The sequence below is a fragment of the Esox lucius genome, chromosome 4, assembly GCF_011004845.1.
Source record: "Esox lucius isolate fEsoLuc1 chromosome 4, fEsoLuc1.pri, whole genome shotgun sequence".
NCBI classification, from domain to species: domain Eukaryota; kingdom Metazoa; phylum Chordata; class Actinopteri; order Esociformes; family Esocidae; genus Esox; species Esox lucius.
Genome location: NC_047572.1, coordinates 12059717 through 12203895, shown reverse-complemented (window position 1 = coordinate 12203895; position 144179 = coordinate 12059717). Strand labels below are relative to the sequence as shown.

General features: G+C 41.3%; 3 protein-coding genes and 1 long non-coding RNA gene across 8 annotated transcripts in view; 2 read left to right on the top strand and 2 right to left on the bottom strand.

The window, feature by feature from the left end:
• The window catches only part of g3bp1 (GTPase activating protein (SH3 domain) binding protein 1), an 8055-nt gene extending 3070 nt beyond the window's left edge, over positions 1–4985 (top strand). The window contains exons 6-12 of one of the 2 annotated variants that reach the window (XM_020045650.2): positions 65–161; positions 347–581; positions 1344–1445; positions 1986–2100; positions 3194–3322; positions 3787–3896; positions 4178–4985. In XM_020045650.2, coding sequence (XP_019901209.1) covers positions 65–161; positions 347–581; positions 1344–1445; positions 1986–2100; positions 3194–3322; positions 3787–3896; positions 4178–4420 — 1031 coding nt within the window. In that variant the 3' untranslated portion in view covers positions 4421–4985. The remainder of the gene's footprint in view (positions 1–64; positions 162–346; positions 582–1343; positions 1446–1985; positions 2101–3193; positions 3323–3786; positions 3897–4177) is intronic. The other variant, XM_010903660.4, reaches the window with a different exon arrangement.
• A 7533-nt stretch (positions 4986–12518) lies between these two features.
• Positions 12519–66598, bottom strand: glra1 (glycine receptor, alpha 1). 4 transcript variants are annotated; one of them, XM_010903657.5, is made up of 11 exons: positions 65620–66598; positions 58372–58496; positions 51815–51841; positions 51210–51248; positions 44907–44974; positions 41403–41626; positions 40003–40085; positions 39355–39492; positions 34608–34822; positions 31269–31415; positions 12519–18205 (listed from the first exon to the last, which is right to left on the bottom strand). In XM_010903657.5, exons 1-11 carry the CDS (start codon positions 65688–65690, stop codon positions 17912–17914), a joined length of 1431 nt encoding a protein of 476 aa, XP_010901959.1. In that variant the 5' UTR covers positions 65691–66598; the 3' UTR covers positions 12519–17911. The 4 variants fall into 4 exon arrangements, with proteins under 4 accessions (XP_010901959.1, XP_010901960.1, XP_010901961.1 ...); XM_010903658.5 differs by lacking the exon at positions 51815–51841; XM_010903659.5 differs by lacking the exons at positions 51210–51248; positions 51815–51841.
• A 20369-nt stretch (positions 66599–86967) lies between these two features.
• LOC117594427 (vegetative cell wall protein gp1-like) lies at positions 86968–122134 on the bottom strand. The gene is made up of 4 exons (XM_034291972.1): positions 121605–122134; positions 89508–89577; positions 87306–87365; positions 86968–87219 (listed from the first exon to the last, which is right to left on the bottom strand). The coding sequence occupies exons 1-4, from the start codon at positions 122132–122134 to the stop codon at positions 86968–86970; spliced, it is 912 nt and encodes a 303-aa protein (XP_034147863.1).
• A 12635-nt stretch (positions 122135–134769) lies between these two features.
• LOC105030662 lies at positions 134770–143796 on the top strand. Its single transcript, XR_829617.3, has 3 exons — positions 134770–135258; positions 136262–136311; positions 143716–143796. It is a non-coding gene; the product is annotated as an uncharacterized LOC105030662 (long non-coding RNA).
• Positions 143797–144179: the final 383 nt, after the last annotated feature.

Sequence of the window (144179 nt, the reverse complement as noted above, 5' to 3'; positions counted from 1 at the left end):
TGCTGAATTAAATGTGACTGATGTTAGATTCCGCCCCATGAACTTAATGATTCTTGTGGTCCAGCAGAATCTGATGAGGATGTGGAGGAGATGGAGGAGAGAGTACCTTCACCTGAGGTGGCCCAGGAAGAGGCTGCGTCCTTCTACGAACAGACACCATGGTGGGAAAACGTCTTGCTGTGTTTGTTTTAGCCTCATGGTTCTTTATTGCCTTGATCAATAGCGCCTGTCCTGCTTAGACGCCATTTCCTCCTAATCTCAAATTAGATGGTTATTTTGTTATTTTTTTCAATGGCAAGTCTGTGTCTTTTTAATATTTGGTGTTTGTGTGTTTGGGCTATTTCAGCACAGAGCCGGAGGCGCCGGGGGAGGAGGAGGCATCCGTCACCCCGGAGCCCGAGGCAGAGCCAGAGGCAGAGCCGGAGCCGGATGAGGCTGACGGGAAACAGGAGCCCTACCTGGAGCCGGCCAGCCAGCAGCAGCAACACATCACAGAGGAGCAGGGAGAAAAGTGCCTTGTCTCCTCGGCCCTGCCCTCTGCCGTGGAGCCCACGCCTGCCCCCGCCGCTGAAGATAACCGGGTAGGTCTCGGCTCTCATTTCGGCCGCTGCCGCGTGCATGGGAAGTGTCATGGCGGTGGTCTGAATACCACACCTGACCTGTCCACGCGAGTCACTGGATTCTCCCTATTACCAGTTTAAAGCCGGTCATTTGGTTTTTCATATTAGCGTTAGCTTTTTATGACTTTATTTTTTTGAACCTGTGTTTTGTTGTGCTGTTCTTGATTGCACCCCCCCCCCCAACCTGTTTGCTGCCATTTTGTTTTTCTGAAACCATGTCTCATTGACTGAGATGGTGGGGTGTGACGTTCTCCACTCTGGGATGGACAGTCGCCTGTCTCCATCAACTAGAGAAGTTTGGGAAGACAAACGTTCTTGAATGGCTTCATGGACAGACATTTACTAGATACAAATGAGCCAGTAGAACTCCAGTAGTGTCACCAATGCAGGTTTACTGGGGGGGAAAAACATCTTTTTTAAGGCTCATTCTCAACTATTAATGGAAAGTCTGATTTCCAATCCTAAACTGTAGCTAGATGGTCCTATATGTGACATGGCTACGCCTCTCTAGTTTCTCCTCCTTCTCGCCGTGCACTCTGAAGTACAGCTTCTGGCAGTCCTTGCCTGCTGATGTCCTTCATTAGGGTTGAACCACTTTCCAGAAGTTTCCCTGTCCAGCTGCCAGACCTCATTCCGCCTGGTTTAATAACGTCTGTGAGCCTGGTCCCTTCCCTCCAGCTGCCCCCACCCCCACCGACCATTTGTCTCCTCTCTCTCCCACAGCCTTTCTCCTGGGCGTCTGTCACCAGCAAAAACCTTCCCCCCAGCGGAGCTGTTCCCGTCTCAGGCATCCCCCCTCATGTTGTCAAAGTCCCATCAACCGCGGTACGTACAAACAGCACAGCCGTGTCCTGTAGCTGGCATTCATTAGCCTACCCAATACCAGTAAAGAAACAGCAGTCCAACATTGATTATTTGGGGGGGGTGTATAATTGACTTAATCATGTAATGTCCGTGCGTTCAACCTTTATTTACCAGATGTAGCGCCACACATGTGGTATGCATCATTAGGGACATTTTGTGACCTTTTTAGTCAACGTTCCTCTGAAAGGGCAATGATCGTGTTCAGTCGAGCATTGATCAGCTTGTCCTTCGTGTTCTGGTTGGTGTGGACAACTGTTTGGTGCTGCTTTGATGTTTAGCTAGTTTGTTGAAATCCTGACTATTCATTGGCTGAAAGCAGTATGTAAGCAATAAGGCACAATGGGGTGTAGTATATGATCGAATGCTATGACCACAAAATGGTCATAGCATTCTACTCTCCCCGCTTGGCGGTGCCCATAAACTACTTGTCTCAGTGTAGCCTGGTCTGTGGTGGTGTTTGCGCTGCAAGCCTGGTTTCTGAGTGTGGTCTTTCTTCTGTAGCCCCGGCCAGAGGTGAAAACAGAAGCCACAGCACAGAGAACACATCAGAGAGACCAGAGACCGCGGGAAGCCAGGCCAGGTCCACCACCAGTCAACCGGGCCCCCAGGCCAGGAGGTACGTTCCACCGGGAGTTTCACCCAACTGTTCTGTTGCACGTTATCAACAGGAGTCAATTAAAACCAAGGGCACTGAGGGAAAGCCAATGAGGAGTTTAGTAGGAAATAGCCCATGGGGTCTGCATCATGACACGTACAAAGATACAGAAAAACAAATGTCACCTCAGAGTATATGAAATGTCTAACCATTCTACACCTGTCGGTACAGAGAAGGCCAGGCAGTCTGACTAGTACAGACCAGAAGCACCCTGATACTAACCTGGCACCCTCATCATTGGTCTATGGCCCTTGTTCTAATCAGTGAGACAAAACCATACCACAGTGAACCAATAATAACATATCTGTGACTACTCATACAACTTTAGAGGTTCAAATGGAACAGTTGGAACGAAATGTTCTGTGAAAGCGGGAGGTACCACCCAACCTTGTAACTTAGGTGTCCACGCCGTCAGTCCTGGATGTACCCGTAACATGGTGGTAGAAAGACTGGCCAGCCCATCTGCCCCTTCTAACCAGTGCCCTGCATTCAGCCATTCATTATTTCCAAACATAACTATGTTTTTGAGTTCTTATACTCTTTAGAATGTTTGGATTATTGCTTTTGACGTAATGACACACTGTTAAGTAAGAAAATTATAAGCCTAAATAAAAATGTTTTAAAATGAAGAGCTCTCGTAAGCAACATGTTAATGGATTAAAGGAAATCTTGCTGATGGTCTGAACTTCCTATGTTCGGCCACCAACAAGGCCACATTGTCCTCATGCACCAATATTTGCAAACACAAAGAGCTCGGTTTTTAGTTTCCTGTGTCAGTGAAAGTGTCAATCAAATGTCTTTTCTAAAGCCTTTTCCCCCCCTATCAGCAGTGGTCACAGTTATGCCCTTTTGAGCATAACCCTGTCTGATGTCCATGTAGATATCTGCACTAGTCTGAAAGTCCTCTATGTAGTCTGTAATACCTGTACTTTAAAGGGTCGTTTAAAGACAGGGGTGCATGTGCCTGTGCGTTTCTAAAGGAATCGCCTCATACAGTGTTAGACTGTAGTCTGGCTGCGTGTCCTTGGCCTGACTGCCTACTCTTGGTCTGCAGTGCGGGAAGGAGAGCCGGGAGAATCGTCGGAGGTTCGTCGTGTGGTGAGGTACCCAGACGCCCACCAGCTGTTTGTGGGAAACGTCCCACACGATGTTGACAAGGCAGAGCTCAAGGAGTTCTTTGAACGTAAGATGGAGGTGTTTTTTCTAAATTATCTGCAACTGTTTTTTATTATTATTATTGAAATCATTGATTTGTCATGTCACTCAATTGAGAGAGAACAACAGTACTGAATCATAAGTGCCCGATTTGGTAAGTGGACGTTTTGATTGATCAGTCCCCCAATGTCCTGTAAATTGGATTGAAATAATTGATTTGAATCATTGATCTGTAATTGAATGATCTTCTTTGTTGCGATAGACTACAGTAGGTTTTGTAGCAACTGATTGAAATTATTGATTTGTAATCTAATACCTTCCGGGAAGAGAATACGCTGCATGCTTTTGCTGCAACCGATCAAAGTAGTTGATTGAAATAATAGATTTGTAATCTAATATCTCCCAGCAACAGATCATGGTTGCGTACTTCTGCAGCAACCGATGGAAGGACTTGATTGAATGCATTGATTTCTGATCTAATATGATCTCCAGAATACGGCACTGTGCTGGAGCTACGGATCAACAGTGGAGGGAAACTCCCTAACTTTGGATTTGTGGTTTTCGACGACTCGGAACCTGTACAGAAAATCCTCAGCAACAGGGTAAAGAATCACCTTGAATATAAAACCGCACTGCTTTGGTTTCAGACATTACAGAGGTCTTGTATTGATGAACAGACTCCATTTTGTGAAGCACTAGGCAGTTTTCAATCGATGGTTGCTGGAGCTTTCATTTCCCTCATAAATGACACTCTCTTTAAATGTAGTTCACACCTGTTTTTAACGCACCTGCTGTCACGTTCCTCCTGAGAGTAGAGTCAGCTACCCGTGGAGTCATTTTTCCTAATTGAATTCAAATGTTCTGACTGACTTTTTATTCGCAGCCTATTAAGTTCAGAGGAGACGTGCGACTGAATGTGGAGGAGAAGAAGACTCGCTCTGCACGGGAAGGCGACCGACGAGACATCCGCCCCAGAGGTCCAGGTGGCCCCGGGGGGCCCCGAGAGAGGATAGGAGGACCCAGGGGCCCTCCCCCCCGGGTCGGCATGGCACAGAAACCCAGCTTTGGCTCTGGACGTGGCACTGGACCCAGCGAGGGAGGTCGCTACATGGGACCTCGTCAGTGAACGTCAGTGCGGAGCCAGATGTCCCGCTCCCATGCCAGCTACTACTGCTGATCAGTCAGTCAGCCCAAGTCTGAGTATTGTATAACAAAGGTGGCTTCTCAGTCTCTCCCTTCCTCCCTCCTTTCGCTTTTTGTTTTTTAACCTGGGATTCTGGAATGTAATCCCTCCCTCTACTGTCCCGACATTGTTGACATGATCCGGACTTTTCTCTTCGTCTTTTACATTTTCATCCTGAACTTGAATTTGTTGTAAGAAAGATAGTAAAAAGGGTAAAAACTAACTACTTGAATTGGAAAAACCCAGTTTGGTTTCCGCGTTCTCTCCCTGTTTCTTAAAGGAACGTGTATGTACTGCTTGGGCAATTCTGTGTATTGCTACCACCGTCTTCAGGTCAAATGCAAGTATGGTTTTATTTTAAATTTGCAAAGTTGAATCATGGTTGTGAATGAATGGTTATCGAGCATGTAACAAATCCTGTCTGCCTTTTACTGATGCACTTCATCATCATGAGAATACCAATCAGCTGTTGAGAACTGAATAAACATGATTTACTGTTTAAAATTGACTTGTGGTGTTTTGAGTTGAACTTAATGGGACTGTTTTTTAGATTCTAACTTTCTATAAACCTAGAGTTACAAAAAAACCTTGATCTAGATGCTCCACATATAATGCTTTTAAAACCATAATCTCATAAATTCTCTGTGGAGATGTGAATGAGAATTTAGCAGTCATTGCTTGGTTTGTCCTCACAAGGACTGAAATATACCAATTTTTTAAAGCTGATGGAGCCTACGGGAAAATCCTTTAAAGTGACTTTTTTTTTTTTGGACCACAGCATGTTGGATTCTAAGTTAAATAATGATTAGATGAGTACCTACTGTCAGCATTCATTGGAGGGTATCTACATCCATAAACCTCTAGGTATTACAGCCCTTTTACACATAATCCCCCATTTTGGATCAATAACCTTTCCACATAGTGCCTACTGGGGCAGCAGGTGGCTTTGAGTATCTGACCAGTAATGAGTCGGGTACTGGATAGAGTCTCTAAGCTGGAAAGCTGTAACAATGTATGACCTTTAGCAGGTTGCAAGTTTTAGTCTGAAATGAACAGCGCAGTGTCATCCTGCGCAATGAAATTCTGTGATAAGGAAGCTTGGTTTTAATTACTTATTCCCACTTAAGTGTTATCTGAATGTCCAGATATTCATTGTATTGTGCTTCGTTTATACGTCCCTCAATCCTGACCAGTCTCCCAGTCCCTATCACTGAGAAGCATTCCCATAACATGATGCTCCCACTACTATGTTTTACCTAAAAATGGTTGCAGCCAGCAGTACCTTGTGTTCACCAGATGTATAGCTTGGCATTCAGACCTAATAGTTTTGGTCTCATCAGACCACTGAGTCCTCCACGCAGCATGTTATATGCCTTTTACTCTGGAGTGGTTTATATCTAGCCACTCTAAAAGAAAGGCCTGTTGAGTGCTGCAGAAAGGGTCCTTCTGGCTGGTTCCCCCAGAGGTAAAATTTGGTCGTAGCCATTTAAACTCCTGGTCCAAATGAGAGCCAGCTGAGCCCTGGCATCTATGGGATATGAGAAACCTGAATACAATCATGTCTGATCAACTTAATCAGTTAGTCATCAAATATTATGTAGCATTCTTGGAAAATATCATCATTGGTGAAGTTGATTCCACAGAAATATGTATTCAGACTAGCTTTTTTGCTCTTGGACCTAGGCCCTAGAGCATGGGTATTCAACTGTTATCCAACAAGGTTTGGAGCCTGCTGGTTCTACCTCATCATTAATTGCACTAACTTGGTGTCACAAGTATAAATAACTCCCTGATTGGGGGGTTGAAATGAAAAAATGGAGTGGAACTGGCTTTGAGGGCCAGAGGTGAGGCTAGGCTGGTTGGTTGCATTCAAGAGAAATTTTTATTGATACATTTACACAGGTAATCTAAATGTTGCTTAATTTACATATAAATCCGTAATCTACAGTACATTCAAAATGATTTAGATAATATCTTTTTAACTTGGTGATTTATATAATGCATTATAAGTTGCATAACTTTTTGCAATGACAGATGCATCGCAATTTGCTAATAACCTTCCCAAGGTCTGTGCCTCAACACAATTCTCAGAGGTCAACAGAGTTCCTTGGACTTGGACTGTTTTTGTTTTGACATCTGACATTAACTGTCAAATTTGCTTTGTTTTTGCTCTGACATTAACTGTGAAATGTGGGACCTTATATAGACTGGTGTGTGCCTTTCCAAATCATGTCCAGTCAGCTGAATTTGCCAGAGGTGGACTCCAATGAAGTTTGCACACATTTCTAAAAACAACTTTGTTTTGTCATTATGGGGTATTGTGGTAAAATACATAAATCCATTATAAAGTGTAAAACAACAAAATGGAGAGAAAGTGAAGGCGTCTGAATACAGGGACAATGTATTGTCATTCAAAGTCTGAAATGTGTTGACTTTTATTTTTTATACCGTAGATACTTTTTGAACTGTAGATGTGTTAAATATCAATAGAAGCTCAACTACACTTCCCCATGATCTGCTCCAAAAACCGGTGGCTATTCTTCCTGGACCCCAAACAAAACATCAGACATGACAAAATACAGCATACAAGTACAGTACAGAGAACTGCATACATTAAAAACCACACTGTAACTAATTTCTCTTCCCATAAATGGTGTCCTGTGTCATGCATTCACCAAGATGTGCCCAATGTCATCAAAACAACTCGCTTTTCAACTGGGAGCATTACATTGTTTAGCACCTACCTGAAACTGTCCTTCATTCAGTTTGATGTCACTGTGCCTACTCAAATCTAAATTTGGATGGGACACGCAAGTCTTAATCTGTGTAGTTTTTCATCAATGAATACACTTCAGTCAACAATGTCATTTCGAGCTGGATGTAGATTCCATTGCTATTGAGGATAAGGGCTACCAGCAGGTGGCTACAGACTGCATTCATTAGTATTCTTGATGTAGAGGAGGATGTATGCTAACCCTTCAGTGTGTCCAGGCTGTATTATATTTGGTATTCCCACCTTATGACCCACATGGGCTGAGAATGTTCAGGTACAGCTGGCAACAACCCTGTGAGCATACGGCCCTCCAGCTGGACAACCCCCCCCCCCCCCTCACCGGGTGTGTCCTGAAAGCGCACGCTATGCCCCACATATGGCTCTGCTTTTGACCAGAGCCAGTTACATTAGGTGAAGTACAATGTTCTGTTTGGCACGCAAACACAATAACTCGGACAGACAGGCCCACAGCCTGAGGAAGCGTTCAACACACACACACACACACACACAAACACACGGAGGCACTCATGCACAGACATACTTTGGAGGCAATCAAGTCTCTCATTAAGGTTATTTGCATCTATTAGCATTCACATCTTGGCATGTGAAGAAATGTAAAAGGCTTCATTACTGTGGGGGTGAAATCAGATGTTTAGTCATCAACACTGACACAAAAAAAGGCCTGCTATTTTCAGGGAGCTTGTTCTCAATGTATGAAATAAGAGCATTTGGAGTTTACTTGAACAAAAGGAAATGCTCTTTGGAGAAAAACAGGTTTGCTTCCGAGAGTGGTCTTCATTGCCGTTCTCCCGCCATGAGGAGCTATCTTCTGGCTTAACAAGAGACGGGAGGCGAAATGCTCTTATTTTATACACTGAGAAACACATTTCTGTCAAAGCCTTCATGTTTCACTGGCTTCAGGCCTCGGGTGATGTTTGCTGTCAGCTATAATGCCGTTTCAGGGAGTACTGCTACTGCAGGGCCACTCAAATGAAAGGGTGGTCTGGGAGTGGGGCAGAAGGGGATGGGCAATTTGCCAGTGTCCCTAATGGCACCCTGCTTTCTTTATAGTGCTCTACCTTTGACCATTCCCCATTTAGTGCTCTAAATTGGGAACCATTTGGGACATAGGGCCTTGGTTGAACCCGTTATTGGGTCGTCATCATCACCCAGAAGCTAAAAATATCCCATTTAAAATGAAGATCATTCAGTCAGCGGGTTAAATCATAACTCAGGAGTGAATTTCTTTTGAGACTGGATGAGCGTGTGCTTCCCAAATGACACCCTAATCTCTAAATCAACATAGATCACTTTACTTTTGACTAGGGCCCTATGGGTCCTGTGGTGAATAACTCTTAGTGGATTGAGTCCCAGTTTGGAGGCAGACTTTTAGCTGTTCCAATGAACTCTCATGGAGCTCCCGATTCGTTTGCTAGACACATCTCCATCCGGCCCTTTGCATTACTGGATTATAAGAGGGAAATGGAGATAAATGTATGCAGAATACATACTTCGTAATATAGATAAGATGTTAGCTAGAAATCCATACAGAAAGTGCTACACTAATACACATCGTTTACATTTGTTCCCCCAATTATATTTTCCAGAAATGTTAACTTTAAGACATTCAGGAAAAAAGCAACAGATCAATGTGTGAGCTATACATTTTGCATGCTGTGTATGTTCATGTAGGCTAAGTACATCATTTTCAGTCGGTGAGCGCTATGGTCTCAGCATAAAAGTCAGAAAATACTATATATTCCTTGACTATGTAATGAATACATTGCTGCACTTGTTCTAGTGAACCACCCACATGGAAGAGCCAATCAGCCAAATGTCATCTAACACAATTAACTGAAGTGTACGTGAGTTTGGGTATGTGCATGTGTGTGCATGTCATTCTACTCAATTGATAGCAGTTTGTATGTTTGTGTGTGTCTGTCATTGAACACAACACAAAGCAGAGTCAACTGCCAGGTGTGTGTAACTATTCAGTCCCTGGTTGGAAACATCGCTATCCCAACAACAGCAGTTTCATAGATGTTCCTCTCTGAGTACTAAAATACAATATAACTACTTGTCATTCTAGAACAGAGAAGGAAAAGGTCTGCATCTGGGTGGGTAGAAATTAATTTCAATTTTGTTTAAATATTCAATTTTAATTTTTTTATGTCAACAAAAGCAAAAATAAATGTAGTGTATTTGAAGTATTTTTAATTGTGAAGTAATGGTTGTTAGTTTTAGTGGGGACTGTAGAGTCTTGCCCAGACTCAAAGGAGACATTTGTAAGATTTCCACCATACATAAGCAGACATTTTTAAAGATAATATCACTCGGTTTTGGGGAAATATGTTACTGTGAAATGGGGTACTTCCCAAATAGTTTGACAGAACCTGGCTGAAGAGAGAAGAGCAAAACTTCAAATATGCCTACTTTTCTACAGGCTCAAAGGGAGAGGGACTAAGAACTACTGTTTTTATTACACAGACAGGTCTCATACAATCTGTATAACAATATATATTACATTACATCACGTTAGGTGATGTTAGGATATATATCGGCCATGAGGAGCAGTGGTGATCGAGCGCAGTAAGAGTTGAATAGAAGGGATTTTTGGTAGGGAGTCATGGTCGAAATATATATTTATATATATTTCTTATTTTTTTGCGAAATCATCAGCATACAAAGTAAAAACAGAAAAACTTTAGTTAATGCAACATATGTTTAGCTGTGCATTTTGGTAACGTAGCCTACGTCAGGCTGGTAGGAAAGAGCTTGCATAAAGCGACTAAGGGATTTAAATAAACAGTGTTATGAATACAGTAATACCCTATGCTATGTTAAATGGTCTGGCATGTACGTTACAGCTTATTGTACGAATCTTCTTACTCGATGAGCCAGATGATGTGCTGTTTTACCACGGACAGCTCTACCACTGTCAGAAAAGGAAGTTCTAAGACAAAAAGAGATCACTACACAGCAGAATCAATTGACGAGGTGGCGAAAGTGCTTGCATGACTGCCCATTGCCCACAGTAATTCAAATGAATGACAAGAAAGATTCAGTTTGATAAACAACGAACGACCATGCTGATTTGGGTAGCAAAGAAATATTTCTGTCGGAATTATTTGTTTCTGGAAAAATGTAATAGTATAAATATATGAAAATAATTAATGTTTTTAATGAGCATATGTGAATTGTTTTAATATAATGTTGGTAACTCGTTATAGTCATTAGCCTAGTGGTAAAGTAGCTAACCTACATTTTGTGATAAAACTTGCTTAGGTCTACCACTTGTAACTACTTAGAATGTAATAATATAGTCCGCACAGATAAACAAATACACATTGTCACTAACTCCATTATTATTGCATTCAAAGATTAGTTTGACTTCCGCTACGGGATTTTTCTTCGGTCCGTCATGGCACCTAGAGCATGGTGCTCTCCCCCAAATCAGACTCTGGGTCTAATTACCAATGTTAGAAGATGTATCGTAAGCCCCAGTCGAGTCTCAGGTCAACACAGTCATGTCCAGTCATACAAAGTCAAGAGTCATGGACTTGAGTTCTACAACATTGATTCAGACTGATGGACCTGAAAACAAGTTGTTGACCACAGTTTTCCTCATGTAAGCTTTCATGTAGACTGGCAAAAAAATTAAACTAGATTTTCACTTTTGTAGATAACTTATACTATAGGTGCTACATAGACATCGATATGTGGCGGTAACCTTAGACATTTACAAAATTAAGAGACCACTGCACCTTTTTCTTTTCCAAAAAAGTTGAAAAGGAAAGTTTTGAGTGAACTGAAGCGTTCAATTTGTAGTGGTCTCTTAATGTAACCCTTCTGTTCCTCACAAAGAAAAAGGTGCAGTTGTCTCTTTCTTTTTTTCCGGAGCTGTAGGCCTACAAAAAAGTTTTTTCGCTTTGATACCACAGTCTGGATAGGCTATGATAATATGAATTCCAAATTACACGTTCTAGGGTAACTTGCTAGAAAACGCCCACCTTAAGGGAAGTGCGTATTTTCTGCCTAGAAAAAACTATTTGGTCCGATTTTTATTGTCTATTGTCAAACAAATATCTACATTTATATAAAACATATTGGGCAGAATGATTCTATTTTCTTGCAACTTAATCAAATGCCAATCTATGGGGCGTTTTACCCCACTATCGGGGTAAAATAACCCCCTGGGTTGTTTATTCTTTTTACACCAAATAAAGATTTATTCCATATTTGCGTGTCAAAATCATTCTATCATTGTAATTCATACCATTGGAAAGAATTCAATCTTTTTTTTTGTCAACTAATTTAAGGAGTATTTAAGTGAGGTAACAAAACACATTTTTACCATGATATTGCACATTCCAATATCCAAAGGCTAAAAGCTATGTATATAATTGATTACAATTTCTATTAACTTTTGATGACTATTTTTAAATATGTTTTGTTAACCGTCTGAAAGTATTAAGTTAAAAACATTAAATCAATAATATTGAGCAATTCATTCAATATCAGTGCCATTTGATAGGCATATCAAATGGGCATATATCAACTGATTGGCACATATCAACTGAGCATGTATTAAATGGTAATATATGCTCAGTAAACTAGCTATAAAACTAAAAACTACATATATTAGGCTATATCTTGAACTTTTGTTATATTTCAGCACATTTGTTGTTATAATTTTGTTAGATTTTACCAATACATTCTAAGGATTAAAATACCCCATGGGGCATTTTGCCCCAAAGGGAAAAAAACAGGATTGCTATAAAAAAGTATTATTATTTATTTATCGGAAAGAGTGGACTACTTTGCCTAAGGTCTTCCTCTTGACATATCAAAAATCAGTATAGAGGTCTAACTTTATCACATCACATGACAATGTTTTCTAAATGACAAAAAATAAGAAACTTAGGTCAAAATAGTTTTTTGTTCAGTTAAGATGATTGAACAACATTTTCTAGATTAACAAAAAACAACAATCCTTTGGTGGTTTGATCGAGAATTACGGGGAGGGGGGGGGGGGCTTTGCCCAGGGAGGCGTTTAAGCCCAAGCCACCCTATACCGTGTTCTAGATTGCTACACTGTTAGCTGCTAAGTATTTTTCTTCTATTCCTCTTGTGAATGCTAGGGGGGCTGAACTTACAAATGTGTCCTTTAAGGGATGTAGCCTACTGGGGATATTTGTGAAACAGCAGTCTTTTGTCTACACACAATGAAACAAGCTTTATTAGACACAACCCACAAGTATGAAAAAATTATTTAAAAAACATGTATGCACTGTGATTGACTGGTGGTGCTCCGGGTCAGTGGGTCCAGATACATGGTCAGACCAACAGGTGTCTAGCGACTGCGCACAGATAAAACAAATCAGGCTGCAGGAAGAAAATCTAGAACAATAAAACAATTATAACTGATGCATGAATAAATACATTGAATTGATTATTGAATGTTACGACAGATAGGGGTTTATAAAACCAAACATACACAACCAACTCAAACTAAACATTGCAGACGCGGGTTCAGTTATAATATTGATTGATATTGTGCTCATTATCACCTTTACAGAAGTCAAGCCTTGCACAAAGATCAATTCACAGTCTAGTCACATGGAGACATGATTTCTAAAGTATTAATAAATTACATTATTTGAGTGGCAAAACGATGATCTACAATTAACGACGATCTACATCATTTAAAGCACACTTAAACAAATCTCTTGGTAAAAATGACAGCAGGACTATGCCCCTATTATGAACAAGTTGCTTGTAAAGATTCAAATTGATGACATTTGGTGAAAGATCTGAATCAATAAATAGCACTGTGCTACTGCCCCTGTAAAAGAGTGTGGGTGAGGAAGAAAAACCATACCAAAATGTTTACTGCTCTCACAATGAGTAACTCCATCCACATTCAAACACTAGAGATGGGAAGTTGGAAAGTTTTACAGATTTATATTTTTACGTTTTTTTAGTGATGTCTATGCCTATGCCCTGGACCAGAATTGGCCTAGATCTACTTAAGTCATAAATTTTTTTTAAGACTATGACCTTGACCAGACCTCGCTAATGACTATGACCTGGGCCAGAGGTCAAATGTATTTTACCTGAAACAGAGATAACAAATATTTACAAAACAAGAGCTAGCTACTGTCTGGGCCCTGAAAAAGAGAAAGCTATTGTCTACAAACTGAATCAAAGCTAGCTATAATGTCCATGAATGTGGACCAGGGTTAAAATAGATCTTTGATGTCTATCGTAGCCTTTTTGTCAATTTAATAAGGTTATAGTTAAAAAATTACAAATAACATCAATAATCTTTTAGCAATCAAAGTTGAGTAAGTGTGTACATTTTTTATTGGTGTTTATAGCTTTAATGGTCGAAATGCAATGGTGAATCCCAATACTTTCAAGCCTATAGCTTTTTTGGCAGATCGCAGCAGAAGTGAAATATGTCTGAACATTTATTAAAATTGTACCTAGCAATAAGAAATCAGTTAATTATATTTAATAAATTTACTGTGTTAGTCTACTCAAGGGCTTTTTGCTAGTTAGCAGAATGAATACAACAACCTGCATCCGTGATTTGTTTGCAATTTTTAATACTTTTTATGATTATACACAGATCCTTGAGTTGGGTAACAGAAATAAATAGTCCAACACAGACCGACAACTTTGAAAATGTTTCAAAAACATGTAGAGCTTTTTGTTCAGAAAACCTTTAATTGTAATTAGAATTAGTTATAATGACATATTTCAATAAATATTTAGTTATATACATTTACAGCAGAAATTATACATTCCTTTTTTCTTCAAATTGCTCACATTTTTGTACAAGCCAAAAATATCTGCCATTGTATTTATACTCATGCAAAATATTCAGTGTTTTCAGATTTTAATGAAAAATAAAGGATTTGCTGAACTTTTTTCCTGCTCTGAAGTGCACTCTTGGATTATTATGATAACTGTAATTCGCAAATCAACATGTGCACTTTGTGCCAATACACAATATTTAAGCAAGTAAACCAAAATTAAGGCCATTCCAACTTGTGCAAAAAAGAAAAAAGAAAGAAAATTGTTTCCCTTTTTTTAACAGTTCAGTTCATGACTGGTTATTTATCCATGTCCATCTCTATCTCTGGGTGGTGAGTGCGTCACCATAACCAGGGCATTGTATGTATTAGAAATACAATAAACAGAATCAAACAGCTGTTGTTATCAGCAATTACTAACAAAAAAACAGAACATGCTAATTTAATTTCATACCTTTAAATGTTCAAACCAGTATCATATTACACTGTCCTATATGACAAATATTATATGAACTTCCTTCATTGTCAATAATATTTGACATTGTGATAGGTCAGGTTGATATGTAGGAATTGTAGGAAGTCCCAATTGTCCAATGGAGTTCAACCCATCATTATAGACATTCCAACCAGTTCCATACTTTGAACATTGATCTGCTGAGCAATTAAGTTAAACATACAATTCTTGTTCTAGAATGTGTCAGTGTTCTAGAATACGCTAGACCTTCTTGGAGTTCTCTATTCAGAGCAGCAAGTGTAATTTCCATCTTGCATAACATAATAAACAAAGTAAGCCTTGTCCGAGCCCCTGCCCCTTGTCCCGTAGGGCAGGAGCCTATCAGGGTTAGGGTAAATTCCATAAATTCAATTCCAATTCAATTCCTTCTGCCTGTAAATTTCCATGTATTCAATTCAAATTCCAGGGCTATCTTGAATTGAATTAAATTTCAATTTCAATTGGAATTGATCCCAACCCTGGAGCCTATCTCCTGTTTCTGTAGCATGAGGCAGCTTGATGTACAAGTACACCCCCTGGACAGGTCGCTAGTAATAATGCATCTTAAATAAGCAATTGGCTACAATAAATTCTGTAGCATTTTCCCAAGCAAAGTGATCCTTCACTTGGTCAGGGCAGAGTTCAATCCATGACTATAGAATGGATGAATGAATAGCATGGTGGTGAAGTGGAGGTAAATGATTGGTTCCTAGTTGGTTGCATATTCAACACTATAGCATTGTATTAAATTGACATTTTTGGCTGAGGAACTCAAAACTGAGAAAGGTTTCATGATATAAATCTGTGCTGAAATATTGTAGTCTATGTTGCAGAGATATCTTTGAACAAATCATCATGCATTTTCAAAAATAAGGAATACTGTGCTGATTTTGTAAATGGCCAATACGTTTTAAGTATGCTTTAAGGATAAAATAACACTAATACAAAACATAGCCCTTCGAATTAATTTAACCACAGACTCAGTGTCCATTGGAAACACACAAACATGTTTAGATAAATCTTTTCTCATTTGAAATACCAGAAGATATGAATTTAAGAAATTGATAACCAAAATCCTTTTTTAAAACTCTTGTGCAAGTCCATCAAGCCTCAAACATCAAACTACCTCAAACTGTCAATAACACATTCAAAAATCTATGACCTGTTAAAAAAGTAATGGAGTACACTTTTCAAGAAGAATAAAACAGGGATAAAGAAGCAGAAAAAGTTTCATATCAAAATATATTATATAGTAATTGAGTATCATATTACCAAAAAAGAAATGGAAGCACATTATCCTCACACTGGAAACTCAATGGAATGAACTGGATTGATTTGAGTTACAACAACAACTAACAATTTTCTGAACCACTGCATACTATCTGTTTCAAAAGGGTTCTGACATCTTTCCTCTTATGTCATCATACGCAACAACAAACCAGGAAGGCAATGATCATAGGTTAACAAAACACTTCTTTGGTTTTGAATAAAAACAAGTGAAGGAAAATTCTATTCTGTCAGACGTGGTAAAAACAAATTTCACAAATTTTCACTGTTTCTGAGTCACACAGCCATGACAGTATTTCAGGCCAACATTTTTGTGGTAGCGTAGACTTAATTTCTGGGGCTTGGTGACAACATTTTAAGATGGTTAAATGATACCAAAGCTGGGCTGACTGATTGAAAAAGTCTAAGATGTGTAATTTGAAAAGCTACTCACACAGCTTGGCCAGCATGTAGCTGGTAGCTGAACATAAATGTGTTAGTAATACCTAGGAGCGAACAGTTTACACCGTGCTTGGGATGTCGATATGAAGGCCTAGGCAAAAACTTGGATGCATGTATATCTACCATCAAATATGTGATTTTAGATTTTAAAAAGTTGACGCCAAGTTCGAACCAATTCCTGATAATGTTTTGATGAATGGTAAAGCTTATAAAAAAATAAATGCATGTGTTCATTTTTGCATAGAAAAGCCTGGTGAGAAGTGATGGAATTCAGGATCTTAAATTGATCAACCAGTTGCATGGTATACTGTTGTAGTGGAAGCTATAAAATGTACTGATTTGCTGTTGTTATTCATTTGCAGTTGAAGTATCAAACTAGTGAATTTTCGGCATATTTTATAAAGGATGAAAATGTGTTTTGGTGTTTTTTTGGGTTACGAATATGAATGTGTGTTATTGTATCAATGGGAGTAATTAAGGTACAGTAGGTTTTTGCTTGTTACATTTTCACTCACTACATTTACCTCCATTGTCTGCTGGGTATCTTATGGTAATTAGGCAATATGTAACCACCAATGAAAAGATGTAGACAAAAGTTAACATTATAGCTTCAATTAAATGCTTAGGAAGAATCATGATTTAAAAAATAAAATTCCAGTGTAGATTAACTTAGAATTAGTATGGATTGGATGTAAATGATGGCAAATGTTCCTTTCAGAATTCCCAAGAGCTCTACAAAAAGAGTTCCCAAGAAAAGTTTTGAGCTGATTACAGCAACATGATGTATACTTAGTTGGCACAAACATTTAAAATAATATTCAAGAGTTTAAAAAATAAAGTAATATCAGGACAGACAGACACGTTGACCACAGCATTTATAAACAACATAATATTATTTTCACTTTCCTACTCATCAGGTTTCCTTCATGTAGTTGATAGCAGCATCAACCAAATGAAAACTCAGTTTTTGTTGCGGTCGTAGGGAAAGCATTGATAAGTGCTTGCAATACACATTGAAGCAAATTTAGATATAAAGGACACATGATCCTTGCATCACTTTAGTCATGGAAGCACCGAATTGTCATAGAGTCCTTTAAAAATCCCTCCATGGGTGTTCCATCCAGACACATGGGCCTTTTGAAGAACTAACAGTTTTTAAATGTATGATAGATATATGCTATGTTACAGTGCAGTATCCTTACCCAACTACTTCTTTGTTATAATGCAGTATCTGCCTTCAAGTTGCGAAAAAAAAAGAGCATCTCTCTCGATCTTTTCAAGTTCCCAGTTATCATAAATTCTGAAGTTCTTGGATTTCTTTAAGTCTTAATTTTTACTTCTTGATCATTTTTTCTTCTTTTTTAAATATATTGCCACATTCATAAATCATGCATTTTACTGCATTGCTATTGCACTGGTCCGGATTATTCAGGAAAAAAACAGGGGGAGAAAGAAAGAAAATAATAATACTGATAAATTATGTTTGCCAAGGCTATAAAGCCACCGAAAGCAAGTGAGCAAGTGAAGAGCAAGGAATATTGGCTTTGAGAGCAGGATGGCGTGGTATTGAACTCGATTAATCTCTCTCTCTCTCTTTCTCTCTCTCTCTCTTCCCTTGCTTACGTCATCTGGTGGACATCCGTGCTTCGGATGATCTTGTATATGAGCCAGTAGAAAATATTAAAAATGAGGAAGACTAGCGGGAAAGCCACACGGGAGACCGTGTCGATCCTTTTCGCGCGGCCGATGAAGAGCTTGCGCATCTCTTCCACGGTCTTCTCCTGCGGGCCAGCTGTGGCGGTTGGGGCGTTGTTGTTGTTGCCTTTGATGGCCATGCCGTCTTTGGCCTGCAGGCAGGCCGGTCCCATGCCGTAGCCGGCAAAGCTGAACCGGCCCTCACCGCCCTCGTCCTCCTGTAAGAGAGGAATAGGAATTTTATTAGTGCGACCCAGTGAAAGTAAGGATTAGAACGGAAATTGTCCTTTAACTTAGTTGGACATCAACAAATCAAAAGTGCCTGTCACGGCTGGCTCTCCACCTGTCCTGCACAGGCGCTCCACCTCGCCGGCTTTCCAGCTGTCATCAACCAAACGCACCCATCCAGTCACCTGCACCTGTTCCTCAGTACAATCATGCACAGCCGGACTCCATCTGCTCATCATTTACCCTAAATATGTCACCCACATTGTATTGTCCCTTGTTAGATCTTATCGATGGTTGTGTAGCGCTGCCACATAATTCTTCAGCATTGAACCTTTAATATACAGGTGCATCTAAAAAGAAATTGAATATCGTGGAAGAGTAAATTATTTTCTGTAATTCAAATCCAAAAGTGACACCATATATTCTAGATTCATTACACATAAAGTGAAGCATTTCAAGCCTTTTTTTGTTTCAATCTTGATGACTACAGCTTACAGCTCATGGAAATCAAACATCCAGATTCTCAAAATATTAGAATACATTTAAAATACAGAAATGTCAACCTAAGAAGAGCTCTAATCAGCTATTTAACTCCCTGAGCCTTCAATCTCTCAGTCTGGTTCAGTACACACAACCACAATCTTGCGGAAGACTGCTGACTTGACAGTTGTGTAGAAGACACTCATTGACACCCTCCACGAGTAGGGTAAGCCACAGAAGGTAATTGCTGAAAGGACTGCTCATTTGCAGAGTGCTGTATCAAAGCATATTCATGGAAAGTTGACTGGAAGGGAAAAGTCTGCTAGGAAAAGGTGCACAAGCAACAGGGATGACCACAGCCCTTAGAGGATTGTCAAGCAAAGCCAATTCAAGAACTTGGGGGAGCTTCACAAGGAGTAGACTGAGGCTGTAGTCAGTGCAGCAAGAGCCACTATCCACAGACGTGTCCAGGAAATGGTGTCGCATTCCTAGTATCAAGCCACTCCTGCCTGGGCAAAGGAGAAAAAGAACTGGATCAAAGTCCTCTCTTCAGATTAAAGAAAATGCTGCACTTCATTTGGAAATCAAGGTCCCCGTGTCTGGAGGAAGAGTGGAGAGGCACAGAATCCACGTTGCTTGAAGTCCACCGTCCGTGATGATGTGGGGTGCCATGTCATCTGCTGGTGTTGGTCCACTGTGTTTTATCAAGTCCAGAGTCAATGTAGCTGTCTACCAGGAGATTTTAGAGAACTTCATGCTTCCATCTGCAGAAAAACTTAATGGAGATGCTGATTTCCTTTTCCAACAGGATTTGGCACCTGCCCACAGTGCCAAAACGAATAATAACTGTTTTGCTGCCCATGGTATTACATGGCATTACATGTGCCTAATTGGCCAGCCAACTCGCCTGACCTGAACCTTGTCAAGAGGAAATTTAGATACACCAGACCCAGCAACACAGATGAGCTGAAGGCAGCTATCAAAGCAACCTGGGCTTCCGTAACACCTCAGCAGTGCCACAGGTTGATTGCCTCCATACCACACCACACTGACTCAGTAATTCGTGCAAAAGGAGCCCCGACCAAGTATTGAGTGCATGAATTAAAATACTTAGTAAACCTTTGCAGGAGTTTTTGAATTAGACGATTAGAGCTCTTCTCAGCTAAAAAATTCTGGATTACACATTTTTTATTCTAATATTTTGAGATACCGGATTTTTGATTTCCATGAGCTGTAAGCCGTAATCATCAAGATTAAAACAAAAAAGGCTTATAATGTTTCACTTTATGTGTCACAAATCTAGAATATATGAAGGTGTCACTTTGACTTGGTCCATTTTGAGATGCATCAAGTTGCGTGCTGTCAAGTCTATTTGTCCGTCTTGCTGTTTTGTATCATTAAAACCCATCCGCCTGCATTTACATGGTCTCCCTCGCCTCTGTACATTACAGCACCAAATTAGTGAAGTTCAGCCTTTTATTAATAATGAAAGACAGTTGTCCCAAGGTGCCAATACTGGCTGCTAGGGTGAGAATGCAGTCAGAGGAACAGAAACGGAAAATAAACAAATAAAAACAAATTCACCCATCTGTAGCAAATTGTCATGTCAAACTTTATTTGTAAAATTTTGTAAAAGTTAACTTCAAACGTATATAGACTAAATGTATTGTAGGATTTCATAATCATCATCAATAAGACATTTATATAAACAAAACAACTGGGAGTCCATCTGGAACTATGTTTAATTTTTTTCCAGAGGGCAGAATATTCCCTCGTCCTTGGTGAGAGAATGAGTAAAATCTTCTATATTTAGCCAATCATTCTGAGTGAATTGATGCAAATATGTTCACAAATGTCAAACTGTCCTGACGAGACTAACCTGGTTATCAAAAAGCCGAACAGGGGTCAGCCTAGATAATACATATACCGTATTTGAAGTCAATGTAAAATCCCTTATGGGATAAGTCAATGGTGTAATGTGAAAAGAGCCGCTTTCAGGTCTTGATGCCAGGTTTTGTCGGGATTCTGACGCATTGACTTTTCCTCTACAGAGACCCCTGTCTTTTGAGAAGACAAGATTAAGAAGAGCCCTGTTTGTTTCCATTGAGCCATCCAGTTGACCCATTGAACGATTAACAGCAGAAAGAATGAATTCTGCTTTGGCCAGAACGGAGCTCAGACTGATCTACAGTGTGGTAGAACTGTGATTCACAAAGGAGGGCGATATACAAATTAATTTAAGGGTGCACTCAAACAAATTAGTGCTGACAGAACGCACTTGGCTTATACACTGTCACATTACACAAAAGGCCTTTTGTCATTCCTAAATGTTATTTACATTGCCAACTCTTAACCCATACAAACCTAGCATTTGGTAGACTTATCTACCGTACACATGGGTCACATTAAGATAACAGGTTACACTTTATTTTGAGAGTCCCAATTTCCATCTGTAGATGTTTTCTAGATTATTAGACCATTATTATCAACAAACTTTCAATGAACTACAGATGGGTAGCAAATTAAAGGAGAAAGCATTCAGGCCTGCACCGTTCTCTTGGTTTACACCACACACACCCACTTGACGAGAAATTGGTGAAGGATAACCACATCACTTTTTATCTCTGTAGAACCGTGCCTATGGTTTTTGCACCACTCAACTCTCAAATGTGCTTTTGTTTTGTTTTATGTACTGCAACCCTGCACTAATATCCCTCTCTGTGTAGTTCTCAACACACGGTTCTTGTTTACAGCTGATCACTTCCTGCATTGACATTCAAAGTCACCTGGGGAAGAGTTGCTGGGAATAGGTGGTCTTCTTTTTTACCTTAGTAATATTTTACTACTTCTTTAATCAGCTTTCAGCTGTTAGCACAGTTTTCAGCTTTTTAATGATCAATTAGCCTTTTAAAATGTAAAACTTGGATTAGCACAAACAACGTGCCATTTATATACAGGCATGTATGTATACTGCTCAAACAAATGAAGGGAACATGTAACCATCACAGTCAATTCAACTTCAGGGATATCAATTTGTCCAGTTAGGAAGCATAAGCGATTGTGAATCAACGTCACCTGTTGACACAGTGCACTGGAGAGGCAACAGCAAAACAACCCCCAAAAAGGGAATGGTTTTGCAGGTGGTGGCCACAGACAATTGCTCTCTCCTTATCCTTCCTGACTTACTCTTCGTAGAAGGGCATCAACCCAGCAGCAGGACCAGTATTTGCTCCTTTGTGCGAGGAGGAACAGGAGGAGCACTGCCAGAGGCCAACAAAATGACCTCCATCGTGTTACTGGTGTGCATGTTTCTGGCCAAACTGTCAGAAACAGGCTCCATGTGGGTGGCATGAGGGCCCAACATCCTCTAGTGGGACCTGTACTCACAGCCAGAGAACTTGACTGCTCGACTGGCATTCGCCAGAGAACACCAGAATTGGCAGGTTCACCATTGTTGCCCCGTTCGCTTCACAGACGAGAGCAGGTTCATACTAAGCACATGTGGCAGACATGAAAGAGTCTGGAGACGCCGTAATGAACATTATGCTGCCTGTAACGTCTTCCAGAATGACCGGTCGGGCGGTGGGTCAGTGATGGTCACACAGACCTCCACGTGCTAGCCAACAGTACCCTGATTGCTGTTAGGTACCGGGATGAAATCCTCAGGCCCATCATCAGACATTAACCTGGTGCAGTGGGCCCTGGGTTCCTCCTGGTGCAGGACAATGCCCGGCTTCATGTGGTCAGAGTGTAGGCAGTTCCTGGATGATGAAGGCATTGATGCCATTGACTGGCCCTCACATTCCCCAGACCAGAATCCAATTGAGAACCTCTGGGACGTTATGTATCAGTGCATCCGATGCCGCCAAGTAGCGCTACAGACTGTCTCACTGATGCCCTGATCCAGGTCTGGGAGGAGATCCCCCAGGACACCATCAGTCGTCTCATCAGAAGCATGGCCAGACATTGTCAGGAGTGTGGGGGCCATACACACTACTGAGTCACATGAAATTCACACAAGTTAGATTATCATGTCTTGTTTACTTTGATATTCAGTGTGAGGTTGAATCCGGCAAAAAAAATGTGTGAGGAACAGAAGCGTTCAATTTGCAGTGGTCTCTTAATTTTAACCCTTCTGTTCCTCACTCAAAAACCTTCCTTCCTCACTCAAAAAAAAAGGTGCAGTGGTCTTTTAATTTTGCTTTTTCCAGAGCTGTATATATATATATACACATACACACAGTACCAGTCAAAATTTGGAAACACCTACTCATTCAAGGGTATTTCTTTATTTTTACTATTTTCCACATTGTAGAACAATAGCGAAGACATTAAAACTATGAAATAAAACATATGGAATCATGTAGTGACCAAAAAAGTGTTAAATAAATTAAATAGATTTATATTTAGATTATTCAAAGTAGCTACCCATTGCCTCGCTCAAACAGATTCTTGAGGTAGTAACCTGGAATAGATTTAAATTAACAGGTGTGCCTTGTTAAAAGTACATTTGTGGAATTTCTTTCCTTCTTAATGTGCTTAAGCAAATCATTTGTATTGTGAAAAGGTAGGTCTGGTATACAGAAGACTATCATTATGTTTGTGGTTCTTATTATGGCAAGAACAACTTGAATTTGATTGGTTCTGTATATTTCAATTTCATTGTAATTTTTACTGCAATTTCAGGTAGCTAGCTATCACCATCGCTGCATGCACAATACCTAATCAGAAACCATTAAACAATGTCAGCCCATTATCTGCCTTTGCTTGCTTTGAAAAATGGAAACGCATTGGTTCAACACCATCACTGCAAGACTGCACATTCAAACGGCAAGGCGATGACGCAGTGCTTGTGATAAAACACAAGCACTTAAAATTTTAAGAGCCATTTTTAGACACCATGTCCTCATTCTGTCCTTGTCTTTATGCCACCCCATTTATAACTGTTAACGTGTTGAGGTGAATGGGCGAACACACACGCACACATACACAGACACACAAAAAGCCAAGAGAGGAGGTCCTCTCCCTTCTCCCCCATTTTAGATTGTCCTCGCCACTGTTTTCCTATCACGCAGCCGCGATTCAACCTTTCCTCGTCCTTCAGTGGCACTGTGCCGCCATTTCTAGGAATTACGGATGCTCTACCTCGTTCCTCCTGTGGTATGATTAATGTGCCAGCTGGGGAACGTGACGTGGAGCCGTAAAGAGGGACGGGGCTGCGGAGGGTGGCGTCCTCCCTGCCTCGTCGCCCGCATCCCCCAAGTGCTGTTTCCAACTCCCTATCGACGCGCGCTACTCCTCCGGTTGAGCTCTGCTTGAAATCAGTGCACATAGCGGGGGAGCAGGGATGGCATTTGGGACGCAGACCCCTTGGCCTTGCTCAGGCTGTCTGATTCATTACCCCAGCCCTCTAATTAAAAATCCCCCCCCCCCCCCATTAATGCAGTATGCTAAGCGCAGATTCGTATGCTTATTGTTCGTAGAGGAGACGGGAGTTGGGCCTGTTGAGTTTCATGGTGGCAGCGGGGGTGAGCCAATTTATGGCCCGGGAAGAAAGCAGCATCAGGATGCAGAGGATCACTCAAACTGCCTATTCCTCCCTCGTCCTCCTCCCTCATCCTCCTCCCTCGTCTTCCTCCCTCATCCTCCTCCCTCGTCCTCCTCCCTCATCCTCCTCCCTCGTCCTCCTCCCTCATCCTCCTCCCTCGTCCTCCTCCCTCGTCCTCCTCCCTCATCCTCCTCCCTCATCCTCCTCCCTCGTCCTCCTCCCTCATCCTCCTCCCTCGTCCTCCTCCCTCATCCTCCTCCCTCGTCCTCCTCCCTCGTCCTCCTCCCTCACTCTTCCTTCTTCTGCATTTGCAAGTCAGAGAGAGACAGAGAGATAGTAGAAGACAGTGTGATAGTAGAAGACAGAGAGATGGGAGCCCTGCTGGTTGGTGTCTCGTGTGACAGAGAGAGAAGGACCCCAAGACTCCTCCATCCGTCACGCTATTGGGTCCCGATTGATGCATTCATTTCTCTCACATTGCGCTGATGTGATTAATGGCCAAGGTTGAAGGGGAGTGTGTAGCCAACCAGTTGGGGACTCCATCTTGTGTTTTCTCTAAACATTTGCTTTTGCATAGGTAGCTGTGTCACGGAACAGCACTGGAAAACAGATGATTTGCATAAAGTTCTTTTGGGGGAGTGTCACGAGTATCATTAACATCAACTTGAGTTCGCTGATTGTTTGACGTTTTCCCCCCAAAATGCATTACCCTGTCTTAGTAGCTCCCCTTTTCATTTTTGTCCATTTTCAAGGTTGTGCAATCAAGGTTTTGTATTTAGGATTATTAATTTCATTATAAATAGATCAGTTCAGAATAGGATTTTCAATAAAAAAAAAAAATTGTGCAGAACTACGTTTATTTTCTAGGTCCGCAAAATCTGAAGGTTTAAAGTTTTTAGACTAACTATTGCATTGGTTTGTGGTTGCCATTAACAACAGGAAACATTTGATTTAGAATGTCTTCCCCAAAGTTCAATAACCATATTGTTCTTACTATAGATTGAGGGTCTGAGAAGGTTATTGATGTATATTTATTTTACTTTGAGAAGAAACAGTAAACATTATGTGTCACTGTCCTGCATTGCACACACTATATCAGAGTCTATTCCTCTCGGTTATCTATTGCCACCACTCCCTCGCGTAAAACAATCCGATCACTTCTCTTGGTTCTTAGATGTGGCAGTACAACTTCAGAACTAGAAAGTATCCCGGTTATAGGATGAGCAGAGGCTTGCAATCTTTTTCAGACAGGACGGGTTTGACATTGCTCATGTTTACAAGTCCCTGAAGGAGAAATCTATAGTTTTTGTAGTGTGGCTCGATGTCAGCCTTACCGTCCCTGATTGTCACATGAATCTAAGCATGTGATGCTTTCTGCTATTTCTGTCCACTGGTTGTAATGGTGTCACTGTCAAGCCGAAACGGGGCCCTAAAAATGTCACATATGGGCAGACGTGTCCCCATGTCATCAAAACCACTCGCTATATTAAACTTCAAATCGAATGGCTGACAGAGGTATTACAGTGACTCTACTTTCAGAAGAACATAACGCATCCAGCACATAATGGCAGGTTTAAAAATGTGTTTGCTGTCCGTGAAAAGAAAAGAACACATCTTTAGATGGATCAAGTCTAATCAATCCTGGACAGCACAGGTAAAATAGCCAGAGCGGGGCTTTAAGGCTCAGGAGAGAGAGAATGAGATAATCTTGTGTGAAACATCCCCCTTGATCAGTAGGTAACTAATCAGGTCTTAATGAGCTGATTATCCTGTATCAATCAGGAATGATCATCCTAATCAGTCCCTGTCATGGTGAGCTACCAGAATAGTGTATCTACATTCAGAGGGGTCACATTATTTCACCTAGTTATTCACATACTGCATCTCAGTTGGGACTTCCAGCGCAAAGCGGGAAGAGAAAAGAACAGCTGAAAGTAGCTACTGCGAACATAGAAATTTTCTGACCATTAACGTTTTAGGCTGCCCCCCCCCCCCACACACACACACACACACACACACTTCTAGTAGCTGCCTGAGGGCATATACTGACTAGCAACACAAATGAGCCGCAGACAAATGTCTTCTTTGGTAAAACCATGAGAGAAATGTAATTTAGGGTGCGTCACGAAATACATTTCGTGCCCTGATTAACACGCATGTTCATGGATTCATTTCTCTGTGGCCATTCATAAATGATTTACAGTTATGGATTCTGCCTTACTTTGTTTTCTACTGATGTTCTTAATACAACGCTAAAGGGACACAACATTGAAATTCTGCATTCTGCAGTTGAGCCAAGTTTATAGTGGAGTCAATATGATCATGTTTATTTCTTATTTCATGTAATTCTGGGGAGTCTGGGGAGGAGCACGTAAAATAATATGTTGATTGTAATTCCTTCATTCATTGCTGTTGGGAGTTATTGGTTGCCAAGCTCTTTCATTATTGTGTTTATTCCTATGGCCTTTCTGCCTTTCGTTCAGTCTCAAGCTTGTTGTGTGTGTGTGTGTGAGTGTGAGTGTGCATGTCTGAATGCTGCAGGACAGAGAGTCTACCCTTCAAGGATGAACGCTTTCCCTATTGCTATTGATCGGCCTGATGCAGTAACATCCACAGGCCAGAAGAGGGACACCTCAATCTGTCGTCACAATATGAAAGTCTATCGGACACACGGAAGCCAACACAAAACCACACGCACACTCACACACACACACAGAAACCTCCACACACCCCCGCAAACGTTTTGATTCACCCCTGTCTTTCTGATCAGCGGGTGTCTGTTGTCAGCCAGGTCAGGTAGTAGGCATTGAGCACTCTCTGGGCAATCAGTGTCAATCATCGATCAATGAAATGCCAACGAAGAAACAACAACGCGAAAGCACTGCCACAGCGGCCGAGAGTAGAGCCTCAAGCCATGTGTGTGCGTGTGTGTGTGTGTGTGTGGACACATCAAATGAACCAGAGCCCTTGTCTCTAGTCAAGTCATCCCTGAGTTCCTTTGAGGAAAACTAGGTTGTAGAGGGGGTCTAAATGTTTTGCAGTGGAACCATAGAGAAGCGGAGACGTTGTTTTATTGAGCCCCGCCTGGACGTGACAAGTTCCCCTCCCAACTGCAGTGAGAGCAGCAGTCCTCAGGGCTGAGCTTGGCTGAGTGATAGCCTTTAGGAGGTTGTAATGGAAGGCTCTGAGCTGGCTGAGTCGCCTGTGCCGTAAATCGCACCCTATTCCCTGTATGGTTTCCTACTTCATTTTATTTATTTTTTTACCAGAGTCAGAGGTTTTGCAGTATCCTGCTCTGATATAACACTCCATATGGCTATGGCAAAAGAAGTGCACTCAATAGGAATTTAGGGGCCATTTCGAACCAATGCTGAATGATAGCCTTTAGAGGCTTGTAATGGAGGGCTGTGCTCCATCCTGAATCACATCCCAGTCACATTAGAAAGAGTGGCCAGTGGAGGTTAATTAAAAATACAGGATAGTGATGCTTGCGGTGTCTCTCCACATAAAGGCCTACAGTAGTCATTCAATGGGCTTTTTATCCCCTCTTCCTGCTCAGTCCTGAAGAGAACGAGAGGATTGTAGAGTCTTGGAGATATTGTAGCTGTGCATGTTTTTGCATTGTAGTGTTGCATGGTTACATAATATTCAAATTATATTGTTATTATAAACCAGGTGCTTTGAACCCTGACTGCTGATTGGCTGAATACTGCGGCACTTGAGTCCATATACCATCGTAAAATCATGCCGAAAAAACTGCTCTTAGCTCTGATCTATTGGACATATACTAAAGCCCCTTTTGTCTTCTTAGTCATATTTAATCTGTTACAAATCCAAAATTGTAATAGGTAGCATAACATTTGGATTTCATGCAATTATGAACATAATATAATCGATTTGCAGTTACTTTTGGATAACCTTTTGATTAAGAGGAATTAAAAGAAGACAAAAAATATCAATCAAATGCACTTGGTGTGTCATTACTGGTCTCAGACTCATGGGGAAAACCGAAAAGGTCTTATAAAAATTATTCTCCCACAAACATCAGCTTTCTAAAAATATACTAAACATCATGGTTTTTGGTGAGGAGATTATATGGAAAAAGTCACTCCCCAAACCGCAATTTGATAAAACTTAAAAAGCGAACAATATTTTCTTATTTAGGTCATTTCTGCATTCTCTAAGGATATTTGGTTGAAAATGACCTGACAAATGTATGGGCATGTCGAATGATCAACCTTATCCTAGTATGCCACACTATAGAGGCCTAACATCCTGTAAACAAGGATTTGCCTGGGGTTCTATTTCACCTGCTAGGCTACATGAGGATATCACTCAACCCTGAATCTCCTAAAGTCATACCATTTAAATGTGGGTCTTCCCTGCCAAACACTGGGATTTAAAGACTCCTAGTTATCATGTCTTTTGGAGGTTAGAGTGGTAGGCACTGTCTGCTAGTCTGTTTGGAGTCACAAATAGCACCCTATTCCCTACATAGTGCACTACTTTTAACCAGGGCTTATTTCTGGAACAGGGTTCCATTTAGGAAGCAGGTGGCTTCTCTGATTTACCTGAGAGAGAGAGAGATTTCCTGAGGGATTAGAGATTATAACAATAGGATTGAGGATTTATTTGAAGCTTTTTCACTGTCTTTTGAAAAACGGACTGAATTCCCATTTCTTGCCAGCTGTCTGTCGCTGAAACGGCCCGGCAGGTCAAGGCACCGAGAATAACAGGGAGCTTATGGAATTTTTAGGACTAAAAGCTTATTTTTCCAAAAATTCAATCCCCCCCCCCCTTTTATTTTTTCCTTATTATTCTTCCGGTGGCCACTTCTAGCTATCTGACACAATCTATACCCCCCCCCCCCCCCCTCAAGGCTGGCAGGTTGACTCATTTTTCTCAGGATCATGTTCATCGGTTTGGATGGAAATGAATCTGGACAGTTACAATTGATTGACTAAATGCTAAAAGAATATCAAACGTCTGATTCCTCCGACTTGCTGGCCCTCTGAGAGATACGATGGTCGATGCAGAGAAGCGTCCCCAGGGTGGATCTCAGTTTCAGGACGAGCCGGCACAGCACACACTATGCGGTAGACACCACTAAATCAGTCATACTCTGAAAGCTTTATTTGATATTCAGTCATCAAGACATCAATATCACAAACACCATCAGATATATGACAGCTATATAATTTGTTTGGGTCTGAGATGTGTGATCTTATTAAATGTTAAAGGACCGAGTGTAGTGGTTGTGGTTTTTCATATTTCCAAATTGCATCTGTTGCTCTGCCTGGCCAACGCTGGGAGACTAATGCATGCTTTTATTACCAGCAGGCTTGATTATTGCAACACTTTCATGTCTGGTCTTCCCAAAGAGGTTGATTTCAAATTCAGCAGGGTGTGTGTTAATGAAGGCCAGGAGGAGAGAACACACATATATTTTAATCACTAAAATGCTATTTTACATAATCCACCATGTCACTTCGTTTATTTTCTTAAGCACGGGTCTTAAACCTGTTTAACCCCTAATATTGTGGTAAATTATTCTGGTACTGGAGTAATGACAAAAAATTGGACCCATGCTATTGGACCTTGATCTTGGACTGTTTTGATTGGTGCGTCCAACCAGCTGCGTGCTCATTACCGATCACTTGGATCGTTACATCGTTTGCCGTAATCCCTTGAGTCTGAATGATCTGAAGTAAATGTGTATGAAAGTGAATATAACCCTTTGACCTTGGTCTTTGTGCAAGAGACAACGTGTCCTTGTTGGAGTACAGACCTAACCATGCAGATTACATGGATATAAGAATACATTCCCTATGATTCCCAGAAACTGAGAAACACTGATCTGAAGTCAATTTCATAGTTTGAACTTGACTTGGATCAATATACATTTAGATTTGGCCATCCGAGATCTTCCATATGATCCTCAGACTCAGGGAGAAAAATGTATGAAATACAACATGCTAAATTACTGGAAATCAAATATTGGGAGGTGAAATACCTATATCATGATTTTGATGTACTTACTGTAGAGGTCTGAAGCTGACAGTGACTCAAATAATGTGGCTGCCGCACTTTTAGACATTTCTTTGCTGTGCTTTCACTTTTTCACAGGGTTATTTTTCTCATTTTATCTTTTTAAATTGTATTTATTTATATGTATTAGACTGCATTCATTTCTTTTATAGGGTTATTATTTTATCTATTTAATTCACTGTGTTTATGATTAGTTTTATATTTCTCTTATTATTTGATTCATTAAACACTTGGTATGTTTGGATTGTCTTGTCAGCTTTTTTTGGTAATTGCCAAGAAAAAACACCCCCATTGTATCTGACAAGAGGCTATCTTTTCTTCTGACTCCTAATAAATAAAACTGCAATCACTCGTTGGGAAAGATCTAAAGCAGTGGCCTTTAAGCACCCAAATCACAACTTGGAATCTTGGCCTTTCTGATAAATTATGAATAATGTCTGATGGGGCCGGTGGGAATAATTACACAATTTTCAACCTGATACACAGCCTGGCTTTTTCATCTGTTAGGGCTGAGTGAATGGACACATTGCAAATGGCACCCTAATTCTGATATAGTGCTCTACATTACCTGTTCCACTGATGTGCACTATTAAGCAAATAGGGTCTCATTTGGGACACCGACGCACAACTTAAATCATTATTAATACTTCCTTAGCATTAAATATGAATGTATTGCATACTTTTAATTATCAAAAAGCCAAATATTTCAGAGTGGGTTTCTTGCTGACCTGAACCAAACAGGAGGAGATGAGAACTATTATTTTCAGAAAAGATAAATGTCCCAATATTTTTGAATAGCTTCAGCTGTCCAAAAATGTTTTCAATTGTAGTGGGAGAGGTGTCTAACGTACAATTCAAGCTGGACAGATTCGCAAACACTTGTATGGTCCTTCAGTAGGAACCCATCTGATTTTGTCTGATTCAAACACATAACTGGGCAATTCCCAAGTATTTTAAATAATGACGTTTTATTTTACCTTCATGTGCCGTCTCCTCCTCCTGAAGCGCAGCAGTTCCTTGTGCTGGCGAGCAATGAAGTTGACTGCGGCGTACTCAAGCAGGGCCGAAAAGACAAACAGGAGGCAAACAGCCATCCAGATGTCAATGGCCTTTACATAAGATACCTGGGAGAATTGGGTTCAGATGAGCAGCGGGGGAAAAAACAACAGCAAACACATACTTAAAAGTCATATACTCAAAATATACTCAACAATTGTCTCAGCCGTCTCAGTTTTACACAAGCTACATTATCTATCTACTATCAAACACAATTGACTGTGTATATATATACACAGTATATATATATATATATATATAGTACACAGCTGAGTATAATAATCGTAAAATCCTTGATTAATCTATGATTTCATGTCTGCTACAAGGATTTATCTACAGCGCACAATAACACGGTCAGTTGGCTTGGCTACTCAGCTGGGTCCCTGAGTGACTATCCCGGGCTAAATGGAAACCAACCCTTTGGCCTGGAAATGGGGCTATAGCTAGACACGGCTGGCCTGTCAGTTCGTCTGAGGCTCACTGGATTTGACAAGTCAATGACCAAGTGGCCCTGGATTGCAGCTTAGGTGGTATTACAGAATGCACGGTTCATGAGAGAGTGAAATGATGGAAAGGCACCGGTCTGAGACACAGCCACGGCACAGTTTCACCGTTTTCTGGTGTGTCATTGGACTGATCAATATCCATTTCTCCACATCAGATCAGATATTTTTGTTTTGTTTTACATTACTGGAGCAGTTAAATATATTAACTATATGTATTGTACATACATTTAGGTCCGGAAATAATTGAAGTTTTGTTATTTTGGCTGTTTACCGAAATTTAAAGTTACAGTTAAATAATGAATATGGGCATAACATGCAGTCTCATCTTTAAATTGGAGGAAGGGTTTAGGAATTACAGCTCTTTAATATGTAGCCCCCTCTTTTTCAAGGGACCCACAGTAATTGGACAACTGACTCAAAAGCGGTTTCATGGACAGGTGTGGGCTATTCCTTCATTATTTCTTCATCAGTTATCAAGCAGGTAAAAGATCTGGAGTTGATTCCAGGTTTGGCATTCACATTTGGAAGCTGTTGCTGTGAAGCCACAACATGCGGTCAAAAGAGCTCTCAATGCAAGTGAAACAGGCCATCCTTAGGCTGCAAAAAAAATAAAAAATCCATCAGAGAGATAGCAGGGACATTAGGAGTGGCCAAATCAACAGTTTGGTACATTCTGAGAAAAAAGAACGCACTGGTGAGCTCTGCAACACAAAAAGGCCTGGACCTCCACGGAAGTCAACAGTGGTGGATGATCGTAGGATCCTTTCCATGGTCAAGAAAAACCCCTTCACAACATCCAGCCAAGTGAAGAACACTCTCCAGGGGGTAGGCATATCATTATCCAAGTCTACCATGAAGAGAAGACTTCAGGTGAGCAAATACAGAGGGTTCACCACAAGGTGCAAACCATTCATAAGCCTCAAGAAAAGAAAAGCCAGATTAGCCAAAAAACATCTAAGAAAATCCAGCCCAGTTCAGGAACAGCATTCTTCAGACTGATGAAACTAAGATCAACCTATGCCAGAATGATGGGAAGAAAGTATGGAGAAGGCTTGGAATGGCTCATACCACATCATCTGTAAAACACAGTGGAGACAGTGTGATGGCATGGGCATGCATGGCTTCCAGTGGCACTGGGTCACTAATGTTTACTGATGATGTAACCGAAGACAGAAGCAGCTGGATGAATTCTGAAGTGTATAGGGTTTTATTGTCTGCTCAGAATCAGCCAAATTCAGCAAAGTTGATTGAATGGCACATCAATTTACAGATGTACAATGACCCAAAATGTACTGCGAAAGCAACACAGTTTTTTAAGGCAAATAAGTGGAATATTCTGCAATGGCCATGTCAATCACCTATTCTCAACCTGATCGAGCATACATTTCCCTGGCTGAAGCCAAAACAATAAGGCAGAAAGACCCACAAACAAACAACTGAAGAGAGCTGCAGAAAAGGCCCTGCAAAGCATCACAAATCAGGAAACCCAGCGTTTGGTGATGTCCATGTGTTCCAGACTTCAAGCACTCATTGCCTACAAAGGATTCTTGACAAAGTATTAAACATGAACATTTTAGTCATGATTGTGTTAATTTGTCCAATTACATGAGCCCCTGAAACTAGGGGACTGCGTACGAAAATTATCCTAAACGTTTCATACAATATTTTTGTTCAACCCCTTGAATTAAAGCTGAATGTCTGCACTTCATTTGTATCTTATTTGTTTCATTACAAATCCATTGTGGTCGCGTACAGAGCCGAAATTATGAAAATTTGGTCAACGTCCAAATATTTTTGGACCTAACTGTACTTCACGCTGCCTTGACAGTTTTGTAAGGCACTGAAGACCTACAGCAATGACTGAGGTGACAGAAAGAAATTAAATGCTAAAGTGACATTCCTGCGATATCCAGATTTGACGAGTTATCGTCGAGTAATGAAGTTTGACTGAATGTTGTCTGGATTCAAAATGTCTGACTTTCCAATTCCTCCGTCCCAGGTTAGTGTGGCATGGTGGGGGGAGGGCGGTTTGTGCGGTGTGCACCTTAGCTCAGCTGTGGTTTGAGATCATTATTATGACAGCTGAACTGTATAGAAATCACGGTTCATTTGTTACATTTTCCAGAGCACATGAATCACCCAATGTCAACAAACAAAATGGGGATGATTCTTTCCCGGGACATAATTATACATTCCTACTCCCTCACGCAAAGCCCCTTTTTCCTATTCGATCTGAACATCCCTGAAGCTGATTTTTCTTATAAAACAAGCCTTTTCCTAATTTCGAGGCCATCAATTCCTAAAACCTGCCTGTAAATGTGTCATGCTGTATTTTGTATAATCTATTTATATTTGCACATTATCTTGTCCTCAAATGCATGCATTCGGCCAGGTTGTCACAGAAAAATTTGAATTTTTTCTCAACTTTATAGAATAAATACACTTTAAAACAGGGCCGCCCGACCCTGTTCCTGGAGATATACTTTTGTAGGTTTGCTCTCCATCTCTAATTTAGCACACCTGATTCAAATAATTAACTGGATGAAAAGCTAAATCAGGTTAGTCCCATATGGGGTTGGAGAGAACACCTACAGGACAGTTCATCTCTAGGAAAAGGTTTGGGCAGCCCTGGTTGAAAAAAAAAGAAAAAGAAAATATCCCTATCTGAACAGTACAGGACTGAACCACCCTACAGGATTAAAGCCTACATGTCGGCGTGACTGAGTGCGGATGCGTTCCTTCCGCCAGCCTCACCTTGGGGAGCGAGGCTCTAGACCCGGAGCTCTGGGTGGTCATAGTGAGCACGGTGGTGATGCCCAGTCCCACTCTGGCAGGTGCAGCGTCCATGTTGATCCAGAAAGACACCCAGGACAAAATGACAATCAGAAGGCTGGGGATGTACATCTGAATCAGGTAATAGCCCATCTGCCTCTCCAGATGGAAACGAGCCTCGATACAGGTGAACTTTCCTTTGGTACAGAGGGGATGGACACAGGGCAGAGATTGCTGTTAGTTCTGAATTGGGTCAAATTCGATTTAAGATGCATTATGAGGACCAAGGTGTTTAACAGGATACAGAGAAATGAAAGACAACCGTGCAAAGGTTTTACAGGTGAATTTTCCTTTTACAACAATTATCCAGACTTGGCAATTATGATGTTTTTGCTTCCTTATTGTTCCAGCAATTATTTCATTCAAACTTCACTGGGATTTCAGTATTTCAATACATTTCTCAAAACTGTGCTTTTTAGCTTGCTTTTAAGATATATTGCAGGAACATGTACAAAGAAAGTGTTTTAGGAGCGGGGGGCTTCACTAGATCTGACGTGATGGGCAACCCAACAACGTGAATTGGAACAGTCATAGGTCATAGTTCCACATGTATCTCCAAACAAAAAGACAAAAAATAAGTCATTTCCTCCCTTCCAATTACATAATGTCCAATTTGCAATCACAACCTCGCCTTTTTGAAACAACCCCACAGCAGGTCCAGGAGAGTTTAAGATGTGGGTCCATTGACGCATCTCTCCAAGTACAACAAGTCTGTTGGACCCCAGGCACGGTCAGGAAGCCATGACCAGGATTTGAACGCTGCAATGATACAGTTGTTCTGTGAGGCAGTGGGTTACTGCGCCACTCGAGGACACACAAAGTTGTTTTGAGGTATTACTGTTTCAAATCTACATTTATATAATAAATTAAGGTGAAAATATTGATATTGTCCTTTTTCTTACAACACATTATACAGGGTATTAAGTATTTTATGGATCACGGAGTGAATGGACTTAAAAAGGGCCTAAAATGTTCCCATTCATCATGAACTTATGAAACATTTGCGCAAAAAGGATGATCAGAATTCTTCCCCTTAATAAAGTTTCCATGTGAAAATTGCCAGAACAATCTGAGACACCAATATTAGTTTGCTTCCCTGCTCGAATAGAATCACCTAGACAAAGGACATAATGTCTTCAGTGTTAAGGTGTGACACAATTTTTAGTCACAGTTGAACAGATAATACAGTCTATTCTACGACAGAGCCAGAGGAAAACTATACACAGTTGAACAATTCCTGCCACACAAAGGCAATGGAAATGTTGTCAGTGTGATTTCAAGGATTTTGCATTGACAGAGGACATAGAATGAGTTTCAGCATTCAAGGGTGAAAACCAGATTAGAAACACTAAATTGGCACTGAAGTGTACTTTGGGTTTAAAAGAAGCCTTATAAAAATCCTTTGTATTATTTCTATGACCATTAAGAGTGTTCCCGTTGCTGTCGCTGTCATATGGATCGACCGTTATCATCACAGACACAGAAGCTTATCTAATCTGTCTGGTCTGCATGTCTCATGCACACGGAAAGGAAAAACTATTGGCGGGGAGGAAATGGCAATTCAACCTCGTGTTCCCACCCTGACTGTGGACAGCCTCTCAGCCTTTTAACAGAATATGTCCTACTTCCCCATAGTCCCAGACCAGGCAGAGGTGCAGGGAGAACATCAGTTTGACGGTCCAACTGTGGGCAAACTACCCCCTACGTTCAGATGTAACCCTCCGCTACAGATGACAGGTGTTATGTCCCTACTGTAAGTGGGACACTATGCCGCATAGGGCTCTGCTCAAAAGCAGTGCAGCAGTTTCCCAAAATAGTATACTACTTGAGACAGGGGCTCATAGGACACTAAATAGTGCCATTTTGGATGTAGCCCAGATGGGACACCAAAACAGTGCATTATAAAGACCATGGTAGAACAAAGGTTGATGCCTATCTTTCTTGCTTACTTTGTGATGTAAGCACCAGGGGTCATCTCCTGTCGGTCAGAGTGGCTGAAGGCGCCGGATCGCTGACGAGCCATTTAATCAGCCCAGATCAATTGAAGACAGCTGTCTTTGAAGACTTTCAATTCAATTGCTTTAACCCCACAGTATTGTTTAGGACGCGGAGAGAGACAGAGGCCACGTCGTAGTTGAAATTGATTTATAGCTGCGATACACTTCAGGGCTTTTAAGTGCACTCCATATTTTCCATTTGATACGATGGAAAATGATTCAAAGTCTGGGTGCGTGACACAAACTGATCGAGAAAAACACCCCACAAAAAAAAAAGACTGGTCTCCACTCAGATGACAGCGGTGATATTTACAGATCAGAAAACAAACGCTGGTGTAGTATTAAAGCTAGTGAAACTGTAGTATTAAAGCTAATCTAACTGTAGTATTAAAGCGAGCGAAGCTGAAATGCACCAGGGGCAAAAAACTGTATTACAAGTAGAATCTGGGCTCCCCTAGTGGGACCAGAGAAAGAGACGATGGAGACCGACTGAGAACAAAAGCATAGTCCAAGAACGGATGGATTCAGTGGGGGTCGAGCAACTGTCTCTCGTCAAATCACAACAGAGACGCATTTAATAAATAGGTGGGGGGGGGGCACTTCCTGTTTAATGGTTGATTGGGGAGCGCTGGAGCCTGTACACAGTGCATCGGGACGGGGAGAAGCACCCCAGCAGGGAAGAAAAGGGGGGCGTGCGGCAGGGAGACGGAGAGCAGCAAAAGCAAAAGGCGAGACTCTCCTTGAGAGGGCAAGGACAGACGAACGGATACCGACCCGGGGATGACCCGATGGGGTTACCACCAGTGCTCGCACTTGAATGAAGCGTTTAAATCGTGTGTGTGTGTGTGCACGAGTTGGCGTGCGTGTGTGTGTTTGGTGGGTGGGGGCGTCTAGCAGGCCATCCAGCAGCTGTACCCGGCCATGTCAAGGCTGCTCACGTCTGAGAGAGGATTTTAAGCCAGGCGACAGACACAATCCATCACCCAGCCTGTCGAGCTGTCAACCTCCTCTGAGTGTTGGTGTGGTATTTAAAATCATCTCCGTTTTCATGGCACCACCTATCCATTATTGGCGTGGGGCGGGGGGGGGGGGGGGGCAAAGGAGATGGTGGAGGGGCTTTGGATTTATTTCAATGCCACGAACAAGCGAAGATTTCCAGCAAAACGTACCATTTACAAAGGAAATGAAAGGACCCCTCTTTCCTTTAACCCTGCATTGTTTTTCTCTTAACTCTCTGTTTTACATTCCAATTAGACTGGTGTTCAGCCCCTTTCATTCTCCATTGGGCTGGTGTTCAGTCTCTTTTATTCTCCATTGGGCTGGTGTTCAGTCTCTTTTATTCTCCATTGGGCTGGTGTTCAGTCTCTTTTATTCTCCATTAGGCTGGTGTGCAGTCTTTTTTATTCTCCATTAGGCTGGTGTTCAGTCTATTATTCTTCATTAGGCTGCTGTTCAGTCTCTTTTATTCTCCATTAGGCTGGTGTTCAGCCCCTTTTATTCTCAGTTAGGCTGGTGTTCAGCCCCCTGTGGCCATTCTCTCTGGCCAGAGCCAAACTCAAAGAGACTGTGGATGAGGATAAACCAAGCATGGTGTTCGTCCCAAATGGCACCCGATTCCCAAGATAGTGCACTACTTTTAAAAAGGGCCCGTTGTGTAGCGAAGGGAATAGAGTTCAGTTTGAGACGACGTAGGGGTTGGTTACGGTCACTTCTTCCATTCAACGTTCCAGTATTATGTGTCCCAACAATGAACCCAGTAATGCCTATTACACGCCATTCACAGACAGTCAACAACAAGCCAAAATAGAGAAGAGCATAAACTGCGAAAAGGGCACACAAAGTAGAGATCGACAGAGAAGGAATAGATGGATGAGGTACAGACAGACCGATGAGGTACAGACAGTTACATGAGGTGTAGAGGGATGAGGTACAGACAGACACAAGGAATGGACGGATGTGGTAGAGACAGACAGAGAAGGAATGGACGGATGAGGTCGAGACAGACAGATAAGTTATAGCCGCGTTGAAACTCAAGAAATTCCTCAACATAAATTGCAGTTGGTTATGTTGATTTAATCATTTGCACGGGAGCAAGTCAACAGCACGTCAGAATCAGAAGATATACTAACTGCAGGATGGGTTGCTCCCAGTCTCATGGTTACAGGGCCTTATATACTCTTCACCAAAAGGTTGATTCTTTGTTACAAAAGGTGTGAAAACACAGGGGAACTGGCGCCAAATTCTAATGCATCTTCCTTTGTTTTCTTCAACAATGAAACAAAGAAACCGGCACCCCCACATTTACATTTATTCAATTAGTTTCACCCAAAACTAAACTCTTGGTCTCAACTATCTCTTGATATCCAGGAGAACATTTACTGGTAACAAATCAATTACAGTATACTCAAGATTACACCCTTGATCATTTCAGTCAATGCAGGCTAAGTAAGTACACATTCATTTCTTACAGTTGATTAGGATAATTCATTAACAGGATAGGAAATAACAGAAATTGGTCTCTCAATGCAATCAATGGACAGTGAAATTACGTACCCCTTGATTAGGCCTTTGTAAGAATGGGGGTTATGAGACACCCAATGTTTTTTTTTATCTTAACAGCCGGATGGGGTAAAGGCAAACAGATGAGGTATAGACAGATAAAGCAGACCAACCTGTGTTATAGTGCTTGGTGCAGTACCGAAGGTCTTTTTCCTCTTTGAGTATAAACTGAGGTAAAGTCAGGCCGTCTGCCACCTGCACGGCTCCCTTCTCGTCCCACTCGAATATGAGATCGTTCATCGTGTAGCCGACTGGAAGGGATCAGGTGGAAAAGTACGACCGTTAGCGCGGCGTTACCGCAGCGTTACTGATACGACATTCTGGCACCAAATATCAATATTGACAATCTGGTGTGATCAAGGTTCACAATGCCTTGATCAACCCACTCTACCGTACTCCCACAGTAGCAAAACATTATGTTTTCCTTCTTCACACCTGAGAACAATAAAGTAAGGTAAAAGAAAAATCCATAATTTCCAATAAGAGGACGTGGGGGTGGTGAGGGCTGGTTCGGGGGGGTTGGTACCCTCCCCCATTTGCTTCTCTGAGTCTGTTCTCTGCAGCCGGAGAGAGACGACGTAAATCACAGGATCTTTCATCGTGCTGTCCACCAGGCAAGGGACACATCCATCTCTCCAACACTAAATAAATACTTCCCTGTGCGTGTGTGGGTGCCTATTCACGCTTGTGCGCGTGCGTGCGTGCGCATATGAGCGTGCGTGTGTGATAACTGTGTTCCTAAAGGATGACGGTATACTCACAACTCTCCAATTGCATTATGCAGGTCTGGACGTCCATGGGAAAGTTCTTCAAGTCCATAGGACAGGCCAGAACCAATGTTATTCTGTTCACACAGAATAGAACAGAACAGAACAAAACAGAACCGCACAGAACAGAAAAGAACAGACATGCCAGAATCAGTGCTGTAATGTTTTCACGTTTACATAGAGTAGGGTAGAGTAGAACAGAGTTTAAATGAACAACGGTAGAGATTAGCATAGAGCAAAATAAGGTAGAGCAGATTTGAACTGAATAGAGCGAAACAGAGAAGAGCAGAGTAGATTAGAGTGGAGTAGAACGGTGTAGAGTAGAGTAGAACAGAGTTGGGTGGAGTAGCGTAGAGTAGAACACAACTATACAACACATCAGGACAGATCGCTTTCAGTGTTTGTTCAGTTCACACAGCATCCACCATTTAATTCGGTAGCTAAGAATGTTTAAGACACTTTACCTGCAACTTAATCTGCAGTTCTAACACGTTACGCATGTCCTAGCCTATAATGCTGTACGGTAAGGTTTATATAATGTCTGTAGAAGGTTTAGGCTTTTGTTCAGCAGCATGGTGTTGGAGAGAGCGACATGTTAATACGTTACTATAATGGCAGCCATCTTGACTTTCACGATTTACTGTAATGCATAGGGTTTCATTCCACCCTTCAGGCGTTCGTTGACAAACACGTGCCTGCTAGCCATGCATGTGCACCTCATCCACAAAACAAACGGCCTGCATTCATGTACACACTGTACATGTTATTTTTCATACCGTTGAGTGTACATCTTTACCGTTGAGTGTATGTCTTTAATAGAAGCAGCCATTCATGCATCAACTACGACACCCGCTAAACATATTACTGTCAACCTTTACATTGGTAGGCAGTAGGCATCGGATGCATCGGATGCATCGCATTCAGTGTTAATTACTTATACCACGGTGCGATGGCATCACATCTGCATGACAGAGGTTATTTACAAGGTTTTTTCAATCAGAAAGTTCACTGAGGCAGGTTCTATTTAATGCAGGTTCGGGGTTAGATCAAAGCTATCTAAAGGGGTTAATTTGATCGTGTCAAGGTAAGAAATGAGAAGGCCTCTTCTAACTGCCTTCCCACAGCTGTTTATACGGATCCAATTCCCTGGTGCCTGTCCAGGAGTTGAGTACTAGGCTTGATAACAGATCAAATGCACGGCAAGATGCCTGCATTTAAAACAGATTGTTTTTGTTGTTGTGTGGATGTTAATATATGTATTCTTCCCAACCTAAGCTACAGCAATATAGAAGCAAAGCAGAGCGTATCATCTGTCAGCCACAGGCCTAGCACCGGCTAGACATGGACAACAAAAGACCAAGATAAAACAAACAGAATAAGGAGAGCATACATACCGAATACTATACAACACATTCCCATTTTTAGAAATCCTTAGTAGCTTGTTGTCGGTAGTAACCTCGTGGAAATTGGCACCTTTTTCGTTGGCGAAGAACAAATCAGGTTTCCAGATGGAATCCAACATAGACGGATCCAGGTCGAGAGAATCGTCGGGGTATTCACTGTAGGCTAGCCTGGGGTCATTCCACTGTTGCCTCAGGAAGATATTCACTCTGTAGTCCTGGTGAGAGCAAAGTCCAATGGCAACCAGTTTATCATGGAAAGGCCAAGCTAGATCAGTGCATTAGATAGCTTGCCTGACTACCCTGACAGGTAGCTCCAGCCCACCCAGGTTGGTGTGTAGCGCATGATGGAGAAGCTGATGAATTCTGAATCATTTGGCCGTTAAGAGTATTTGGTTTTTTGGTTTATTGGATAATGGGTTATGTTCTGTGATTAGCCAATTGCTTCACATATCTGGATTCGTTGGCAATTCTTTCAACTTAATAAGTCTGATGCATTTTGACTGGATAAAGCTTAGTTTAAAGATGGGTCCATGTTGGAGTTTACCAGGCTTTCCAGGTGTACAATGTTTATGCAAATCTTGCCTGTCTGAGTAGCTGGTTCATTGTCTAGCCAGTTCATTGTGTGAATGTCCTTTGGAAAACCAAAATAGACCTTCAACAGGGCTGTGGCATTTAGCCGCGATGTTCTAGCGTAATTGTCAATTATTTTAGAAGACGGGCGTGCAATTCTATCATCGTCTAACGACCATTAAGCTGTCTAGGCTGTAATGTAGCGAGGGATGGCATATCAGTCCAACGAGGGACAGCAGGGGACCTTTTCAATGGCAATCCGCCACAACATTAGAATGACGTGTCCTAGCAATTATCTCACAACACACAGATAGATAATCCTGTTTTCTTATTAAGGGGATTTCTTTTCCCATATTTTTTTCTCCATAAAAACAGATTGTTTTACTGGGGGAAAAGGTAGAGTGTAGTCTCACTATGAATTTTAAATAGCGGCCCCGTTGAAATGACACATTATGCCCCATGGAAGATAGGTAATATCTCATGTTATGACACATCCTCTGCTCTTCATGAGCAATACCACGTGAGTTTGAGCAACCACAGACATGCAGCCTTTCAAACAAGTCAATATCTGCGTTTACAAATGATGCCCTTTCCTCTATTTAGTGTAATAGTATTTGACAATGCAATACGGGGGAAAAGCGAACCCTTTGTGAAGAAATCTATCCATCAGCTACTACAGTAGTGTAGCACACAGATACTGCAGACCAACAAACAGTGTAGTTTAACTCATGGCCTTTTACTAGGGCCTTATACGGTACACTTTCCAGCACAGGAGGTTGAAATGCTGGGTGTGCGTGTTGATCCTTACCGCACAACTCTGGCCCAGCGGGTTTCTCGTTATATAGTGTGAATAGAAAATAGTGTAATATAAATGTTATTTAAATTAAGCATAGTTGTAGTCTTAACACGGTCTTACTCAGAACAGATTTCCAAACCTACCTTAAAGCAACATTCTGTGTTCGATAAGAAAGCAGAGTTGTCACAAATTTCATCAGCAGCAGCTGAAGCCATGGGTGTTCTCTCCCTACTCCATCTTGTTCGGGATCTATCGCTGCTAACTGATTTACGAGCGCAGCATATCACACAACACGTATACGATTCAATCCCAAGGCAAGACCCACTCTCTTCAAGTTCTCACATAGATGTTCATAAAGTGAGTTTGATATGTAGTCATTGCCTGATGATGATTTTTGTCCAGAAAAGAACACAAACCCAAATAGAATGTCTACGACTACAAACAATAATAAGTGCTTTTTTAACACCCTGGGTGCTAGATGGCGCAACATCCAACAAACTCCTGATAACAAACAATAAGTGTTTTTTTAACACCCAGGGTGCTAGATGGCGCAACGTCCAACAAACTCCTGATAACAAACAAACGTCAGGGCTTTAGGATTTATGTCTTAACTCTATTGCCTTTGGAAGCAGGAAATGAAAGAACAGAAAGATAGCTGTGCATCCCACACGTCACCCTATTCCCCACATAAGTGACTTGTTTTTACTTAACAAATAGTATGCCATTTGGAACTCCATCTAGGCGGGGTAAGTAAATAGCCTATCGCTAGTCCCCAGGGCCTAGCAGCTTTAGACCGGTCTGAAGAATTACACCGTGCAGGCCATAAAGTATCTCCCAAATGACACCTTATTCCCTACATAGTGCACTAATTCTGACCACAGCCCAGACGGGCTGCCATTCAGGACACAGCCCATACGGGCTGCCATTCAGGACACAGCCCCAGTCAGATCATTACCGCCTGAGACATTGTTCTCTCCATACCTTCCACACTATCCCCACTTGCCTTCGTTCAGCCATTTCAGTCGAATTAAGAAACAGAGAGCAAGAGACAGACAGAGAGCAACAGAGAGAGAGAAAGAGACAGACCTAAAGAGAAAGAGCGAGAGAGGCACTAAACTCTGATGAAACGCATCCGGATCAATTCGACCGGTTCTGGAGTGTAGAGGGAGAAAAAAGGGTGGAAAATCCTGCATTTGTTCTGCATGAGGAGGTTGTGCAGTCTGCAGCAGTTTCAGATGCAGCTCTACTGAAGCGTCTCACCCAGGGAGACTTGGCATGTAGACCGGGGACTAGGCCTTCTATATCTCCCCTTCCTATCGGCCTGTGCTGTTGGCTGTCTCTACTCTGTGCTTTCTCCAACACCCTTTAATATGCTGTTATTAGGGTCAGAGAAATTAATTGATAACAACGAGTTGTTTGGGTAGGAAGTTAATTGTTTGAGTACCATCGCCCTGGAGACATCATGTAATCCTATTATTTCAATGAGTCCTGTGTCCTTGACTGTCCTTGACCGGTACAGGAGAGCCTTTTGAAACAGAGCAGACATTCGTCAGCTCATATTTTCAGTGCACCTTCCTTCGAGCAACACATCTTTCACCACTCCACCAGGAGCTAGCGACCTAAATCACAAGTATCATTTCTGCTTTGATGTTGGTATCCACGGTTTATTGTCCTCCTTTGACCTCTGTTGTGACTGGATACATATTTTTTTAACAAAATGGTGATGATTTTAGTGTCTAGACTTTATATTACTAACATCCTAGATATTTTATTTTACCAAATTAGTTTGAATATGAACACCTTAAAGCCCCTGTCATCTGAAGGCATGTTTTTTTTATGTGCAGTGATGACTTAAATATGAATTGTTTTTGAATCGAGAGGAAGTTCAATGAGGCAGATAAAAAGTATTCAAAATATTCAAGCGAGGAGGCACTGCTTATACTTCAAAATAAAAAACGTTGTCACAGTGCATGTTAAATCTCTTTTTACTTCTGTTAACCTTTGGGCATTGCTGGGAAAGTACATTTACTGTTAAAAACAAAAGAGTAATATATAAAATATATATACATAATAAAAAATAAATAAATCTACAGTTATTTACATTCAAAGGCAAAGGTATTTGAACTCACCATCGTTGTTTCAGCAATGGATCCGAAACTGTTAATAAAAATGTTGCATGTTACGTTTACAGGGGGACCTGTGAAAGAATGAAAGAAAAATAATATTACTGTGAAGAAAGAAATACAATAGAAAATGTATATTTACAGTATTACAGAAAAATCTTCCTTACCCACTGAAAAAGAAATAGTAAGTACGCCATTTGTGATATTGACATAATTACTTTATTACATAATAATGCATGTTTTTATCCAAAGCAACTTACGAATGGGCCTGAGAATCTTGCTATGCTTTACCAACTGTATTGACCTACATAGGGCAGTGAAAAAATTCCCCATAAGGCTTTGTGAAACTGTCCACAGAAGTACTACAATATCACTTTGTAAACACCCTACATTTCATTTTGACCCAAGGAGTTTGAGAATGTCCCCGCCAAAGAAACCCAATAAGCTCTCCTGAGACTCTTCAAGGTTGTTTCCAGACGATGGCGTCGAGGTTAGAACAAATAGCACAGGGTTAAAGTGAGGTTCCATTGAAGGCCATATTTCCTGCTTGTACAAACATAAATGCGATTACCCAGTGCCCGGTGACAAGGGTTGACTTTCAATGAGCTCAGGTAGAAGGGACAGCAATGGGACCAAATCTAATCCTCATCCTTCCCATCAGAAAATGAGCGACATTGGCTTCAAGCGGTAAATCATATTGAGCACCAATTCCGGGAAAACCCCTCGTCATCGCCGGTCCCTTCTAGATAAACCTATAAAGCCAAGGATGTCGTCAAGTAAAGGCTTCTAGTTATTGATGACATGTAAGGCTCATATGAAAACATGAAACAATACATGGAAAGTAAGGTACGGTCATGAGCATTGTTTAAGTGTAAGTCCACGCAGACATATAGTGTCATAGCAAAACTTCATTTATAGCGAACATTTACTGTGAGGTTACATCCTACACGTTTTAACACAAACAAGCTCCATGTTTAATGTTTGGCTTCCTCCAATGCAGATGCCTGGTGGCTACAACCAACTGAAGACTGAATTATTCTGATGGCCAATTATTCTCCCTGTCACCATCTCACAGCTGCTGCAGGCACTGGGGAGGTGAGTACACACACACACACACACACACACACAACCAAACACACACACACACACAACCACACACTTTGTTCTTCGCTAACCCACAAAATACATCACAAGATATGGAGCCGTAAAAAAAGAGTATCATTCCATTTTTGCCCCGGAGCAAATATCTTGTGCTTGAAATCTAATTACACTAATTTCAATACAGTAAGCAGTAATCACAGACTAAATATATAAATATTCCCAAAAGAATATCATGAAGAATAAAACTTTCGATATCTTACAGATAATTTGAAGATGAATAATATAAGTCGAAAGCTTGTGACAGAAGGCTTATCATCAAAAATGTAATAAAAAAAATACATTTCTAAACATTTTATAGTGTCGTTGACATTCCTTCTTGCAGTGTGTAGTGACGCAAAGGTTTGGAAAATCGAATGTCCTCTCTCTCTCTCTCTCTCTCTCTCTTTCTCTCTCTCTCCTTCTCTCTCTCTTTCTCTCCACCTCTGCAGTTCATTTCATAGCCCTCCAATGAGCAGCGTGGAGAGGGTGAAAAAAGACAGCTCATTAACTGTCAAGGCAGTGTGTGACTCATGCTGTAACAGCTAAAGTATTTGCTTTACCATGTTTACGCCAAATGGTCTGGGCACAGCAAACAAAGCAGCAGTCAAAGAAGAACATAAAATACTGCAAAGACATACAGACAGACAGATATACACACAGAGTGAGAGACTGAGGGACACAGACAGACAGAGCGAGAGAGAGAGACAGACAGAGATGTAGGACGTGTCTTAGTTGCTCTGTTTTGCTGCTGAGGTGAGGTGTATGTCCATCCAAATCAATTCTGTGCTTCTTTACCCCAACCTTCACTTTCATTAAAAACGAGTGACAGCAGCAATAAACCAGTATGAATTAAATGCTTCGCTACATCCCTCCTTGCCCTGCTAAGCGATGACCATGGCCGTAGCTATCAAAATGCCACAGACTGCGCCAATGCTGAAATCTGAAACTGCCTCCAAAACAAAATGTGATTATCCAGGTAAGATGAACGAGGGCAATACAATGACTTAAAAGTGAAGCCTTTCAAAGCAGGACAATTTCCGCTGTCGGAATAACGACCAAGCGTATGTGACACAAACGTTGCTAGCGATGCGTGCCACGGGGACCAATCCTAAACCACAATACCAAGATTACTCATCAACAGAGTTTTTACTAATTAACACTGCAAACCTTCAGCCTGCAGTACTCTCATCACAAGTTTACAGTATCCGATAGCTAACTGCAAAGTGGGGTGTAATGAAGATCTGTAAATCATGTAGCTCTGCAGTCTTTCGTAGCTCTGCGGTGGTCCAGTAAAGCAGGAGCCTACAGATGTCGCGCTGGTGAGAATTTCTCCATATAGGTGAAGCATCGGCCCATTGGGGGTTGTAGAACACACCCACCAAGGGGATTCCTGTTCCCCCATCATGCTCTTTGCTTCATGTACGAGTTGCAACTCCACATCCAATTTGCACAGATTGTTTCAAATAAATGGCCCCTTGGTTCCACAGAGGCAGGCTCATATTTATTTACATCTAAAACAACAAGTACTTAACTAGAGCGATAGAGTGACAGGGGGTGGGGGGGTGAAAGAGTGAGAGAGAACAAGATTGATAGAGAGAAAGAGAGAGAGGGTCTGTCCATAAGGGTAGCTTAATATTACAAATGATTATGCATCACTTCACGATGGAGCTGCCATCAGCAAAAACACAATGGCTTCCAGGCATTAAATATTTATATTGCTTTAAGACTCGGACCTATGCGGTGTTGGCTGGGCGGTTTTAGTTTTTATTGAGCTAATATATATTCCACACATGCTCAAGGAAGTGGAGCACAACTCATTTTACACCTACAAGCCAGAGAGAGAGGAAAGTTATAGTGTTATTGCCGAAGCTGGTTTTTCATTACGTGCAGACACCACAGCCAATAAAAGCAGAAGTACATTGGTATTCTCAAAAGCATAAACATCAGACTAACACTGGAGATGCAAGTATAAGAGATGGGCAATTGTATGTACAGTATAAAATACCTGAATCAACAGTGAAATAAAATTATAATAAAACATGTTCTTGTTACTGGGTTGATATACTTCTTTTTGTGCTTCATTTGATTTCGCATATATAGTGTATTCATTTAAAAAAAACAAAAAAAAAACATAATTCCTCAGTGCCTAATGACCAGTCTTCGGAAGAACAATAAAGCCTTGATAGGCTTTGTGAGAAATAAACAACAGCAATCTGCAGTGGAGAGAATATTTCTGTCACATTTTAATTGGACTGTGGAACATGAGAAATAGTTTCTCCATCTTCCAATCTTCACCTATACATTCTCCAACTATCCATCACATTCGCTGCTTTAACAGTGTGCACTTTTGGGGAAAACGTTTCTGAGCTGGCTGGCATATCAGCAGCGGGCTTTTCTGAGAAATGAATGTCGTTATTGGACATCCTTGACAGCTTCCATGCCAGAGGGCTTCCTCTCAGTGTCTCATTATTTAGGGGAAATGTAGTCAGATATGGTGGGCAGCTAGCTAGCTTGGCCAAGGTTGATGTATGGAGGCCCTGGTCGGTTAGATCATCCGAAGCGGCATCTGACGCAGCATCCCTTTTCACCAAAGCCCTACGCTACATCTGTTACGAAATAGTCAACTACATTCTTTGGAAGGGTCACATTTCGGACTCGCTGTTATTGCTCTTGATGACCAGCTCTGTTGGTCAGTGCAGCTAAGAGCCTAAGTTTCCAGAGTTTGCTGTGTCACATGCCTATAAGTAATGACAGGCGACTAAATTACCAGAGTATTTTTCCCGGGCCCTGGGCTAGCTGTGACAGATGGGAGGACATGACAGCCTTGGAGGGCTGTGACTACAGAAGGACATAAATCAATAGCCGGGCCATGGCTTGGTATACTGAACGCAGAACAGTTGACTGAAGCATTATTCCAGTGGATTAGAGAGAGGGAGAGACATAGTGAGAGATGGAGAGATAGACAAGGGAGAGAGAAAGACAGCCTATTCCCTATGTAGTGCACTAGATTGGACTGATGCACATAGGTCTGCGGTTTAGAGAAGTGCACTTTCTGGGGAATACATTTGGGACGGAGCCACACCAAGTGGTAGCTGCATGGAGCTGGTGGTAGTGTGGAAGGAAGACAGTACAGTACCATGATACTGAGCACTGCTGGTGTATCACTCGTCAGCTAAAGCAATCATCTGAGTAAGGGGAGAGGCACTCTCTTGAGGGGGCAAATCAAATGAAGTGGTGGTCGGTCAATCATTCCGGCTGATATTAGACAGATCTTATGGTTTTGCAAGGGTGGTATCGCATACTAACCAGACAGGGTCCAATGGACTGTACGCAATGGTACCGATCAGCTTTGGTTTCATCATCCAACCATTTTGATATTGAACAATATTTTTTTCACCCTCAGAAATTGATTAAAGCATAATAGTGTCCTCATAGTAGGAATTGATTGTCAATTTGTTTTTCAATACAAGAAATTATGTAAATCACGTTTCTGTCAGTTACACCAGAAACTGCAGTGAATGATAATTATTTCTCTCCAAATTTGGGATTCCACTCGTTGTATTAGCCTACCTGTGTATCCATCCACTAACACAAACCACAATAGGGGGGAATGTGATGAATAACACAGAACAATAAAAACATACAGAGGCATAGGATCCTTTCCTGTGGAATAACACGTAGGAGAGTGCTAGCATGCAGCACTGGCAAATATGTCAAACTTTAATCTACATAAAACGTTTGGTGTTCCAAAGGGAGACAGGGAATATGTTGCTGAACTATGTTCCTGGCTCTAATCAAAATGTACCAAAAGGTAAACGCTGATCTTGATTCTTCCTCCGTAGACCTGGTACCTGACCTGGATGTATCTGCTGAACAAGCTTTTCTTTTCTCTCTCTGCCTTGCTTTCCAAAAACACATTCTCCTGTGATATGGGAAACGGGGTACTAAAGCAGAACTCAGTAAATTACAGGTGATAGCACTTTGTTTAAGCTTAGGAACCACAGGGACTGGTATTGGTTATAAATCATTTAAAAGTGTATCAATGGTCGCTGTGACAAGAAAACAGTGTATGAATACTGATTTGAGGAAACAGACAGAACCGTAATTGATATGAATGCAATAAAGAACCTGAAAATAGCTATGGGTTTGAGCATTCTTGGTGGAAGTTTTTGGAGTCAATCAGTATTGTGACAAGTAAACATGATTCATTGGGGAAAGTCAACTGGATGACTAGACACTGTATGTTACCTCTAAAAATAGCTATAGATAAAAGCGTCTCTTCCTTAGTTTGCATCTAGCAGAGATTAGCTGAAATCAATGGCTCAAATCTGGAGCCAGTTAAACGCTCTGTTAACTACTGAAGAATCTGTGTCTGGTAATCATAATACAACAACTCAAGAGGTCCTAACACGACATTTACGCACGCATGCGCGCACACTTCACAAATGTAAACAATTACCTAATGCAAGATGCAAGAACAAAATATGATTCAGTTTCAAAACGGAAGCATTTGCTGCAGTTGAACAGATATATATATATATATGCTACATATATATATATAGCAGCCTAATCATCAGTGAATCAAATGCAGGTCATGTGGTGTAATAGTGTAGGTATTTTAGGCTGCTTATGGCTTTGTTTTGTTGCATCATAATAATCTGCTCCACTCTTCTCCACATCTGAATTTAAAACAAAAGCGTACACCTTAACAATAAAGCTAACAAAGTGTCACAAGTTTGTTTGTAGTCAGAAGTAACATTTTCCTGTATATCTTTCAAAGTTCAATTTACACTTTACCGTTCACAACACCCATTATTAGAAAGACAAAATGAAACTGTCCATGTCAACATAAACTGCACATAAACGTATTGCTAACATTAGCTTATTGCTAACATTGAATAAATATTTGGAGCATATTGATCAGTAGCCAGCTGTTCAACAGTAGTTTTTTGAAGGCAAAAAGTAAATGCCTGCCATCACTTGGACAGATACCCAACACAACCCTCTTTCCTGACACCAGACTAACACATTTATTCACTTAAATGTGCACAGATTGTTGTTTTTATATTTGCTGTTTGTTTTCATATGGCTTGAAAGGTGAAGATTGCCTGAGTGGCATTGAGAGAGCGACTTGCATACTGTATTCCGTGATGAAAAAAAAGAAAGTACCTTTCTTGTGAGAAGCTTCTGTTTTGGGGCCTTGTGGGTCTAATGAAAAAAAAGATCATGATTAAACACAACATATTCTAACAGCAAGTACTCACGTTGTTTCTATAAATGCGGAAAACAACATCAAAATCACAAGAACTAGTATCACAGCTTGCCAACACTTCAGAACTTATACAGGTAAGTGTACGGCAGGGAAAGGAAGGAAATAAGTGTGGTGGCCAAAATACTGAAGGCAAGAGCAGGAAGGAAGGATGCACGAGTTTGTGTTGGAGAACGTCATAGAGGGCGGGCAGGAGAGGAGGCGATGCAGAGATGAGAGGAGGGGTAGAGGAGGGTTGCAATGCATAGTTCTTCACGGGAGGCAGAAGGTGAGGTTAGCAAGATGCGCTACGGTGCATACATCAGAGAAGGGAAAGATGCATGGACTACATTTCAAACTGGCTTCGCTTAGATCTGCTTGCATCATTTGGCTTCAAATGCTTAAATGCTTAAATTCTCTCATCAAGCAACTGGTCAGTGGTATTCAAACTAATTTTCTAAGAAATGGGATATAAAAATCTTAATTTTTTAGATTTTGTTTTAATCTAAAAAATTTATATTTTTACCTCTTCCACCCGGGGGGACCCCTGCAACTGAGCAGCGAAATTGGTGCAACACAAGAGAACAGGAACAGGAAGCGCACTTAGTGGACGAAGTGATATAACACAAAGCTCACAGACGTGAGAAATTAATTGTTTTACAGTACCTGGGCCTTTTCCAGTCATTCTGGAAATGACCTTTGCCACAACTGGCCATGCATAATATCAAACCTGGTAGGCTCCTGATCAATCCAACATAACAAACCAGATTATTACAATTCAAGTTATCAAGAAGCCACACACTGGGATTGCTTGAAAGTAGGAATTAGTCCTCAAATTGCACTTTTTAGTAAGTGTGTAAAACTGCATGCAAACAATAACACCAAATAATTGATATAACCATATTCTTTCAACCAGTTCATTCCCACCTTTTACATTCAAATAATGTTATGCAAACATAAGATACTGCACATAACACATACATTAAAAAAGCATACATTTAAATAAGTTCCTGAAATAATTCAGAAGCTCTTAATCAGTTCAACAGAAAGGTTGACATTTGCTGCTCATATGAAATACTTCCCGTTTATTCTTAATAATTCTCTCCTGTCAACACAGAGGAATTATTATTCTAAGACACATAGTCAATGTATGTTTCTCAACAAAGATTGTGTTGATAAATGTCCTATTTCTGCTCCAGAGCTGCATTGAATTTGTAAACTAGGCGGAAGCCTGACTACATTCCTATACTTGACAAGTGCCACTGTGAAAGATGGCAACTATACGAAGCAGAAGTCTTTGTGGGGATTTTGTAATCTATCAACGTCAGGAGAAAAGGAAATCGTTCTTAAGATAGATGGAATGTATTTGGCATAACGGTGAACTGTAGTAGATAGGTCACTTAAACTCTATAATCTGGTTGGATCCAGCGTGAGGAATTGTTTTCTTCTCATTTTCACCTACTGCATGCAAGGATGTCTCCCTGCTAACCTAAGCTTGAGCTAATCCTCAGTGCCAAAAATCTATTCAGGATCTGAAAACCTGATCCAAACATTAATCTAACACTTTGATTTTCTTTGTTCGAAGCTTGCAATCTCACTATGGCTAATTACTAGCAGTGTGGAAAATCAATTCTCCATGAGTTACAAAGAGGTAATGTTATAACAGGAAACAAGGAAGCGTAATCAGCTATAAAAGCATCATAGACGTTGAGAATGAATGTAAATTCGAGCTAGGCTTAATGTTTCATTCATGCAAGGTTTCACAAAAGAAAATCCAGAAATGGGACAAATAAATATGTGCAGGATAGAAATAAAATAATAAAAATAATTGCTTTGTGGTCTTGAATTATCTTGACAGAGCAAGTAATAGATGTCAACTTTAATATCCCACTCAAGTGGGGGTCTCCGTTTTTCAATTTCTCAGTATTTGAAATGAAATGACCCAAATGACAGGACACGAAACCAGCCTTTATGGCACCCTGTCCCCTCCTTGTCACAGTAATCGAGAAGCTTCAGCGACCGGACAGAGAGATGCAGTGGCCAGTTCAAACATTCTCATGCCATTCATTTATGGGTGTAAATATTATCTTTGATACCATGCAAAAATAAATATACCAAGAGCAAATGAACAATACATTAGAAATACATATAAGGCCTTAATTGTATATTTTTTAAAGCTAAACTCAGCAGTATGACATAAGTGCACAAACTAAAGAGCATAGTGCGTCAACATCAGCAATGACAGTTTTTCTCCCCTAACTACCCTGAAAACCAAAGGCATTTATTACAAAGCTTTCGTCTCCAGTTTGAGGTGTGCCGTGTCGTAATGGCACAAAGCAGACCTGCTGAGACTGCGTGAGATCGTGTGAGAACAAAGTCTCGTGTCTCGCTTAGTGCAATATCTGCAGTGCTGCTCACGGCAACGTCATTTTGCTGAGTCCACCTTTAAATGGAATTAAATGAGGTCCCTGTTTGGGAAGTTGGTTCTCATAAAGGTATTCCCTCTTAGTCCGTAGTTGTTGTAGCAGCCCAGACATCTTTACGTCCTTCTGGTAGTGGGACGTTACAACCGGCTCTGTGTGCATAACGTGTCCTGTCCTGTCCTACCCACTTCCAGTTGGCTGACTGCTTCCCATTCAATATTCTGCTGCGTCCTTGCAATTCTGCCTCTACCCTAGACTGACACAGGATCAATACTTTTCTCATAACTCAGGGGAGAGTCACCTATGCGATGATATCGAAATTTTACTCCAACTACAAAATAGTAGTTAGGTAAAAAGGAATTTTACAATAGAATCTTTTACCAAAGCGGGGACACAGAATTACTCAGAGACTGATCTCTGGGAAATGAAATTACTTCTAGTTCACATTTCATACTTATTTACTTAATTAGCTAGTTTTTTTTATGGATTTTGGTTTGCGAAGCAATTCACAGTTAAATTGTCATGGTATTTAGATAACACAAGGCTCTAATTGGTGTTTGTTAAAAAATATATAGTGAACTGTTTCCATCTCTATTCTTTTCCTACAACAGTAAGCAGTTGAGTCCAGTTGGTTCCACGTTCCCATTTGCATAGGAACGCTGCACCAACTGAATAACCCCCCCATTAGCGTATTTCATTAATCCTATTAGCTACCCATTAAACAAGTGCTGATAACACCAAATGAACGTCAAGCTCCACCAGCTAATAGTGTTTCATCTCCTAGAGTCAGGTAGATTGGTGAAAGAAAAGAGAAGCAGAGGTACAACACACAGAACAAGAGAGACAGAGAGAGAGGGGGATAAAGAGAGAAACAGTGAGAAAAAGACAGAGAAGGTTGACAGACAGAGAAAAAGACACATAATGATAGATATAAAGTGAAACGCGGAAAAAGAGAGAGACAGAACATAACATGAGAAAGACACAACATCATGAGTAGGGACAAAACCAGGAAGCCAGCAATGGTTAATAAACGGCAGCAAGGACTGTATTCACACATGTTCATTATGTCTCGCAAAAAACGTTCCAAAAGCAAAGTGACACAGGTTGATTGTGAAAAGCGTTCGCTTACACTGATCATCACCATAATACGTCACGGCAGGCTTTAAAAGGGAAGCTGGCCGAGCGTTAGAGCAGAGCAGAGAGGACTGAACGACCAACTGACTGACTGACGGATGCATGGGAAAAAGCAGCGGCAAGCCAGGGTGGTGATGTGTGATTTGGTGGAATCTGCGCTGCCTCACGGTTGTCGGCCATGCTGCTCCACATCGTGACTGATGGGGAGGGACAAGGTTAAAGTGGAGACCGGAGTCACGGCTGTACTTCCAGCCCGCTATTCATCAGCGAAGGGCAGGCAGAGCGGGCGGCCCCAGGAGATCACACCAGCCTCAGCCTTCTTACAGTTCTGACTAGGGTCTAGTAGTTTAGTGCACTGCTTTGGACAAGGGCACATGGACCCCAGCCGTCTCTAGTCAAAACCAGGGCCTTATAGCTGGAATGGGTCTCAATTCATCTCAGTAAACCTGGAACTAAAGCCTCACGGAACTGGTCAGATGCTTGAATATGTTCTGGGTCTTTTTGCGTTGAAAAGAGAGTTTGAAACCAGAACAAAGTACTCGGTCCCCTCTCTCTTTACAAGGTCCAAATGCCCCCTGTGATGTTCTAAAGACACTACCACCTGCGAAATGGTGATTGACGATAAGCAGCTGGTTTGTTAAGCCATGCGTATGTTTTTGTTCATGTTGTCTGTCCACGAGAGATTACGACGAGTTGACCTTTACGATTCAAGCGAAGCCCTGAGCTTATCCTGTCCTCACACTACTGAAGAGCTGCTCTTCAAGATTTGGGAGCACAGATGAGCAGGGAGTTGTGAGGGGGGCAATTTGTTTCGGTTACAATATTGATCTGTAAACGTAAAAACAAAGTGTTAGGAAGAAGGGGGGGAGGTGCGAGTGGGTAGCAGGTCTAATAAGTACTCAGGCTACCTTAACCTTCAAAGTCATTGTTAGCAAATGAACATTAAGTGGAATTAATTTTTATGGAAACCGAAAAGAGGAAACGTGATGTCCCGAATGTGTCGGAAAGGATATTTCCGTTCTTTTCCATTCCAATAGAGAACCTACTAAATCAATTGAAAGGGTTCCCCACAGTCCCAGTAATGATCAGTGTAATTTCTTCTCATGCCGGCACATTCGTAGCTTCAGGCAATTTCCTGCTTTTCCCTCCCTTTTTTTCCCCTGTTGCTGTGCCACCCCATTAGCAGAGACAGTGGTTACTTAAGGAGGTGTGCTGTGTTCCCTTACTTAGAAAGAAAACTGTATCTGCAGTGTTGGGATTTCTACGAAGAATATTGCTCTTTGTGTTAATATAAAAAAAAACTTTTTTTTAAACTTCATAAAAGAATATGCCACCAAATTCTATAAAAGCACTGTGTCTTTCTAGTTCTAACATCCCATGGTGTTTATTTCATAAACCCTGCAGGATTATCTCAGCTCCCACAAAACATTCATCTTAGTCTTTTTACACAATTTCCTAACTACGAGCTGCCCTGCCAGTCTGCTTATTTCATGAATGTGATTAATGTGCGTGGCTGGCAGAGGATAGCAGAACTGCTTGAATGAGTGAGCTTACAGCTCAGACTACAATACGTTGTCGACCTGACAGCCGTGACTAACCTCTGAATCTCCCATTGTTCCATCCCATTAGAACAGGCCTCTCGCCACACACTAGTCATACAATTAACATAATACATTACGCAAAGTAATGTATTTCCCTGAATATGCAAATGCACGTCACACTGGAATTGTGTTAGTGTTTTTCAAGCATGGGTTAGTTTGTTTTCCTTCGAGTTCAAGCAACATATCCTACCTATTTAGACACACTTGCATGAAATCTGCTGTTGTGTTTGTTTTATTCGTGTTCTTGCCTGAGCTTTTCCTGTCCAACGGTAAGCAGTTTCTCTGGGCAGGGCAGTTTAACTTCACTGGAGGCTTTCATCCCAACAGCGTAAAATGCACACAAGACTGGTTTTACGCATTGAGATAACTTGTGTAGTGGACTAGTGGAAGAAGGTTTGTACAGGTAACGAAAGCCAGACCAAACAAACCGGACACACATTCAGTCTGTCACAATGTTGTCATTGTGAACTGACAAGTTCGGCTCAAAAGCAACCATCTATGAAATCACTCTGATTATGAAATATTAGTGCAATGTTGTATTTTTTTGTTGTTGCAGTGAGCACTGTGAGCAAGGTGAGCATATTGAAAATATGTTATAAATGCAGATGTAGTTTTGCAACTCTAGCAGGCTGAATAATGCATGCTCCGTCACAGCAAACACTCCTGGATTCAGTACTGCATATACTGAGATATGATACTCATGGAAATCACATTTTATAGACCTGGAAAAGGCAAAGTAGAGGGAATTCATGGGCCAAAACATCTTAGAAGTAAAACATGGACACAGAATAGTAGTCCCATAGTAGTAGAAATATTTGCAAAGTATCATAGCGTGTATCTTAAATAGAACCAAATTCCATCAATTATCTTCAGAAACCATGCTTATCTCAGTGTATGGTATGGGAATTGGTTGTTTGTGTGAGTTGTTCCACATGCAGAAAATTGCATTCATATTGTAGTCGTTTTGTCATTATAGACCCTCACAATTACGGAATTGTGAGGGATTTTTCTTTTTAAATAAATACCTTTTTTAATACCATAAGGTGACATAATATGCCAATTACACCACCTCAGATAAGGATGTACTGAAAATAATTGTAGAATTATTCCTAAAGCAAAACATACTGTATAATAGAGGAACTTTCATAAAATATGAAGAGTTCTTTTAACCACTTGTGGAACTGCCACTTCGGTGAATTTGGAGGGTTGCAACAACAGTGCTTTAATAATGTCATACAGCAACAATAAGGAATCCTCATGGCTCTTTATGGATGTTTCCATGTATGGAAAGATCACGCTGAAAACGATCCCAACATATTTACCAACAGGGTTCCTCAACCACCAAACAAACATTCAGGATAGAGAGATGGTGTTAAAGTCTTTACAGGAATGTAGCCAGCTCTAAACAACAAAATAATAAAAACTGCATTTTATTTTAGCCACATCAAGTAAATATTGTTAGGATTTTTGAACACTGTTGCAGTTTAATTCCTTCTTCATAGATTTGAAAGTGTGTTTTAAGATTGTATAAGTGATAAAACGGGGGACATTTTAAATTGTGTTAAATGTTTAATATGTGTAAATGACTTAATTTGTGCTGCAATTAAAAACACATGCAATTAGAATTCTGCTTTTCATTTCCAGTAATTGGTGTTTTGCCCAATCATATCTTACCTTCTCAACAATAATTGGTTTGTCTGTGTAAAAGTATCCTTTACTGTGATCAATTACATGAGAATCAACAAACTGAATTAAGGAAAATTTGGCAAAGCTAGCATAAAATATGAAGAGGTAATGTAAGTGATTATTATGAATCTTTGAACTACACAGTGTTTGCTCTATAAGCCTCTACTATAAAGTTGCGTTCTGGCTCTGCTTGGCTACATTCCTGTTGCATCTCGCTGTGTCTCGGTGGCTACTCCTACCTTTAAAATTAGGTCTGATTCTTGCATCGTAACCCGAAACTTTGCCCATGAGTTTGTCCAAGAACTCCGAGGGGGGCATTGGGGTGGCAGCTTTTCGAGCCGCAGCTTCTTTAGAGGCTGCCAAGCTAGAAAGAGAAGAAAGAAAACAGAGGAGGAGAGAGAGGGAGGGAGAGGGAGATGGGTGCACAACTGAGATTTGAATGGTGAGTAGTCATACATAGCAGTACTTTGAGGGTAATCCAATCCAACAAGTACTTTCTGTTAAGCTGCAATACCTGACTCCTCCCACCTTGTATATTTGCTATCTTCTGTCCATCTACAGTATTTAAGGGGCACTACATTATTAGATTCATGTGCTGTCTTGACTAATACAATAAGCTCTATGTATTGTACTAACTTTGAAGTAAACATTTTATTCACTTCTTGATACTGGATGTCGAGGACTATAAATAATATGAATTGACATTTGCGCATTTGACTCCTGTGGATCGTAGTCTATATTACAGCATATTTGACAGGTTCATAGGATAATTTCTACACACCATCTAAATTCCTTTTTTTCTTTCCTAAAATTCATCAACAAAGGGGCAGCAACAAAAACACAGCATAACAAAAAGGTTCCCAGATACCTGGATCCTGATAACTACAACCCTGTTTCCAAAAAACCTGGGACACTGCTTAAAATGTAAATAAAAACAGAATTCAATGATATGCAAATCATTTAAACCCAACATTCAATAGAAAACAGTATGAAGACAACATTTAAAATGTCGAAACTGAGACATTTTATTGTTTTTTGAAAAATATATGCCCACTTTGAATTTGATGCCAGCAACAAGTTTCAAAAAAGTTGGCAATAAAAGACTAGAAAAGTTGGGTGATGCTAAAAGGCTATTTGAATATCACTGGTGGAATATCACACAAGTAATTAGGTAAATTGGCAACAGGTCAGAAACATGATTGGGTATAAAAAGATAATTCCTTAGGGAATGGGAAGTGAGGACATGGGGTTCACCACTCTGTGAAAGACTGTGGGGGCAAATAGTATCATTAAAGAGAAAATCTCTGCATGCAAGGGACAAGGCCGAAAACCAATATTGGATGGTCAAGATCTTCAGGCCCTCAGGTGTGACCGCATTAAAAACAGACACGATTCTTTAGTGGACATTACTGGATGAAGCTCAAGAACACTTATGAAAACCATTGTTTGTGAACTCAGTATGTCACTGCATCCACAAATGCAAGTTAAAACTCTACCATGCAAAAAAATACATATAGAAATAAGATCCAGAACCGCCGCCGCCTTCTTTGGGTCCAAGCTCGTTCAGGATGGACTGAGGCGATGTGGAAAATTGTGCTGTGGACTGACACATTTTTTGGGAATAATGGATGCCGTTTACTCCAGACTAAAGAGGAGAGGGACCATCCGGCTCGTTATCAGTGCACAGTTCAAAAGCCAGCGTCTGTGATGGTATGGGGGTGCATTAGTGCACATGGCATGGGTGACTTGCACATCTGTGAAGGCAGCATTAATGCTGAACAATATATACAGGCACTGGAGCAACATATGCTGCCATCCAGATTGTCTTTTTCAGGGAAGGCCTTGCTTATTTCAGCAAGACAATGCCAAACCACATTCTGTATGTAGCATGGCTCTTTAGTAAGAGCCCAGGTGCTAAACTGGCCTGCCTGCAGTCCAGACCTGTCACACTTTGAAAACATTTGGTGCATTATGAAACAAAAAACATGAGGAAAGGAGACCCTGAAATGTTGAGCATCTTAAAACCTATATCAAGCAAGACTGGGAATACACTTCACTTTAAAAACTACAGCAATTGGTCTCCTCAGTTCCGAAACATGTACAGCGTATTGTTAAAATAAGAGATGATGCAACACATGCCCCTTTCCCAACCTTTTTTAAACGTGATGCTGGCAACAAATGGCCATGTATTTTCTCAGTCTCAACATTTGATATTTTGTCTTTGTACTATTTGCAATTAAATATTGGGATAAATTATTTGCACAACATTGTATTCTGTTTTTATTAGCATTTTACGCAGTGTCATTTTACGTAACTTTTTTGGAAATGGGGATGACAGGATAAATACAATTCTTAAAATTCCGAAAGTATAAAATAAACATAGTGACTTATTGCACAGTTATAACAGAAAATATGGTCCTTACTTTTCCAACTGTTTGTTGCAGGGAGAATTTGCAAACTCTTGCAAACCAGAATGAATCTCTAATGCATTATTAGACACGGAAGATGATGACATGAGTCCCTTATAATATCTCACGCATGCAGAGATAAATGAGTAAAATATTTATACGAATACATCCAAGAACTTGATGAGGCTTGTGTTTACATAAATGTGATAATAAACCACAACCAGGAAATACCATATTTGGTTCTGTCAGCTTGTTATTTATTCCTGAACATATTCACCAACTGGCCCTGCCAGTGAGCTAATGAAGACGGTGTGTCCGCTGATCACACATGGAAAGGACACGTCCGTCCATCCAGTGACCAGCCTGACTGGGCTCAGGTCACCCCAACTGTCAGGTCATCGGTCAGGCTGTCACATGGGCCAACACATACTACCCCAGAGGCTGCTGCCGCTGCAGGGCTCAACCGAGCACTCCGCTCACCCCCCCCCCACTCTCTGGAAGTACTGGCCTCATGCGTCAGGCTTCAGAGGACTCACTCCTAGCATGCCGGGCATCTAAAGTAGAACTCTACAAAGCTTTTCTTTTCAGTGCGTTATCGCCGGGTGTATATTACCCCGGGAGCGCTCTGTTGGGGGGGGGGGGGGGGGGGGGGGTTTGTGGTTCCTTTCTGTCAACTACGGTTTCGTTTGTAGTTACACTGTTGTGTTGATTGTGGAAACATGATGTCTGAAGCCCAATGTGTTTGCTAAACCGTAGTAAAAACCAAACAAAATGACTGAAAAAAGGTTGATATCCATTGACACGATCGGTGGTGCGGTAGTCTTTTTCCACAACATTAGGTGACGGTGGTGATAACCAACAGTATGGTTCAACCGATGCCCTGAAGCCCCAAAGCTTTATCCAGACTGAACCATTTCTGTCAAATTTGCCTAATTACTGTGTATCTTCCAAAACAAGTCGACATTATGTTTAATTGATGGAAGGTCCAAAGATCCAGTTTTATTATATATATATGGTCCATGAATTTCAATTCATACACTTATAGGCAACTCATTTTATAATCGTAGAATACTAGGACTCTTATATTTCTAGAAACACTGAGCATGAGGCATAGTGTTTCACTTATTATTTTAATGAATTACAACATAACAGTGGTATCTTATCATAATCACATGAACTCAATAGTGGGCTGTGACCACCAGGTTAGTACTAGGAATCGAGCGTAGCATTACAGACAATGCCATAATCTTAATGCTATGTTCAAAATTGTTTCAATTTAGGACTGAATGAACATGCTTGAATGGACCACACAATCAGATTAGTCATGGGGAGATTAAACTGTGTCCTACCACAGATAATTGCCTTTGACTACAAGCATGGGCCCACGCTGTGGGCCACGAGGAATCTGTTTGACAGTGTGAAATTAGGGAACCGACACACTCATTCTTCCTGCATTATTAGGTCTTTTGGTATTGAGGGAAACTAATCTATGAGGAATGAACACCCTCCATTGCACCAAAATTCACATCCTCAATGGGCTATAATCCACCATGACCACATCAATCTGATTATGAATCTACGTTATCAACAATCGTACATCACTTAGGGCCTTTGGGGTCAAACGTAATCTAGGAACACACGTTCATTGCACAGAAACCCCCCTGAAATGTGTGGCCTGTGCCACTGTGCATCATCAAAAAGGCCATGTACGATTTCCTTCCGTCCATCTGGCTTTGTACTGTCCCAAGAGACTTGTTCCGGCATTTTCTACGATCAAAGTTTAGATTTGTTTAAATTATTTTGGATCAATGCTGGCTCGGCCCGAGCTACGGCCGACTGTGGCGAGCTGTGTCCGCGTGGACCGTGCTGAGGCGGCAGGAAAAACAGCTGACTCCCACCACCAGAGAGAAAGACATGCAAACAACCCCCGGTACCTGAGACCAGCATACTTTAATGTGAAGCACCAATCATTAGCCCTAAGTGTACCTCATTATGTTCTTAAAGCCTCTGAAGACCACAATCCTAATTGATCTCATTCTGGCATTTTGTAACAGCCTTTGAAATCAAAGCCCCCTTTTCACTCCCGGTCGCTGTTCTGCTGTTCAAGCAGTCATCATAACTCCAGTTAATAAACCAGCATCCACATAAAAAAAATTAAAATGACACAAGAAAAAAAAACTAAAGCATTAAGGAAAGCTAATGAGAAATGTGTATGGGATGTGGTACATTCATCTTCACAGATATTATTCAGTTGGGCAGCAAAATCTTTATAAATCCTAAAATAAACATGAGATGAAATGTATGCTCTGTACAATGAGCATGCAGACCTAGAATAGGTAAAACACTGACTCAGTTTGGAAGTCCCTACCTGAGTTACCAGGTATGACAGGACATATTGGACACAATATACTCGTGTCCTCGTATGCTGGTGTGGACATCACTTCCAGGGAACGCAGACATGAAGTCCCACATATCTCGCTATATGACTGAGAGGAATGAGAGTTCAGGGCTTTGATAATAAGCTCTGTTATTTATTGTTCAATCTGACTTTGTCCATTTTAATCAATAAGGCATTACCATACATCAAGCTTTGGAAATGAACCTGAACAAAATGTGTTGATTGTAGGGGATTTCTAGAGAACTCTACCATGGTGGTCCGTTGAGTTTGATTAGAAGCATCCAGATATATACCATGTATTCATCTGACAATGACAACATGTTATTTACGCTCTATAAATGCAGTGAGGCCGATCTGACCTGGAATCAAGTGACTGCCAGGTCCACCGCTAACAGAAATGTACTGGCTTGCTTAAAAGAATGGTTTGCGTGAATCGAATTCTTTGAAGAAAATCAAATCTGTGCTAACAGTTGATTTTAAAGAGCATGCGGTGAGTTGACAATGTATGCAACTGCTTTTTACAGTTCAAGGCCAACTCAAGGTTATGTTTCATAAGCCTGTGGGCAGGTGATACTCATGGTGTTACATGAGATAATCACCAAGATAATCACAGATGAGCTACAGTGTATGGAATACAGCATAAGGAGAAAACAATTCACATTCACAAAACACTTTTTTTGCCTAAAGAAATGATGACATATTTCAATGAAACAACTTGTGTATTGATGAATAAGCTATTCGAATGAGTTCAAAACAAATTCACTTGTCACGTTTTAGTGTGACTTATTATACTGTAAAATACAAGACAATAAAACATGACAAAACACACCATATTTACATTTGACTCTGTTGAGCGTACCTTGACTTATTTTTGTATAATTGTTATGGACTAAATTTAGTGTTAGGCATTTAATTTGATTTAAACCAGTGAATATTTATTCCAGAGAGAATGTGTGACCACATTTGCCGCATACATATGCCCCAGTTATTGTCTATGACTCCTGTTAGTACATGAGGGCCACATGTTCACTTCCACACATTACACTGTGCTGTGTTATCTCGCAGAAAATAGTGAATATCCTGTATATTATAGACTATTCTGTGCTTAATGTGCAATGTACAATGTGTATGGTGTAATATGGCATGTAATATGAAGTGTTTCAAGACTGTGAACGCCTCATTTCCTCCCATTGTTTACATAGTTCGTGTCAAAAGGGTAGGGAATACCTTGTTGTTCGTTATGACTGAATGAGCACTAGTATTCCCAAATGTTTAGCCAATGAACATAGGCTGACATAGGCAATGATTAGTCAATTACATGCTTTCACTAGCTGTGTTAAATGCATGCCTTAACTGATTGTCATTCGAAAGTAGCGTGCAACCTTTCATAAGGGACACTAACCACCAACATAAATAAATGTGTAATTCGAAAGAGAATACATTTTCAGCATGTGATGTATATAATGTGCATTCATCAGGCTGTCTCGACACTGACAAAGTAATCAATGCCTGGTAATAAGTCTGCATTTGAAATGAGGTCTGGGGATCTAGGTTGAGACTGGGAAAGAGATATCAATTAAGCAGAACTGCAGAGTTCAGCAGTGGGAGCTGAGGCTGCAATATCCTGATTCTACTTCATTAACTAAACACCCTGACCGGAATGCTAAATAACCATTCTGTTTCTACGAGGAATCTAAGAGGATGCCAGTGGAATATAGAATCAAACACAAATAAGTAAAAACATATATATTTTGGATTCTATGACGTGGAGCGTAAGGATGATTAAGCATGCCTTGTTCCAAAGCATACAAAGAAAAAGGACCCTTGTGTTTGGGACACATTTTTTTAAATAATAAAATACCTGCCTCCTCTCCAGTGTCAACATTTAGGAAATCCTTGTTCACATTTCCAGAGAATAACACTTTATATGAGGCACAAGAGCTGTTAGTCGATCAATTCATATAAAGACCATGATGTCAACGTTAGAATATCAAAACATGCTAAGTTAAGAAAGCAAAAATATTTATAATCCAGCATATTAACATTATATTAAATAGTCTTAAGAAAACAAACCCATGATTTTTCTTTTTAATTCACAATATTTCAGTAGAAAATAATTAGCTGCTGCCTACATTTTGCGATCTGACACCCTGAGAGAACAAAGAGACAAACACACGCTCCCATGTTCACGGGGTTGGTAATGGACAGGCCTACGCACCACCACCAAAACAGTCTCTAACGTATACCTAAGGGTGTGTGGGAGCGTGTGCCAAGTTACTTTACTTTGACTTGCCTGTTGATAATATACGCCTCTTCAGAGCCTATATTACTTAGCATTGGTTGACCGCTAGTGTTCGCTGTTAGTACTCTGTCTTTCTCTCACGCACACACGCACACATACACATACACACCTGAATTCAATGCAGTGTGTGACTTAATGCAACTCATTGTAGAGGAATAATTAGAAAAATATATAATAAATCCAACGCAGCTCAGACAAGTGTGGGGTTACACGTAATCAATTCGCTGCGACGGTTCCTATCTATTCAGACTTTTGTCCATGCATGCATGTAAGCTATGGTAGAATACATTTGGAGACCACCCTGCATTCCACAAGAGAGATAAAATACCATTTCACACATCAATTATTCACCATAAAGTCGATTAACATTGTTGCTTACCTGAAAAAGACTATTGTTTCCCACAGATAAATCCCGAGAGCGTTTATTCGGTACATTTTTGCCGGTCTCATTCGGGCTATCTACAGCTCCGGGAGCACCGATAGAGTAGAATTCCAATTCCTTGAATGATTTTGGACCTCCAAGGTGAGCAATTCTTCTATTGCTTCTTTCAGATTCCAGAGTCACAAGAAAACCACAAGATTTTCATAATCGCCCAAACCATGCAATCCTTTTTCCTCGGATAACCCCAAAATCAGTACTTTTTTCAGGACCACGGACAGCGAAAGACGCGGTTTGCGGAATATCACTCAGCTCAGGTTAGTTGGTGCTGCTTTGTGGGTACGATATCACAGATACTTCGACGTTTATTCTATGCGATCCATAACGGCAATAAGGTTTTTGTTGCAAGGGGAATTTGTGATTTTGAACATGCCTCCTTCAGTGATAAATTCGGCAATGTATGTGCTCTGCGTCTCAATGAATGTCTCAATCTCAGGAGATTTTTAACTACGTGGTTGAATATCCCTTACCCCTAGAACAGTAGAGGAATTCCACAGTTGTTACACGAAATATATACATACGTAGTCAGTGTTTTTTTCTTCACGCTTTCTCTTATATGCATCCCAAAAACAGAGGTGTTGCTTTCAAGCCACACGTAGTTGTAGGTACCCTGGCGGTGCTGACTGATGTTTTTCTGCAGGTACTCGCTGTCTCTACGTAGCTGACTCCCAGGGGTGAGTTGTAACTGCTGCAGAGAGCGACTTCCATTGTCGGGTCAAGTTCGGAACTCACAAATCGTTGTCGGTTTCTTGCATTTAGATTCCTCGTAATAATAACAAAATGAGTGAAATCGGGATGCGACTAGCCTCTCCTTCCATTGCCTCCCATAGGCCAACGCTCACGGTCAGAGAGAGCCCCGCTGTATTTCTTGCTGCAGTCATTTACTAAACTCAAAAATCACTTCACCTTTGAACACACGCCCACATGGCGTTGCCATTGGTCTGCATGTTGCTCTAACTTGTAGTTAGGCTACCCCCCGGATTGGAGAGAATTGTTGTCATTTGGCGATTTTTAATGTTCCGCGCATTGCTATTTAGGGTAATACAGAAATCAATAATAGTCCATGATTTGTCATATGTTAGTATATTTTATTAATTTGTACTCCTTTCAGTCCATAGTCGACCATTTGCACAACCATTAGTCGACCCTTCGAAATTGATTGATATTCTAAAATATTAAACTAATCATGTATAAGTATGTATTTATTTCTGGGACCCTAGTACACCGGCAATACATATTGTCACTGTCTGAGCTTATGGGTTAGCTTACTTTTATTTAGTGAGCTCGACAGGGACGGCAAAAAAAGAACAAAAAACATCGTAAAGAAAGTATGGCGTTTAATATAATGTATATTTTCAACACTTGCATGTGTTTTATTTTTTTAAATAATCGATATTGTTTAGCCTTCCTGCAGATCTCCAAAGCTAGGCTATATCCCTCTCTGTCCTTGCAGTAGCAGTATTTCATCAGGAGTGCTGTCCACATTGTCCATTGAAACGTGATTCCGTTTCTAATGTCTGCACAGTGCACATGGAATGCAGTCACCAAAGATCACGTGGCACGCGACGGGATAGATGGAATCGACTAAGCGGCACCATTAGAAAACCGATAGGTGCATATGTTTATCCTCATTCAAAACTATTCAACAGGAATCTGCCCGATCTCTCCTACTAAGATATGGTGTCAACTTCTATATCAAATAAGCTTCAAATACATAGCACAATTCTGATATTTTATTTTTCCCTCACTTTTTTCTCCACATATTAGAGCTTTTCAGATTAATGTTTTTCAGAGCTGATGTACATAGCAAAATGTAACCAAATGCCCGTGGCAATTTATGTGTGTCGATTTCTTTGAGTGAAAAATAGAAAGTCATGAAAGTGTTATGACCATCCTGCATCATCTGCATCATGTTCAGAAGCATGAGGTACATCATAATCATATAATCCAGATCTACCTATCATCGATGACATTAAATCAGTCAGCAGCTACAAGCTGTTGTGCTAGTTTGGTTATGTAGTGAAGACATACTGTAACTGACATTGTGTGGATAATTATGTTGTACTTTCCAGTAAACATGCACATTAGATGTTTGGTAGTTATACTTCTTAAGAATACATGAAGATTTGCACATTTTGTGAGTAATTTTCTCCCTAGTGTTTGCGGACACACCACTGACTATACAAACAAGAAGGGTGCAAAAACATGCAGTAAAAGCTGTGTGTCACATTTAATGCTTTTATTTGTTGTGGAAAATGAAAAACCAGTAATTTTCTAACTTGTTGATTAAAAAAAATAGAGGGAGTTGGGAAAGCAATTTACACATCTTCTGTAGAAGATGGAATAACGTGTCACAATTATGGAATAAGGTGTCATTAGGAGTACATGCTAGTTTTGGGTTATGTTCTAGTAAATACTAAAATATGTATATCTGCTACACTGATAACAGAATAATGTAGTTCTGGGTTATGTGCCTTAGCACATGTTAATATCTATCTGCTGTACTGATAATAAAATAATCTGAATTCATAATCCTTTTCAAATGTTAACAGCAATTCACATCATCTTTTGAAAAACACTGACAATTCATGTAAGACTGTGAGTGAGAGAAGGACAGACAGGATGCTATCTGAAATTGATCAGTCATGCTGTATGGGCACACCTGTGTCTAGGAAGGACCAGGGTACATCTGGGTTCAGGAGCACATTGGAGACACCTTTCTGAAGCTAGATGGTTTCACACACACACACACACACACACACACATGCACACACAAGCACACATATGTACACATTACCAGACACCCACAATATTGTACATATGCAGACACCCATACCAAGCCACACACACATGAGCGCCCACACCTACACACATGTACATACAAAAATACACATTTTAATTTTTTTTCATTAAAAATTGTCTGTGGGGCAGATTGATTTCTAATGGGGTCGGGGGGCTGGTTAAAAATGGGGGAGGGTGGTGGACATTTTATTTTGTCTCTTGAAAGGTTTTTGTGTCTTTTGAGATGGCAGAGGGGAGGGCACTATGAGGGTTTAAAAGCAGTTTTGTAGGGTTTTCTTTACGTAATTTATTTTATCCTGCCTTGTTTTATGTTGCTTCCATATATGCAAGGATATTCAAAGAATCTGAGCTGGGTTCAGTAGGCAACGTTTTTATGAAACTTCAGATAGAAATATGCTACGTATTCTGCTCTATTTGTGGAATTTCTATCTGCAGCAGGAAAATTGTGCTACTGAACCGCTCTCCCCTTTTAAACTTTTTTCAAGTTTGACCAGCTCCCCTCCCCCAGTAAATAACACTGTCCCTAACCCAAACCACAAGAGTAACATTTCACCCAAAACTTCACATCTAAGCCTAAAATATCAGTTTCCACTCGGGAACAAGTGAAATGTCTGGACAAGGTTGAATCTTCCTAATTTTTCCTTTTCAAATATAGTAAAAGAAGAACACAAACAACAGGAGACACAAACAGTATACTGTATATACACACATAAAAACACACATTTACAGTATATTGTATATATACAGATTACTAACCTGTGGCATGTTCACACATCACGTCAAGTTTATCAGGTATCCATTAAAAACTGTACTTAAATGGGACCACTCAGAAGAAAGGTTAAATTGCCATTTAATACAGATTTGAGTCCAATAGCTAAAATTGTTTCTGTCACCAGTTGAGTAAAGGTGATTTAATATGTCATGAAAAGCATTCTTTTAATGTTCTGACCCTGGCTGTGTTATTGTGAGCACAAGTCAAAACGTTGCTTGAATCAACAATTTTGAGTATTAACAGTAAAAAAGTTGTGATGAAAAGGACATTCCTCCGCAGTTACATTTTTACAGGTGTACCAGGCAGTGCTTGACCCACTTCTCCTTGAATCATGCTTGGCATCCCTACATTGTAAATGCCCTTCAATAATACATGGTTTCCTCTCTGAGACCAACCTTAACCTTGAGTTATGGCACAGCTGCCTCTGGCAATCACATTAAAAGCCACATTTCTTCATATTCGCACAAGGGACTGCATTTTGCAATCTCCCTAATTTAGCGTAGCCTGACTGATAAATTGTAGTGCTGCAGTCTGGTTTTACACCCACAGAAGAGAGCCCTCAGATCCCTGCGCTCTAACATCAACACTTACTGTCCTTGGGACCTTACAGTGTAAAGCAACAGCTCCAGATTTGGTAAGAATTCACTGGTCACAATGTGAAACACATTTTTACCTGGGGGGACATTTGTTTCTGTTTTAGATGTTAAAGCTTTCTTTACTACTAAATAAGGAGTACAAAATGCTTTGAATATAGAGTATATTTTTGCCTAAAACATTTAAATATATTACATCATGTTGAATGATATTTCTTTGAGTAAGCCGTCAATACCGTCATAACCATTAATGACCCCAAGATCAAGGTCGGCTGTTTTCAACCAGCCATTCTTCATGTGTCACCTCAGTTTGACATGTCAGAATATGATCGCTGTAAAAACAGGCTACAGTGCTTCAGGAAAAGATTCCTTCATTATATCATTCCAAACCTTCGTACAGCACCAAGATTAATATCAATGACTCCATTCATGCTGCGGGAGAAAAATGTACTTGTCACTCAACATAATTCCAAGTTCATGGTATGAGAGAGAGAACGTAGTGTGTTGAGTTATTGGTTCTACCAGGAAATCATGATCAATGATATAATAGGCTTATGTGAGACTTATATAAAGTTAAGACAGTGTGTGTGTGTGTTTCTGGGTCTTCTTACCGAACACATTTGTTACTAGAAACAAGACACATCTCGGAGTGTGAAGAAACACCCAAACAGCAAAACAAGTGAGAGCTAGGTTGCCAAACCAGATGGCAGTAATTTGTAAATACACTCAAAGTTTTATGCTCCTGTCCACCCAGCTACACAGGCATGACTGGCTATTCCCATGGGCTTAGCTAATACCACCCTGAGCCCTGATATGACCTCCGCTGTGAACTACAGCACAGAAACTGTATCTTGAATAATTCATGAAATACAGCAGTCTGCTTGTATTGTTGGAGAAGGATACAATTACCTTTCCCTCAGGGGTTGAAATAAAAACGGGAAACGCATTATGGGGATTATAGTGGTATTTGGAAGTTTTGAGGTATCATGGAAAAAGCACCTTAATGTTTCTCAGTTGGCGTTTTAAAATAGTGCATTGGATCACCTTTGCTTCCGGGCACCTCTAAGCAATTGAACATGTCTTCCTGTATCTTTTCATAATGATAGCTGCATGTCTTTTTGTATTTATTATTCATATATATATTTTTAAATACTTTTGTTTAAGGTTGTGCTCTCTTGTAATGATATAAGAATCTTCATACCTCATCTACATCACCTTTATCTTTATGTGTACAGAACATCAACAGAGTAAAACTGTATTATGATGAGTAATATGCAGTCTGGGACTGAAAAATCACAGCTCAGTCCTGTCATCTTTTCGAGTTCCAGGGATAAACCTCATTGGGTTTGGAATATTATTTTCTTGCAGATACATTCAAGACGCCAAACTTTGAAGTCTAGACAGTGTATATTTCAGGGTGGGGGGAGTCAATTCCATTTCAATTCCAAAAGTCAACTAATATTCACATTTTCTTCAATGCTTTTCAGTGAGGAGAAGAACATTTTTTTTTCTTTCTGAATTGACCGACAGTGAAATGCAATTGAACCCAACCCTGGTAGCTTTATGTTTTACCTGTCAATCAGTTTTAATCAGTAAAGGGACATTTCCAGTTATTGAATAAAGAGTAGGTCTGAGTGAATACTCCATCTCATCCTGTGAGCTATGGTATGTGTTTGACTCTAACTGCTGATATCAGATAAAACTGGACCTGTGAATTACCATCATTGATCAGAATATGCGGCGATGCTGACCTAAGGAATAAGGTGTTTGAGGTGTCATGGCCTCAATCTATTCCTCAGAGAAAGAAGGAACTGTCCATTAAACGCACCCTCAAGTGAATATAGTGGCTAAAACTAGAGCTAGTTAAATAATTTTAAGATAATTAGAATATAAGTTGCACGTATAAAGCTACTAACCTAAAACACTGTAGGTTAGCAACGAACAGCATTGTATTCACCAGCACTGGGATTGGGAAGGGGCGATGACAGTGAGACCAGAAACATTTTAGGAATGTTCAAAACCATGGTTGTCATTTTTCAGAATGCTCCTCTAATGACTACTTGTGGCTTGTTGGCTGCTTGCAATATGACTAAAGTTATTAGTCGGCGTGTTCTCCAGTGTGATAAGAAAACATTATACCTGAACTACACTCACCTAAAGGATTACGGTGTTTGACCCCCTTTCGCCTTCAGAACTGCCTTAATTCTACGTGGCATTGATTCAACAAGGTGCTGAAAGCATTCTTTAGAAATGTTGGCCCATATTGATAGGATAGCATCTTGCAGTTGATGGAGATTTGTGGGAAGCACATCCAGGGCACGAAGCTCCCGTTCCACCACATCCCAAAGATGCTCTATTGGGTTGAGATCTGGTGACTGTGGGGGCCATTTCAGTACAGTGAACTCATTGTCATGTTCAAGAAACCAATTTGAAATGATTCAAGCTTTGTGACATGACAAGAAAACATCCCCCACACCATTACACCACCACCATCAGCCCGCACAGTGGTAACAAGGCATGATGGATCCATGTTCTAGTTATGTTTACGCCAAATTCTGACTCTACCATCTGAATGTCTCAACAGAAATCGAGACTCATCAGACCAGGCAACATTCTTCCAGTCTTCAACTGTCCAATTTTGGTGAGCTTGTGCAAATTGTAGCCTCTTTTTCCTATTTGTAGTGGAGATGAGTGGTACCCAGTGGGGTCTTCTGCTGTTGTAGCCCATCCGCCTCAAGGTTGTGCGTGTTGTGGCTTCACAAATGCTTTGCTGCATACCTCGGTTGTAACGAATCGTTATTTAAGTCAAAGTTGCTCTTCTATCAGCTTGAATCTGTCGGCCCATTCTCCTCTGACCTCTAGCATCAACAAGGCATTTTCGCCCACAAGACTGCCGCATACTGGATGTTTTTCCCTTTTCACACCATTCTTTGTAAACCCTAGAAATGGTTGTGCGTGAAAATCCCAGTAACTGAGCAGATTGCGAAATACTCAGACCGGCGCGTCTGGCACCAACAACCATGCCACGCTCAAAATTGCTTAAATCACCTTTCTTTCCCATTCTGACATTCAGTTTGGAGTTCAGGAGATTGTCTTGACCAGGACCACACCCCTAAAGGCATTGAAGCAACTGCCACGTGATTGGTTGATTAGATAATTGCATTAATGAGAAATTGAACAGGTGTTCCTAATAATCCTTTAGGTGAGTGTATACTGCTAACCTTAAGCACGGATGTTCTGACAACCAAGTACAGTAATGTTATGTGTAAGGCCTAATCAAAATGTCCATAATTTTTTAGACCAATTGAAAATGCACCGTCCGATCCTTCTATTTAATTTAATCTTGCTCTTTTAGTCAGTGGTTCAACAGAGAACTCCACTGACAAAGTTATTTTTCCACTTTAACACGAGCCAACTTGCTGGCATCCCCACATAAAAGAAAACCTAACTCACTAATTTGGCTACCTACAACAATTTGAATCACCTAACTTGTTTTTCACTTTTTGTCAATAAGTCTAATAGCAAATTTTATCTTCCGTTATGCACCAATAAAAGACTGAACTGCTTTGGTTTCTTAATTACTTAGTACCAGTGAACAGGAATCCAGCCACCAACAGAATGGAAAATTCAGTGAATAGGAATCCTGCAGCCATTGTGATTCTCATAGCAGGGCCGCTGAACCAATCAGGATCTTCATAACACTGCTGGAGAATAACAATCCAATATCAGCACAGGAAATACTAAAGCACTGGGCTTCCAGAGCCATTCCAGTGAATATAAATCCAGATTTTAGCAATACAGAGACCATTGGCCTCTTCACAACAGTACCGGAATCCTGTCATTAGCTCTCTGTCAGAGTGATAATGGGCAAGGTCAGCTCCAGTTGACATGTGCTTGTCCTGCTAAATGCTATCAAACAGATCTGAATGGCCCTAGAGAGGAGAGAACAGGGGCTGCCAGCCAGCCAGCCAGCTAGCCAGCCTGGGGAACCTGCCTGCCTTGCCACTGTGAAATAGCAGGCATGCTGAATCAGTAACTGCCTTGTCCACACTCCCAACAGAATGGGGGGATTCAGAGATTTCCCTGAGGAGCAAATTGAGTTTAGGTGTAGCTAGATAAAACTCTTTCAAAGATACGCTGTCCTTTATTTGCCAAATACTGCTGTGTCTTACGTAAAAAAAACAACTGATTATTTGCTGTTGTAGATCCACGGGCTGAAATAAAACGTGAACTAAATTGGACTTCAGTTAAAACGAACTTGACGTGGATTGTGACAAGCACATGCAAACATGAAAGCGAAACCTCTGCCTTATTGGGGTACACATCAAATATGTTAGGGATGTAATGAAAGCAGCATTGCATTGTTTCGTTTCTGTTCTCTCCTCCATCTATATATTGTTATATGGCAGCATCAGCCCATCTGGATTCCCTGGGGGCAGAACGAACAGATGTAGCAAGCAGGAAGTCTATCTTGACCAGAAAAAAGCTGCGTTCTGCAAAAATGTACTTGGAAAATCCTACAGTTACTCGATGGTGAGTCATTAAGGAAACAGTGCTTTGGATGGCCATGATTTGAATGTGCAACTGAAAATATATGTCGCTGATAAATATGAATTATCCCTCAGAAAACATTGTCCTGAAACAAATATGAAAAACCACTTTGTGGGCTGTGTCATCTTGCTTGTAGGCCATATGTCAAAGGATTACATACTTTCATTAAGTTAAGGATTTCTCCCTAAAAGGATTTGCTTTACCTAGACATTCATAAAGCACACAACAGATGATCACTGGACCATATGTGTTATCCATCTGTTGCATAATTGGGCTAAAGGTTTGTATCGTTGTGTTGGGATATACCGTAGGAGGGTACCGTATTCGCACACTTTATAATGTACAGTCGTGTCTCGTATTCCCGGATGGTATTTTGAAGTATTCCCACCCTGGCACTAATTAAAAATTATTTAACATTTAAGCAGACATTTTTTTGTTCCTACACATTATCTTTGAAGTCAAATTGCAGAAAACCTCTTCAGAGACCCAGAATTTGCATTGAAAACAATTATTGACACTCTAGACCAGACCTGGGCAATATAAGGCCCCCGGGCCGGATCCGGCCCGTTGAGTCATTCTATCTAGCCCGCGATCCAAAACTTTTAATATAATACAAAATAAAAAATCCCTAACGAGGTCCACAGATTACGCTACTTTATTTACTGTTGCATATTTATTTATTTTCAAATTAAAAGTCCCTTGGCACTCCCAGTAATAAGTACAGCAGTATCATACTGTCTGTTTAAAATACCTTTAAGTTGAAACAAGGTTGCTATGTTGCGTTGCTATGATACGTAGGGACCAGCACCACAATCCACGCGCGGAAGTTATCATTTGTACGTACTATACGCAATTGATGGCTAGCGATCTCTGGAAATTAGCTTAAGAAAAGTTGATAACGAAAGCAGGGAATTTAAAAAACTATTGACAGGAAAATATTTATTTGCAGATGTTGCAGGTAAAGCAACTTGCTTAATATGTTAAGCTAACGTCAAAGTTTTTAAAGAGTACAATTTGCAGAGGCACTTCCAGAGAAAGCATGCAGCGAAATACAAAAACTGTCACCCGATGCTAAAATTCAACAAGTCCAAGCGCAGATGCAGCCTCACTGATGAACATCTTGCAGCAGTACCGCACACTGCTTCAACAGAAATGACTCCTGACTTCACCACACTTGTCAACGCCCATACGAGGCTCTCCTATTCATATTGAGTGAGTAGCCCTAAAAGTTGATTTCTTGGGTCTGGGCTGCTGGAATCGCTGTCGTTAAAAGCACGTAGTACAAAAAAAATACTGTATGAAGTTAGATGATGGCAACATTATACCAACATTTGCTTTGAGTGAAAATCTTCAGAAGTGATTTCATATATAACTGTTATACACTATACTTTATGTAATGTAGCTTACTCAGTTGAATTGAAAGTTAAGTTTTAAGGCAAATATGTGTTGCAATATTTCTGTTGAGTAATAACCCTAAAAAGGGATTTGTTTGGCCTTTGCCTGACATAATAACAGTTGTTAACAGAAAATAATTTAATAAAGAACATTGTTAAAGTAAATTAAGTTAAATTATGAAAACGGTGTTGCAAGGAAAATAAATATGCATAAATATAATATGCAAGTTAACAGAGTTAGCTATGTTGTGTGTTTTTTAGGCATGTTGGTTAAAAAAGTAATCTGGCCCACGATGCTCTGTAGCATTTTCAGTGTGGCCCCCCAGTGAAAAATATTGCCCACCCCTGCTCTAGACCTACAGTAGTGTTTCATTGCACATGCCTTGGCAAAGATAATTGCAGTAAAACCCTTGTAACCCTCAGTAAGTGTCTTGCTTATCTCAACCTGGCCCACTCTTCAGCTACAAACTCCCCCCCAAAAAATGTTGCTCTTAAAAAAAAACACCTTAGACATTTAGCAGTTCTAATGAACCTTTTCACACAATCATGTGCCCCGGTACCTGAGGCAGCAAAGCAACCCCACAGCATCATCATTATACACTGCTCAAAAAAATTTGGGGTACACGTAATCATCAAAGTATAACACCAAGTCAACTAAACTTCAGGGATATCAATCTGTCCAGTTAGGATTCAGTTTTGGTGCAAATTAAAATGACAACAGGAGTACTGGAGAAGCAACAGTATCACAACCCCCAAAAAGGGAATGGTTTTACAAGTGGTGACCACAGACAATTGCTCTCTCCTTATCCTTCCTGACTGACTCTTCGTAGAAGGGCATCAACCCAGCAGCAAACCGGTTTCTGCTCCTTTGTGTGAGGAGGAACAGGAGGAGCACTGCCAGAGGCCTACAAAATGACCTCCAGCATGATACTGATGTGCATGTTTCTGACCAAAATGTTAGAAACAGACTCTGTGAGGGTGGCATGAGGGCCCAACATCCTCTAATGGAACCTGTGTTCACAGCCCAGTACAATGCAGCTCGATTGGCATTCGCCAGAGAACACCAGAATTGGTGAGTTCACCATTGGCACCTTGTTCTCTTCACAGTTGAGAGCAGGTTCACACTGAGCACATGTGACAGACGTGAAAGATTCTGGAGACCCCGTGGTGAATGTTATGCTGCCTGCTACATCATCCAGCATGACCGGTTGGGCAGTGGGTCAGTGATGGTCTGTGGAGGCATATCCTCAGAGGGTCACACAGACTTCCACGTGCTAGCCATTGGTACCCTGACTGCTGTTAGATTATGGGATGAAATCTTCAGACATATCGTCAGACCTTACGCTGATGCAGTGGGCCCTGGGTTCCTCCTGGTGCAGGACAATGCCCGGCCTCAAGTGGCCAGAGTGTGTAGGCAGTTTCTGGATGATGAAGGCATTGATGCCATTCACTGGCCCTCATGTTCCCCAGACCAGAATCCAATTGAGAACCTCTGGGACTTTATGTATCGGTGCTTCCAACACCGCCAAATAGTGCCACAGACTGTCCAGGAGCTCACTGATGCCCTGATCCAGGTCTGGGAGGAGATCCCCCTTCATTTGGTCATCTGTAACATAGCTCTGATCTGCTTTGCCAAAGCAGTCCACCATTTTCCCAAAAGGATTTAGGCTTGTTAAGTTAGATTTTTGTAAAGTTCAATCAGGCTTTCTTGTGTCTTTCTTTCAGCTTTCTGGGGTTCCTACTATTTAATCCTTCTTGGTAAAGTCTGCTTGTATCAATCTTCAGCAGTTGTTTAATGTACTTTGTGAACAATCTGAACAATTCACTTTGTGAACAACCCTTTTGCCAGCATCTGAAGTCAAGTGTTCACGTTCGGCCATGTCCGGGGTGGTTTCATCGGGTAGAAACGTCTTGATAATACTGTGAAGTGCTAAAAGGAATTACAATGTCCTGAGAGAAGGACTTTTAACCTTGGACAATTCTATATTTGAGGCATACTTGATTGTTGAATGGAGGCTTACACCTTGTAGGCACATACAACATACCACAAATGAGACATAACCCAGCAAAAAAGAATAACCTGTTTCTAATGTAATTATTTAGAATTCTCCAAAAGATGCCCACTACATTTGTAAAGGCTTTTTTTAATGCAAAAAAAAGCACGGTTTCATTTGAAACTTTTTGTTGGTCTTGTTTAGTTGCGAAAACAAATCAAAGGAAGTGTGAACAATACTTTTTTTAGTAAATAGGTCATTTCTGAAATCAGGAACATATGCCTGAACATTTCTTGCCACAACTATATGTAAAGGGGAGACGGGGCAACCATGACTAAACACATAATACATTCCCATTGAAAAAGCCAAACTAGCATATGCCTCATTATCCATGTTATGTTGGCAACATGGCTCTCCTGCTAGGCATAAGAGATGAGGACACGGATGCTGGGTTCGAGGCAATTTTATTTCTTTCTTTAGGTGTTATATTTGACCACAGCTACAGTTTCCATTGCCTCTGGCACAAGGTCAAACGTAATATACTGACTTTCAGATTAGAATCAATATTGTGATTAGACTGTTTAAAGTACAACCCTGTTTTCAAAATAGTTGGGACTGTGTAAAATGCAAATAAAAACAGAATGCAATGATGTGCAAGTCATTTAAACCCTATATTTAATTGAAAATAATACAAAGACAACATATGAATTGTTGAACCAGAGAAATGTCATTGTTTTTGGAAACCGCCTCCCAACTTTTTTGGAAAAAGGGTTGCACAATATATAGTATGAATAATAAAGAGACCTATGTACGGTTACAGGGGGTAGAACATGCATTTGATACACTGCCGATTTTGCAGGTTTTCCCACTTACAAAGCATGTAGAAGTCTGTAATTTTTATCATAGGTACTCTTCAACTGTGAGTGACGGAATCTAAAACAAAAATCCAGAAAATCACATTGTATGATTTTTAAGTAATTAATGAGCATTTTATTGCATGACATAAGTATTTGATACATCAGAATAGCATAACTTAATATTTGGTACAGAAACCTATGTTTTCAATTACAGAGATCATACGTTTCCTGTAGTTCTTGACCAGGTTTGCACAATCTGCAGCAGGGATTTTGTCCCACTGCTCCAAACAGACCTTCTCCAGATCCTCCAGATTTCGGGGCTGTTGCCAGGCAATACGGACCTTCAGCTCCCTCCAAAGATTTTTAATTGGGTTCAGGTCTGGAGACTGGCTAGGCCACTCCAGGACCTTGAGATGCTTCTTACTTAGTTGCCCTGGCTGTGTGTTTTGGGTCGTTGTCATGCTGTAAGACCCAGCCACGACCCATCTTCAATGCTCTTACTGAGGGAAAGAGGTTGTTGGCCAAGATCTCGCTATACATGGCCCCATCCATCCTCTCCTCAATACGATGCAGTCGTCCTGTCCCTTTTGCAGAAAAGCATCCCCAAAGAATGATGTTTCCACCTGCATGCTTCTCGGTTGGGATGGTGTTCTTGGGGTTGTACTCATCCTTCTTCTTCCTCCAAACACGGTGAGTAAATTTTTGTCTCATCAGACCACATGACCTTCTCCCATTCCTCCTCGTGATCATCCAGATGGTCATTGGCAAACTTCAGACGGGCCTGGACATGCGCTGGCTTGAGCAGGGGGAACTTGCTTGCGCTGCAGGATTTGAATCCATGACGGGTGTTACTAATAGTTTTCAATGAGACTGTGGTCCCAGCTCTCTTCAGGTCATTGACCAGGTCCAGCCATGTAGTTCTGGGTTGATTCCTCACCTTCCTCATGATCATTGATGCCCCACCAGGTGAGATCTTGCATGGAGCCCCAGACTGAGGGAGATTGACCGTCATCTTGAACCTCTTCCATTTTCTAATAATTGCGCCAACAGCTGTTGCCTTCTCACCAAGCTGCTTGTCTATTGTCCTGTAGACCATCCCAGCCTTGTGCAGGTCTACAATTTTATCCCTGATGTCCTTACACAGCTCTCTGGTCTTGGTCATTGTGGAGAGGTTGGAGTCTGTTTGATTGAGTGTGTGGACAGGTGTCTTTTATACATGTAACGAGTTCAAACAGGTGCAGTTAATACAGATAATGAGTGGAGAACAGGAGGGCTTCTTAAAGAAAAACTAACAGGTCTGTGAGAGCCGGAATTCTTACTGGTTGGTAGGTGATCAAATACTTATGTCATGCAAAAAAATGCAAATGTATTATTAAAAAATCATACAATGTGATTTTCGTTTAAGGTTCGGTCTCTCACAGTTGAAGTTTACCTCTGATAAAAATTACAGACCTCTACATGCTTTGTAAGTAGGAAAACATGCAAAATCGGCAGTGTATCAAACACTTGTTCTCCCCACTGTATATCAAAAAAGGTCTAGCCTAATTACTCTGACCACTTAAACTTAAACAGAATCCAAAAAGGCAAAATTCTTACCTTAGCCCACAGTCTCCTCTACTTGTATTTCTTTGAGCATTTGTCATTTGTCTATTTGTTTTTGCACGTCTTTAAATTACTCTACTTACTCAACTCTAATAATATGTCTTGATTAGAAGCGGTTGAGAAGCAATTATGTGTAACTAGACATTCAGTCAATACATCAGTTCCTATCAGATCTAGCTTATGCCCTACCATTAACAAGCCTTTTTGTATTTACATAATTGTTGTACATAATAATGCATAGAAAGTTCAGTCTTTATACACTCAGTTTTAGTTGCATAAATTGAGCAATTATATTGAAACATCCAGAAAGACACCAAATAACACGTCTAGATTATAATACCCTGCCACCTTTAGTTTTTAATTCTGTCACTGGAAAAAATCCATTAAAATGCTAGTTTGCATTACCTAAAGCTCAATGTGACATACATACGTCACAAACATGTAGTGCCAAACAAAAATCGAATGAAACATTTACGCAAGAATATTCAGACACAGATTTCTTTGAGAGGCTGATGCTATTGTCCCGAGTGCTTTATTTCAACATGTATTTCTGAACCTTTTCATGATGGCCATCCAAGGGAATCCAACCTGTAACTCTTGCATAACAAGCTCCATGCTCTACCAGTTGAACTACGGAACTTCGGCATGATGAACTTGAATCCCGGCAATTCCCCTTTAAAGGGGATACAACATATTCGGTGGAACTGATTTCATTGCCGATCCTCAATAGTGTAATTACACTTTTCAAGAACATATTCTTGAAAATAGTTGTTTCATTTTGTCCTGACCACATAAAACACTATACCAGGTGTTTAAAGACATATGTATGCACTGTCAGATCAGGCTGTAATGGGTTAAAATTAATAAAATCCACCAGTGGTAATGTGATGCCACAGCCTCAGCTAACCACATGCTAACTGTTCAGTGTGTGTTATGATCAGCTGGCGTTAAGGTAACAGCAACATCATTTCAAAACAGAAAGACTAATTCAAAATTCATGTCTCGATGTCAAGATGGCCGCCACTCTCTCTCTTCTCTCCTGCCCAGTTCTATCATAGTGGCATGTCGAGAGGGAGTGGAAGGCTCTTTGCTAATTACAGTGAGTGCTTTGTTCTGCATTCCTTCAGTGATCTGTGTGCCTCATGCTGCCTCACTGCTCTTGGCATTCACATCAATAGCAGTTTGAGGATGATGGATTCTCTGCAGCACCAACATCACATCTCAAACCCCCATGCACACACCCTCCCTTGTCCTGATTGACTGATTATAAATTATACTACTACTTGTGATGCAAGCGAGGGATAAGAACAGTGAAAGGTCAGAGATTGGGAACTCCGAGAAGATACATACAAAATGTGGCCGTTTGGGCTTCTGTATAGTGGTGGCAAAATCTAATGTTAGATTGGGTCTAACATTTTTTTCTGAATCTTATTATCACATAATTTCACAATCCCTCCATGATGACATAAGCATATTAGTTTAAACCCTTGGCTTACCTGAAACTGCTTGGGAAGCGAGTAAGTAGAATCATGTGACCATATATTTTGGGAGAAACTCCACTTCATGCAGTTCAGGAAGAAAGACAACTCACTCAAAAAGTAATAAGCAACAAAACTGATTTTCATGTATTGTGTTATACTGGAGGTTCAAGAAGATTTTTTCTAAATGTAGACAATTTAATTAATGTGTTAACTGATACATCGGTTTGGGCCTCCACTGACCACAACCAGGGTTGGGTAGGTTACTTATTAATTGTAATCAGTAACATAACTTTTGGATTACTCAAGCCCAGTAACATAATCTAAATACATTTGATTACTTTGGGATTACTTTAATTATAAGATCTATAAGAATATAACCAATTGAATGACACCTGTTGCCGGATCAATCAACTTTAGAGTTTTCATAACAGGGTATATATGCATTTTTAATTTTACCTTATTGGCTATGTATTGTGTTTGTGAAAAGTATTCAAACCTCTTGACTTCCTCACAGTTTTGTTGTTTGAACATGGATAATTAATTAACTAGAAATACATAAATAACTGCCTTCTATCTGCATAACAAATTACAAAGAAGGAAATGAAAAAATACATTTGTGCCAGTTTATATGAACATGAAAAACCGTAAGTACGTTTTCAGAACCTTTGCCATGATGAATCCTGTCCTTTTATTGTCCTTGAGGTTTCCCTAGAACTAGACCAGAGAACTAGACCAGAGTCCATCTGTAGCAAATTGAATTGACTGGACATGATTAAGAAAGGACAAATAAATGGTAATTTCTGGAAAAATGTATCATTGTATATGAAGACAAAAATATCCTTAACTTTTCAAGCGTAATTTTTTAGTTAGGCTGTCTGATGTTTTTACCTACAACCACCAACACTAAAAAGCTTGCAGAAATCCCTGAGATCCGCAAGCACGTGTGAACATGGGCACATACGTTTTATCTGATGGGAAATCAAGGCATTCTGAAGCATTCAAAGCTTTCGTTGAATTGGGACGAAGAACATTTCATTGTCTCTAGGCTTTTGAACTCACTGCACGATGGTGACACCTACGGTGCAGGAATAAATGTCACGTTTAATGTATAAAAACGTATTTTCCACAGTGTCTTCCAAGACTTCGTAGTGCAGTGGATAGATTGTGTAAGATGTGCGCTGTGCAAAGGGCAGTTATAATGCGAGGATCGTATCCCACATTCTTTTTTAATTTCCAGCTAGCATTTTTTAACTGTGCATCCATTCTGTTTTGTATAATTAAGGCAAGAGTGTCATAAGATACACTAAGTAAAACAAATTATTTCAACAACAATAAACAATATTTTTTGCACTGAAAAAGTTAAGCATGATCTGGATTCAATCTCGCAACACAAGATAATGACTCTACCACCGGCACCATTGATGGACTTTCAAACACTAACAACTTTTTAAAATAAATGACTAAAAAGGACGAGTGTCCTTCAGGTCTGACCGGGGTTTGGTTTCTCTAGCAATGTGGTCAAGGCAAGAGTGATGTTCTTCCCCATCTTCTTCGGTGGCCATTACAGGCAGCTGGGTTGACCTTGCTCCATTGTTTGATGGTGACATAAAAAGATAAGAGAATCTCATATCCGGACAATCTTTGTGCTCTCATGTGCGGGGTTCTTGGTTCGAGTAGGGCCGCAACGTTGTGAGTAACGTGCAGGGTGATTTGACCCCCCTGGGTTAGACCTAATGAAGTCTTCAGTGCAAATGCTGCTGCTGCAAGGCCCTGGTCACACCTGCGCATTCATATGTCCACAGGATCGACCCAGTGGCTATACCAGGCTACTGGACGGGTTGGTTTCTGGATCAAGACGACATTTGAAAACCCCTTCTTTTCTGCTGCATAGAGAATGAAAGGTTTGGTGTAGTCGGGAAGACCAAGAGCTGGAGCTTACTGTAGAGCCAGTTTCAGTTCAGTGAAGGCACTCAGAGAGTTGTCCTTCCAGACAAGACGTTTGCTTATATCGACTTCCAGGGGAGACAGCTGGGCGTACGCTGGGATCCACATCCTACAGTACCCCGTCATGCCCAGGAACGTTGCCAGCTCTTTCTGTGTTCTTGGCTGTGGGCAGGCAGAAATGGAAGATATACAGTTCCGGAAAAAAATAAGAGACCACTGCACCTTTTTGTTTCCTTTCCAAAAAAGTTGGAAAGGAAAGTTTTGAGTGGTCTCAATTTGCAGTGGTCTCTTAATTTAACCCTTCTGTTCCTCACTCAAAACCTTCCTTTTCAACCTTTTTGAAAAAGGTGCAGAGGTTTCTTAATTTTTTCTGTAGCTGTATGTTTTTTAGAGAGACGTATTTCACCCCCTTTTAGCACATGACCCAGATACATTACCTGCTGGCGAACCAATTCGTCCTTTAAGCCTTGTGACCCTTTCTTTCCAATGCTTTTTCAGGGTAATGGTATCTTGGATAAAGTTTCTTCAGAAGGTGAAGGCAAGTAGGAAATCATCAACATACTGTATAAGGGTGCTTTCCCCCTTCAAACAGATATTGGCCAGGTCTGCAGCCAGTACCCTGTTGAAAATGGATGGAGTACAGTACAGTACTGCTGGCCATGATAGGCAAAGGCAAAGTATGGCTGGGAATCTGGGAGCAGAGGAATAGAGAAGAATGCTGAACACAGGTCAATGACAGTGTACCACTTGGTGTCTGTTTGAATGAAAGACGGAATGGTGGCAGGGTTAGGTACAATTGGAAACTCAGCCTGAACATGTCATTCAGAGGCCGCAAATCTTGAACCACGCAATACTTCCCCGTGCCCACCTTTTTTACCGGCAGGAGGGGAGTGTTGTATGGGCTTACGATGGGATGAGCACATCCTGACGCCTTAGGTCTTCAAAGGTGGGTTTGATTCCTTTCTGATATGGTTACCCCACCAGTGATTCCACAGTTTGTCGTAATACACTTCATTCTCTGAGTTGTAGCCAGTAGACTGTGTCGGAGATATATGCTTGCAAACATACCCATCATTCAGTTGAGACCCCCGGAAATGAACAGATTAAACCAGTTGGAGAGCAATGAATTGTAGCATTTAATTTGCATAAGAGATCACTACACATCAAATTGACTGGTATATTTGGGAAATATACAGTGGGGAGAACAAGTACTTGATACACTGCTGATTTTGCAGGTTTTCCTACTTACAAAACATGTAGAGGTCTGTAATTTATATCATAGGTACACTTCAACTGTGAGAGACGGAATCTAAAACAGAAATCCAGAAAATCACATTATGATTTTTAAATAATTAATTTGCATTTTATTGCATGACATAAGTATTTGATCACCTACCAACCAGTAAGAATTCCGGCTCTCACAGACCTGTTAGTTTTTCTTTAAGAAGCCCTCCTGTTCTCCACTCATTACCTGTATTAACTGCACATGTTTGAACTCGTTACCTGTATAAAAGACACCTGTACCCACACTCAATCAAACAGACTGTTGGTGCAATTATTAGAAAATGGAAGAGGTTCAAGATGACGGTCAATCTCCCTCAGTCTGGGCCTCCATGCAAGATCTCACCTGGTGGGGCATCAATGATCATGAGGAAGGTGAGGAATCATCCCAGAACTACACGGCAGGACCTGTTCAATGACCTGAAGAGAGCTGGGACCACAGTCTCAAAGAAAACCATTAGTAACACACTACGCCGTCATGGATTAAAATCTTGCAGCGCAGGCAAGGTCCCCCTGCTCATGCCAGCGCATGTCCAGGCCCGTCTGAAGTTTGCCAATGACCATCTGGATGATCCAGAGGAGGAATGGGAGAAGGTCCTGTGGTCTGATGAGACAAAAATAGAGCTTTTTGGTCTAAACTCCACTCGCTGTGTTTGGAGGCATTTCACTGTCAGCCTCCCCAGTTCTCGGGGGTCGTGGAGACCGTCATGACGTCTCCTGTGAAGGTCGCTGCCCTACAGGGGGAGATTGCGGACCTTCTGGAAAAGGGGGCTGTGTCCCTCGTCCCGTTGGGACAGAGGGAGAAGGGGCTGTACTCCCTTTACTTCCTGGTGTACTCCCTTTACTTCCTGGTGCCCAAAAAGACGGGGAACATGCCTCCGATTCTGGACTTGCGTGTTTTGAACAAGTGCATGTCCTAGCGGCCGTTTCTCATGCTCACAACGAGGCGTCTCCTGGAGTGTGTGCATCCCGGGGATTTTTGCGTCAGCATCGATCTGAAGGATGCTTACTTTCATGTTCCTGTTCTGCCGCGCCACAGGAAGTTCCTGCGGTTTGCCTTTCAGGGTCAGGCATACGAGTACACAAGGATTCCGTTCGGGTACACAAGGATTCCGTTCCGGTTAGTGACTCAGCTCATTCGCATGGACTTTGCGATGAACTGGAAAAAGACTGCCCCCCAGTCCAGTCAACTGGTGGTATTTCTGGGGCTCCAGTTATCCACAGTCTCTATGAGGGCTCGGATATCCAAGGTGCGGAGGGAGGCCACTCTACGGGCCTTGGCTCATGTCTGGCCGTCACACGCAGTGTCGGTGTACGCAGTCATGTCTCTCCTGGGCCTGATGTCGTCGGCCCATCCGGTGGTCCTACTGGGTCTGCTACCCATGAGGGGCCTTCATCGCTGGTTTGCCTGCCTCTGTTTGGATCCGGTACGCCACCGGCGACGGTTGGTCGAGATCCCGGTCTCGTTGGAGCGGGATTTGGCTTTCTGGAGGAACCTGCGCACTCTGCTTCGCGTGGTTCCCATGGGCAGAGTGTCGGTTCGAGTCCCCGTCAGGCTGGGGCGGAACGTGCCAGTCGCGCTCGGTCAGAGACGTGTGGCCTCCTTCGTAGCGCCACATCAACTGGCTGGAGTTGGACACGATCCGACGCGTGTTGCTGCACTTTGCTCCGGCCCTGCGGGGCCAGGACGTGTTGGTGTGGTCAGACAACCGCAAGGACGGGGTCAGGTCAGATTTGGGAATGGGCACAGGTGCATCTCAGGTCTCTGAGGGCCCTTCACATTCCCAGAGAGCTCAATGTGGGCACGGACTTGCTGTCTCGGGGAGGTCCCCAGGACGACGAGTGGCGTCTTTATCCCGACATTGTGGCCGAGATCTGGAGACGCTTCGGGAGGGCGCAGGTGGATCTGTTCGTGCCCCTGTGGTATTCTCTTCGAGCGCAAAACAGGCCCCCGTTGGGCGTCGACGCGTTAGCTCACCGGCCGTAGCCGAGAGTACTGTTGTATGCGTTTCCCCCTCTACAGTGCATTCTCCCTGTCATGTCTCAGGTGCGGTCGGAGGGGTTGTCGCTCATACTGATCGCCCCCTTTCGCCCGGGTGCCCTGTGGTTTGCGGAGGCGGCCCAGATGGCGGTGGGGACGCCGTGGCCAATCCCGTACCGCCACGGGGCTTTGTCGCAGGCGAACGTCTCGATTGGGGCATTCCCTGTACTGGGTCAGCCGCTGCGGGCTTGGCTTCTGAGAGGGCCAGGCTCCGGCGTCAGGGACTGACTGCAGAAGTGGTCGCGACCATTCAGGGCGCGAGGGCAGCCTCGGCTGCAGCTAGCTATTCTAGCCGCTGGGGTATCTTTGCCCACTGGTGTGAGGGCGCGGGGGTTGACCCCCTCTGTTGCGACGTGGGCAGTGTCCTGTCGTTCCTGCAGAGTCATGAGGGTTTCAATGGAGTGTCTGTGTTTAGCCACCTCTTGGTTAAACGGTTTCTGGCCGGGTCCCGCCGTTTGCGGCCGGTGGCCAGGCGGACGTTGCCTCAGTGGGATTTGGCTTTGGTTCTGGAGGCGCTGTGTGACGCGCCGTTCGAACCTCTTGATCAGATACCGTTGCGGATGCTGTCCCTTAAAACGGCGCTTTTGTTGGCTCTGACCTCTGCTAAGAGGGTCAGTGACCTGTGTGTGCTGTCGACGCAGCCTGGCTGTCTCACCATTAATGGTGATGGCAGCAGGGCCGTGTTGCTCCCTAACCCGGCCTTTCTGCCCAAGGTGATCAAGGTGTCTTTTCATTCCATGAAGATGGTGTTGTGGGCGTTTTCTCCCCCTCCCCATGCGGGTGCAAGGGAGGAGCGGTTGCATCATTTGTGTCCGGTCCGCGCTTTGGCACAGTATGTGCCCCAGCTCTTTGTGTGTCACGGTGGCCCCAAGGTGGGCCAGCCGTTGTCGAAACAGCGTCTGTCTCACTGGTTGTGTGAGGCGATTGATCTTGCCTACAGGACACGTGGTGTTCCTACGCCTAGTGGGTTCGGTGCCCACTCCACGCGTGGGGTGGTGGCCTCAGCCGCACTGTTTAGGGGCGTAGGGGTGGAGGACATTTGTGCTGCCACGTCTTGGGGGATGCCATCGTCATTTGTCCGATTTTACTTGCGTGACATGGCCACAGGCACGTTGGCTCACACTGTGCTCAGTGTGGCTGAGTCTGGGGTGTGAGTTGGGTCCGTTGAGCTGCTGGGTCGGCACCGTTGATGTGGGTCCGTCTGCTGCTCCGGGGTACCTGTGCGCTTTTTTGTGTGACGCTCGCATTTTATGTGCTGGAGCGTCTCCTTGTGCGCCGAGTCCGGGTCTCAGTGTGTTCTATGGGCTGGCCACGGATGCTCATTTTCAGTCGAGGCTGATTGAGGAGGTACCGGTTGGGTTGATGCTGTGTGTACATTCGTTTGGGGGCTATGATCAGCGCGCAACCGTATGTGCTTAGTGGGTGCAGGATGGAAGCGGTTCTGTGTCGTGGTTTCCACGCCTGGGCCGTCCTGTTTGGCACTTATCTCTTTGGTGAGGTGGGTGACAGGCAGGGAGTACATCTTGGGCTCGCTCGCTTTGCCCTAAACCAATAGGAGCGAAGCCCCTATGTGCAAAGCTTCACAATATAGAACAATGGTTGCTTTCGTAACCCCAGTTCTATGAGTGGAGTGTCGCCCATAGGGTTCATGCCCTGACCTGTCACTGACTGCTTTTCTCGTGAAGACAGGTATGTTGGGAGGCAGATTGGGGTGTGAGCACCTCTTTTATAGCCATGGGGTAGATGGCCTAGAGAGGTGCTATTTGCATATTTAAATTTTCAGTGACTGCCTATTGGCAGAGAGGGTAAACCAATAGGAGCGAAGCCCCAATGGGCGACGCTCCACTCATAGAACTGGGGTTACGAAAGTAACCATCGAAACGTATGATCTCTGTAATTGAAAACAAAGGTTTCTGTACCAAATATTGAGTTCTGCTTTTCTGATGTATCAAATACTTATGTCATGCAATAAAATGCAAATGAATTACTTAAAAATCATACAATGTGACTTTTTGGATTTTTGTTTTAGATTCCGTCCCACACAGTTGAAGAGTACCTATGACTTCTAGATGCTTTGTAATTGGGAAAACCTGCAAAATCAGCAGTGTATCAAATACTTGTTCTCCCCACTGTAGGAATTCTTGCTCAATGGATTGGCCTGCCAATTAAAGATATATAGATTTTGTGACCTTGTTAATAGTGGCAGGCCTGCTGAAACCTTTTGCTACTTGTGTTTTGGATGATAAAGGGAATTTTGGTGTTTCCCAACCAACACAGGAACAAGAGGCTCCTGTGTCGATGAGGAATGTTACTGGTGTTTCATCTACTATTAGCTCTATTCTGGGTTCTTGGTTGGGTGGTGACAGAGGCAGGGTGTGTTAATGTCTCAGGTGTTTTTTGGACACCGTCATTGTTAGACGGGGGTAATGGTTCCATTCTTCAGATTCTGATACAAATTGCCCCTGTACTGGAGGTACGTCTCCACTTTTGTATCATGTAAGGGGCGGTTGACTGACCTTCAGGCCAATCTTTGATCCAATGGCCAGTGTTTTCACATTGATGGCACAGTTGGTTTGGGCCGGGGGCCTGTTGAGTGCAGAGTAATGATGGCCATCCAAAGCTTCATTACTGTTCTTCTAGCAGCAGGATATTATGCTAGCAGCGCTAACTCAGATTACCTTTTTCAAAATAAAAGCCATAATTGAAATGTATACGGCAAAATAGTTAATCTAGTCTGTACATTTTATGTTTATTGTCCGTTCCAATTTGATTCTTGTCTGTTCTTTTTTACAGACTAGATTGTTAACTATATTACCTTATACATTTCAATGATGGCTTTTATTGTGATAAAGAAAAATCTGAGTGCTGCCAGCATAATATCCTGCTGCTGAAATAACACTAATGCAGCCTTAAATGGCCATCACTAGTACATAGTGTAGGACCTCCCTCTTCCCCTGTTGACCCCAATTTCCTCTACCACTGTATTGCTGGTCAGGATACTGTTGATTTTGTACCCACTGGCTCGGAAGAGGTCTTGCATTCTGGAAATGCTCAATAGACCTGGGGCTGTATTCACAAAATATCTTAGGGCTAAAAGTAGCTCCTAACTTGCTGATCTTAAAATAATGGGTGTGTCACTTTAGGACTCAAACATTTTTGTTCTAAGAGTATTTCACAAAGGGTTCTAGCGCTAAAACCCGCTCTTAAATCTGGGAAAAGTTAGGAGTAGTCAAGAGGACTCCTATGTAACTAAGACCAAGTCACAAAAAATCCTAAAAGTGCACTCCTCTTTCCAAGTCATTAATGTTTCGAGGCTGATGTTTGGCAACTCAAACCTTCAGCTCCCTCCACAGATGTTCAATGGGATTAAGGTCTGGAGAATGGCTAGGCCACTCCAGGACCTTAATGTGCTTCTTTTTGAGCCACTCCTTTGTTGCCTTGGCTGTGTGTTTTGGGTCATTGTCATGCTGGAAAACCCATCCACGACCCATTTTCAATGCCCTGGCTGAGGGAAGAAGGTTCTCACCCAAGATTTGACAGTACATGGCCCAGTCCATCGTCCCTTTGATGCAGTGAAGTTGTCCTGTCCCCATAGCAGAAAAAAGACCCCCAAAGCATAATGTTTCCACCTCCATGTTTGATGGTGGGGATGGTGTTCTTGGGGTTATAGGCAGCATTCCTCCTCCTCCAAACACGGCTAGTTGAGTTGATGCCAAAGAGCTTGATTTTTGTCATCAAACCACAACACTTTCACCCAGTTCTCCTCTGAATCATTCAGATGTTCATTGGCAAACTTCAGATGGGCCTGTACATGTGCTTTCTTGAGCAAGGGGACCTTGCGGGCACTGCAGGATTTCAGTCCTTCACAATGTAGTGTGTCACTAATTGTTTTCTAGATGAATATGGTCCCAGCTGCCTTGAGATTATTGACAAGATCCTCCCGTGTAGTTCTGGGCTGTATATCTCAGTCATCTGTCAGTAAAATATTACATCAAACAATGAATGCTCTCCCCAGACCCTATATTGTGTGACAAATCATTCGGTTTCCTCATGACGTTCGCCATCTACAAAGAAACAAAGCCGACTTCATCGCCATAGCTCGACCACCCGGTGTAGCTGGTGCTGGGACACATAATTGCACAAATTATTGCACCATCAAAAGATTAACACGCATTTCTTTATGAGCAGCCAGACATGTAAGAGGCTGACAATCAGTTGAACATATCTTGACTAGTCAGTATGTAATTCTTGGTTTCATGTTTAATCATTGACACTTAGCCTACATTTAAATTTTAATATATTTATTTCAACATGGCAACATGACACATTCTTCTACAGTATTGCTATGATGAATTCACTGACATAGACCCCTCCCCTATCAGTCAATCACTGTGGGCATAGTAAGTAAGTTTGTTCATAAAACACATCATCCATAGCAACAGGGTCAACCTTCCACTTTCTCTTAGCTTGAGACTTCTCCCCGTTCCTTAGTAAAAGTTGGTCTTAGCAGATTTGTGAATAGGATTTAAGAGGAACCTCTTAGCTAGGAACATTTAGTGCTGTTTAGGAGTCCTCCTAGTGGTAAGATAAAATGTTTTATGAATATGGACCCAGAACTCTATTGAGCAAGCCTGGATCTGAGAATTTAGTTCAATCTTCTGATCAACAAACGAGGCTTCGGACATCATCAATCACGTGGTATTATACTGATGCAAGCCTCAGACCTTTCACATGGATTAGAATGGGTTGAAATTTCGAAGCAAGCCTCGATCTGAGAATTTTGTCAAATGTTCTGATAAACAACAATTGAAAAACGTTTGCATCCTTGGAATTATTAAGGCTGCTGAAGTCAAATTACAAATATAATTTATATGAAAATTAATATAATTATTTCAATAAGTGTGTTAAAACCTAAACTAATGTGAGATTATAATCAAAAATACCAACTTTATCAGTTTCGCTATTTTTCATGTGCAATATATGGGAAGCACTTGTAAATAACTCGACATAGAGGAAAGCCCCAGTGCCAGTCAGTGGCGATTGACGTCTGCAGTCCACTTCGAAAAAGGCATGGGTTCAAACAAAACTTTGGACGTCATTCATCATCTGGTGATAATAGATCTGAATGATGCATCTGTATGAGAGAAACGCTGGAGTAAAACAAAAATAAAATATGGTGGATGCTTGATTTAAGATGTGATAATAAAAACTGATGAGCAAATATTCTTGACATAGAAATTACAAATACAGTGTTGCCAGTGTTTTAAGCAAAATGACATGAAAAAGTAATAATTGGGACTCGAACCGGGTTTTCTAAAAGAACAACATTTCCATCCACAGCTCCACACATTCAGCCATCGCACAGGTCAGTGGTTCCCAACTCCGTTCCTCGAGTACCCCCAACAGCACACATTTTTGTTGTAGCCCTGTACAAGCACACCCAATTCAACTCAATGAGAGCCTGATAATTAGTTGACAAGTTGAATCAGCTGTGCTTGGCTTGGGCTACAATGAAAATGTGTACTGTTGGGGGTACTTGAGGACCGTAGTTAGGAACCACTGGCACAGGTGATGGTTCTAGCAAAATTGTATGACAATAGTCTACAGCAGTGTTTCCCAATCCTTTCCCAGTGTTTCCCAGTTCAAAGTGTATTTATCAAACGCACTCATTAATACAGTGTCATCCTGGACAATGAAATTCTTGTGACATGGCACATGACATCTGCGTAGTAAGAATTTACATTATGGACAGATTTGGCCATAATGTTCACCTCTACCTTTAAAATAATGTGTACATGTTAAACAAAATCTAGAATGAAGTAATGTACTTTACCTCTTTTATTCAACTATAAACAATATAATTTTTTATGTACTGTCATTTTAGTTAATCTTCATCACCATTGATGAAGTAAAACTAAAATCATTGTATATAAAAAACACTTTCTGAATACTTTCTTACCACACTGTATAATTCCATTAAAGGGATACTTAAGATTGTTAGCAGTTCCAATCATTGTACTAAAGTTAGAATTGGTTCACACCTTTAATGTCCTTCATACCGGACACAGAGACATACAAATGATATCCACTTGTTTAACTGATACTGGGCCTCATTTCTAAAATCCAGAACTATCCCATTAAGTTAGTCATACTGAATGGTAAAACATGGTTCGAATTAGCCCAGTCACCAGCACAGACTTCCTTTGAAACAACATAGAATATTTGTTTGATCACATAGCATGTTTTGTCTTAAAGGAAGTCAGAGAAGTGGATGTATTTAATAATTCAGTAAGTAATTCAAATAAATGAAAGAGATATTGGATAATATACATTATATATTGTTTATTGTTTGATGTATATTTTATTTACACTCTAAAACGTATTAGCTAAAGAGTTTAGGTGCAAAGAGGCTCACGCTATTGGATGTCTGTGCTTCTTTCCTTTTGGGATTGACTTCAGTCGTGAGCCTCTCTCAAGCTGTCTCTGATCATGATGCAGAGTGATGTATTGCACCCTGAGATTAAAGCAATTTAGCGTATACAGAACAGAACAACCTTGTCGCTGTAGACCTCCATCTTATCAATATCAGGGACTTTGCTGTGAATTATTCTTTGATCATCCATGTTCCCATTAGTACCCAAGCCAGAGCTAGACTTGTGGAAAATTGTACAAGCAACTGTCTGTGTGAAAGATTGCAAACGTCAAATAGATGTTTCCCCCTGAGATAGAGACAGAGTAAATAAGGGTTGCAGCTTAGCGCTTGCATTACATTTCCTGCTGTAGCAGAAAGAATCCATGAGAAAAGAGGGAAAATGAACTTGAAATGCTTTAGTAAATAACACAGTACGGATATTGAAAAATATGCAAACATGTCATTCAAATGACTACCACTAAGCCAAGTGTGTTTAAACTAATATGTTTAAATGCATCTTTAAACAGGAATGATGTTCTCCCAAAACAGCTGGTATAAGTTAAGTCCCAAATTGCCCACTATTTTCTACATAGGGTGCTACTTTTGACCAGAGCTACTGTATATTTGTGTTGGAATGTAGTCCTAGTCTGTACCCAGTGAGTGGCTACACTGCCTTGTAACAATATTCTCTCAGTGGTCTAGTAAATATTTACAAACTATTAGGGTTACAATATATTTGGGTAATAAAATTACCATCTGTAGATGCTCAACAGATATTCATACTTTCAACAAACTATAAAAAAAATAAAGTACACGCTTGCTAATTTTAAGGTTAGGTTTAGAGCAAGGGTTAGGGATAGGATTAGGTTTAATGTTTTGTTGTTGCGTTCCAGAATAACCTCCATCAAATAGCCCTTTGAATACAGCAGGATTGACCACTTACATTTTCTAGTTGTAATTTTTGAACCATGAACTGAAATGTTTTATTTTGTTGTGCACAGTGATATTGTACAAACAGTTATAATGGTTATATATATAATATACAAACTACCGGTTCAAAAGTTTGGGGACACTTAGAAATGTTCATGTCCTCTTAAAGAAAAGCTAAAAAATTGTCCATTTAAAATAACATCATATTGATCAGAAATACAGTGTAGACACTGTTAATGTTGTAAATGACTGTTGTTGCTGGAAAGGGCAGATTTTTAGGCATATAGAGGCCCACTATCAGCAATCATAAATCCTGTGTTCCAATGCAGAATGTGGTTTGGCATTGCCTTCCCTGAAAAAGACATAGTCTGGATGGCAGCATATGTTGCTCCAAAACTTGTAAATATTCTTCAGCATTAATAGTGCCTGTTTGAAATTAACCAATTTTTACCATACATTTTTCAAGAAACAATAACATTTGATATGTTGTCTTTGTACTATTTCCCATTGAATATAGAGTTTAAATGTTTTGCACATCTTTGCATTCTGTTTTTCTTTCCATTTTACACAGTGTCCTTACTTTTTTGGAAACAGGATTGTATATGTATATCATATATTACATATATATTTTAAATAAAATAATGGGTTGTGGTTAAGAGGTGAACGTTGCCTACTTTCCATAGTATATTTGTTTTGAAACCGATAAATTGTTCCTTTGAACAAAAGAATGGGTTATGGACACTGCTGTTGCCTGCTTCAGAGTTGCTGCTCCTTACTAAATGTTGGTATTGCTTTGCTTTTCAGAGCACATAAAGAAAAGAGAGACAGACTGAGCCCCTGGGTGGTTCTACTGTGCAGGCCATTGTGTTGTGTCGTCTGTGTCCCCAATCTTTTCCTGTTAAAGTGCACTGCTTTTAAAACAGGGCCAGTAGTACTCATGTCAAAAGTAGTGAACAGAAATAGAGAATATAGCACCATTTGGGACACAAACCATATCAGGAAGCCTTCCAGGGATTTTATTTTATTCCATTTCTTGGTTAAAGGAGACCTTGCGGACACCATTTTGCACTCTGTGTCTTTATCAAGGTAACAGCATCTCACAAAAGAATGCAGTTCAATAGATAAAAAAGCCACAGCACTGTTTTCGCTTGAAATTGAATTTAGATTTAGAATAATGTTTTGAAAAATATTTAAAGGATTTAGGTCGAATATAACAATGTATAATTTTTCTGTCAATTAATCAACATATACCCATTTTTTATTAATCTATTTTGAAGACCATAATATATATCTTTAGAAAATACACTTTGTACCTCATAACTGGCAAGATCAAGCTTGAATCTGATAACCCCCCAGGTCATTGAGTTGATAGAAGCATGAGGATTGGGTCTGTGTTGCAGATTAAAGCCTACACTCTTTGAATGATTCCACCCAATCCAGGCTCTGCCCCAGGGAACAACCAATAGAAGGTATTTAGATAACTCTTTTGGCTAGGGCCCACACCACTTAAACTATAGGTTGCTGGGTAATTATGTAAGACCACAGCTGAAGGGCTACTGTACACAGATAATTTTTTTGCAAGAGGGAGTGGCGCTTCTTAATCACACCACGCCACCTGGTGCTGTTAGATAGGGTAACACTTTATTTGAAGTATGGTCTCATGAAGTGTTATTTGATCTTTTTAATTGCACCTTCGATGTATTATATCTGCATATGTAACAGTTAAGAATGTGCAATAAACTCACTCTACTGTTAGCTTTACATGTTAGAAATTAAGCCATTCAAGAGGTAACTTTTGGTTGGCTAAACCCGTTGGAACGGTGTGAAGGACAATGGTCATGTGTGTCGCGGAAGGACGTGGTACAGACGTAAATAGCCATGTAACATCTGCTTACTTCAACACATTGTCAAGCCATACGATGTCTGTTGTGAGACCTTATTAACAGTCTCACATTAACCAGCGCTTGTCTAAAACAGACATGAATACCATATCAATGTTTACAAAGCGGAAACAGAGCAGCCATGTATAAGGTAAAAATGTAATTACCGGGTCACTTGGTCAACAGGAAAGAAGCGCTTTGGCTACCTTCTTCATGGACAACATTCAGTAGTCAATTCAACGGGTGAATCATAGCCCCTCCCCCATCTGGTCCGGTAAATCAATACGTAATTTATTGGCAATAAAACGGAGCACAGCTCGGTCCTTTAGTTAGTGCCCTCCAATGCCTTGTAAACCAGCATTATATTAGATGCAGGGCCCACTATGGCTTAGGCATGATGATATTAGCAGGTTCAGGACCAATCTAAGCCAGTGTAAAATGTGATTTCTGAACTCCTTGAATGATATGGTGGCTTCCATACGTGTTACTGTGTTGAGCCCCACTAGTATTTGTCCCTGTCTGGTTGACAGTGCACCCGCCTGCAACACACACACACACACACACACACACACACACACACACACAGAAAACATCCCCCACCCATGTCTTATCCTGCAGCATGTTCAACTCTACCAAGAGCCTATATCAAGTTGTTTTTGTTGCGCCACTAAATTACAGAATCCCACTCACCTTACTATGAAGTTTTGCTGCTCGCTGTGTCTGTTATGGCAGCTTATTTGATTGATCATCCCATCAAAGAGAGGATTACTATGCTATAATACCGCAGCAAATTAATCATACTGTCAGAATCTCTGACATGTAATTTCTTTGCCGCGCGTTTGAAAAGCAAATCCATTGCTACGGATGTTAGACTCTGAGCAATATTTGCTGTGTTCAATAGGCCTCCAGTAGCCTGGATATAGGTGTATTCCCGCTGATCATACTCACCAGGGGCTAATTTGATTATTATACTTTAGCCCCTGGTCGTCATATTCACATTACATACAGAATACAGCACCCGAGCTGGATATGAAATAAACTATTTTTAAGAGAGGCAGAGGTACAGCATGAAAGCAGACTGCTTCCAATTTCTTCCGATTACAAGTGACTTATTTTACTCTTGCTGAGATTTGTATGATATGTTTTTGTTTGCAACATGTATGATATCAAACAGAATGGGTTGTACGCAAGAGCATAGCACTCAAACACTGGGATCTGTTGTGACTCATGAACACTATGACTACTGGCAAAAATGATGCAGAACTAAAGAGTTAATTAATAGAAACCTGGTAATGTGACATGACCATGTTCTACTTTTACGAATGTGGTATGTATGGGACAAGAGTTTTAAAATCCTTATATCAGTGTACTTTAAATAGAAGGCAGACGTGACGCCTTGAAGGCCACTTTATAAAGAAACAATGAGTTGATAATAAAATAATCATTTTGTCAACATAAGTAATGCTTATGATTGTAGCTACTATACCGACTGTATCACCAGTCCCATTGGGAAAGAGTTCCTTGACCTCATTGAGACTTCCTCGTTAAACACAGGTAAATAATGGATGAAATGTGTAAAATGCCCTACAGCAGTGTTTCTCAACCCTGCTCCTGGGCGCCCCCCTGCCCTGCATGTTTTAGATCTCTCCCTGCCCTAACATACCTGATATTGCTCATGAAGGACTTGATAATGAGCTGATAATTTGAATTAGTTGTGACAGAGCAGGGAGAGATCCAAAACATCCTGGGCAGGGGGGCCCTACAGTAAGTTTATGGTGACTGTATTCAGGAGCATCTAGCCTTTGAGTGACTGTGGCCTTATGGACCTAGGTAGGAGTGACACTGTAGAGAAAAGGTCCTCAACTGGTTTAGTTGAATTGAACCAGTCAACCGCCAAAATGCTGTAACAATAAATTAAGCACTTACTTGGAAAAGGGAAAAAATACACCCATCTTTTGAAGTGTCAACAATTCCATGTTGTTCATATTCTTGACAGAGGATGTTGGCAAGCTTTCTTCATTCACAAATGACATTTTGTTATTAGTTCTAACCACTTTACACCTGGCACGAAGACTTCATGTTCAGGCTGGAGTGTTCACTCATCTTTTTGACTCAGGCACCCGCGGCCCATTCAAAACCCCAACAAACCTCACACCCCACCAGTTGAGACCTACTGCTCTAGAGGTCATGTCCTTACCAAGCTGCTCTGACAATATGCCTGGAGTAACAGTTTAATTCACTGTCTCTGTGAGCTGCCTCCTCCACTTTCTCACACTAAATACGCACGCGCAAGCGCCCGTGAACACAGACACGCGGAGTTGCATATACATCACCCAGTTACCCACCCCTCCTCGTCGGGCAGGGACACACTACCATTTTAGCTACGCTTTGGTAATGTGAAACCACTGCCACTAGGGACTGAGCTTGGACCGTGTGCATTCATTTGTAATTTGTCTCAATATAGCTGTGAGAGACTTATTGACAGGCTCTTTGGTAGCAATGAAGCCTGTCTTTCTCCTATACAGGGTAATCCAGTTGAGGTGCATATGACATAGAAGTTAGCATGCATTCGGGAATCAGTATTCATTCTAACACATCGATTAATAAATCTGTATTTTAGCATCCGTAAATATATCATTTGCTACATGAATGACTATTCCAATTGAATTCCCTCTTTTGTTATTTCATTTCAAAACTCTTTTCAGGTATGGGTGTGGTAGTGAATTGTTCCCGGATCTAGGCACCATGCAGATTAATAAGATATTAAAGGGGTAATCCGTCCAAAGAAACTTAAATCATTACACTCCAATTAATTTTGTAAAAAGCTTTTTTTCAGCAGAGTATTTTGCAATTGATTTGCCCTGTCCCTGCTTTCACACTCGGGCCTGACTAAAAACATGCCATTTCGCCCGGCTTACATCAGCTTAATGGGAGTGGTTTGTACTGTTCACAGGGGACAGTGAGATGAGGTTGTTACTCAATGCCCATTCATGTAAACACTTTTAGCTGAGCCGAACTCTGAACGACAGCAAGTTACTTTTGATTCTTGATAGAGAATGCAAGAATATCAATGCAAAATACATGCAAATTTATTTAGGAAAATGAAAATAAATGCAACAACTTGGTTAGATGGTTAGCCCGATCATCATCTCCCCCGTCCCCTGTATCTACTGTACCGGGACAGCTACCTGCCGTTATTATCTAAGAAATCTGACCTGAGCCTGGGTTGATCTTTTATTGTAACTTCTGTCATTCCACAGTCTCAGCATGTGACCCAAAACTTTCCCTTAAGGCCCCCAACACCCACCACCTCAGTTAGAATGAATATGTTCTGTCTCTCTGTCACACAGATGGGTGAAGTGTGGCTATTTTCAAGGAAAAACAGTAGTGCAGAACATTCACAGATACAGAGGAAAGGGAAAATATAGCCTACCCTAGTTATATTTCCAACAAGAACAGTGCAGTAACGTATACATACTCGAATACAGTATTCATTGATAGGAAATCTTCAAAGAATCATCAGTGCTGCTAAATTACCCTTGTGTGCTTATTGGTTCTTCTTGTTGTGAACTCAAGCTTTTAATAATAGGCCTGTAAAAGAGAATAGAGTTTAGCTGTAATAGAAGCAGATGCATCGCATTAGTACTCAGTTTATCACTTCAATTGTAGTGTAGGTTTTGTTGTCAACATGATCCTCTCAAAGTCTTCAACCAATAAAATGTTGGTTGCTCATATAAAAAACTAATATAAGAACTTACTTGCTAGGAAACACAGAAACATTTCACAGCATGCATTATTGGCATATTATTCCGTTATTATCAAAGCATGTGTGATTTTGGGGGTGTTATCACTTCAACAGAGAAATTGTTCCTGCGTAAACACTATTTGGATAGTCAAATCTTAAACCTCATTTTATCCCTAACTTTAACCCTTTTTCTATCTCTTACCATGACACTTATTCTAAACCTAAACCTAAATTTAAACTTAGCTATGTTGCTTCAGACCACTTTTCCCTGTAACATACTTGAAGCACAATTTCTTTTTACATGCTCAAATCCTCTATGTAATATGGAAGCCCTGAACTGTAAAGTGAAAAGAAAAGGTTTGTGCTGCATCTTTAGGTTAATCTTGTAATCTTTTACGAGATACTATCTTGAAATAGTATTTTTATTAAAACCTAATAAAAAAAAAATATATATTTCAAGATATGATCTTGTTATAAGCTGCAATAGCTCCATTAAGGTAGTCTATCCATTTAATAATTCAAGCCTCCATTTGGTAATGTGTTCCTCGGTTTTTGTTTTATTCTGTAGGAATACAAAATACATTTCATTTGTTATTTTATTTTCAAAATAAAAAGCGTGTTAGTTGAAAAGAGTAGCTTAACTCACCGACTCATAGAACCAAAATGCTAGATGTTAGATGTTCTTTTTCCCCTTCACATTTAAGGGCTTCCATTATGTATGTCATCTATAAACTTTTGCAAAACATAACATTCTCCATTCAGTTCTTCTAGTGTTAACTTGGCCTCACAAAGCAGCCTTTCTGTTACTGCGAATCCTGACAATATTCTCTATAGCTGATAACACTTGAGGATATCCTGTAGCTGATACTTTCCTTATGCAAAATTAATGTTTGAATTTGTGTTTTTTCATTTCAACCTACAGCATACATGAACACAACCCTATCAAAAATGCTCACACCAAACAGGAGAAATGCATTTAACATTAAAACAAGGTAGACAATCATTTTCAAAGGCTCATTCAGATATAGTGAGTATTTATTCAGAAGTGCATTGATTGTGACAACCCAAACATGAGGAAACCTGATAAACTATTTTCTGACTGTATTCTGCAACAACTCCCAAGCTGTATTGATGAAAAATTATCATCAAATATAGATATGGGCTAGATACAAGTTTAAATTGCCTAATTGGCAATGATATTAACAGTTGTCAAATCAACAATGAACCTTGATGAACAGTGCAGCACTTTGTCAAAATTCTTAATCCAAAGGACATGTATAGGGCAGATCCAACTAAAGCTAACTGTTATTAATGCTCAAATGGCCTGTTTAGTATAGCCACAATATGGCTCCAATAGTTATGGCTTATACAATAGCTTTGGTTAACCATCCACTTTATAAATTTGTTCTCCCAAAGTCTATAGTTTATTTCTGTAAAATAGTGTTGATTATTAATAAATAATGTTCTGGATACTATATGATCAAAGTTAGCAGTAGGCTACATCCCCCGGGGGCAAGACTGTTTACATGTAATATCCCAGAGTACATTTAACTCTCATGTGTTATATAACATGGTAGCCTAACCCTTCTAGTTCAGGCTTGAATTAAAAATGAATCACACCAAAAATAAATGAGAAATTAATAAAGACGGCAGAAGATCTGCCAGACACATCCCCTAAACGTCAGTTATGGCAGGCCCATTTCAAATCCTTTTTGTATCATTTAGGATAGATGTGTTACTGCCAACACAAGATACAGCATGAAAGGAATGCAACTGTAACACTTCTAGTTGTGGTGTAGTGTTGGCAAGGGAACCAGGCGCAGGCAGTATTCTCATTCGTGGGTTTTAATGAACAACAAACAAACCGAACACGAACGGAAAACAATAACTACTGAATGAAAATAAAGTGCGCAACAATGCGACTTAACAACTAACATACAAACAGTAGCACAAACACCACTCACCAGCATACAGACAGCAACAATGATCCACAATGGGGGGAGCAGAGGGGAAACATTTAAACACATACAAACGATACAAATTGGGACCTGGTGTGAAGGAACATGTGACAGTCTGGGATGTGTTCGTGAGATAAGGGAACTAAAGAATATATGGCACGGTGGCGCTGCTGCTCACCGCACCATGACAGCAACCATCCCCTTTCTGAAAGTGAAGACCGATGCATGAGGTGCTTTGCATATCAGGGAATCAGAGAATTTGTTTATCTTGTAATAAAAACTTTTTTGCCGCTGCGTCTCTAAGTTTATCTTGTTAAAATTAGATAGTATCTCATTATAATGAGACAATATTGTTATAATGAGAGTATTTTTTTCACCTTATGGTTCAGGGCTTCCGTAATTTAATGTAATCTATAAATTTTGCAAAACATTACTTTGTCCTTTCAATTCTTCCAGTGTTTGTGATGGTTCAATCAGAGCTACAAGAGTCAAATCTTCTCATGAAAGTTTCATCAATTTGTTTATTAGCTAGCTAGCTGGCTCAGGACGTTTGTGGTTGACTGCTGCTGCTGGTGGGATGGTGGATACTACTGTAGTAGCAGATACCCTGGCCACTAGCTAGCTACAAATGAGAGAATCATAGTAGTTAGCCCAGAGAAGGAAGGAGAAGGAAACTGTTTTATTCATGCTTACAATTGAATTGAAATGAAATATGCCACATGTTAAATATTTAAAATGTATTCATATTTTATATATACACCAAATAATATATAATGAGAAGTTAATTCATGTACTGCCCATTCCTGTGGACTGCTAATACTGTCCCATCCTGAACTTGACTCTTAATTTAGCTCCTGTTCCAGACAGAACCAAACTGTACCCGAAAACCCACAAAACCCGGCAGAGTCCAGTTGTTGTGTCAACCTCTAGTGTGGTGGTGTGGAGTAATAGCACGATAAAGGGAGATGGGTATCTGTCTCTGAATGAAATGGATAAAACTGGTCGAGCCAATAGGAAAATATCTGAGCCCTCCTGCTTTATGAGCCGTACCCTGTCCCAAATGGAACCGTATTCCCAATGTCATTATGTGGCTCTGGTCAAAGGGAATGCACTGCAGGGAATAGAGCATCTCAGTGTTGTCATGAAGGAGGGCCGAGGTGAGGGGGTTGACTCAAATCATATTGGGAGGACCTGAAGAGCATCCTTATTCATCCATCACTCACCCTCAGGGCAGTAAAACCGAACCCACCACACATTCCAATTAAACCCCTCTCTCGTCCCTGTAAAACAGATAGCTCATACTGTTCTCTACCTGCAAACAAAAATGAGTCGCTAGGACATCCCCGGAATGCCTGGATTGCCATGTTGTGTGTTTTCACCTTTAAGTTAGTGATGTGTGTGCTGGGATTACTGTAAATTTGTTACATGTTCTATCCGTGTATATGTTTGTAATGTCCATGCATACAATGTGCATAGCTAGGATTGTATTTTTATGTCCAGTGCTATAGATTCAAGGATGTGTTCTCCCAGTGGTGGAATGTGTGAGAAGGTTTTGTCTTAAACGTTGTTGATTTGCTGAGGGGTGCTATTGTTCGAGTGTTGGAAAGGGTGGAGGTGTTGTACTTCATTTTATTTGAGGATGAGCTACATTACATGTTCACAAGATGGAAGGACAGCCAGACCCCTGTCGCGGGGTTGTCTATAAATACATTCCCGGGGAATAGGGACACGTCTTGACTTGAACATTGTAAGCTTGAATGGGTTAGTGCCAGACTTAATGGCAATATGAACGATTGCCAAGCACCCACCAGTCTATCCCTCCCCTCTGAATATATAAACTACCTTTCAAAAGTTTGGGGTCACTTAGAAAATTCCTTGGTTTTGAAAGAAAAGCAAAAAAAAAAGTAACTGCAGGTTAAAGAACTTTCTTCTGAAAATCACCAGTCAATAAATTTTCTCGATGTGTCTCTGGGATGCTGGCCTTCTAGGCAGAGTTGCAAAGAAAAATCCATATCTCTGACTAGCCAATGAAAAGGAAAGATTAAGGTGGGCAAAAGAACAAAGAAACTGGGCAGAGGATAATTTGGAAAAAAGTGTTATGGACAGACAAATCTAAGTTTGAGGTGTTTGGATCACAAAGAAGAACATTTGTGAGAAGCAGACCAAATGAAAAGATGCTGGAGGAGTGCTTGATGCCATCTGTCAAGCATGGTGGAGGCACTGTGATGGTCTGGGGGTGCTTTTGTGGTAGTGGGAGATTAGTACAGGGAAAAAGGGATTTTGAAGAAGGAAGGCTATCACTCAATTTAACAACACCATGCCATACTCTGTGGACGGTGCTTGATTGGAGCCAATTTCCTACTACAACAAGACAATGACACAGAGCACAGCTCCAAACTATGCAAGAACTATATAGGGAAGACGTAGTCAGCTGGTATTCTGCCTATGATGGAGTGGCCAGCACAGTCACCGGATCTCAACCCTATTGAGCTGTTGTGGGAGCAACTTGACCGTATGGTATGTAAGAACTGCCCATCAAACCATTCTAACTTGTGGGAGGTGCTTCAGGATGCATAGGGTTAAATCTCTTCAAATTACCTCAACAAATTGACAATTAGAATGCCAAAGGTCTGCAAGACTGTAATTGCTGAAAATGGAGGATTCATCAATGAATGGAGTCATCATTTCTACACTAATATCAATGACTATATTTCCTATTCAAACTAATTTTATGTATGTTGTCATGGAAAACAAGGAGAATTCTAAGTGACCACTAGTAGTGTCAATATTTCTCTCTCCCTCTCTCTCTCTCCACCTTTCTCTGTTTCTCAGTCTCTCTCCATCCACTCTTTCATTCTCTTACGAAACGGTAGCAGGCAAGCCCAGTAACTGTCCCCAACCAGTCCCCCATTCCAAGTATGATTATACATAGTCCCCTACCCCACTCTGTCTACATCTGTAATGTAAATGTGGCACATGGGTTCCAATGCCCACTTCCACGGGGACGGTAATGAACAATCCCTTTCCTACTTTAACCTGCCCTGTGTCATAGCGCATTAGCATGGATGGTGGATGTGTTTTGAGACGCCACCACACTGTTGGTTTTATAGGCAGGGGGGCAGCCGGCCAATGGGAGACTGCGACGCTGAAGCATCCCTTATTCTGTAATGAAGCTATTAACAATGGTCGGCTTCAGCCAGATGGTATGTCACGGAGGAGGAGTATAGAGAGGAAACGAGGGAGAGATGGAGAGATGGGCTGGGAGAGGGGGGTAGACCGGACTGGGTAGAGAGGGAGGGAGGGACCGGGAGGCACGGCAGAGCACAGCTGAGGCCTTGGATTCTCTCTAATCCTTTGGGTTGTTTATAGGTTGTTGTTGTGGCCTACTCTGAAAGCAATACCAGGGAGATTAGTGAACGGCACATTTGTAAGGGAACCTACGGGCACTGCTTACTCCATTCCACCAGGACCCCTTAGGCCCCGGTCAAAAGTGGGACACTATAAAAGGGGAATAGGGTTCCATTTGGGATGAATGATCTTCCGGAAGCTACCGGACCCACTCAGCTCGCTCCATTTTCTTCATTAGCTCCATCACAGTGGCGGGGGGGGGGTGTTCTGACGTTACAGTATGCCCACCACACATGGTCACCCATCAGGGGCCTCATGCACCCATTATTATATAGTATGTAAGGATGGGGGGGTGTGCTATTCCAACACCTGAAAAGGCTTGTGTGGTGCAAAGTGAACCATATTCATTATGCTTGATTCTTAGGTCTACATGTGAAAGTCCTACACTAAAATACTTAGGACTTACTTTAATATTCTAAGCAGAGGGCTACAACACAACATGCAGACCTTGATCATGGCATAATTAATGATACTGATTACATTGAAACTCTTCTTTGCCAGCTTCATTTGGTGTCCTCCTTTCATATAAATACTGAAAACAATACTTCATTAAATAATGATGATAGAACAAAGGCAGTTTAGTAGGCCCCTCAACGTCCCCTTCAGATTTACGAAGACCGGACAAATGTGAAGGTACCACTTCTCTAGTGCCCGTTTGACGCTGTGTCTGTGGAGGGCACTCTCACCTTATTTCATGACGAGGCACATCTCCGCAATGTGTTTGTGCGTGATATGCAAATGGCTGCTGCTGTTCACAACAATCTGTATATCAGCCAATAACCAGGGAGTGTACCTTCAGTCATCTGTCTCGGAGTTAGGTGATATCCAGCTTACCCTCTGCAAAAAATACACTGCTCTGTGGAAATGCCTACATCTGAGGGAAGGCTAAAACAGACATCCCTATCGTCGTCCTTAACCAAAAATAAAATTGAGTTAAAAGTGGAGTGAAATGTGGTCCGTTTCCAGTTTGTGCCGGGGCTCTGTTGGGTGGGGTGACGTCAGGCCGTCTGAACTCAGGAGAGGAGTACCTTCATTTTAATTAGGACTATCTCTGGGTACAATTTGACTCTGAGGGTTTCACCTCCACTATGCCCCTGCACTATGGAACTGCAGGTTAACTAAGACAGTGGAGTTAGTGAAAACATATCAGAGGTTTGTCTTGGAAAATTGATTTCCCGTCAATATGGAAAAACTTTTACTATCCCTCTAACATGTGGAGTTGTTTTAGGATGATCATTCCATGATCATTTATATTATATATAATTATTCAATGAAACATTGAATAGCACATTCATACATGGCAAAATAGAAAAATAGAAAAGGAATTGTAGAAATGTACACATATTTAACCATTTTAATAATGGCAATTTTACCCTGTATTCATGATGTGTGATATCACCACCTGTACTGTTTATTTTTAGACAACTCCCCTGAAGCATGTGTTGTAGACTGAAACAGACGCCCACATGTTCCTGAGTCTTAGCCTTTGACAGTGGTATCATACTAGCTTCTCAAACTTCTGTTTTACATACAGTGGGGAGTACAAGTATTTGATACACTGCTGATATTGCAAGTTTTCTCTACAAAGCATGTAGAGGTCTGTAATTTTTATCATAGGTACACTTCAAAAATCCCGAAAATCACATTGCATGATTTTTAAATAATTAATGTGCATTTTATTGCATGACATAAGTATTTGATCACCTACCAACCAGTAAGAATTCCGTCCCTCACAGACCTGTTAGTTTTTCTTTAAGAAGCCCTCCTGTTCTCCACTCATTACATGTATTAACTGCACCTGTTTAAACTCATTACCTGAATAAAAGACACCTGTCCACACACTCAATCAAACAGACCCCAACCTCTCCACAATGGCCAAGACCAGAGAGCTTTGTAAGGACATCAGGGATAAAATTGTAGATCTCTCTTCAGGTAATTGACCAGGTCCTGCCGTGTAGTTCTGGGCTACAGGACAATAGGCAAGCTGCTTGGCGAGAAGGCAACAACTGTTGGTGCAATTATTAGAAAATGGAAGAAGTTCAAGATGATGGTCAATCTCCCTCGGTCTGGGGCTCCATGTAAGATCTCACCTAGTGGGGCATCAATGATCATGAGGAAGGTGAGGGATCAGCCCAGAACTACGGCAAGACCTGGTCAATGACCTGAAGAGAGCTGGGACCACAGTCTCAAAGAAAACCAATAGTAACACACTACGCCGTCATGGATTAAAATGCTGCAGCGCACGCAAGGTCCCCCTGCTCATGCCAGCACATGTCCAGTCATGGCCCGTCTGAAGTTTGCCAATGACCATCTGGATGATCCAGAGGAGGAATAGGAGAAGGTCATGTGGTCTGATGAAACAAAAATAGAGCTTTTTGGTCTAAACTCCACTTGATCTGTTTTTTCGCTCTTTTTTATTCTTTTTTCATATATTATAGAAGTATCGGATCGGGACTCGGTATCGGTAGATACTCAAAATCAAATGACTCGGACTCGAGGGCAAAAAAACCTGATAGGGACATCCCTAGTTCATGCACAGTGGCTAGGAAGAAAAATTTAGGAATAAACCTAGAGAAAAACCAGGCTCTGAGGGGTCGCCCGCCCTCTTCCTGCTGTGCCAGGGGAGCATTTTTAAGAGTACAAGTTGTAATAATTAGTAAATGCATGTGGGCTGTGTCCAGATTCTGTAAAACATAATCCAAGGCAGCAGCAAGACCAGATGGACAAGGACAGGGACAATTGGACAACCAGGCCCGAATGACTACGAGTCATTCGGGCCTGGTTGTCCTGATGTGTGGTCCAGGGGCAAATGTCCTAACAAGTTTAAACCGTGCAGGACACAAGGATTTAGAGACTGCATTCCTTAGATTTTCGAAGGAGGAGGAGAACTGACCCTACTCTCTTGGCACAATAATATTGCAGCGTAAAACCTTGGGGCTGAGACATACAGGTCTACGATGAATGCATTAAATTAAAAGAAGTGTGCTACACTGGTTAAACTTTAATCAGGTCCAGATAATTGCTAACTATCAATTTTGGAATGTATAGTTAAAATGTATTGTGATGTTTGACATGCGGGATTAGTGTATAGTTTATCAGCTTTTATTGCCAATTTATGCAGGCACACAATGTTGCCTCACCTAGTGTTAACCTACTCCTGGATGGCTGAAATAAATGTTTGCTCATTTTTGTTAAGGAGGATGTCGTTTAACAGTACATCAGATTGCTCTGGCAGGGCCTCTTCATTCCGATGGGATTTTAATAGGTGGTCTGTTTATCTGTGCTCAATAAAGATCCCATGTCACTGATCCTAAGATTATGGCGTTGTCATAGCCGTCTGGACCTCCTAACAACATGGCCACCCCGTTTCCTAATATCTCATTCATCCCCTCCTTCCCCTGTAACTATTTGCCATGTTGTTACTGTAAATGAGAATGTTTTGTCAGTCAACTTACCTGGTAAAATAACAGAAAATAAATCATTAGACACAGCATTTGGTTGGAAATCGTATTTCTTCTAGGCGGTCACATGGAGATCATAGAACTCTGTAAATGCCAGACTAAGAAAATATTATTACATATCAATTGTTCTTTTTTAGCCCTTAGCCCAAAGGTAGCCTATTAAGTGTTTTTCATGAAGTAGTATGGATTTAGTGAACTAATGTATGTAACTTACTGTACTACTTGCACGAATACAAGAATAATAGACCAGTAGACATCTGCAGCTAATATTTTAAGATAATTTTTCTAAAATATGTTTTGAAACATTGTTCAGGGTGCTTGAGATATTCCTGATTTAATCTTCCTTTCAGGCCATCTATAAATATGCATTGAAATGTAATATCCTCGTACTCACTTTAGACACTGGCAGGACTAACCCCCCCAACCTAAACCACCCTGGACTGGGTAATACTACACTTGTAAATGTTAGCAGCAGGATTCTGCAGTGCCCCTTCAAGAACAATGTATTGTACTAAATGCTAGCTTTAGTGCAGCTTGATGTCTTTTAGTATTAAGTTATTGGTAGACAACGGTCAGTGGAAACCAAAATCTGTGGCCGACAGCTCTGTCATCTCCCGCTCTTCCCAGGTTCCTGTTGTACATGAACTCAGCCCGGACTCCTTCATTTGTCTTGTCCCCAATGGTCGCTCACACCAGGTCCCAATCAAGTCATTGGTATGTGTTTAAATGTTTCTCCTCTGCTCCCCTCACTTGTCTGTCATTGTTGCTTGTCCACGTTAGTGATTGTGGTGAGTGTTCCACTTTTGTTTATACCTTTTGTTTTGTATGTTTTTTGGGGCTCGGTGTTCTTTTCAATTAAATATTACATCATTGACTGCCACTCTGCCTGCGCCTGGTTCCTTCCTCTCCACCCCTACGCCAACCCGTGACAAAATCTCCAAGCGATTGAGGGCTGGATTAAAACTCACACCCTGAAAATCAAAGTAAACAATTTAAATCTCAGGCTCTTCCAACTTTACTGAATTTCATCATTGCAACTCATAATGTGTATGGCCCCCATGTACCTGTATGCACTCCCAACAACTTCTGGGCATGCTCCTGATGAGACGACGGATGGTGTCCTGGGGGATCATCCTGCATCAGGAGGAACCCAGGGCCCACTGAACCAGTGTAAGGTCCAAAAATGGGTCTGAGGATTTCATCCCAGTACCTAACAGCAGTCAAGGTACCGTTGGCTAGCACGTGGAGGTCTGTGTGAGCCTCCAAGGATATGCCTCCCCAGACCATCACTGACCCAGCGCCAAACCGGTCATGCTGGATGATGTTGCAGGCAGCATATTGTTTACCACGGCGTCTCAGATACCGGTCCTGCTGCTGGGTTGATGCCCTTCTACAGCCCTGTCCAGCTCCCTTAGTGTAATGGCCTGTCTCCTGGTATCTCATCCATACCCTTGAGACTGTACTGTGAGACACAGCTAAACATATTGCGACACCCCATATGGATGTGCCATCCTGGAGGAGCTGGACTACCGGTGCAAAATGAATTGGCTGCAGGTACCTCCTCATGCTACCAGTAGTCACAAGGACACTTGCAAAACAAAAACTGGAGAAGAATCAGTCAAGAAGGATAGAGAGAGAGCAATTTTCTGTGGCCACCACCTGCAAAACCATTTCCATTTTGGGGGTTGTCTTGATGTTGCCTCTCCAGGGAACCTGTTGTTAAATTCATTTGCACCAAGACAGGTGACATTGTTTTGAATGACATTGAAAATCGCTCATACTTCCTAATTGGACAGATTGATATCCCTGAAGGTTAATTGACCTGGTGTTATACTGTGATGATTGTGTGTTCGCTTAATTCTTTGAGCAGTTTTTCAGATTGGATGGGGGCACCCACAGTCCCATGTAGGTGTTTACTGAGTTTATGTAAATTAATTCTATTTTTCAGTCTGAAAGAGTTCCAAGACACAAGATGGAACTGCCCCTCCTAGGCTGCGGTCCATTCAAAATGCAATGAGGTCAGGGCAGTTACAAGAAATCCTTACCACCCAAAATGAGTTCTGGTTTGTCTTTGCAATTTACGACTGCCTTTGGGGGGACATTGTCAACTTCCTGGAGCCATTTAATGCTTGCAAGGCACCTGTCAGCAGAATAGCAGCCTATTTTACTCCTGGTGTTGCCCATTAAAAGGACCGTCCAGGGTTTTAAGACCCAATCCACAAGACTCCGAAATCATATCACAGCTAATGGAAAAACATTCAAGACAACTTTATTTTCTGTCATTATTAGATTGTATTAGCATTTTGTTATTAAAAAGGAAATGGCTATATATTTCAATTGTAATGACAACAAAAAGTTGGCTTTACCTGATTACCTGTTTTTTATTTCCCAGCTGAAATAATTAATGGTCAGGGCACTAGAGGCAAAATTGTCTGTCCACGTACTACACAAAATCTCTTGTTGCGTCAATACAAGTCCGCAAGCCTTTTAAAATATATACAGTACTTTTCCTGCTGATGAATTCAAGGAGGTTGTCGATGCCCTCGCAGACAGCAGTGTAGACAACCAAAAAGTGACAGGTGATGAGCAGGGTAAACATAGCATCATTTGTATTGAAAGTGCGATATCCGCACTGGGGCGGTTTGCAGCCAAGTGTGAAGCGGTGGGGATGAAAATCAGTACCTCCAAATCCGAGGCCATGGTCCTCAGTCGGAAAAGGGTGGCTTGCCCACTTCAGGTTGGTGGAGAGTGCCTGCCTCAAGTGGAGGAGTTTAAGTATCTAGGGGTCTTGTTCACGGGTGAGGGAAGGATGGAACGGGAGATTGACAGACGGATCGGTGCAGCTTCTGCAGTAATGCGGTCGATGTATCGGTCTGTCGTGGTGAAGAAAGAGCTGAGCCGCAAGGCGAAGCTCTCGATTTACCGGTCAATCTACGTTCCTACTCTCACCTATGGTCATGAGCTTTGGGTCATGACCGAAAGGACAAGATCCCGGATACAGGTGGCCAAAATGAGCTTTCTCCGCAGGGTGGCTGGGCGATCCCTTAGAGATAGGGTGAAAAGCTCGGTCACCCAGGAGGAGCTTAGAGTAGAGCCGCTGCTCCTCCACATCGAGAGGGGTCAGCTGAGGTGGCTTGGGCATCTGTTCCGGATGCCTCCTGGACGCCTTCCCGGGAAGGTGTTCTGGGCCCGTCCCACCGGGAGGAGACCCCGGGGAAGACCTAGGACACGCTGGAGGGACTATGTGTCCCCCCGGTGTCCCCGGTGTCGGTGTCCCCCCGGAAGAGCTGGAGGAAGTGTCTAGGGAGAGGGAAGTCTGGGCATCTCTGCTTAGACTGCGGCCCCCGCGACCCGGCCCCCGGATAAGCGGAAGAATATGGATGGATGGATATCCGGTCTGATGGCAAAAAAGCAGTTTAGCTATACTTTACAATTGACAGTCACTGTTATTTCCACATTAAACTTGCCTAATGAACAGTTTGCCCATTACTGGCACTTGTCATAATTTGCATTTCTATAGGTCCAGCCAGGAGCCCATTGGCTGGGGAGGATCACTGGGTGCCCCAGTGTTTTTGCCAGTGAGTTTTGATGAAGGAGCACATGGAGCAGGTGAGGAGGAGAAGACGGCCAATGCCTGGGATCAAGAGCAGAATCCCTGGAAAGATCACTCTTGCACTTCTGGGAGTAGAAGACCAAGATTGGTCACACTTTAGCTAACGTTCCAAGGAGGCTGCTAACGGTCAAAGCTACAAACACACAGTCAGAGAAGAGCGGCGCACTTCAAAACAATGTGTCAGTAGATCCATGTTCACAACATGTCAACTGTATTTGGACAACGCTATCTGATATGTTATTTAAAATGTTCTTCTTGTAAATGATCATTTTGCCTGTGCTGGGCCATGCTCAGCTGTCGACTGCTCTATTGCTGCTCCGGTTATTTTAAATAATATACTTGTAATTGTTCATTTGTGAGCAGTGCACTAACACACATGAGGGAATTAGCTCATGCTTGGCGATTTAGCCCTTGTTTGGTGAATAAGCCCTTGATTGGTGAATAAGCCCTTGATTGGTGAATAAGCCCTTGATTGGTGAATTTGCCCTTGGTTGGTGAATTTGCCCTTGGTTGGTGAATTTGCCCTTGGTTGGTGAATTTGCCCCTTGGTTGGTCTCTTGGACAGCAGGACAGCTGAATAGATCCTAGGAGACAAATGTAAAATAAGATTTAATAAAATACATGAATAAAGCAATGGATTGCACATAATTATACTACTTGGTTAGAGGCTGCCAGACAGGTTTCTATGGAATCACTCCACACTGCATCTCTCTATCACTGTATCCCTCCATCACTCCATCGCTCTATTACTCTACACCTCACCTCTCTATCACTCCACTCCTGCATTGCTTTCTCACTATCACTCTATCACTCAACACCTCCATCAGCATATACTCTATCATCCCATCCCCCTTTCACTCGACCACTCCACACCTCCATCATCCTAAAGCTCCACCACTCCACACCTCCATCATCCTAAAGCTCCATCACTCCACACCTCTATCCTCCTAAAGCTCCACCACTCCACACCTCCATCATCCTAAAGCTCCACCACTCCACACCTCCATCATCCTAAAGCTCCACCACTCCACACCTCCATCATCCTAAAGCTCCACAATTCCACACATCCATCATCCTAAAGCTCCAATATTCCACACATCCATCATCCTAAAGCTCCACTACTCCACACCTACATCATCCTAAAGCTCCACTCTTCCACACATACATCATCCTAAAGCTCCACTATTCCACACATCCATCATCCTAAAGCTCCACTATTCCACACATCCATCATCCTAAAGCTCCACCACTCCACACCTCCATCCTCCTAAGGCTCCACCACTCCACACCTCCATCATCCTAAAGCTCCACTACTCCACACCTCCATCATCCCAAAGCTCCACTACTCCACACCTCCATCATTCTAAAGCTCCACTATTCCACACCTCCATCCTCCTAAAGCTCCACTACTCCACACCTCCATCATCTTAAAGCTCCACCACTCCACACCTCCATCATCCTAAAGCTCCACCACTCCACACCTTTTTCCTACTGTCCCTCTGCCCCTGCCTGGATCAGGGAAAAGAAGCTCTTGTTTCAACCAGAATGCCATAACAGTTTTATTTTATGGCTTCCATTTTCTTGTTTTTATATGCTCTGTTCTCGGAGGACAGTTATTCATCAATGTACAGGCCCAGCTGAAGAAAAGGCACAACAAAGCACTAACTCAGCTTGTGTCCCAAATGTTGCCCTATTCCCTATGGGCTTTGGTCAAATTGAGTGCACTAAACAGGACATAGGGTGGCATTTAAGGCCCAACTCAGAATTGTACCATGATTTATCACTTTCTCACATACGCTAGCTGCTCTACTTTTCCTCTTGTGGACACTCTCTACCTTTGCTCTCATGGACCTGTTCCAAATGGCACCCTATTCCTATGCAGTGTTCTGATCGAAAGTAGCGTCCTAAGTATGGAATAGGGTACCATTTAGGAGGTAGGCATATAGGGAATCTTCATTCAAACATTTGCCTCATCTTCAAACATGTTACTCTATAGTGTATATTTCTGAATTATGAAGAGAAGAAACATGCAAGGGGTTAATGTACATAACTGGAAGTGCAATAATATATGGAACAGCCAGAAGCAAAAACACTCAAGCATATTGCTTTGTCTGTCTGCTTTGAAGTGAAATCACAACAACAGCAGGTCTAAAGCACAAGCGGACGGTGGAAACGTGCAGTCACAGTGGGGAAAGGTAAATGGAGTGAAAAACAGACACGTAACATACTCCTGTGGAGAGAGAAAGAAAAAAAGAGGGGGACAGAAACTGACAAATAGAAGAGAGGCACAGAGCGAGAAACAGAGAGTGTAGCTAAGATTATCAGTGTCTATAATAAATTTGAAACCATAAAAAAAAAAAATATATATATATATATGTGTTGGGTGAAAAAGGTAAATGTGTATATTTGGCGGCTAAGTATTTGGCTTTCTGCCACAATCTGATGGACAGCCAATTATACAATTCGTTTTGTCATGCCTTTTCAGTCATTTTAACACTAGCATCCTACTGTTTTAGTATTGTATTGTAGTGCTATTATCATTCATTTTTGTTGTAGTACATGTTGTCAGTAATAAAGGTGTTTTCTTATTATTATTGCGTGTTTTGCCATTGGTCTGACTACTATTCTTTTATGTATACTTTGTAATTAACCTAACTTTCCATGACAAGTATATTGAATTGAAATGAGAGGCAGCCAGTAAGACAGTGACAGAGAAAGTCATTACGAGAGAGGCAGACAGAAACAGAAAGAGAGACAGACAGGAAGACAGAGAGACAGACAGAAAAAGAGAGGCAGACAGAAAAAGAGCCAGAGATAGAGAACCAGAGTGGTAGAGATAGATAGACAGACAAAGGGAGACAAGAAGCCTGGCAGAGATGCCAATGTAGAGAAACAGAGAGAGAGAGAGAGAGAGAGAGAGAGAAAAGAGGGCAGAAACTGAATCATGCCTTTAGTTAATTACTGTTCTAATTAACAGTGAATGTGTGAGTGATGTGTCACTTGTCATGACTGCCTAATGTAATGTGCTTCAGGACAGCCCTCTCTCAGCCATGTCACTGCTCTTCTCTCCCCCTCCCCTTCTCCTCTTGTCCTCCTCTCCTCAATTTCCTCTTCTCCTCTCCTCACTTGTTGTGACTGGTTCCTGTTCTGGAGGAACTCCACTGTCCCCTCAGGAGGAAATGATAAAGCTCCCCTTTCCTCCCACAGGAAAGCAAATAGCCAGAATACTCATGTCAACACTTACATAGAACGGTCGGTGCGAGTGGACTGCTGTGCTTTAGGCTTTTCAGTTACTATACAGCCGCAGGATCTCGCCCTTCTTCTTCTATTGGGCCTTTCAAGACAGTTGCACTGTACATCACTAAGCCTGTGGCTGTTTGGAGGTGCTACACATTGTACTGTGCCATTCTAAAGGATTCGTCTTTCCAAATTACTTTGCCTGTAGACAGCTATATTTTCTCTGTTGTACTGTTTTTGACACATGCCTAACCCCAGACAAGTTTATAATTAAAGGCTATATGGCAAAATATAAGGGTCTTAAAAAGTAACAGAACACCTTTTCCTCATATGGGATAGTATCAATACCGATTGTAAACCCATGCCAGGATATACCTTTAAAATCAATTATAAACGATTGGAGGTGCATTTTACCAAGGTCCATATTGAACCGTTTTCAGTGTTTGTGTCACTGTATACAGGTAGTATTTGCATGCATTGCCATTACAATTATATTGTATATCATGTCCGTTCTATTCTTTTGGTTGTTGACGATTTCAAGTTAGCTTTGATGGTAATGTTGCACAAATTAGACATCCCTTCGATCGAAGGCTTACAGCTGTCTGGTGCAGCAGCTGCCAGTAACTGATTGCCAGGCCCTGTCTCTAGAAACCTTGTTTGTGTTTACTCATAATTGTTCTACACAGTTTTTCATCTCTTGCCAAAACTGTTTCCAGATGGCTTTCACGTTTTGCCCTTCGTTTGTTATAAGATCATTCTCGTAACACAAGGACCATGACCAACCTTTTGTCCCAGCCCATAGGTGGAATTTCAAAGCCCAACTGCCCAACTTCATTGATCTAATGCAATCTTAAAGCCCAGGGAATTAGTTTGTATTTCAGCAGTGGGGTCCTTACCCCTGTGTGTCCGGGGCTATACCCCCGGATCTTTTATGAATAGCCCCGGATCACAAATGGAACAAAATAATAATACAAATAAAAATAGCCCCATGATCTATTCATCTACAGGTGCAGGTCATATAATTAGAATATCATCAAAAAGTTGATTTATGTCAGTAATTCAATTCAGAAAGTGAAACTTGTATATTATATTCATTCATTACACACAGACTGATATATTTCAAATGTTTATTTCTTTAATTGTGATGATTATAACTGACAACTAATGCAAATCCCAAATTCAGTATATCTGAAAATTAGAATATTACTTAAGACCAATACAAAAAAATGTTTTTTAGAAATGTTGGCCAACTGAAAAGTATGAACATGAAAAGTATGAGCATGTACAGCACTCAATACTTAGTTGGGGCTCCTTTTGCCTCAATTACTGCAGCAATGCGGCCTGGCATGGAGTCTATCAGTCTGTGGCACTGCTCAGGTGTTATGCTGGCCAATTAAGAACAGGGATACCATGGTCCTTAAACCAGGTACTGGTAGCTTTGGCACTGTGTGCAGGTGCCAAGTCCTGTTGGAAAATGAAATCTGCATCTCCATAAAGTTGGTCAGCAGCAGGAAGCATGAAGTGCTCTAAAACTTCCTGGTAGACAGCTGCGTTGACCTTGGACCTCAGAAAACACAGTGGACCAACACCAGCAGATGACATGGCACCCCAAACCATCACTGACTGTGGAAACTTTACACTGGACTTCAAGCAACGTGGATTATGTGCCTCTCCTCTCTTCCTTCAGACGCTGGGACCTTGATTTTCAAAGGAAATGCAAAATTTACTTTCATCAGAGAACATAACTTTGGACCACTAAGCAGCAGTCCAGTCCTTTTTGTCTTTAGCCCAGGCAAGACGCTTCTGACGCTGTGTCTTGTACAGGAGTGGCTTGACACAAGGAATGCAACAGCTGAAACCCATGTCTTGCATACGTCTGTGCGTGGTGGTTCTTCACTCCAGCTGCAGTCCAAATAGATAGTTACCCCAAACGATGTCGTCTACTCAATATGCTGTACTGATGCCTTGCGGGTGTTGGTAAGTGTAACCCATGTTAAAATATGACATAAGTATGAATAAATAGTTTAAAAGCATGAATAAGTTGGAAGGTAAAAGTGATTCATTTAATGTAAGTTAATAAAAAAAATTTACAACACAAATGTTATGTTTAAGATTAAAATACAATTAATGTCGCTGCCCCTTTAAGGGACTAGTGACGCTAGACGCAGCACATGAGTGACGCTACAGCAGAGACCTGAGGGAGAGAGCGGGAGGAAAATCGGAGAGAGCGAGCCGTGGCTAATAAGCAGGGAAAATAGTAGAAAATTAGATTTTGCAGTTGAAAAACATAACTTACTTGGTCGGGAACTGACAGGGATTTTATGAGAACTAAGCCACACCGGTTTTAGTCGTCAGGTTTTTTTTTGGTGTTGAAGCTCGGTCGGAGCGAGGATTGGTCTGCAGCGTGCAGGCGTGCACGTGCATAGACGGGATTCAAGATGGCGAGCCAGGCCCAGACCTTCAATTCATCTTCTCCATCGCACCAGTGAGGAAATCTCCTGCGTATGGTAACTCGCTGCCAGAGTGGTAGGAGTGTCAAGAACTGGGAACTGATTGAATTATTATTTTTGGACTGAAGCGAACTGAAACTTTTCATTGAACTGAATAATTGGACTTGAACTTACGGTGTTATACTTTAAATTTCATATTGAGTTCATATTTTTTAATGAGATCCGAAATGATTGTGGTCCACTTTGATTTGATTGTGTTATTGAAGGTATTCTTTTACCCTTAAAAGAAAGGAAAAAAGGAGTTAACTCAGGAAGAAAAATAGGAATTCTAAATTAGGTGCAACCTAGGAAAAAGAGACTGGTCTAACTTATTTTAGTTCGACTAAAATAACTTTGAACAAAAAATACCCTTTCATTTATTATACTTACCTCAATATTAAGAACCTGCAGTTTTTTTTTGTTTTGTGTACTGTATTTTATAAGTGTGTTTTGTGTTCAGTAAATTGCCAGCCTTTTGAATTTAAAGCAATGGTCTCAGGTGTAATTATTTCTGCTCCCCACTCCTTAGAACCTAGAATTGGTCCAGTGGTGCAGTACCCGTGCTACATAAGACTCAAGTGTTCAGTATGAAAATTCCAGTTTGACTCTAAGAAAGTAGTGATGTCTGAACATGCAATAGTCCTAACTAGCATTGGTAAAGGATTCCTTGTGTAACTTTTTTGCATGGTGGGACTTTTCAGCTGGAAAGGCATTTCAGATAAATGATAATGATAATGCATTTTTAAATTTACTAATACTACAATGATGTTGAAAACATCTCAGTAATGCATGTTAGTCCAGCTTTAAGTTTTCCAATCTGCTCCAATAGACTGCCTTGAATTACTACTTCTTACTATCTTACCTACTGGTTTGTGGCCTCTCTCTCCCTTGCTCAGCCAACCTTTCTGATCCAGGCTATTGTTATGACTGCCTCTCTCCTGAATGAAGTAAACACGCAGTACAATCCTAAATTCAGCTGCTGTCCTGCTATCAGAGATCCTATTCAATAACTCTGATTGATTTACAAGATGACAGGTCAACAGTCTATCTTGGCGTGGCACTTATCAATGATTTACCTTTTTGTTTGTGGCCTCTTTCTCTCTCTCCTTGGCTGTTTTTTCATGTCTATCACTTTCCTGCCGTTATCATACATAGCATAAACCGAATTCTTAAAATATTTAACACACTTTAGCTATATCTAAATGATTCAAAACATATCACATTGCATGATTTTTAAATAATTAATGTGCATTTTATTGCATGACATAAGTATTTGATCACCTACCAACTAGTAAGAATTCCGGCTCTCACAGACCTGTTAGTTTTTCTTTAAGAAGCCCTCCTGTTCTCCACTCATTACCTGTATTAACTGCACCTGTTTGAATTTGTTACCTGTATAAAAGACTCCTGTCCACACACTCAATCAAACAGGCTCCAACCTCTCCACAATGGCCAAGACCAGAGAGCTGTGTAAGGACATCAGGGATAAAATTGTAGACCTGCACAAGGCTGCGATGGGCTACAGGACAATAGGCAAGCAGCTTGGTGAGAAGGCAACAACTGTTGGCGCAATTATTAGAAAATGGAAGAAGTTCAAGATGACGGTCAATCTCCCTGGATCTGGGGCTCCATGCAAGATCTCACCTCGTGGGGCATCAATGATCATGAGGAAGGTGAGCCCAGAACTACATGGTAGGACCTGGTCAATGACCTGAAGAGAGCTGGGACCACAGGCTCAAAGAAAACCATTAGTAACACACTATGCCGTCATGGATTAAAATCCTGCAACTGGATTTTCTGTCACTCACAGTTGAAGAGTACCTATGATAAAAAGTACCTACTTCTACATGTTTCTTAAGTGAGACAACCTGCAAAATCGGCAGTGTATCAAATACTTGTTCTCACTGTATAAACCACCCATACGGAAAATACATGTATTTTAAATATATTTTTGAATACATTTGGAAAATATATTTCCGAACACATTTGGAAAATATATGTCAAAATGTTGGAAATTGGCCGCTTAAATATATTTGTAAAAAATGTACTTAATGCATTTCTAAATATATCGGACAATCAGCAGGGTGTTGTTTCGAAACTGCAACCTTATGTTCCACAGGCAGGCGCACTAACCACTACTCCAAACAGGAGTAGGTTGATAGGAGAGGCAAGTAGTGGTATTACTAAGTTTACCTTAGTACGTTAGACTATATTTGTGACTAAGATGAAATGTATTTTGGCAATGTACACATCTATAAAATGTGTTTCAACACCTAAATGTGATATCATCAATACGTCAGTAATTACATTTCATCTTCTTACTTTCACAGGACCTGAAAAATGCATTTTAATATGGGCTTCAAAATAAATTTTATAATGTATTTTCTATAATACAATACAAATGTAATGAGAGCATTATTGATGGTGAAATACATTGGGACAAAACTGAAATGTATTTAAAAAAAAGAAAAATATTCATAATTTATATGGACAGAATTTCTAGGCGCAGCCAGGGGCCGGAGGGTGTCAGGTTTGGGGACCACACGATTTCGTCTTTGCTCTTTGCGGATGATGTTGTCGTGTTGGCCCCTACAAACCAGGACCTTCAGCTTGCGCTGGGACGGTTTGCAGCCGAGTGTGAAGCGGTGGGGATGAGAATCAGTACCTCCAAATCCGAGGCCATGGTCCTCAGTCGGAAAAGGGTGGCTTGCCCACTTCAGGCTGGTGGAGAGTGCCTGCCTCAAGTGGAGGAGTTTAAGTATCTAGGGGTCTTGTTCACGAGTGAGGGAAGGATGGAACGGGAGATTGACAGACGGATCGGTGCAGCTTCTGCAGTAATGCGGTCGAGGTATCGGTCTGTCGTGGTGAAGAAAGAGCTGAGCTGCAATGCGAAGCTCTCGATTTACCGGTCAATCTACGTTCCTACTCTCACCTATGGTCATGAGCTTTGGGTCATGACCGAAAGGACAAGATCCCGGATACAGGCGGCCGAAATGAGCTTTCTCCGCAGGGTGGCTGGGCGATCCCTTAGAGATAGGGTGAGAAGCTCAGTCACCTGGGAGGAGCTCAGAGGAGAGCCGCTGCTCCTCCACATCGAGAGGGGTCAGCTGAGGTGGCTTGGGCATCTGTTTCGGATGCCTCCGGAACGCCTTCCTGGGAAGGTGTTCCGGTCCCGTCCCACCGGGAGGAGACCCCGGGGAAGACCTAGGACACGCTGGAGGGACTATGTCTCCCGGCTGGCCTGGGAATGCCTCGGTGTCCCCCCGGAAGAGCTGGAGGAAGTGTCTGGGGAGAAGGAAGTCTGGGCATCTCTGCTTAGACTGCTGCCCCCGCTACCCGGCCCCGGATGAAGCGGAAGAAGATGGATGGATGAAATCTATTTATACATCTTCAAATACATTTTGGAATAAAAGCTTAAATGTATTTTGAATAAAGTCAAATGTATGACACAAGACAAGTCCGGCAGCGCAGAAACCCCACCGACACGAACCCGCCGAGGGGGTGGAACAGCCCCAGGGCGGCAGAGCCGTTGCGACAGGCCGGGGAGGCGGAGGGTCAGGAGCTGGCGGAGGGCCAGAAGCCGGGAGACCCGGCGGAAGGCCAGAACCCGGGAGAGCCAGCGGAGGGCCAGGAATCGGGAGAGCCGGCGGAGGGTCAGGAGCTGGCAGGGGAGGCGCCAGGGCGGCCTGGATAGGAGAGGGCGACGTTGCAAACTCAGGCGGTGCAGGCCACTCCTCGGGCTCAGGCGGCTCGGGCCACTCATCCTCGGGCTCAGGCGGCTCGGGCCACTCCTCTTCGGGCTCAGGCGGCTCGGGCCACTCCTCCTTGGGCACAGGGGGCGCTGGGTACGGCTCCTGGGCAGCAGGGGGCGCTGGCTGCGACTCCTGGGCAGCAGTGAACAGCCGGCGACGTGGCGCTGGCACCGGACGTAGAGGGAGTGCCGTCACGGCCCCCCTCGGGCACCCACTCAGCCCCCACTCAGCCCCCTCCAACAAAATTAGAAGTTTCATGGATGTGGTTTCAAATTAAAGATGATGTGCTCTTTAAAACAAAGTTAACTTGTAATTTTGCTGTATCCATTTGTTTGAAATGTGTGAAAAAATATTATGTATTTTGTGAATTCTGAGTAATCTACAGCAGCATTCTAGAATTATATTGGGGTCAAAAGGGTCACTTTGATTGTTTTCTGTTAAAGTGGTCAGAGATTAACAGAAATATTTTCCTAGCAATATTTTTATTAATATAGCTAGGATTCCTGAAGGAAAAACTGAGAACTAGTGTATATAGGCTGAGACATTTGGAATGCTCTTTCTTACTGGTCAGTTAACAAAGTGGTGGTGTCACCATTTCTAAGGCCACCATTTCTGTCCCTCCTGAACAGGTTGAGATGTTCAGCTTACACACAAAGGAAATTCTCAACATGTGGTCAGCTCTGTTATTTTGACTTCATAGTGCGGAAATTTCATTAAGAAAACTGAAAATTTAGTTTTGCCTGCAATGGGCTTTTCAATTGTCTGGTGGTTTAGACATTCAATGTGTGATGGAAGTTGACATCAGCCAACAATATTAAGGCAAATTGTAAAAATGAAAATATTTTGTAGACTAATGCATATTTCCCTATACATGTGTCCTAATGTCCATCCCTTTTCAGTGTCCATCCCCGTTGCACATCTCCTTGCTATAATATTTTACAATATCCGAGTCCCTATTGGCTCCCTTTTTTGTGCACTCGTTTTGACCATGAGCCCATGTCAAAGTTGGAGCCTTATGAAGAGAATAGGCTGCCGTTTGGGATGCACAACATATATAGTTCACCTCTGTAATAGAACCAGCTACCATAAAACTCCCCCACTAACAGCATCATTAGTGGGCTTGACCCATTGTGCTTGCAAACATCTCCTTCCGCAGATGCTGCAGCTCCCTTTTATGCAGCTACGGCAAAACGCTCTGTATCAATCTCAATAAAGGAACCACTGCTGTTCATTTGGCATCTGGTGTGGTCACATTAAACACCTCCAGCTGTCTAAGAGGGCCCGGCGAAAACCCTGAAGAGGTCATTTCCTTTTCCTGTGAAGAGAGAAACCCAACAAAGAATTACTGACACATCTCACCCCCGACAATCGACATTAAAATGCAATATCAACAATGGAGTAAACCCCTCAAGCTCTCTGTAAGGTCCTGAAGATCACTCTCAATAGGTAATTGCCTGTGAAGATGAATACAAAGAACACAGGACAAAATAACATGTCTAAATCATTTTTTTTTTAAATCCACAGCACTCTTGGAAAAGCTATAGAATGAGACTGTTGCACACTGTTGACATTATTCTCTGCCAGACATGACAGATGTGCAATGTCCCTGCAGAAAAACAGAAACAAGACAAATACAATAAAGAGGCCCTTTTAGTGGATCAGTATTTGTTTAGGTTAGGGTATAATGCATGCATTTATTCAATAAAGTCTATTAACCAAAACAATGCCTGGGCCTAGAGTACTTGAAATGAATCTGCCTTTTAAAACCCCATTTGATAACAACGGAAAAGCACTCAAAACTGTCATATCTGTCTGAAATTCCCCAATTATTAAATGAAACACAAGAGAGGACAGGAGGATGACTAGAGGAAAGGAGAGGAAAGAAGTAGAGAGGAGAGGATGAAGACGGGATGAGAGGGCAGGAGGATAAGAAATCCGGTTCAAATTGAAGTTTCCATTTAGCCTCCAGGCAATGTGATGTAGAGTGTGGCAGCTTAAAATAGACCTGGAAATAGCTTACTTTTGTCTAATTAGCACAATTCCTGTATTGTTAAAACAGAAAATGTATAACAGATTTGATGAGTGTTTTTCTTCTGCAGACTATCTTTCGTGGATTTTCCTGCTCTATTAGCACTGCCATTATTGATATAGTTATATTGCACAGAATGAACTTACTATGACTAAGGAGTTTTCCCTGCTAGCAGGCTACACTAAGATGAATGCACTACTTGTAAGTCACTTTGGTTACCAGTGTCTACTAAATGACTCAAATATAATGTACAAATGCTTGTCGTACGGTGATGTTGTTTGTCCTATCTTGTTTGAATATCTTACCGAGCTGGACATTTGAGCTAATATCAGTGCACCCAACAGTTAGCAAATGCTTTTTCGAGATAGCTTTGCTAATCTCCCTTCTCTTGAAAAAAGGTCTAATGTTTTTTGCCTGACCCTGTATTGTAAGACATCCTTATTTTATAAATTACTATATATGTATATGCATATCTGATCAGCCACATTTTATTACTGTTTCTGGATAAACAACTATAACAAGGTATTAAATTGAAAACGTAGCGGCATGTTTTATTTTTACATGACATATACACTCACAGAGATTGTCTTGACCAGGACCACACCCCTAAATGCATTGAAGCAACTGCCATGTGATTGGTTGATTAGATAATTGCATTAATGAGAAATTGAACAGGTGTTCCTAATAATCCTTTAGGTGAGTGTATAATTGGTATGTGGTGTGTCACCATTAAGTCACTGAGGATCTTATTCACTTGAAGTTCTAGTCGTCTTGTTTTGCCAACAATAGCTTTACTACAGGGAAGAACTAACATAAATATTCATATTCAAATGACTGGAAATGTCTTACCTGATATCAATAGACTAAATCAGCAGATCAAAGAGAACATATTAAAAGTATAATATGTTCTACCATGAAGACCCATAGATACTGTAAATATCACTTGATATGACAACACTATTTACAATGCAAGCTTTGAGTATGCCTCTTTTGCTCCTAGCACCTTCTTCACCAAAAATACCCTAATTTGCTTAGATACAGTGAGGGAAACAATTATTTGATCCCCTGCTGATTTTGTACGTTTGTCAACTGACAAAGAAATTATCAGTCTATAAGTTTAATAGTAGGTTTATTTGAACAGTGAGAGACAGAATAACAACAACAAAAATCCAGAAAAACGCATGTAAAAATGTTATAAATTGAATTGCATTTTAATGAGTGAAATAAGTATTTGATCCCCTCTCAATCAGAAAGATTTCTGGCAACCCATGTGTCTTTTATACAGGTAAAGGGAGTGCTCCTAATCTAAGTTTGTTACCTGTATAAAAGACAGCTGTCCACAGAAGCAATCAATCAATCAGATTCCAAACTCTCCACCATGGCCAAAACCAAAGAGCTGTCCAAGGTTGTCAGGGACAAGATTGTAGACCTACACAAGGCTGGAATGGGCTACAAGACCATCGCCAAGCAGCTTGTTGAGAAGGTGACAACAGTTGGTGCGATTATTCACAAATGGAAGAAACACAAAAGAACTGTCAATCTCCCCCGGTCTGGTGCTCCATGCAAGATCTCACCTTGTGGAGTTGCAATGATCATGAGAACGGTGAGGAATCCTGTGTAGCCCAGAACTACACGGGAGGATCTTGTCAATGATCTCAAGGCAGCTGGGACCATAGTCACCAAGAAAACAATTGGTAACCCACTTTGCCGTGCAGGACTGAAATCCTGCAGCGCCCGCAAGATCCCCCTGCTCAAGAAAGCACATGTACAGGCCAGTCTGAAGTTTGCCAATGAACATCTGAATGATTCAGAGGAGAACTGGGTGAAAGTGTTGTGGTCAGATGAGATGAGATGAGAGGCATCAACTCAACACACCATGTTTTGAGGAGGAGGAATGCTGCCTATGACCCCAAGAACACCATCCCTACCGTCAAACATGGAGGTGGAAACATTATGCTTTGGGGGTGTTTTTTCTGCTAAGGGGACAGGAAAACTTCACAGCATCAATGGGACGATGGACTGGGCCATGTACCGTCAAATCTTGGGTGAGAACCTTCAGCCAGGGCATTGAAAATGGGTCGTGGATGGGTATTCCAGCATGACAATGACCCAAAACACACGGCCAAGGCAACAAAGGAGTAGCTCTAGAAGAAGCTAATTAAGGTCCTGGAGTGGCCTAGCTAGTCTGTGGAGGGAGCTGAAGGTTCGAGTTGCCAAACGTCAGCCTCTAAACCTTAATGACTTGGAGAAGATCTGCAAAGAGGAGTGGGACAAAATTCCTCCTGAGATGTGTGCAAACCTTGTGGCCAATTACAAGAAACGACTGACCACTGTGATTGCCAACAAGGGTTTTGCCATCAAGTACTAAGTCTTGTTTTGCAGAGGGATAGAATACTTATTTCACACATTAAAATGCAAATCAATTTATAACATTTTTGACATACGTTTTTTTCTGGATTTTTTTGTTGTTATTCTGTCTCTCACTGTTCAAATAAACCTACCTTTAAAATTATGGACTCATAATTTCTTTGTCAATGGGCAAACGTACAAAATCAGTAGGGCATCAAATAATATTTCTCTCACTGTATAAAATGCGCCTTTTTTCAAGGTGGCACAAGCACTCGCCATGCTCTTTCACATGAAGAGCACTAAAGAAAGAGTGACTGTCTGTGTCTTCCAGCAAGTATGTTGAGGATTAGGCAGCTCTAGTGCCTTTTTCCCTCAACAGCCTCTGCTGGGAAACAGCAGTTTAAAAGGAGACACTCTAAGCCAGGAGAAATCTCAACATGATTCACTCAACTTGCCCTGTTACAAGACATGTTACAATAGTCGGGAGGGCCTGAAAATAGCAGTATGTAAGAACAGATTATATTAAAATGTACCTAAAATGTAGGTAACTATGAAAAAAAAGTGGGTAGCAGAGGTACGAAATCCGGGAGGCAAGAATGGTCAGGCAGGGTTCAGTTAACAGAGCGGGGAGTCAATGCAGGGGAAGGTCAATAATGGGAAGGCAGATAGGTGATCCAGGTAGTTGGAAGGGAGGTGCAGGACGGGTCTCGGAACAAGGGTCTGGAAACAACGGAAAAAACACGGTGAGCAGAAGATAACAAAAAAAAAACTCAGGATCAGTGGTGATTACGGGTGCTCTGGTGCAGGGGTGCCTTTGTGGTGTGCTGGGAACAAGGAGACTGGTACTCGGGGAGATGTAATGACAGACAGACAGACAAACAGCTCAGGAGGGCTGAGTCCTGACACATATATCCTGAGGTCATGGTTGCTGAGGTCATTCCTCCTAAGGTCATGTTTGCTGAGGTTATATTCTGAACACGCTGGGCACGACTGTTGTCTGGGTAATTGTAGACTGTTGCCAATACTTCCAGGCACTTGTAGAAATCTGATACTTTCTGTATGTGTTACAATGGAGATGATTGAGATTGTTCATCAACAATAAGACAACAAAACCCATGTCCAGACTCAAACTGCAGGTGCATAAAGCCTGCTAACGGTGTCAAACTGCCTGGGACTTACAGGCTGTGGATTTACTGGCTGACATGCTAATCTGTACAAATTCTTAGCAAATGACATGACCAGATTTTCTAAGCGGTGGAATGGGTGAGCCAGCTCATACAAGTTTGAGACTTTGAAAGATTTAGGAAATTGACAATTAAAAACAAAATTTCCAGACAGTAGAGAAATAACACATCCCACTTAGAGACATTTCCTTATATTTTTCAGATGGACTACTCTTACTACCTAGTTTGTTGTCACATTCAGCATTTTATTTCTGGGAAGTCTAATTGATCTGTATAGCTATCGTTGTATAGCTGTACATCTGCAGTAGATATAGCTGTCCTGTATATACAGTACAAACTAGATGAGATATTTTCAAGTAATTGTGGGTGTGTATAGTATATGGTAGATATGGCATACAATATATGGTAGATATGACATCAGCTGAATAATTTATAGTTGATATAGCAGTGGTACAGTATGTTCTAAATGTAGTTGGAATGGTAAGATGTGTAATATGTGGTGATAGCAATATTTCTAATGTAGATGTTTTTAATCTGGTAGAAATAACAGTATTCTACTGTAGATTTAGCTGTTTAAAAATGCTATATATAACTATTGTATGGTGGATGTAACTGTATACATGTGGTAGATACAGCTGTTTAAATATGGTGGATATAACAGTATTTGATGGTAGGTGCAGCTATTGAAACATGGTAAATGTAACTTCTGTGGTAGATATTGCTGTTCAAATATAATAGATTCAGCAGTATTCTGTGGTACATACATCTATTTTAATATGATGGAAATAACTGTTTGCTATGGTAAAACAGCTGTTTAAATATGGTAGATGGTGTAACTGTATTCTATGGTAGGTATAGGTGTTTAAATATGATAGACATAACAGTATTCTGTAATAGATAGAGCTGTTACAGCAGGTTGATATAACAATATTCTTAGTTAAATACAGTTCTTTAAATATGGTAGATATAACTGTATGATATAGTAGATAGAGACATTTAAAAATGGTACAACGCTGTTTTAAAAAATGTTGACACAAAATGTTGAACCAGAGAAATGTTATTGTTTTTTTGAAAAATATGTGCACAAATCTTTTTTGATACCAACAACACATTTCAAAGATGTTTTGGGACGGGGGCATATTTTACTATGTTGCATCTCCTTTTCTTTTAACAACACTCGGGAACTGAGGAGACCAATTGCTGTAGTTCTGAAAGTGAAATGTTTTCCCATTCTTGTTTGTTATAGAATTTCAACTGCTCAACAGTTCGGGGTCTCCTTTGTCATATTTTTTGTTTCAAAACACGCCAAATGTTTTTAATGTGTGACAGGTCTGGACTGCAGGCAGGTCAGTTTAACCGCATTCAATGGTAGACATAACAGCATTCTATGGTAGACATAAAAGCATTCTATGGTAGACATAACAGCATTCTATGGTAGATAGATCCGTTTTCTATGGTAGACATAACTGCATTCTATGGTAGATAGAGCTGCATTCTATGGTAGACATAACTGCATTCTATGTTAGACATTACAGCATTCTATGGTAGATATAATCCCATTCTATTGTAGATATAACAACATTCTATAGCAGATATAACAGCATTCTATGGTAGATATAACAGTATTCTATGGAAGATATAACATGATTCTATGGAAGATATAACAGGATTCTATGGTATATATAACAGGATTCTATGGTAGATATAATGGTATTCAGTGGTAGACATATAGCTGTTTAATTTAAATACGGAAGATATAATAGTATTCTATGGGGGATATTATTTTATCTCCATGGATGTTGTGGTATATACAGTAAATCAACAGTAGACATTGTGATATCTTCTAAATGTAGATGAAATGGTGCAGTGTTCTGCACATCAATGCTAGTGGAGGAAAGGGAGATTTAAGGGTTTCTGGTGCACTCAATTGCCTCCACAGTATTTCCTAATTAAAGCAGCTAGCAAGGCGACTTGGCAATAGCACAGTGTAGCAATAAATCACTAAGCCTCTCAGGTGCATTCCCTCCCTCCCTTCTTTCCCAGCTCTGATCTGCTCACAGGCATTTCACTATCACACAAACTGATTGAGTTTCCCTTGATATTTCCTAGACAAGGGGGAAAATGCACAGATGCAGCTTTGTAGGATGTAGCGAAAAGTGGTAAAATGCATCTTAAATAGGATGGTAATAGACTAGATTATCACCACTGTGGAGTAAAATGCAACCAATAGTGGTGGAGATGTCTTCATAGCTCCTCCCCGCTCTTCCAAGTGCTTCCCATTGTAATGTTTTTTGACTGTATGCTTTTGTATGTTTTCTATTTTCCTCATGCAATATTTTGAAATGCATTTATTTCATGTTGTCATGTCACAACATAGTTTAACATCTTTTTAAAAGATAAATCAAGTATTATTTTAGAAGGTAGAGGTACATTCACTACGTACCAAAGGTCAGAATGAATATTTACATTTATCAGCTACATTTTTTATTTGCTGATACCCCTTCTTATACATAAACCTAAATTATCCAGTACCCTGCACACTGACTCAGTATTAGTACTCCCTGTAAAATGCTAAATCGTTGTTAATAATTTAATTGCTACATCCTGGATCTTTATTTGTTCTCATTATTGTCAACATACCTGCACACCGATCAGCCATAACATTCTGAACACCTGCCTAATATTGTGTTGGTACCCCTTTTCAGCCAAAACAGCCCTGACCTTTCGAGGCATGGACTCCTCTAGACCTCTGAAGGTGTCCTATGGTATCTGGTACCAAGACCTTGGCAACAGGTTCTTTAAGTCTTGTAAGTTGCGAGGTGGGGCCTCCATGGATCGGACCTGTTTTTCCAGCACAACCCACAGATGCTCGATTGGATTGAGATCTGGGGAATTTGGAGGCCAAGTCAACACCTAGAACCTGTTGTTGTGTTCCTCAAACCATTCCTGAACCATTTTTGCTTTTTGGCAGGGCGCATTATCCTGCTGAAAGAGGCCAATGCCATCAGGGAATACCGTTGCCATGAAAGGGTGCACATGTTCTGCAACAATGCTTAGGTAGGTCGTACATGTCAGAGTAAAATCCACATGAATAGCAGGACTAAAGGTTTCCCAGCAGAACATTGCCCAAAGCATCACACTTCCTCTGCTGGCTTGCCTTCTTCCCATAGTGCATCCTGGTACCATGTGTTCTCCAGGTAAGTGACACACACGCACCCGCCCATCCACGTAATGTAAAAGAAAACATGATTCATCATGAGCATCAGAACCGTGGTCCAGTTCTGATGCTCACATGCCCATTGTAGGCACTTTCGGCAGTGGACAGGGGTCAGCATGGGCACCCTAACTGGCCTGCTACGCAGCCCCATATGCAACAAACTGCGATGCACTGTGTGTTCTGACACCTTTCGGTCAGTACCAGCATTAACTTTTTCAGCAATTTGAGCTACAGTTGCTCGTCTACTGGAACGTACCACACGGGCCAGCCTTCACTCCCCACGTGCATCAATGAGCCATTGTCTTGCACCAGGAGGAACCCAGGGCCCACTACACCAGGGTAAAGTTACTGTTGGCTAGCACGTGGAGGTCTGTGCAACCCTCCAAGGATATGCCTCCACAGACCATCACTGACCCACCACCAAACCGGTCATGCTGGATGATGTAGCAGGCAGCATAACGTTCATCACGGCGTCTCCAGACTCTTTTACTTCTGTCATGTGCTCAGTGTGAACCAGCTCTCATATGTGAAGAAAACGAGGAGCCATTGACGGACATGCCAATTTTGGTGTTCTCTGGCAAATGCAAATTGAGCTGCATGGTGCTGGCCTGTGAGCACAGGTCCCACTAGAAGACATTGGGCCTTCATGCCACCCTCATGGAGCCTGTTTCTGAAACAAGTTTGGTCAGAAACATGCACACCAGTAGCCCGTTGGAGGTTATTTTGTAGGGCTCTGGCAGTGCTCCTCCTGTTCCTCCTTGCACATAGGAGCAGATACCGGACTTGCTACTGGGTTGAAGCCTTTCTACGGCCCTGTCCAGTTCTCGTCTTGTAACAGCCTGTGTCTTGTTATCTCCCCCATGCTCTTGAGACTGTACTAGGAGACACAGCAAACCTCTTTCGACGGCACGTATGGATGTGCCATCCTGGAGGAGCTGGACTGCCTGTGCAACCTGAATGGGCTGCAGGTACCGCCTCAAGCTACCAGTATTGACAAGGACACTAGCCAAACGCAACACTAGAGAAGAGTAAGTTAGTAAGGATAAGGAGAGAGCAATTGTCTGTGGTCACCACCTGCAAAACCATTACTTTTTTAGGGGTTGTCTTGCTGTTGCCTCTCCAGTGCACCTGTTGTCACTTTCATTTGCACCAAAACAGGTGACATTGATTCATAGTCGTTTATGCTTCCTACCTGGATAGATTGATATCCCTAAAGTTTAATTGATTTGGTTTTATAGTGTGATGATTATGTGTTACCTTAATTTTTTTGAGCAGTGTATATAGTACCGTTCAAACGTTTGGGATCACTTAGAAATGCCCTTGTTTTCTAAAGAAAAGCAAATATTTTGTCCTTTAAAATAACATCAAATTGATCAGAAATGCAGCATAGACATTGTTAATGTTGTAAATTACTATGGTATCTGGAAACGGCTGATTTTCTTTTTAATGGATTATCTACATAGGTGTATGGAGGCCCATTATCAGCAACCTTCACTCCTGTGTTCCAGTGGTATGTTGTGTTTGCTAATCCAAGTTTATCATTTTAAAAGGCAAATTGTTCATTAGAAATCCATTTTGCAATTATGTTAGCACTGCTGAAAACTGTTATGCTGAGTAAAAAGCAATAAAACTGGGTTTCTTTAGACTAGTTAACTATCTTCAGCATCAGCATTTGTGGGTTTGATTACAGACTTAAAATAGCCAGAAACATAGACGTTTCTTCTGAAACTTGTCAGTCTATTCTTATTCTGAGAAATTAAGGCTATTCCATGCGAAAAATTGCCAAGAAACTGAAGATCAGCCCCAAGGGTTTACGCTGCTATATTATTGTGCCGGGGGAGTAGTATCAGTTCTCCTTCTCCAATGTAAATACTTGTAAATCTAAAGAATGTGCTCTCTAAATTTTTCTTGTCTCAGGCCCACACCTGTTTAAACTTAGGAGGACATGAGATCTTGGCCCACACCTCTGGAGTTCCAGGCTTGAAAGACTCATTGCTGTCCCTGTTCAAAATCATCTTGGTTGTGTTGCAGATCAAGACAATACCTGACGGGGTGTCAGCACAGCTGCCACTCTGCTGACACCCTGTGTTGTCCCTGTCCTTGTCCATCTGGTCATGCTTCTGACCTGGACCAGGTTTAATAGACTCTGGACTCTCCCCACATGCAATGATTAGTCATTACAACATGTAATGTTAAAATATTCACCTGGCATAGCCAGAAGAGGACTGGTCACCCCTCTGAGCCTGGTTCCTCTCTAGGTTTCTTCCTAAATTTCGGCCTTCTTAGGGTGTTTTTCCTAACCACTGAAATTCAACATTGTTGTTGTTTGCTCCTTGGGGTTTCAGGCTGGGTGTTTTGTAAAAGCACTTTGTGACAACTGCTGTTGTAAAAATAAATAAATGTGATTGATTGATTGAGTATGAAACCATCTGAAAACTGATGCTCAACTTTAATATAAGAACAAATATGACTCCCTCTAAAAGTATTTTGCTTTGCTCCTGATGCCAGAGTGATTGCACAAGACTTACAATGTCATTGTATTGATAAGCAGCATACGGAGGGAACTCGGTTTTATCTTCAGTCTTTCACGGAAACGTTTTATCTCCACTGTAACTGCTGCTGCTATCTTAGAGAGGCCTCGTATGTGGACATGAATTCTAATAATGTTATATATTGATGAAATCCCAGTAAATGGGAGGTCAGCTATCTAAACACTGAAATCTAGTTTATCTAACATTGTAAGTATGTTAAACTATTAGTACAATTCAGTGGGGAAAATCTATAGTTCAAACAAACGTGACTTTGAAAAGCTTTTCATTTCAAGAACCCCCTCAATAATTTTTAGCCCATGCCCAAAAACCCCCAACAATAAAAAAGATAAATAATAGATAAATAATGAAGTTTGAATTTCCACTTACAAAATAGAACCTGTTATTGGTCTTTCAAATCATATAACACAATGACATTCAAATTATCATTGTATTCTAAAATATGTCTTAAATGGACATTGCCTGAAAAATATTTAATAAATGCATGGTTATTTTTATATGATTATTGGATGCTATATGAAGCTTATTAATAAAACCATGTAGAGGGAATTTATCTCACCCTCGCACCTCGCACATTTTAGTAACATGATACAGGAATCCAGTTCTACAGGATTCCTGTAGAACTGGAACACATTGAATGAAAGTGTCAGTCCCTGCCCATCTTCTGAAAAAACAACTGAAACCCTACCTCTTTAATATGTTGCCCTGGAGATCGTTCATTATACGGGAGACATATCACATTTTTAAAAAGGGCAACTTACGATGAAAATAAATGAGAAGCCAGGTTCTATCCTCACAATCCCCTTGATGCTAGAAAGGTTCTGTCAGCAATCATGGGAGGTCAATACACATTTATTTTATGTAAGGTGTTGTATATTGAGTCATGAAAGAGGAAGACTTCACCATACAGTTCTGAAATATGGGACTAATACTTATATCCTTACATTTGCAGATAGATTATTATGGTCCCTAGTTCTTGATTGTTTATATCACAGTTTTTGTCATCTTTTGAATGTTTCATCACTTTTTTAGAAGAATATCCATAAATTATTCTCTTAAAGGTTAAGATAAATAAATAAGGCACCTCAGAGCAGATTTATGGCCCATGGGAGTGGATTTTAAGAAATCAATACTAAACCGTACGTGGAAAGGGGTATTTCAACAACACAAACTCACCACATAACAAGTCGTTTTCAGACTTTGGGTGTCAAGAGACCAACAAAATGCATCTGCTTATAACAACTTTGTTATTGTTCCATATGTAACCCTGTTGAAATCTGTTCATTAATATAAGATATACAATTTGAATAAGTAATTTCATAGTTTAATAAATAGACTTAAGGTTGAAAAGTTAAGATTCATTGACCAGCAATGAAGTTAGGATTTGCTCAATGAGAGAAATGCATATTGAGTAACGTTCATGTTTTAGTACAGCATTTAAAAGGTTAAATATTTGTAGTCATAATGTTTGTGAAATTTATTTGAAAATGCCTGTAAGAATAGGAAGGAAGAGTTACACAAATGTTTTGTGATTTTATTTCTGAATGGTTTGTGAATGAGCCAATCAAATTCGAGGTGAAAGTAGCAAGGAAGTGGGGAGAGAGGAGTGAAGAGAAAAAACGTGGGGAAGGGAGAGAGGAACTGGTGCGTTTAAGATGCACAAGTTTAGTGAGTGTTAAACCAGTACTCTTGAACGAAACATAAATGGTGATCGTTCTGTCGGTTTGAGTGGACTGCTCAGCACAGGAGGACAGAGAAAAGTTTAAGTTAGCCGCTGACTAAGTGACTAGTGTTTTTGCATGGACTTTGCTAATACGCTAGCGGATCGCTCCCTGGCCTAGCTAAGCCTGTGTGGAACTGTGAGACCGACGGCGGACAAAGACCCAGACGGCGCCGGATAGCGTTACCGAGTGGTGGACTTTGCCGAGATCGTCAGCGGTGTGAGTTTTCCCATCAGCCTTGTGAATCTTTTTTTCATCGTGTATCTCGTCATACCTGCTGCTGCTGTCGCCTTGTACCCTGCGCGTGGGAGGCTACAGGCCCATTGAGTACAGGTACTTTTTTGTTTTGGCCTGCGGGGTGAAGTGGCCATCTTGCTAAAGGCTACAACATACCCGAGCTACATACAGGCCTGCATCCTTGGGACATTTTATGGGTATTTCAAGTTAGGAGAAGTTATTGCCGGCTGTTTTATTTTCTTGGGCCCTTGTTTTCAATGTGAATTTGACTGCATTTGTAATCTGAGAAGTGATTTTGCAAGCTACATTCAAGTACTAACCTACTGTTTCTAAATATATATTTTATATGTATATTTTTTTAAATTTAAAACAGTTGTGGTTGATGACTATTTTGATATTTTAGGTTAATTATAAAGGAAATAGTATTTTTGTTTAAAAGTTGAAGTATTTAAAGCATGAACGTTATTCATATACATTTCATATCATGTTAAAGTGTAAATTTTCATGTTTAAATAGTGATTTAAAGGGGAAGAGTATTTCATATAATAAGTTAGTAGCTACATACACGCACCAGTAAACACTGATACGTTTATTAGAGAAATCCCACAGGATAGCCACCTCTCACTACAGTTAAACACACTAGAGAGGCGCTACACATAGGATATAGTGTTATTTTGGGGAATTATTCAATTAATAATTGTGCATTGTGACCATTAGTAAACATATTTGATTAGGAATGAGACTTTAGCTACATTGTGACAAAAATATGGAGCCTGTAGCTACATTATGAAACAATGTGAAAGGAAGAATAATGGGTTAAATGTAATAAATGAAAACTATAGTTCATTTTTCATAAGAACAGAAAGGACTGTGTAGATATTGTGTATAAACCCAGGTAGTCCACTCCCAGTAGGCTGCAAATGAACTGTGAACAGAAGCTCTGATATGGGCTTTCCACAAGAACAAATGTAGTATTTAACCTGTAGGTTTTTTTAAAGTCTAAGTTAATCAAACTAACAAAATGTTTTATAATATTATAATATCTAGTGTCCATCTTCTCAGTAATATCTTAATGTTATATTCTCTTTTGCACCAACAGGGGGAGTTGTTACCAATTCATCCACAAGCACATGGAATGTAAATAACCAGGTGTCAAAAGGATTATACTGTTTTCCTTGGAAATGTCTAATATTGTGAATTGTTCCATTGTAAACCACTGTATACTGTGGTTGTAGTACCAATGTCAGGCCACCAAGAAAATACTCCATCCAGTATCATCTTATTATCAGAGTACTGTTTTCTCACCTAGATGATTTTGACTTTTACGGTCTTGAGGTGGAACCAGCTGAGATGGACAGTGGCTCTGACCTCTTGATGCACTAATGTTTGTTCATTAGATTTTTAAAGAATCAACGGGTATATTACATATTTATATATGTGAATATCATCACAGGAACTACAGATAAAACCACTACTAATTTCAACACCCCAGCGCTGCTCTACTGCCGGTAAAAAAAACTCCTGAGGGAGTGAGATGGAGGCAGGCTATGTAGAGATTACAAGTTTTCTCAGGTATTAACACCTCGTGGGTCCTGTTAGCCTGCATCAAAATTGGAACTTTGCAAGCATTGGCTAAAGACTGCGTCGCAAATGACACTATATTCTCTGCTGGACTGCTATTGACCTATTGATAGAATCCTATTGGCTTCGGTCAAAAGTAGTGCACTATATGGTGAGCGGTGCCATTTGGGACATGGTCAGAGTCTGTTGTATTTTCCTTTATGACCTTTGTAGCAGCGCCTGCAGCAGGAAAACTGTGAACACCCCTTGAGTCAGCATTCCTGCTCATGACGGATAGTAATTCAGAGACTTTGACTTGGAGCTAATTGTATGGATCTTCCAAACCGTTCAATAAATTGTAGCACGCTCAGGAATCTGGGAAGGGATTTCCTGTGGGATTTCAAGAGTCAGGGTTGTGGAGAGATGGGAGTTTTGTCTGAAAGGAAAATACTGCCCTTTCATAGACAAATGTCACAGGGAAATAACATTAACTGGCTAATTATATTAATATGGCTGGGTGATAGTCCCATTGATCTAGTGACACCCTCATTCCTCCAACCTTCCTATTCTCTCATACAGCATTTTATCTTAATTGGCTGCAATGGCATTATCATAAAGCATGTATCATAATCTAAGGATTTACTACAGCAACTCCCAGGAGACTTTACACTTTTAGTTAGGAGTTAAAATTGTGACCCTCAGTTTCTATTTACATTTGTATTTCTCTTGAGCCTAGTCCAACTGTCGTACCACAGTAAATCTCTATATTTACTGTGTTGTATAACCTGACCCCCTAATCACTGGATTACAAATTTTGTTAGTTAGAAACAATAGAAACAATCCATTATGAATGCAATTTGGATTTGTTGAGCTACTGCATATGATGTATAAAGTGCATTACAGTAAACTGTAAATCAGTAAATCTATCATTTTCTAGGAATCTTTCAAGTGCATTGAGAAAATCTACAGGAGAACCTGGATGTAGTCATTTTCCTTCTTCCCAGAAAATAACCTTTCCTTTGTAGTTGCCGTTCTTTTTGTATTCTGTTAACGTTGGAATTCATCGACAATGGAACTCCCTAAAGAATCAATCCTTGCGTGTAAAATAGATAGTGACTTATACCTTCCCAGGATTGTCACTGCGAAAGGACAGGAATTGTGTGAAACCATGGGTTGTGATGCCTTCAGACCTCTCCTCCTGGAGCCTTTCATCCCATCCAGCACTCAGATGTACTTACATCTTTCACAACCTATTACCGCTCCAACTTGAGGGTGCCTTTCTTTCCCTCCTCACTCTGCGACACTCACTGGCTGTGTAGAATAAGGCGCTCTAGCTTGTCTTGCGGTGGCTGTGTAAGTCTCTCCGAATTGTCTGGTTAACTCCTGCTTGTCAAGTAAACTAAGATGTTGTGATGATAGCATCATAAATATTTTACCTAGTAGGGATTCATAATACATTTTGTTGCTGTCTGATTTAAACCTCATAACTCCATTATTGCTCTTTTTCTGTTATTTTCTCACATGAAAGCACCATGCTCACTATAGTCAGGAACATTCCCAATACCAGTGCCAAGAACATAGCTTCTAAAATGTCGCATTTGTACGTTAACTAATAAGGGAAATCCGTTAAGGTCTTCATTCACTTTCCTGAAAAGTTGTTTTTTTGCTTTGACTTCCATTAACAGCTATTTGAAAGTGAGATGAATCTGCACTGGTAACATGTCGTCAAAGAATCCCAGCGACAGTTTGGATTACCCAGAGGATACAGTACTTTCACATTTCAAATATGTGACACTAGTATTCTAGCAAAGCTAGAGTAAGACTTCAGTGTTCTGTCTGACAATAAATGGCAGCAGAAGCGTCCAAGCAGGGAGGGGTAATGACAGGGTTCAGAGGGTTTGGTCACCTGAATGGTTTGGTTGTTACAGAAGTGATGCTCATTTAGGGCAGTAAGAATATCAAAATATTTGTCGCTTACAAATGACGCAAGAGCATAGATCATAAGCATATTTCTTTTAAAAACAGCGACGTTACCCAACAGATGTTTTCAGTGCGGTGTGATGAGACGGTTTACAATGCTATAAAGTGATGTTGTTTCTTCAAGCACTGACTTGGCTGATTAAACAGTGCTTATTATATACTGTGATGTGTGGTTGTATCACCCAGCGGTCTTAACATACTAACTACTGAATTCCTCTGCTAAACGTCTGATGTGTGAGTGTATTTGCTTTTAACTCTTACAACATTTTCCATTTTCCGGCAAGATGACATTATGATGTGTTGCTAAACGCTACTGTTTCACTGCGTTTCTCGTGCCCACTTCTGTCCCGAATAAGATCAGCTACCCCAGCCTCACCTCCTGCAGAGCGATGCGTCACACTTTAAAAGGCCAGAAGAGGCGACACGTGGGCTCCAAAAGAAAAATCTGACTTGTGTTAAATTGGTTTTCGTTCTCCTGGATGTTCTATTTGTTGGCTTACCTTCACACGTGGGAACAAATCATTCAGTTCCACACCTGTAATGAGGCGACAATTCCTCTCTTACCCCCATGGAGCTTTGGGAGACAAGTGCCCACGATGTATCTGACTTCCTGGGTGACATGCTGTCTCTGGCTGCTTTTCCCTAGCATGCCACTGTTTGCACACTGCATGACATGGGGGGGGGGGGGTTGGTGGTGGTGGTGGCATTGAGTCAGCAAAGGGAATCCTCCAGCCCCCCCATGAAACTAACATTGGTCCGATTGACACAACCAGGGGCTAAGATTGTGCCTGCTCTCTCCTATTTATAACCTGGCACGTCCTATCCACATTCCATGCCTGAGTCACAAATGGCAACCTATCCCCTTTTTAGTGTCCTAGTTGTCACCAGAGCCCGACAGACCATGGCCAATAGAAGTGCACTGTACAGGGAATAGATGGCCATTTGGGTCTCAGACAAACTGCCATTGTAAATCTGCATGATTTTAGCCAGAGGCTGTAGATTCTGCAAGTATTTTCCTGATGGAATTATTTGTGACATTACATTTTAAATTCCTTGAAGCCAGATATATTTTCTTTCATTTTGTACTGTATGGCAAATATCCAGTACATTGTTGATAAGATGGACAATGCATGTATGTATGGAATGTCAGCCATATGGTTGGTGTTCATTCTTGTAGACACTCTAATGATGAGCTAAACATAATTTGTGTGTTGAAGAGCGCCAAGCGTAAAACTCGGTGCCTCCTTTCATATTTTCATTACTGTGACGTTTAGTGTATTTTGGCACTTGTCTCTTTGAACTTTCACTGACTGACAATTTACACTTGGAAGTGACAACTACAAGAACAACAGTCTCCTCTGAACAAATGACCTCTGCATAACAGTGCAGGACACGTCGATGACTTTGAATTGTAAATCGGATTCTGTTTCCTGAACCTACGAGATGTTGCCCAGTTGGAGTCCCAACAAGTGTAGCCAACAGTTTTTTACCGGTTCAATTGCATTATTTTGTCTACTATTTACTATCTCACTTCCTTTAGAGATAAACTCTATAAAACTTGGAACACCTGTAATATGTGAGATCCTACCCTGGCATTGTAGCACCTCTGCTCCGGTTCAAATGGCTCTGCTTCACAGTTAAAAGGTTGGGTCTTTCCGACTCTGTAGCGAAGAGGTTAAGAGCAAAGTCCTGTGAGCGAGCTGCGCAGCGTAGCCTCTAGCACAAGGCCTGCAAGTAGCCGGAAGCCTTGAAGTGATTTACTGTTCATCTTCCAGGCTCTGCGATGACTTAGATCTCCGTTTTTATCACATTGCTCGATTTGCATTTTAATGGTGTGTGGCAGAACTGGCTGCAGCCCTCAAGCCCCTCTATTACCACTAACGCTCCACCAATTAATTATGCAGAATGTTACACAGTGAAAAGATGGGAGTGGCTTGGCTGGTCCAATTAGAAGGGGTTCTACATCATTATCTTTATTCACAGAGCAAATTTGGTAAGAGCGGGAGACGTTTACTTTATTTAGAGATTAGGATTTCCACGAGTGAGCAAAGGAAAAACAGTTTAATTAAAGTCATATATAATTGTTTGGCCACATCTGAATGCTTTTCCCTCCTTAACTCGCACCAATAATTATCAATAGAGGTGTATTTAAATCTGCACTGTGCTCTGGGTAGATTCTGTCAATTTAATTCCACACAGTGTTTATTTATTCAATAATACAATGGATAAGTAATTTTTGTTATGTGAACTGCTAGACTAAATCTTCAATTATCATGTCCAATGATCTGTGACCAATATAAAATGTAAAAAAAGCACTTCAGATATCTTGAGATAAATAATGAATAAATAAGCAGCCAATTAAAATGTTTAAAAAGCAAAGTGTAAAAAGGTACTGTATCACCTTTGTGCATTTACCATTTATTACATAATCAATATGAATTTCTTGGATAGTTATAACTCCAACAAAACTATACAAAAGTATACAACAAATAATATAGGCATAGGATCTCAGCAACAGGAAATGTAATTGTTATGATGTTTATTATATTATATTTTATGTAGGGATTGATGGGTTTTTTGAGAGGGAAATCACAACTAAAATGTTTAGTGGAATTCATTTAAGCAAGTTTCAAATATTCAGTGTTTTTAGAAAGATAATTGTCAACAGGTGATCAAATTAAGATTCAATATCTGTAAATAGTTTTAGTGGCCATTTAGTCTTGTAAGAATTTTCGCAAGATTTGGGTCATCAATAAAACATTTTATAATGTAATCTTTGTAAAAATCTAATTTCACAGACTTTACCTTCCAAGGCAGGAACTTACTGTGTAATGAGGTTGACATCCATAAAGCATCATATGTGACAGGGCCGGGGTGTGGAACCCAGCGCGGACACAGAGGCAGAGAGGAGGGGTCGTGCACAGATGTTTAGTGTAGGAATAGACAGTCTCCTGGTTGGCAGGCAGGTCATACAATGAATCAGAATCCAAGAGGTGCAGAGGAATTGTCTGGTTCGAGGTCGGGGGACAGGCGAAGGTCATAACGAGGTGGTCCGCAAGGCTGAAGCACAGGGGGCAGGCAGGGTCAGGAACAGAAGGGCTTCGGTAACTGGGAAGGCTGAGCAGAGAACGGGGAACAGGTAACACGGGAGTAAACGCTGGAAATGCATGAAAAGACGATACGATCTGGCAGCGGGCAAACAGAAAACACAGGCATAAATGGATAGGAGGTAACGGGGACACCTGGTGGGGGGGTGGAGACACTAGTGAGACAGGTGAAACCAATCAGGGCGTGACAGTATGTCAATTTTTACCTCAACATAGTGTAAAATACACATGCAAATAGTGGTTTAAATGTAGGTTAGTTTTGCTGGGGGTCAATGAAGACTCTCACAATATTTCCCCCAGATGTTTCCATGACATTTCCATTTGTGTGGGTAGAGTTCCGTGAACCTCTTTAATTCAATGTCAGACTTTGGACAAAGCACTGCACATACACGTTTCACCTATTTGCCATGCTCTGTTGGTCCAATAAGTTCCTGCTGCAAATGTGAAAAGGCAAATTTATCTACATATTATTCAAATGTGATTTGAATGATTGTGTCGTCCCGATAACTCTCATTAACATGAAAAGGCCTGAAGTATGAGGGTATATCAGTCATCCATTGCGGTTGCCATTGCTTCTCCTCGCCTTATCGTCCCTCCCTCCTTGTCCTGGCGGAGCTGGTCCTGTTCCGCTGTGACGCAGTGTGGTGTTCAGTATTCCACTCAGCCCTGGAGTCAATGCCCAACGTGGGTTGCAGAGAAATACGAGCCTCGCCGCCAGGCAATGTCACACATGGCTGCTGTTTCTCTATCTGTTCTACCTCGACCTCTCCCTCTCTCTTTTTAATGACTCAATCTGTTACCTATGTGAAAAGGGGTGGGTGAGGGGGGGTTGTCGCGTGCACGGATAAACGTTTGGCCCGCCTCTTTTCGGTCACTTATGTCTCCGCCATTTCAGTGATAGTTTAGGCTCTCTAAGAACAATGCAGCACGGGCAGGAGGCGGGGAATGCTCTGTTTCGTATTGGACAGGGACAAAAAACACAATTACAACACCAACCATGAATAAACACCTCACATAGTTTCTCACATAATCTGCTGGTGACATTTTTTTGAAAGTCAGGGCCGGTTCTAGGCATAAGCGACATAAACCATTACTTAGGGCCCCTGACCTCTACGGAGAGGGGACTGCAAATAACATTTTGTTTAGGGCCCCCAAAAGTGTATAGCCGGCACTGTAGATACCAATTTATGCATAAGAGCAGGACCGTCAATACTGTATACAGAGATTTTTTTTCTCCAGTCTTGTTTCTAATCATCCTCTATCTACAAATGTGGACTTAAAAAATTACTTCCCAGCTGTCAGCCATTCATAGTAACTGTCTGGATGGAAAAGTTGAAATTCCAATGTTTATTACTGTGTACCAAATGGCACCCTATTTTCTTTTGCACACTATTTTCGGATTGAAGGAACAGCGGCCCCGGTAACAAACAGCTCAGTTTAAGTGCCAAGATGTTTCAGGATTCTTGGAGGCTTGTGATAAATGAGATTCCTCCTTTGTGCTGAAGGAGATTATATTGTTTTTTTGGGTTAACACTCCACATGCTTTACTGAGTAATGGTAAAGATAGGATGCTGCTTCAGAATTGATATGTTAAATATACCCTGCTACATACAGTACTTAAACATAAAACCACACCTATGCATTAATCATTTGGGAACAAGCTCGCCAATTGCTCAGAAATTAAGGATAATACTACCTGTTTGAGTTTTAACACATGGTAATAGATTGTTTAATGTTTAATGTCTGAATTTAAGAATAAATACACTACACAGCAAATGTATACACTTTGACTTGCAACATGCACCCTGAAACAGGCTCTCTTAAACTATAGCATTGCCTGTTCACCAGTGAATCATATCCCAACCTCACCTCTTGGTATCCCTAACACACCACTCTCCTTTCCCAGGCGTCCTATGAAGCCGTGGGTCTTGCATGTCTTCATAACAGCTGTCTGGATATGCAGACATCTGAAGGGGGAACAAGTGGCTTTATACATTTGCGTTTGTTCGTACGGATTCAGCAGACCTTTGAGGTCCGACCTGCCAGTGCCGATACTGAGAGCAGCTTGATACAGGTGTAGTTTCGGAGTTATTACGGCTGCCCGGGGGTCCCCCTGCAAAACACGCAGCACAGCTCCATGTCAAACTCTTCCTGCACACTGAACCAACAACACAGCACTGCTACTGTCCTGAGCAAGACATTTTTTTGCCTGCAGTCTAGCACGAAAACATGTCTGAGAGAATATGGTTTTAGTTCTGATAACCGACAAATATTTCTCAAGTGAAGCCTCTAGTTATTTTTCATTCCACGTACAGCATTGTACTGATATTCTTTGCCTTAGTTTGTTTGGGTTTGTTTAATAGCAATGAT

Excerpts from the sequence above, each read along its gene's own strand:
- LOC117594427 (XM_034291972.1), bottom strand. The coding sequence starts at position 122,134 with ATGAAACTTCTAATTTTGTTGGAGGGGGCTGAGTGGGGGCTGAGTGGG. Across the intron at positions 87,366-89,507 it reads GATCAAAGATTGGCCTGAAG|GAACGACAGGACACTGCCCA; the intron begins GTCAGTCAACCG and ends ATGACTCTGCAG. Across the intron at positions 87,220-87,305 it reads ACCCCCGCGCCCTCACACCA|TCAGTCCCTGACGCCGGAGC; the intron begins GTGGGCAAAGAT and ends CCACTTCTGCAG.
- glra1 (XM_010903657.5), bottom strand. The coding sequence starts at position 65,690 with ATGAGACCGGCAAAAATGTACCGAATAAACGCTCTCGGGATTTATCTG. Across the intron at positions 41,627-44,906 it reads CCATTGCTGAAACAACGATG|GACTACAGAGTGAATATCTT; the intron begins GTGAGTTCAAAT and ends TGCTCTCACCAG. Across the intron at positions 34,823-39,354 it reads CACCAAGCACTATAACACAG|GAAAGTTCACCTGTATCGAG; the intron begins GTTGGTCTGCTT and ends TCTGTACCAAAG.